The sequence below is a fragment of the Neolamprologus brichardi genome, chromosome 7 (assembly GCF_056152115.1).
Source record: "Neolamprologus brichardi isolate AB-2024 chromosome 7, ASM5615211v1, whole genome shotgun sequence".
Taxonomy (NCBI): Eukaryota; Metazoa; Chordata; class Actinopteri; order Cichliformes; family Cichlidae; genus Neolamprologus; species Neolamprologus brichardi.
Genome location: NC_142110.1, coordinates 14,698,892 through 14,802,775, shown reverse-complemented (window position 1 = coordinate 14,802,775; position 103,884 = coordinate 14,698,892). Strand labels below are relative to the sequence as shown.

The following is a 103,884-nucleotide window of genomic DNA, read 5'->3' as shown; positions in this document are numbered from 1 at the left end:
TAGTTGTTAGTGTGACACCGCGGTATTTTTCTCTTGATTCTCTTGATTGTCGGTCCAGTGCCCTCCCCCCTCCCGTTCTTTCTATCTGTTGCCCTCCTCTGCCATCCAATCTGTCCAGCATCTGTCGCCAGGGTGCGGGGCTAACACAGAGGAGCTTTTAAAACACCAAATGTATGACCCGGAGTGTATACAATCAAAGAAAGCACAAAGGATCATTAGGCACAAGAGACCCGCTTTGGATACTCGAAATCTTGGAAATCCATGTGCTGCTTTTGCAGACGTGATTTATTTAGTCTTGATTTATTTCTGTGCAGAAGTCTTGAATGAAATGAACATGTCAGCTTATGTATGTCTGTAAAACTGGATCCATAGGGCTGAGACAACAGGTCATTATAAGAGACCCAACGTGATGGTGTTCACTATGTCAGCCGTCACCAGTTATCCACAAATGTATATCCCGTACATATTCTAAACGAATCTAATATAAGAATGTAACGTAGATGAGATGTATTATGAATATAGTGAAGAGTTTATTACGTTTTAATCTAAAGATTTGTGCTTTACACATTCACCGAGAAACTTCACGAACCAGCTCACTGATATGCAATAAGTAAAGCCACACACACACACACAGACACTCAGTAGGAAAAAAGTAAACACTGAACACCATCCGTCAGTCACAGGAAACACGGTGTATGAATAATGCAGCTGGGGGGACCTTGGAGGCCTTTTGGGGGGTCTGAGCTCATTTCACGGCCTCTGTTCTCTTCCTCCAAGAGGAATTGTGCATTATAGCACTTTAGAAATCGAGGACCCCCCACCCCCGCTGTCCACCTACAAAGTCTCTCAATGACATAGAGAGTGTTTATGAATATGTGGTGAATGACACGGTTGTTTTAGACATGGTTTACAATGCAATGGAAAATAAATAAATTGTGTTCCCTGTCACAATTCGCTGTTAAATAAACTCACTGTCCTGAAATCTCCTGTTGTGGTTGTCTGTGTGCTGAGTGTCACACTTTTTCCAACTCTCATTATTGTGGTCCGGCGGTCGTCCGAGAGAACAAAGAAGAACTGACACAGCGTTTTTTTTCACGTGTAATACTGCTATGAAGACTAAACAGTAGGGCTATGTTTTGAAGACTACAAGGATGACATTGTGGCTCTTCGGGGCACGGGAGCAGCTGTGACTGCTGTTATGGTTTTTGCCCGATGAGGCCACCAGGTGTCAGTGTGGGGTCGCAGTAGAGCTGTGGTCCTCTAGTGGGAGTGGGAAGAGAGCAGAACAGCGCCTTATACTACAGGTGTATGCTAAGCTGGGGTGGTGTGGTAGAAAATCACGCGCTCCGATCTCACTCACTGTTTCAGCTTTCTTTTGTTAGTCTCTTACAGCTGTGGCAGAGCTTATAGGCAGCTGAGCCTCTTTTAACTGAGCTCTTTGTGGTTGCACTCGCTGAATAAGGTCTGTCTATGTGTTTAGAACTTGCATGATAGGAATAAGTGCATTTTCTTGTGCAATTTAGCCTAATGTTTGGGGTTTAGGATTCCTGCTTGTCTCAGCAGAACATATTCATTATTAATCCTTTGCTGTTTGCAATGAATTTAACATTTTGTTCATGGCATTAGTTCTCTGGGTGCTATTTTGCAGCAGCCTGCAGCATTATTACATCATAGCACTTTCATACAGCCCTGCATGCACACCACACACACCCCACTCTCTCTTTTTCTGTATGTCTTTGTCTTTGATCTTATTTAGGCAGAGTTAGATTTCACATTGAATGCTGTTCCTCTCTGAGAGACTCCTTTCCTATCCACTCCAGTGTTTACACGCACAGCAGATTAGCTGAAGGCTCATTTTACCACAATGACAACACTTTGAAATACAGAAATAAGCACCAGCTACTGTTCTTTTCCTCACTCGAGTCCTTTTCATGTGTCATGACTAAATCTTTCCACCGTGAACTATTATTAGCCTTTCCTGCTTTCTAACAAGAGGATGGGAGAAGGTGGAGGAAGAGGTGGTCTAAGTTGGGCTTGATGGGAAAGGATGATGAAGGAAAGAGGAAATCAGAGGTGGAGACAGCAAAGGACCATCTACAGAAGGAGCAGAGAGCCGGAGGAAGGGAGGGGATGACGGTGATGTGTATATAGGTCACTAAATCAATGGGAATCAGGTTTTTGAAGGGGAGAGAAGGGGGTATTTATAGATACCAGTGGAGACAGATGCATCAGTGACAGGCACAATGCTGCTGGGAGCACAGGGGCGGGGGGTGGTGGCTGCGGCGTGGGGCAGGGGGTGCGAATAGACTGTGGTCAAATTAGCCTGTGGAGAATTCTCCTAACAAATGGCAAAAAGATTCTCAGGTCGTGAACAAATAGCACGAAGCGCAGTGGAAAACAAAATATAATCAAATGGAAATCACTGCAGGATGCTCTGAGCAAATGACCTTCGCAGCTCTATTGACAAAACGCAGGCAAACAGTTAGTTGAGGTATTGCAAATGCACACAGCATTTGCATCTACAGTACAGCTCTTCTCATATCCTATTGAATTTCTAATCTGTGATATCAGAGGGCCACGTGACGGAATAGAATATTAGCTTTCTATTTTGCAGACTTGTGTGGGTAACATTCACATTTATTACTCAGGCGATCTGAGAGTCTCTGATAGGCTGTGAAGTACAATAACATACCGCAGGAGCTGCTGGGAATTGGTGACCAGTGTCCATTTTAATGATAATTTGTTTTCAGATTTAATGCCATGGATTAATTGAACTACTTCTATTTTTTTTTTTACAACATCTACTGAGTGGCAAATGTTTTGATGTGGGCTCTATGGTTTAGTTTTAATAACTGTCATGACTTATCCCATTTATTTTATAATGCTCCAGCTTCATGCGACAGGAAGTTCCAGCACAAATTGGAAATTTGCTCAAAGAAAGGGAAAAAAAAAAATTGAAAATGTTTTAATTTGCTTTCTAACTGGCTTTTTCTAGAACTAAGTCAAGGTCATGGACAAACTGTTCCTTCACCACTTCCTGGGCTGCCAATGGGTGATGTAAGGCAGGCTGAATACCGAGTGGTAAAATAATCGACATCTCATTTCTGCTTCTAATATAGGGATAGCAGTCACATCACCTTGCGTCAAAAAGTGACAGGGGAAGCACCCAATGACTCCAAGAAAGCCCTCAGTCTGGCCCGGGCCCAATGATGCGGTCAGCAAACTCATGCAGGATACCCTCTTGCATGAAATACTATACAAAGCGGGGATATGGATATGAGGCAGGTGGGGTGAAGTGACAGGGCCAGATGGGTTTCCAACTTTTCTCGCATCATATCAGTGTTAGGTGGTAGTGAAGCACTGGGTTTTACAAATTGATCCATTAAAATGTGTCATTCAGACAGTGTGCCGAGTACATGAGCGCTGCCATTGGTTTTCTTTATTAATTAAAGACAATTAATTAAAGATTAGTGATTCCACTCCACTATTATCATATCATTTTTAAGAAATGCACTTTTAATATTCAACATTTGTTTGGATATTTAAATAGTTATTTAGTAATGATTAGCATCACTGTTGATTAAATATTTACTTATAACTTTTCTTTTTTCAAGTTACATGTACTCATGTAAACAAATTACATGGAAAATTAACATGTGATCAGATTACTTAAAGTCAGCATTTTGGGCATGAACTTTTTCCTGAGTGGATCCAATCAGTTAACGTTGGCATCAACGAACAAAAGCTTGAACTCTACTGGAGAAGGAGGCAGTTTTGCTTGATAAATGGCTTAAATCAGGATTTAGTTGTCAGCTAATCATTTCACCTGCATTTTACATGCACAACCTATGGCCATTCTAATAAAAGAATCACTGGGCATTTACATTTTTAACGCATTAATCTTCTGATTAGGATAATATATACATCTTGGAACCACTGTGGAAACCCATTAAAAAAGAAGTCTCCATCGGTGGGCTGTGACTGCACTCCCCTTTACGCGCACAGGCACATTTTTAAATATGATAAACACATGCAAAGCAAGCGAAATTATATAAAAAAAAATCACACGTGGCAGACTTCTTCACACTGCTGCAAAAGTCACTTTCCCCATTTTGTCCTCTGAGCCACAGCGCACGGTGGTTATTAGAGAGAGAGAGAGAGAGAGAGAGAGAAGGAGGCAGGGAGAGGATGAGCGGGAGGGAGGGAGATAGTGAGAGTCTCAAACTGGTTAGCCTACCTATCCACTAGGAGGAGAGAGGAGAAGCTGTTGAGGAGAGCAACAAAAACAATAAACAGCTACTACTACGAAATCACATCCGCGGAGCTCACGGTACGCGCCGGAGGAGTACGCAAACAAATACCTGCGATCGCGTTTGCCTCGGAGTGAAGTAACAGCCATGTATCTGAACAGGGAAGAGGACAATAGCAAAGGTAAGATCCCGTCAAGAATTGTGCACCTCTGTGCGGAGGGAGAGAGCGTCCTGTGACAGTTTCAAGGTGTTTCATTTCTGACCCGCTGCTTCCTTTTGAGGTGACTGGCACGAAAAGGTGGTGGTGTTAGGGAATGAGAGAAGGGGGTGTACCCTCCCGCCACCCCCCAACCTCCTCGTTAACGTAATTCTTCTCAACAAGCCCCATCTCATCCTTTGGCATGGACCGGGGATGCTGGTGAGAAGTGTGGGCTGTCATTATGTAATATCTGTGCAGTTAATTGCCTCCTAGGAGAATCTTTAGCCCATTCCTGCATTTCTACCAGTGCACCATTTGAACCATCAATTGTGAACCTGTTGTAAGCACATCTACTTTGTCATATGCATGGATTTGCCAGCGTGCATTGCGTTGTGTTGTTGGTGCTTTCGGGACATTTGCAACAGCTACTTAATAAGGGCAGCATAACACAAGGTCAAAGCCCTTAGCTACAGTGAAACCTGTGTGCATGTATATGTGTATTTATGGTGTGCCTGACATCCTGCAAGAAAAAAAAATTACTAATGGGCTGCAGCTTATTGCTTAACGGGGAGAGACAACCGTGCAGCCGCTAGAGGGTTAAAGAGGGTACAAAGGAGGAATATTTGAGTAATCTCTCCCACGTGTTTTTGAGGCGTGATTTCTTCTCTCGTCGGGTGCCCAGAAGCACACTCGACTCGCGTCCCCTGCCGTCACCAGCAAGCATAAATATAACTCTCCCGGGCTGAGAGGTAATGCTAATTACCACCTAAATCTTCAGGTTATACGGAAATAACACCTGCTGCTTTTTTTTTTTTTTTTTTTTTTTTTTTTTTTACCGAGGACAGGGGGAGGGGAAGTGACGGGACGTGCTGAGAGGGGTGGTGGTGTAAAAAGAGCAAAAAAAAAAAAAAAAAAAAAGAGAGAGAGAGAGAGAGAAGAAGAAGAAAAAAGAAGCAGAGTGGGAGGGCCCGTTTTTTTGTTCATTTCCCTGTGATGCGAGATAATGTGATCCCCAGCACACATGCAAGGACCACAACACGACGTACTGTACGGGGATGTGTGGCAGCAGCGTCGGCAGCACCACTGGGGACGGAGAGAGATGCTGGCTTTAGAAACAATGATGCAAGTGAGATCAGCGAATAAATGCGGTGTCAGAAACAGCAGAAATATGGGCTTGATTACACAGGACCCCCCCCCCCCCCCCCTCCCCCCCCAACACACACACACACACACACACACACACCGCCCACGCCTCAGAAAAAACCTTCAACACTAGACACTTTGGGGGAATCTGAGAAGACTGAAGCACCTTTAAAGTGATGTGTCTCCAGAAAAAAGAGAACTGATGATAAGTCACAGTAAAGCAATGTACCCCCCCCCCCCCCCCCCACCTCAAAAAAGTCAAGGGGTCCCAATAGGGTACAAAAACATGTCGTTTTTTTGGGGGGGTCATCTCACCTTTTTCAAATTCACACTGATGCAACAAAATTCACTGTTTTAATTATTCTTGCTGACATTAGCGTGGAGGGTTCCCAGTTGAGTGTGAAGCTGCTTAAGCATGCAAAACTGGACTGGACATGACTTTAGTGGCCAAACCTATTGACACCCACTGGTGAGTTTGGACCCTTTTTGGGGGGTGCCTAAGCACATCTAAATTTCATCATAGCACAGCACAGGTTACAGCTAAAAGCAACTCTATTACTAATGTCCAGATATATAAAGTGGCACTACAACTTTTTAAAAATTGCTTAAAGTACAATGGACTAGCTTTGTGTGGTTAAGATACTGACAAAAGCTATTATCTGCTTTGCTACAAATTGTTCTTTAACTCTGGAAAACTATGGTCAACATAATTGAGCCTTTGCCTCAGGTTTTATAACTGAAGTGCCCACCCCAAAACCAGTATAAGAACTGTGATTATTCATTCTGAGTCATTCTTAGACAGTACAATAAGTAGTGTCTTATTAGACTGCAGTTGAATTTAGGTTTGCAAAGGTAAAAAGGAGGAAAAGAAGGAAAAGGTTTGATCCTAGAATTGCCCCTGCTGACAGCTAAAGGTGGTGAGTTTACATCTGAATTTCCACTTTGTTTATTTTGGGGTTGTTGTTGTTGGTGTTGTTTTTTTTTTAACTGGGGCTATAGTGTGGCTTTAGTGTTTGGATGCCAGATTGGATCCCTGCGGTACAAAATGAAATGTCTCAAGAACTACTGGTACAGATATTCATGTTCCCAAATCTGTTGATTTCCTGATTTTTTATTTCCAGAACATAAATATCTTGGCACCGTGAGTTCTAATACTTTGGTTTATTGTCAAAATCCATCATTTTAATAACACAATCAGTCTCCGCTGTGGTAATGTTTGGTGCAGAGCAAATGCTCGCCTGCTCACACACTAAACATTAAGATGGTGAACATTATCAGCTCAACATCAGCATGCTAGCACTGTCATTGTGAGCACATTAGAATTTGAGCTTAAAGCACCACCATGCCTCTGCCTACGCATTTCTGCAAAGGGAAATCCGAACATCAAAAAAATCTGTAGTTTGGGGGCCACACGTGTCAGAGACAGGTTCAAGGCGAGCTTTGCAAAGTGAACGCTGCTGTAACCCGGCGTTAGACAAAAGAATCTTTTCAGGAATTAATGGACTGCAACTGAGGAAGTAAAGTTATGAGTACGGGCTCCCGACGTGACGGAGCTACTCTTCTGAGTGAAGAACTTGTGATTGACGCTTTTAATTGATTGAAACGAGTCGGTGTTTCCCCTCGCTGCACTGATGTGGCCTTTAAATTCACACCGCGTCTCAAGGTGGAGTGGCAGGGAGAGGGAGAAAGGTCTGCCGGGGACATATTGATTATGGCCTCGGAGGATTAAAGTGTGGGGGGTGAAAACAAACAGGTTGATCATATGTGAACCTGACAATCACACAAACTGTGGGCTACCGTCAAATAAACACCCGAAATAGGACTGAAAGTGGGCTGTGATCACTATAAGTTGAGAACAAAAGTCAATCACTGAAGAAAGCAAAGACTGAAGATTGATAATGTGGCACCCTGTTATTGTCTCTTCAGTCAGGCAGCTAAACGGTTCCTCATTTATGCCCATTGGAAAACATTCAGCAACTATTAAGAGTGTTTACTGATCAGAAAAATGCTGCAGTGTGAGCTCCAGGAGTGTTTGATAGTAGGCAGCATGCTGATGTTCCAACTCATTTGTACTTAATTCTCATTACTACTCGATATTCAGCACTCACTCATGCCAAACCACACCCGTTTTGAACTAGGCCTTCATTTTAGTCAGCTAGTATAGTCAGCTAGTATAAACACCTGCCAGATCATGTGGCTGTTTCGGCACAGTCTCCACCACTCTACTTTGCCACATTGGCACATAAAAATACACAGAGACTCGTGTTTCATGGTTTCGGCAATATGACAAATGTACTTTTGAAGACAGGATGATCAGTACTGAAAATACAGAGATGGAAGTATTTGCTATTTAAACACAGAATAATTGGAAAACAGCGGGTGGTACCGTGGTGGTTAGCACGCCTCACAGTAAAATGATCCCGAGTTTAAATCCATCACCTGGCCGGGGCCTTTGTGCGTGGAGTTTGCACGCTCTCACTGTGTCTGTGTGGGTTCCCTCTGAGTACTTCAGCTTTGTGGGAAGAAGGTTAATTGGTGATTAGGTTAGGTTAACTGGTGACTCTAAATTGGCCATTGGTGTAAATGTGAGCATGAATAGTAGCCTGTTAGCCCAGCGACAGACTGGCAACCTGTCCACGGTGTACCCTGCATCTTTTCCAGTGACAGCTGGGATAGGCCTGAATTGGATAAGCAGATGGATGGAAAGCCAATTGGAAAGTCATGCACAGTGGCACTAATAGTCCTTAAATAACAGTAATCAGTTTTTGGATTTTTGAGCTGCTGGGTGCTCTGAGAGTTCAGGTTTTCACGAGTTACTGATTCATAGTTTATTCTCTAAAAATTAAAGTTTCAGATTCCTTTTACGATACCCAGCAGTCACAAGCTCAAAGATGTTCAGCCTGCTTTGAGAGAAAAACAGATAATCTTCATATCTGAGAAGTTGAAAACAGCTTCACAGCTGCTTTTTGTTTAAAAAGATGGCTATAGCGCTTTCTTTTAACTTTCATCCTTATATCTAAAATACAATCTTTAGGTTCCTTTTGAACAATGATTGTTTTAAACCAAAGCCTGCTGTATCCTAATTAAAGATAATTGTTGTAACTGATTTTCTATACTTAGGTAATTAGTCACTGGAATTATCTAGTGACACTGGCATTGTTCATCAATGGATTGGGTCTGTATGGGGCCTCACTGTGTGTAGTGTGTGGCTTTTTTTTTTCTCTTTAAAGATCACCAGCGAGTGTGAAAAATCTGTGAGGCATGCAGCATCATCACCCCATGCATAACCAGAAGACTGCCTCTACTTGTGAAATGTCTGTGCTACAATTCGACTCCCTCTTCAGCGGGAGGAACAGCAGTAGTCAGAGACCGGAGGTTTTGTTTCCAGTTGAAAAAGTGCATTTTTCAGCTTGTTGAAAAGCAGGAGAAGAGCTTTCCAGCTTCATCTATCGATAATAGATTTGTTGGACCGATACTGAGACATCTATTGATAGATTGCACTGAGGATACGCTCCGAGAGAGAGAACCTGTGGTTGACTGACTTCTTGTATTATGCGCTCACCCTGCGTCGCTGACAGTAAGAGGTGAATCCCTAATATGTCTTCTTGGGGCAGGGTCCCAATTTGTCGGATGCGTGATTAAAACAATCCAGTTGACGGCAAACACAATTTTAGAACTATAACGTATAAAGCTGTACACTGACATTTTATTCTCTCTGCTTTCTGTGATGCATACCTTCTGGAAACAGAGTTTGTCCATCTGGGACAAATTGCCCTAAATATATTTGATGTGTGGTCCCAGACTCTGTCTGGCACCTCATACTACTTGAATATGATGTATAGTAATAACGTCAGGTTCACTATTGATTTAGGTTGATGCTGGCCTTGGTTTTGGGCTGGTGTCCAAACATTCGGGCAGGGCTACCAATCTAAATGACTTAAACTTGGCATGCAGGAGCTGCACTAAGATAGCTCTTCAAGTAGAGTATATATATTTTTTGGCTTCTTCATAGAATATGCAGCCTGTAATAAAAGTTATGCAGCAAGCAAATGGCATCATTTTAGAGGAGTAATATCATGACTGTGAATTATCTCATCAATTACTAGATTGGACGAGCTCCAGAAAATAAATGTTATAATTTTGATGATCCCATTATTTTTGAATGAAGCACCATTGTCAAGTTGCAATTTAATATGTCTATAGTACACTGGCTTATGACTCTTCACAAACAGATTCTGCTTATGAAAATGTAGCATATGTAGGTGAGAGACGTTTTTGGTGCAGGAAGTCTCCTGGTTTCTGTTTGCAGTCCACTTGTAGTCTGGAAACAAAACGCTATTGACCAATCACGTTTGAGCATGGTTTAAGGAACTCGGAAAGAAAGCGACTGGACTTCTTTAAGTTTCGTGAAGACGTCTCACCTCTCATCAAAGAAGCTTCTTCAGTTCTAAAACCAAATGGTGGAGAGTTTAAATACCTGGGACAGGGAACTGAAGAAGCCTGAGATGTCTTCACAAAAGTTAAACAAGTCCAATCACTTTCTTTCACGTTTCACATTTTTGAGAATTTTTGGGGGGCCACATTTTGGCACAATAATGATGATGATGATCGGTTTATACCATATTTTTCTTTAGTACTAATAATATTCCCATGTGCTTCAGCTTTTTTTAGCGAGTTTTTGCAGATGTTAGCATTCGAATGAACCTGACTCAAATGGCGAACGTGTTAAAATCAAACAGCCACCACATTTAGATAAAAGGATTGCTGTGCCTTAGCATGACCTCAGAGAGATTCTATATGATTAGAGATAAAATTATTAGCAATTGCTAGTATAGATTTAATTTTTTTGCAGTTCCTTTTTTATTTCTGGTTTGCCACCACCTTTCAGACCACAGGCAACATGCTGAAATATGCTCTTATATATGAACCAAAGTTGTGGTTAGAGTGATTTACTGTAATCACTTACCGCTGAATGAAAAGGCCCTCATTGTGCCCCGGGTGTCTCACCTTTCTTAGCGTGCATCAAAGGATTTTAAGTGCGAGGGAAATGAAAAGGAAAAAACGGAGGAGGTTTGTGGGGTGTCTTTAACACGGTGTGAAGTGTAGGTGTCAGCGGAAGACTGCGAGTTCCTAACTTCTTTGTTATTATTGCCCTGTAGAAATTGATGATGTCCCTCGACTTCATGGCTGTTTTACTAATGTTGGACGGGAAATTATTTTTGGGGGATTGCTGTGGCAGTCTTGTAATGACCATGCCTGTAAGAGCAAGATGAATTGAAAAAAAAAAAAAAAAAAGAAAGAACTGGATCCTGGGAGAAAAAGATGTCTGGCTTAGCAGGTGCATTCAACAAGTCTGCATTTGTGTGATCAAACTTTGGAGAAAGGTTGCTGAAGATATTTATTCACGAAGCCGTCTGTTTTCCCTTCTAATATTGTTTAAAACATAAAGCAGCTGGGAGCTATTCTGAAGTCCTGTCAGCATGCTGTATTAATTTCAGATGTAGATTAGATGAAAATGTCATATATTATAGCAAATCTGGAGTTAAACACATGAGTTTCAGTCTGCATGCATCAGATTGCTGAGCACAATCGTGGCAGAGACCTTTTAGATATGTGTAAGGTACATAAATTGGCACGGGAACAGTGTTATTGTACAGAGTGCTTAATCAGCCTGTTTGACATTTAATGGATTGCTCTGTCAGCTGAGTTCACGTTTATTTCAGCTTTGAATGGATAGTCAAAGAGTTAACTGCTCCAATTTATGATACAGATGGGTGTTATGAGCTGAGCCATTGGGGGAAAAAAACAAAAACTCAAGGATGACTGGAGTACGAAGAACAGGCTCGGTTTCAGGCAATTAGATGCTTTTGTAGGAACACCTGCAACGAAACATGGATTTGGACCTGCTGCTTCACTGTTCCACTGAGAGGCCTCGTCATCCTCCCTGGTGGAACAGGAAGCCGTATCAGCTGATTAGAGCAAAGTCTAATCACACTTTGAATCAAGCAATTTGCGCTACTGAGAAATAAAAAACGTGTTTGTGGAGAATAGATTTCTTTTTTGCTCCATTGATTAACCTGCACCCTTTCTGGGAGCATCACTCATACATAACACGGGATCAGCCTTATGTAATGTAAAGACGTATTACATTTAATTATTTATTGTCTCGTTTACCCCCCTCGCTTCTCCCACTATCCTAAGCACCCTCCCGATTGAGCATTTAACAAGGACTTCCTCTTTACAGACATGTTTCATATTATTGCCACTACTACTATTGGCTGCTCTCTTAAACACAAGGGGTTGCCACAGCGGGTAGCTCCACATGTTTTGACACCGGATGCCCTTCCTGACACAACCGCAAAAGGATCTGTGTCTCCTCTGGGGATCTTTCACTTCTTAGGTCAATGCATCAACTGCCTTCTTATATAGAAAAATTAGATTTGTTATCAAAGCATTGATAAATAAAACTGCATTAAGTGTGTTTTAAACCATTTTTTAAATATTTATATGGCTGCAATAGATGCTAAATAGGGGTAACTGCAATGTAATTGACCAGCTATTACAAATTATCCATGCAGGAAGTCCAGTTTTTCTGTTAATATAACAAATCAGTCAGGCCCTATATAGCAGACTTGTTGATAGAGCTTCTTAGTGCTGGAGTTATTTTTATGGTGGACTCTCCCAGCTGACTAGATTGCGGAGGAGGGGGAGGTCTTTCACTTCTCCATTCTCTGCCATCTTCTGTCCCTTTCTCCTCTGTGCCTTCGCGAGGAGGAGAAAAAAAAGAAAAGAAGAAAAAAAGGGGGGGGGGGGGGGGGCGTACCGGTTAGCATCAGCCGGCCGGCAGGAGAGTGATAGAAGGCAAGAGCTAGGGAGGCAGACGATGGAGTGGAGACGAGCGTTGAAAGATGGAGGGAACAAGAGAGACAGAGGGAGAGGGAGAGGCAAAGAACAAGCCCTGGAGTGCTAGCCAGTCAAGGTCACACAGAGGAGAGGAGGCCTTGTGTGTATATGTCTATGTACGTGTGTGCAAAAAGGAAGAAGAGCGGGGATGGGAGGCATGCATAGTAAAGAATGAAGGGTAGTTGACAGCTTTAGTCTGGGATAGGGGAAGGGGAGAAAAGGAAGCAGAGGAGAAAAAAAAGGCAAACTTGAAAAGAGCAATGTGACTTCATAACTGACTGGAGCGGTTTAATGTCTAACTTTTAACATGGCTGACTCAAATTTAGAGGCAGTGGTGGGACATTTGTCATGTTTGCGGTTACTGCGTGTGTGTAGCGAACGTTTCTGTGTATGCTGTTGCGTAACCACCCAGTGCCGCCGTGCCGGTTCGTGTTCTCTTCGCAATCTCTTTTGCTTATTCTCCTTATCCCCCCTCCCCAACCACGGCCACCACAATGACCTCCACAGTCTCATTGCAGTTCCAACTGTCAGTAGGTGCCATGATGCATTTGGTTAAGTGCATCCTGCCACCTTTTTCCCTGTCCTAAAAGCAAAGAGGCAAGGCTGAGCGACTGTTAATCCCATCCAGGGAAGTTGCTCCACTTTTGATTAGCGATGGAGAAAAGGAGAGTATTGCATAATAGATAGCCTGGCGCTTGTCATCTTAGGATCAAGTGTTTTGAAAGTGGGATTGTGGTTTGCTGAGAATATCCTTTATTTGGTTATCCGAGCAGGATGCAAAGAGTCGTTTGGAAATGTGATCACTGCTGTCTCTTCAAACTTATTAGCTCTGTTTGCATCTCACACCCAGGAGAGATTACGTGTGCGAGCAGTTGCCATAGTGTTTCAGAGCACCATGGCGCTGATATGAAAGATCTGAGGTGGCTCGGGCGCTCTATGAGATTATCTCTCCAGAGGAACAGTGTCTGGAGTGTTGCTAATATATGATGGCTATGTTTACAGCAGGTCAAGAGTTTGCCTAAGCCCCTTGAGGTCACTCCAAGCTCTTACTCTTATTGTTTTATATGGCCTCATCGGTAATGTAGTCGTGCTCTGTAGTATTTTACTTTTTTAGAAAACATGCCCTTTTCCCTCGCTGCCAGTCTTAAATCACCACCACTAATCCTCGCATTAAACCTCCAGTGGTCGCACAATCGCATTCACTTTAAGGCTCAGAGTGAATTCTTTGCGAATTATCCTGTTGACAGACATCATTACCATTCCAGAGCATAATTAGTCTTTCCACACCACGATTTTACACAGATGAAGAGTAATAGCTTCTGTTATAATGGGTTCAAAGCATTTTTTCCAGCTACCAACTGTAATTTTGCTCATCTTAAACAGACCCTGCAGAACTGATCTGCAGTGTGAGCTAGCATAAATGACCCTGAACCTTTGTATTTTTTTTAATATATTGGGTAGCTGATGACTATAGACAGGAAACTAAGGGAGAGAGACAGGGGGTATGACACGCAACAAAAGCCCCCAGCTGGATCCACTCATCCACAAAGGTGTCCTCTAAAAGAAAACTGCCCAAAGTCATAAAAGCAATAGTTTGACATTTTGGGAAAAACGATTACTGTACTCCCTTTGTAACTGAGAGTTAAATGGGACGGTTGACTACAGGGTTTCTGTCAGTGTGCTGCAAATACATTGTGCTTGAGCATCCCTCCGGCTGGGCCTAAGCATCGAGGAATTTTTTTAAGATGTTTTTTTTACACATTGGTTACAATAGAAAAAAGAGCATGCTTTAATATCTGTCTATTTAAATGATACCAGTTCTATGTGAGCACAGTTAACTGCAATTCTGTGCTCTCACACCAGAATACATTACTTTCTATTCATGCTGGAACTGAGAAATAAAACACTCAGAATGATTTGCACAAAAAAAGTAGCACATATTCATTTATGCTTTTCAGACTGCTCTGCTTTTTTCCTCATAGTATTTTTCTGTGGTGTGTGGATAAGGGTAATGTTAATGTAGGTGTGACAAAGTGCCAGCTCATTGTAGATTATTATGCAGTATTATTAACCATTAGGGGACAACCGTGCTTATATATGGTGAGTACTACTACACGCCCATGCTGTAGTGTTTTGTCTGTATGTGCTCTTAGCAAACTGATATACAACCACACTGAGCAGAGTAAAAGTAGTGGTGGTAGAGGTTGTTTTTATAAATAAACCTCAGACAAATACGAGACTCATAGCATGCTTATATATGGTAAAATGTATTTACGTCTATCATCAAGGTTTTCACACCTGACACCTGTCCATTAAAAAAAAAGTACTACTACTACTACGGTGTATCTGATATCCCCGTGTTGGTGTCCTGCATCATCATAATAATGTTGATCCAGGACCAACATTACAACTGACCGATGAAGTTGCTGTGATGTCATATCTTTGGAATATGGAGGAAAAAGTAACAAAATTGTTTACATAAATCTCTTGTGTGGAAGTGTCTTTACTCATTTATATGATCAGGTTACTCATGTTGTTTTGCACGTGATAGTTTTTAATAGCATTAGCTAACTTCTTGGCTAATGCAAAATGAATGCCCAGACAAGGTCTGTTTAGTCAAATGAGACTGAAGTCACAGTGTTATTATAATGTAGGAACACCTACATGAGTTTATCAGGTCATGCCTACTGTACACCCCATTAAATGTAGAATGAGAAACTGGTGTGCAAGATTTTGTTCAATCGGACATGCACTCATAAAGTAAAAGAGGATTTTATAACTTAAAATCCAATATAGCTGCATATTTACATGCATCATGGTTTTCCCTATGCATGTCATCATGATGCACTCGACTAAAATGCATAAGATCACAGGCAGGAAAAAAGTTGGTTTTATATGCTGGACTAATTGACATGGGTTGAAATCCCATTGCCTTAAGTGCAGTTATACAGTTAATTATGCTACATGAACCTTGTAGGTGTCTAAACGATTGGTAGGTGGTTGCTGGGTAGCATCATGTAGCATCATGTGAATCTCTTCCAGTGTAGAGTTAGTTTAATAGTACTTGTGTGCCAAGTTTGGTTCCTGATCTCCTGGTCGTGCTGGAGAACTCTGAACAGACACATGAAGAGACAGAAATTGTGCATCTTTTAATAGGATATACCTTAATTCACCCTGCTAGCCTAGGCTGATCAAAAGGCTGAAAACACTGAGAAAAAAAGCTAACCTGCCAAAGTACAAACATCCCTCTATTACTTATCAGTTTAAAAATTTATATTACTATTTATTTAGTATGAAGGATCTTTTTCTTTTACCATGGTGAGATTTTGTAACCTTTAAATAAATTAGAGTTCCAGAGTGTATGCAAACCTAAGCAAACAGGCTACTAGCTGTAGCTTCATACTTACTGTAGAGATAGCGGGGTGGTGTTTTTCTCTTAAAATGTCAGATGCGTCGTCAAAGGGAGACAGGGCAGCCATACACGTCACTGGAGCAAAATACAGCTCCTACACCAAAGTCACCGCAAGTTGCCATCGAGCTAACTTAATGCAAGAGATGACACTGTGTGCTAACAGGAAGAGAGGGCGAACCACGAATTGTGTGCGTATTTTGTTAAAGAACGGGCGTTTAAATTGCAGTTGCATCATGCTGTTTGCTTCAGTACAGCATGTTCCACAACTTGGTGCGTGTGCTGGAGCCACAATTTTTATGTGTGTATGTGTGTGTGTATAGCCTCACTGTCTCTTGGTATTTAGCAAAAAGTGTGTAATTTTGTGTGAGCCACCCTGTATCTGGCAAGGTAGTCAGACTGACAGATTGGGCTGTATGACTGCCATCTCCTCAGCTTGGCTGGCCGAGTATTTCTCCCTCGTTCCTCGTTCCTCGTTCCTTGTTCCTCCGTCTCATCTCTCGTTCCTTCAGTGGTGACCAGCCGGGCAAGGGATATTTTCCTTCATTCACCTTATCTAGCTGTATAGGTAAGCATGCTCCATGGATTAAGTCCCTTCACTGTTCCATAACTGTAGCTTTAGTAAATGCTGGCTCAGACGTCCTGGTCTGTCTCCCTCTGTGTACAAACCAGGGAGGTAGCTTTTGACTATGTGAGGTTAAAAATGCACAGGATGGCAGTGAGCACTCTCAGTGTGTACTCTCTTCCATTAGCAGGTTGCGGCCACATCAGGATTCGTTGGAAAGCACACATAAACTGTAAATTATGAAGTTGGGAGAGCTTTTGTTCTGCAGGACTGGGCCAGGTCATGAATTGGATTCAGCAGACTCATTGTCCCTGTGTGGGTTGTTTTCACACTTCTGCTTTTACTGCAACTCATAGACAGACTCGGAGCAACAGCTATCAGTATGTTTTTGCTTTGCTCTCTTCTCTATCCTTGTAAGTTCACTCATTTTCTATTAAAAACAAATATATATATATAGGTATTATTTTGCAAAAAGACAATTTCAGCAAACGTGTTTACACTATTATTATATTTCACATCTGCTTTAGATTTATCTCGCCATTCTGAGTGTCTTGTAGGGAAAGGGACGCGCACTGGTGAGAGGAGGAGGAAGAGGAGCAGGCAGAACAGAGAGTAATGAGCCTGGGCAGGAGGGACAGATGATGTGGGAAAACCTGACATAGACAAAAGAAACACACAGTCCCACATCTCTAAACCCAAATATGGATTCACATGGCTGATTAGGGAAATGGGAAAAATGTGTGTGTGTGTTTCTGTGTATACGTGTAGGCGTGTGAGGGCAGATTCTATATAAACAAGGGGCTTGGGTTCAAGTTATTTGTACCTGCTATAAGCACAAAAAGATGAAATTACTGATGCCACCATCTCCTCCTCGCCTACTCTGTCTCTAAAAATGATCTGGATTACTATTTTCATCACCCGCTCCTTTGCCAAGTTAACTTTTTTTTCTTTTTGAGGTCACAAGCTTATCGTCCTGTTTGCTTTAGTGACGCCATGAACTGGTACAGCTGGAAGAGCACAATGAATTGGATGCAAGCAATTGTGCATGCACGGGAGTGAGCTGAGAGAGCTCAGCCTCGGACTCGACAGAGCTGAGACACACCAGATTGGGCCGAGTCGTCCAAGCAGTACATTTCTGATTGGTCCGGGCTACAAAGATGAAATGTGCCTTTTGTGCCTCTGGTAAACACGTGTCTCTTTCTCTTTGTTTCTTTTTCTTGCTCTTCGCTCTCACGCTAAAGAACAGCAGCACTTCTCTACATCCACAGATCATATTTCACGTCCACAACAGTCATTGATTAATGCCAACCGCCCTGAGACCCTTCTTATGCTGATTATGGCTCTCAGACTTGGGAGGGGCTGCTGATACACTTAATGAGTCATAAAAGGCGAATAATTATACACTCCAACAGTCTTGACATTGGGTGATATTTCAATATTTGGTCACTTACTCTCAGAGTCTATTTGCCCACAGAGTTGGCACGCGCTCAGATGCCCTCAGACACACATTTGCACAAGTAAACAGCGAAATCTTGACTTTCCAGTCCCGTGGTGTGTTCCATGCGCTCAGGATATTTGGGCACAAGCAGGATCCCGCTGCACAGCCCGGAAAAACAAACAGGCGGGTCAAACAGAGAGCTCACTGTGATTCAGCTCAGCTCACTCACAACCAAAATAAGCATGTTGATTGCATAATCAAAACAAGATGCCTGAATGCCTAAAACCACTAAATGATAATTGTCATAGTATCATCCAGTATGCTGACTCTTACAGCGCGTCCTCCCTGTGGTGATAGTCCTTCCTGGGTGGTAATGTTTGTCAGCTGCTACTGTACACAAGAGTGATTGTGCTAAAATATGTTATCTTATATGTAATTTTCCTCTTGATAAGGACGGTGAATTGCTTGCTCATCAGTGACAGTCAGCACACTCTTAATGAGATGATTGAGATCTTCACTTGGTAAATAAGCTATCAGTGGGATAATGCATAGGACGTCACAGTATCTGCCTCTCGCACCATCTTTCCCTGGGGTATATCTGTTCCTCCCTTGTCTCTGAGTTCACTGCCCTCTACAAAACACTGCTTAATTAGAGAGCAACAGAAGGAGGAGGTAAGGACAAAGTGGGAGAAATGAGTAAAAGCAGAAATGGGAAGGCGTGTAACTAGAGGAGGTAAAATGCGCGCATGGGAACAGCTGTAAGAAACAGACGCCAGACGTCAAGAGCGTTCGTAATTAGGATCCTTTTTTTGGTTTTTGGCGGAGCGTTGCTTAAAAAATGACACTTAATATTTGGTGATCACCGCAAATTGAGATCCTCCACTGAGCAGGCTCTGACTCTGAGGAAAACACACAATGACTGCACATCAGATGTCGCCGAGGATTGACAGGCGTGTGGCTCCCAGCTTCCTCTGACAACTTTCCTCCTCCTTAAAGCGCCTGACAAACCTCATCATGCACGCAGCGTCCACTAATATGAAACACACCAAGGAAGCTCGAAACATGAATTACACCAGGTCATAGGGCAGAACGTATAGATCTATAGGTCTCTCATGTCGGGGAATACGTGATGTATCTTTGCTGTATATTGTCTTGTGCCTTGAACTATGTTACATGTTGATTATTATGTGTAAAAATATAGGGCCCTGGTTCAGTAGCAGTAGCATATTATCATTCTGTGCAGAGATATTTTTTGACACCTCTGTTTCAATCCAGATCTCAGAGCCCCCCCCCCCAGGCCCCTCTCCTTAACTCTTCTGAAATATTAATATAATGTAATAGCCTGTTGGTATTAAATATTTAACTCTGTGTTATATCTGCATCTCATATACTGCTGGTCAGTGTTACTACTGCCTTTGAAATGTTGAAAACTTGCAGGACGGACAGAGATTTAGGCGGGAGAGGAGGGGATGTTACAGTGTCTAGTGTGAGCAGAGAATTGCTTCGGGAAGTTCAGTGAAAATGCATCCCGTGTCCTTTAGACTGCTCCATTTTCCTCTTCTTCTGCTTCTAAATGCGGCATGCCGTGCTCTGTTTCCCACTGTTTATTACCCACTGTTTGCAGCAGCACTTTGTGTAATGCGCTCCAGACAGATTTGACAACCTGGATGTGGACCATAAAATGCCTCCTGCTGGCGCGCTATCTACCAAGAGATCACAAACCCAGGTATTTGGAGTCTGTAAGGTTTAGGTAGAGCAGTGAGGAAAAGAGGAATTAATGGAAAGCAGGATGGGGAAGAAGAGGTTGGAATTAAGGTCGAAGATTCTTCCCTGACCTTAAAATCTTATGCAAAGTTGGATTCTCCACTGTAAATGGAGTTTAATTTTAAATATATAGCTCAATAAATGGTGCTTAATTCTGACTGTCTGATAATATCATCTCATTTCAGTTTGATGACGTATGTGGTAATATTCCAGCAATGACACACGCCCTGTTTTTAAAGTGGAACCTCAATCATGTGGCAATGTAGTTTCAGAGTAACCTGTCTGAATATGTATGAATGGTTTCTACTCGGGTCATATAGTGCTGACCTGAAGCTATTACTGTGTGCAGTGATGGAGAAGGAACATGCAGTGCATGCATCCATTTACCTGTAGTGTGTCCGTGGTCTAAGGTATTCTTTTGGAGGATGAAGCTGGAGCATGCATGCAGCTTTGCAGTCTGATTTAGAAACAGAGGTCTGCATGTGTGACTAATACAAGTATCCTAATCGGTTTCTCTGCTTTTCCTCTAGTTTTACTACCCTTGTTTTCCACTGAGTTGCCATTTCTGACACTAGTTTGCTAACCTAAAGTTACTAAGTCTATTAGCCGCAGCCAACCAGCCAACTAGATGACGTCACGTTCTGTACTGGCACAAGATGGCGCTAAACATGTTCTAAAAACTTGAACTTTATGCACTTATTTCTTAAATTCAGCTTCACAGACAGAGTTAAATCTATCTCAGTGTTTGAGAGCAGGAATCCACAGTGTAAATTATCCTTTATACATGTATTTCATGTCCACTTTACCTGATGTCGTGGTAACATTTGTCGGTTCAACATTAATTTTCAGCTATTTTTCCACCAACTGACAAAATGACTGCCAACGGTTAGTCAAAATGTTTGTTAAATGAATTATTAAGTTATACTGAAGGTTGTACTTTGTGAAAAAAAATAAAGAAATAAGAGAGAAATATAAGGACCTCCCTTTTTCATGAGTCTCTTACTCTGCTGATGGACTCCGCCATCTTGGACTTACAGCTGGTGACAGTACACGCTGTTAGCTCTGCACCCCTGGCGAGCTCAGCAAAGCAGCACGAGTTTGTTGACTGCAGGCTCTGGTTTGAGTAGCCCTGCAGCTAGCATTGGATCTGCTCAGAAGAAGGACAAACTGAATAATGTCAAGGCCTGTAGGAAGTACTGGGACAAGCTGGAAAAACCTGAATGTTCAAAATGAGAGCAAGGAGACTGTCCACTAGTAAAAATGAATCACAGATGGCGATTTTGTATTGGATAGATTAAAACGTTTTTTGTATTTAGATCTATCTATCTATCTATCTATCTATCTATCTTCAAATTCAGCTCTAAAGGGAGTGTACAGCTGTAAAATAGCCTCTGTGTTTGTGCTTGTTATGACTGAGCCAATGCTACTGCTACTACTAAAGCTCTGTTTACATTTTGATCCAAAATGAAGCCTCCTAATACAGGTGTTCCTGCACCCAAACAGCTTTCAGGATCTCCTGCGATCAAATAGCTCAAACAACCTTCAGCAGTGTTCAGTGATGCATGTGACTGCATATTCAGTGTACTGTGAAAGCAAGCGCCTCTCTGACTGCATGTGAAGGCTGTGGGGTCATCCACAACTTTGTACGACATGCATACAGTACCACAAGTTGTTTGTTTGTGGCAAGCGGGGCGGGCTGTGTTTTGAAGACCATTCACGAGGGAACCAAACAGCATTTCCTGTCTCTACAGTAGATCTGTGGCTGAGGAAAACAAATGTGTTTTTTTTATCCTTTCAACATTATAAACATACATTAAATGTGTGCCAGGAAGCAATGTGGTCAGGCCAAGTGTAATTTGCAGTTTATTCTAGGCACATTCTGGATGCGTGTTTGTTTCCATGAATGGCTGTTCTCTGCAAGAATCATGGGCCACCAGCCACAGCTATAAGGCCGAGAAGAATTTTGAATCTTTATCGGCTGGCAAACCTGATGTGGGCAGGGAAGAAGAACAGGAGGAAGAATGACGATAACTATTGTAAACTGTAACCCATTTGGCAATCAGCACACGGGTAATGAAGTGCTGAGAGATTCAAGAAGGTTTTAGGGATGACATTAGGAATAGGAGGAATAAGTAAGCCCTGTATGGCCCTTTTTGGCTTTGCAGTGAGAAGCAGGCTAATAAAAAGCCCTGAGCATCTGTAGGCCTGCATGCCTATGCTCCCTCACTGTCTTCCTCCAGCCATCAGGGCAGCACAGCCACAGCCATACGCACAGTCTCCTCTCCCCCCTCCCCTTCCCCAGCCTCCAGCCTGCCAGGCCCCAACTAGCACAGCCTGGAGGTAGGGCATGCTGGCAGTTGTCTACGTTTCAGATTTTTTTTTTTTACTTGCTCTGGTCTAATCCTATTTTGGGTGCTGCTTTTTGAGCAGAGGTTTGCACAATCTCTCCAGCCCAGATGCACGGAGGAGTGACACCTTGGAACTCCTCCTCCCTTCCCAAACCTTTACATATTGTTACATAATCTGCTTTATGACCACTCCATCGTTCAACCACACATCACCGTGAAAAGCACCGTGGAAGGGGCACTTGCTGTAAGTTGTTGCAGACTGGGGGGGATACAGTGGTCCTTAAGGGAAGCCCAGATCTTTGCTTTGTCTGTTGTGTTCCCTCGTGTTTGCCTTCGTTATTCTTCCTCATCTTAGATCCTATTTCAATGATGGTGAGCCCACACAGGAGTCCTCCAGAACAGCCTGGTGAATCACCCTGCATCCACAGGCACAGCTCAGCCACGTTCTGGCAATCACACAAATAAGCATGGACACATACCCACACACACACATCATACTCTTTGCTGAGCCTCACATTTCTTCCGTGCATCGTTTAGTGTTTTGAGAAGGTTTTGTGCTCGCCACTTTAAACACTTCCATTAGATAACTAGTTCCCTTTCATCAACTTATGAATAGTCACTGATTTTCAAAATACCCACAAAGCTTTCAAGTGCTTCATTCAATATTTATTCTACTTTTTCCATCATACCTTCACGCTTTGACTTCAGGCAGGCCTTTGAGTCCCACTGCTGGTTTCTTCAAAGTGCATTTGCACACTTTGCAGGTTTAGGTAAATTAAAACAAGCTCTTGTGCGATTGCTCTGTTTGTGTGGTTCATTTGGATAAGTTTACATGCTGCCATAAAAACCTTGATGACCACCAAACATAAATCACTGATGAAAAATAAAAGCATAGCAGAAATATCAGTTTAATTTACCCAACTGAGTTATTCAATTTCCTTCTTACTTTTGACCTTGGCTGTAGGTACTTCAGGTGTTAAACACACAGATCCCTTGTGTCTGCACTGCCTATATCTGTAAAGATTTTCTATATTGTCTTCATTTTCCTCTTGATGAAGATTGTCATCTAGCATGACATCCTCATGGTGGATTTCACAAAATATGCAAATATGATCTAAATCTGCAGATGTTATGTTTCTGTGGTGGGTTATGGGCTATGAATCATCAGCGTTGCGTTTAGGGGTTAACTAAAACTCTGGCATCATGAACTTTTCTATTCCAGCCAATGTTGATGTGGCCAAATTTAATCTCACTGCTACCTGCACTATCACAGAGTAAAATCTCTGTAATGACTAAAAGGCTAAACGAGTTGTAGGGCCTTGTTGTGCTGGAGGAGTCAAATATTTTTATGTATTTTTCATGTAGTGATTTCACGGTGACAGCTACACACTCATGGGTGATCACAGAGGCAGCTATGATGCCAAAAAAAGATGACCAGCATATTGAAATTCCACCTTTCTAGCCAAACTCTTAACTCAGCAACTCTCTGCCCCACCAGCCGTGATCTCGGAAACAAAAACCAGACACATTAAGCAGAGTATCTTTTTAAACATACATGCTAAGCATTTACTTTCAATTTTATTGTGTGAGGAGTGGTCAGAGAAGACTGCAGATGTGTGTTGAGCTTCTCTTGTCATTTTGAAATTCTTATTAAACATTATTTAAATATCCAAAAGCAAACATGTGACCGGTAAAACAAAAAATGAGGCAAATGTTGCAAAGGCACAGTTAGACTCAGCTCTAATTTCAAATGCCACCAGCAGATAGAAATATCCACCTTCTGTTTTCTCTCTTTTGATGATAATGATGGATTGCTGTAGCTGCTTCCCACAGCATGAAGATGTTTTTTGCATGCAGACAATGTAACAAAACAAAATACCTCAGTAAGGTAAAAATCGACAAGAAAGTAGCACATTTAAAGAGAAAACAGAATATAGAATCCAAATATAGTTAAAAAAAAAAAAAAAAAAAAGGTTAATATAAAATGTACAAATCTAACGAATAAGAGAGGTATTGTGAAAATTTTAATGGGGCAATTTAAATGTGTTTATGAATATCATAATGATAATATTAATTTAAAGATCTAAAGATTAAATATTTAAAGATGCAATAATCTAAAGTTACCTCAACTGACAAACTAACCAGTAATAATGTCTTGATTTGACTACTTTACTACGTATTGTAATTATCCATATTAATGATTGGTGGCACATACAGCTGGTAAAATGTAAAAGTACTGAACATCAATGTTCCCTCTAAGCTGCGTGCCTGCACAATTGCACACTGCTGGCACGATCTCTGCACACAGAAAATCTGCGTTGCGCACACAAAAGAAAATCTAACCTGAATTGAAATTAAAATTAAAACTTTAACAATTCTGTTTTGCAGTGTTAGTCAGTAAGTGACTGGCTGCTCCTGTATGGGATTACATTGATGCCACCTTATCCCATAGTCCAGCCAATAATGCGATTCACATTCGTATATACGCAGCTAATCAACGTGGTTGACAGGCTATGACAGTGTCCTTATGTGTCGACACCGGTGTTTTAGCTAGCAAAGCGGCGTGGCTGATGTGGAGTGAAGCCACGTTAATGACAGCGTGCACAACCATTGGAGATGCGAGCAGGAAAGATGGAACAATTGACGGAAAAAGTGTGGACTATACCACAGGCCACGTAAAACCGGAGTTATGATAAAATATATGCAATGTTTGGTTTTCTTCCTGAATACTATCGTTGTTTATATTTACAGCAGGAAGAAACGGTAAAAATGACGTTTTATAAGGAAAACGCTCAAAAGCACTCTCCGCCTGTGAGCAAAGACAAAACCAAATAAACCCCCACTCCTTCCTATTGGTCAAAAAATGTACCATGTCGACCAATCAAAAAATGATATGGCAACATGGCATTTAGTGGATTAGGAAGAGGGAAGTTTTAGGAGTGGCGGTGGTGTTTTGAGATGTGAGAGATTTGTGACGTTTAGCGCAAATCTTGTGTAGTTAGTGTGTAGTGTAGTCAATAGTGTTGTTGTGTGTGTCACAACAATGAGGCGACTGCTGAATGTTACAGGTGTTACAGGAGTGATACATCTGCTGTTGTCAGACCTGCAGGTAACAGGCTGTTGTTCTCTTTTATCTCATAGTGGACAGAAATTATTTTTTGGAGCGGCACAAATAATTTGTGTGGCATCAGATTTGATGCAGAACAGCTGATTGTTCTGTAAGTAGTTTGAAATGTTTATTTTAAAAAAACGCCTTGGCTGCATTTTTAGGTAAACAGCTGCAAAAAACTTTGTTGTTTGCATAACTCAGATACTTTTTTGAAGAAGTAACTATATAACTAATTGCCCAACATTGGTCATTATATACTGTATTTTGCAGACAGAGAGTTACAGGACTCTCTCCCAGACCACAGACTCATACTCATAATACAAGTCAGAGCTTTACGGAAAAAAAAAAAAGGAAAGTTGTGTTTTCAAAATTGGAGTTCAAGTTATTTTTTTTTACTTCCAATAGTGTTAACATGCTACACAGGTTATAACAAGATTTTTTTTTAATTTTCATTGTAAGTGGGCTAAAGCAGTCAATTAAAAGTAGTCTAACATAAATTCTGTAATTTGATTATTTTAATAAACCATGTAACTTGGATGAATTCGATGCTGCCGTGACCACAGTGCACACGTCTGCTGTTGCTCACAGTGGTCCAAGGGACCGCTCAGGGAGTTTGTGTGTTCGCTCAGAGGGGACATTGCTGAACATGTCACCAACTTTCTAAGTAAATACATTTCTTAAGGTGCTGTTTACATGAAATTCTCACCAAATCTCAGTAACAACCCATCCAATGCAAAGAATCAAACCAAAGATGTCCATGAATTAAGTTATGTGCAATAATGAGAAATGACACAGAAAAAGTATTGAACACATGAAGAAAGGCAAAAAGGCACCGAAAGTCATGACACCAGCTGAAATCTATCAGTGATTAGAAAGCAATCCTGCCACTTAGTGCAAAGTAATATCAGCTGGTTCAGTCCCACTCAATCGCCATGACCTGTCTGCACGCTCACCACCAAAGACTCCATCGCTGAAGGAAAAGCATTTTGAATCAAGTTCAATTATATGAAGCGAGCCCGCTTCATATAATTGAAGGAAGCCGGAGAAACTCACAGTTGGTTTCATAGAAAGCAAACAAAACTGCTAGAATGACCCAGCCAATCATCTGACCTGAATCCGGTAGAAAATCTATAGAAGGAACTAAAGCTCAGAGCAATGCATCCGACTAGTTTCTCCTTACAGGAGGCGTCTTGAAGCTGTCATCTCCAACAAAAGCTTTTCTACAAAGTGTCAAATAAACTCCAGCAAGTGTGTTCAATACTTTTCCCCTGTGCCATTTCTCATTATTAAACATTCTATGTGTAATAATCTATGGTTAGATTTCTTTGCATGCATGGATGTGATGGGTTGTTTCCGACATCTGGTGAGAATTTCACGTCGATAGAAAAATATCTGCTTAGAAAATCGGTGACGTGTTCAGTACTGATTTTACCCGCTGTAAATATAAGTACATGGGGAAAATACGCTTGGTATGAACTGAATGCATACCAGTCAAACTAATTTCATTTGACCAGATTCTATTAAATTTGCATTGTTTTCATTTGCATTGTAACAAAATTATATGGAAAGTTTACATATAATTAAATTACTTAAAATTCAGTTTGGGGAGGAATATTTTTTTGAGTGCACTTTCATTTTATCAGACAAAAAGTAGTGCTGGCGTGTTCCTACACTCCTCCTCGGGGGGGGGGGGGGGGGGGGGGGGCAAAAACTGCCTGACTTAAAACCATGACACGAGCACTGTTAAACCTGTCCTCTGACTGAACCCGCTCCTATCCCAAGGAGCACAGCAGAGTGAGATCTTTTTTTAGAAACAGTAATGATCTAGAAAAATCTGTTCAAAGCAAACAGATCTGATGTAATGGCAACCACTGTTTTGGGGGCTTTTGGGAATCTGCCCCCGCCCCCTCGATTGGCTTAAAGGTCACGTTGCATACAGATCACACAACTGTCCCGTTTGTCCTTTTAGTGATCTAACAGACCTCATGGAGGCTGAGAGTCTGCCTTGATAGCATCGCTTGTGTTTTTTTGTTTCTTTTTAAACGTTTCTTTTTTCTTCTGACCCATTATGCATGACGAGAACTGTAGCTCCTTGAAGCAACTTAATTAATCATCCTTAGATCAGGTTAGTTCAGAGCTTTAGCTTTTCATTCCAATTACAATAAATAACCGTCACAGTGCCGGTTAGATTGTTTGTGACAACTCAGTTTACATGTGGTCAGCTCAGCATTGTGCGCCCTCAAGAGGGTTTCAAGTAAATTGAGACAGTGATGGAAAGCATCGCACTGCCGCTTTCCACATTTAATTATATATTTCGAGCAGAAATACCGTGTTGCTCATTATTACCCTGCCAGAAGAGACGTCTACTGTGATTTCCAGTAATAACTTAAATCTCTTCTCTTTCTCTCTCTCTTAATTCCTCTCCAGCCTGAACTCACACTCCCTCTATTATTTTCTTCCTCAGTTATGCCAGCAATAGTTAGCCAAATGGCATCCTTGTCATGATGTTAGGGTGATAATGTCAAGTAGATATGAGAGCTCTGGGTGTGTATCGCTCTGCTTAATGACAGCCAAGCCTGCCATTAGTTCACCGCTGCCTCTGCCAGCCAGATGGAAAACTTTGCAGTATTGGCTGACATGACAAATAGTGACACGCACGGTACTGCGAGTAATACGGCCACTCCCAAGCTGTAACACAGAGGTGGTATTGACTGCAGGAGCAGGCCCTCCTTGTGAGTGTAAAGCATTGTCACAGCAGCTTGTATTAATATGCTAGTGAGGAAGAATTAAGACAAGCTGTTACAACGTGGAGCTGGGCTTGAAGTGTCCTCAGGTGTTGTATAATTGACTTAATGTGGAAGGAAAAATCACAGAGCACTCCCTGCAGAAGCGAAGGCCACAAGGACCGGTAAGCTGTGGAAAACTATATTTCCCATGAGCTCGACTGTAGCCTGCCGCATCGAGCAGCTGCGTGGCATCGTCAATAAGTCTCAGTCTGCTGGGTACTACCCAGCTGTAAATTGTTGACAGTTTTACAAGCAAACACATCAATGAGCAGTCAAGCAACAGACAGCAGCGCTGAAGGCCCTTCCTCGATGACCCCGTGCTTATGAAAATGAAATTATGTTTATATAGAGCTGTCTGTCTCCAAAAAAGTGAAACTTCACTCATTTAAATAATTAATTATCAAATGTGTTCTTCTTCTTCTTTTTTTTGGTAGAAAGCCGCTTTGAGTCAGAGGAAGAAGATACATTAAAGAGTCGCCGTTAAGAGAGGATACATTTCATTACTTTAATTTGTCCTTCCTTTGACATTGCCTGATGCTAATTAGGGTTATTTTCTGTGGTGTCACTCCAGCTGGAATCTAAATGCAGAGGGGTATTTAAATCTTCTCCTGACACGAAGCCAATGCAGTGCTGTCCCTCGGGCCTCCGCACATTTCGCAACAGTGTAGAGAACAGGATCAGTCGGGCCGTAGTGGAGCTTAACCATTAATGCACAGCCCTCTGACGAGAAAGGTCACCTGGGAATTCTCCGTTCCATCAGATGAGAGCAGAAGTCGCTGAACAAATATAATGCACCCTATAGTGGTGTTGGCCTGTTCTCCCTTTGTGCTCCTATGACAGTGTAAATTACAGCTTGGCTGCCTGTTGCACAAACAAAGACACCGGACCCATTTATTTTTCCTCTAAACGAACCTTTCACTCCGTCTCACTTAGCTGTCGCACACTTGCACATCCTCCTGTTGTCAGCGCTCCTGACACCAGCCGCCGAGAACATTGCGGTCACAGGAGAGGCAGGGTGATCACTCATCGCACCAGCTGAGGTTATCAGCGTGAGGTTTTGACTCAGTGGAAAGGGAACGCCACTTGCAGAAAGACCTACATTCAAGGTGGACGTACAGAAAGACACACACGCAAGGCTGGCATCGGGTCACCTAAGGTCTGCGTTTTAGTGGCTTTTTTATGGAGTCTAAAGGGAGATGACTTTGGCTGGGTTGTGGCCGAGTCAATACTTTAACCTCTAGCTAGAAGCTAAGGTTCTGGTATTTTACTGCCAAGTCTGTCCAGACATGTAATAAAGTGCGTTTTACAAGCAGCCTTTAATTGAATGAAGAAGGCAAAGGTAGCGCCCTCCAGGTAGCCATGAATCAAAATTAATTCATTTATGACAAATGGAGTCTGTCTGGCATTTTCATATGAACTTTGCTCTGTAGATGTGTGACCGTCTGGGACGAGAATAGTCGTGTGAATGCCTTAAGCCGAGCTCATTGTGTAGTTTGATGAGATTTTATATAAACCATAACGGATACGCGGAGACTAGGCCGCTTCACTGTCATTTAGCTGTCATTTAGCTGTCATTCAATTAAAGTTGCACTTGTCCTGCCAATACTTTAATTACACCCTCAATAATTGTTTTCCCACTTTTGAAAGACAGAGAATATTTAGGCTAATATTTTTTCATGTAAGTGTAGCACAGGAAGTTAGACATCGATTAAAAAATAGCGCATACACACACACACACACACACACATGCACGCACGCACGCACGCATACAAACACATGCCACGAATGCATGCAACTTGGTATCCTTAGGCAAATACAATTGACTTTGACTTGGATTAGATTTTATAATACCACCCACATAATACATCTGGAGCATCCGAAACCTCTTTGTCTTGGTTGATGTCACCAGCAGTGAGCTGATGATGTGGGCAGATGGGGACTGTAGGCCTGCATGCATATGCACAAGCTTCACAAATTGCTTCTCAATAGCATTACAGTTGAATCTCTCTTCCCTCACTCCCACTCTGCTTTTTCCTGCACTGTTCTCTCTCCACTTTTCTTGGTTTCTTCACATCCCTAAAGTGCATGCGTTCCCACTCATGTCATTGTGCTTAAGCTGTGTCAAGTGGAAGAATATGCGTGCGTTTTGGTGCGTGCAGCTTTGAGCACATGTGCACATTTTTAGGAGGGCTTCGGCTAAAAAACAACTTTCAACACAGATGGTGAAAAGCGATGCAGCTATAAATTAGAAGTTACAGGAGAGGCACACAGAGAAGAAGGTGGTAAAAAGTGAACATCGAGTAGGCGTAGGAAGTCAGAGGAGCCAGGAAAAATGTTTGGCGCTAAAGACTATAACCATTTTGAGCTTTGATGACGATGACTATTGGAAAAAAATAAGAGAAAATGTGAGGGAAAAATTATATAGGCTGTACCGGTGGCAGCGACTGTGTACAACCATGCAGTAACCAGGCACAGCAGCTCCGTCACGCTTTGCATTTCTCCACGTTATGTAAACATATCTGTAGTAATGCACACAGCATTTAAAGACTTTGAAGGATGGTGGCTCTTTTAAGCCTCACCACAGCCAAAGAAGGCCCTGATAAAAGTATAAGGAATGGATTAACCAGTGTTTACTGCTGTGATGTAAACATAACATTAACCAACTGCAAGAGCTAAATATTCAGTGGGATCACAGGGTGAATACATTAAGGGGAACTGGACATGAGATTACAAGATTCATTTAAATGAAAAGCTTCTCAGTGGTGCATATGAGAAAGTAAACACAAGGAAAAGTAGAATTTTCTATTTTAGTGACCTTTGTGGATCATTAACTAATAAGGATTTTGAATCTTTACCTTGAACCTCTATAACCAGATAGTCACCAGCTACTCTATTAAGTATACCTGTTTAATGGCTTATTAATGTAAATTAATGTCATTTTAGACATGTAAACATCAAGATAACCCGCTGAAGATCAAACTGAGCATCAGAAGGGGCAAGAAAGGGGATTCAAGTGACTTTGAGTGTGGCATGGTTTTTGATGGCAAATGGACTGGTCTCATTATTTCAGGAACTTCTGATCTTCTGGGATTTTTCCCCCACAACCATTTCTAGGTTTTACAGAGAATGGTCCTAAGAAGAGAAACTATCGAGTGAGCAGCAGTTCAGAAAGGCCAAACTGCTTCAAGCTGGTAGGAAGGCAACAGTAAGCCAAGTAACAACCAGTGTATACACAACACATTGAACCTTGAAGCAGATGGACTATGGCAGGAGAAAACCAAACTGGGTGCTTCTCCTATCAGCTAAAACCTAGCTGATAGCTATCGGCTCCCCAGGCCAGGGAGACAATAGTCAGTGGATTCCCAGATATAATTCTTTTATGATAAATGAACTTATGACATACATAATACCATAGACTAATGTGGTAATCTTAGACATACAGCTCTAACTATGAGAACCAGCCACATGCCGTTCAAACCTTTTGTTTTGGCGGGCCAAAAAAAGAAAAGGATAGTTTACTTAAAGGGAGGGTGGCCTTAAACTGAGAGGAGCTAAAGGAACAGGATAGGCTGAGCAGGAGGGCTCATATAGGATAAATAAAACCTGGCAATCGTGTAAAACTCCAACAATGAGATTCTTCTACAGCTGGAAATGGACATAATAGGTCTCCTTTAACAAGTTCGCAGCCTGAGTAATAAGGAAAATGTGGGAAAAAATGGAGACACCAGGGGAAAAGTGTATCAAACAATTCAATAAACTGTTTATTGTGAGCCCTGACCCTCCTTAGAACAAATAGCATAGGGTATATAGAGGCAATTTAATGCCCTTCAACCTAGAATAATGGTAGTCATGGTTGACTTAGTTTAAAGCTCAGACACTCATTACAGGGATGGACACTAGTCCACCTCCAGAGTATCAACAGCCACCACGAGGACTTTCAAGGGCATCAGTGGGACTGGTGAATAATAGGTTGCTTGTAACGGTGTGAAGGAGCCATAACATCCTCAAGCTTAGGAGCCAAGAGAAGCTCATTTGGTTTGATCAGGCGTCTGTCTGTACGTAACAGTCACCCAGGAGGGGAAAAGTGCGAAGAGTATTTAAAAGAGAGGAGAGAGGTCAAGTCTGAGGAAGGCGTGATGGTTAATCTGACCCGAGGAGCATCAGGTAAAGAGGTAAATTAATGAGAAAATGAAATAATTAAAGAAATGATTAAATGATAAATTGCAGTCCAAGCAGGCAGATGAGTTAACCTCCTTTTATGTAGTGTTTTTGTTTTTTCAGGCATCCTTCAACAAACAACTGTAATCCATTATTAATGTGTGTTTGATGCGAGGCAGACGCACGCTTACAAACACAAGTCTGCCTTCTCAAAGAGAGCGTCTTTGGGTCTTTGAGACTTACATATGAAAACCATTCATTTCAATCTGACCAGTTAATTCAGTCTTTCTGAGGCTGAGCTGGGGGAGAAAATTATAGCAGACACACTGATAGATTACGTGATAGATCAGACCGTGCAGACAGGATAAAGTCCTTATCAAAGACACAGAAGAAATGGATGGAAGCTGAATGTCAACTTTATCACTCGTCCAATCAAAATTAGCAGTAGATAATATTCATTAACCCCTCGGTGAGATCACAACAACAAGGAGAAAGAAGAAATGTTATAAATCAGTGTGTGGAGTTAAAATACAAATATATAATTTATTGATATCACACTGTTTCCTACAGGGTGGTGTGGGCTTTAACAAAATGATAATCCAAAGAACAATGTGCACCCAAAGGTGTAACGAATTATACATACAGAAAGATTCAGCTGTTATTCTGACAGTTTATTACAGGCATATTTACCACACAGAAGTTAAGCTGTCAGTCTATTCTGTGAGCATCTGTCCATGAGCAGGCTGCTGCTTATTTATCACAGACACTTGTGAGTATTTACTAGTAGCATACAGTAGATAAGAAAACCATTTGTATTATTGAGTTATTGTATTATTTTGCCAAAGGATAAATACATACATACAGATTCATTCTGTTGTATTTAACACTACCTCATAAGGTTTAGGGATTCTAGTGGAGCTATAGAGCTATTTGTCTTGGGCATCCTCATGGGGACACACATGTAAGTGCTGTTTTGACATAATGCACATTACTACGCAGGTGTCACACTGTTGGATTAATCTATAGATGTTGGTAATGTGTCAAAAAAATGCAGCGATGCACCGGTCGACAACGACAAGGCTGAAAAATGTAGCCAGCACACAAAGGCCATGTAATGAAATGTGCTATATAAATAAAACTGCCATTGCCAAGGTCCAAAAGCTGTAGTTCTTTTAATGGGCATTTGAGGCTGGTTTAAAAAATATTAACTCTTTACCCCTTGCAAGTCTAGTCTAGGAGCAAGCTTTGAAGTTCTTTTATATAAGGAGTGGCTTCTGCCACATTTCAGGCCTGCTTATAGAACAAAATGACCGGGTGTGCATCAGAAGTTAATGAGGGTGGTCTCTGCCTATCCAGCTACCCTTGGAAAAACCCAGTTGTTCTAATGGTTGTCAAACTGTGTCTTTTTTTGATATATACTATAGTGTCAAAACGCGTTACTATGGATACAGGGAAGGTTGTCAGATATCGAGTTTATAGGGAAAAGAGTTAAAAAGTATGTTTATAAGCTTTGTACACATGTTTTTAACTTCTGTGGATAGTTTTTTTTTCTAAATGCAACTCAAACAGGGGTGATTTTCTTTTATGAGTCATATATCTAGATACAGGCATTGGAGCAGGGCTGCTTTGATTGACAGGTGTGCTGATTGGAAGCTTTAGCCGATCAGTGTCTGCTAGGCCTCACTTCTACTACAGAATCAGTGAATCAGTGAACAGGCCAAATCCATTTGGCCTGTTTGTGCTGTTTGTGCTTCTTAAAGCATTAACGCTGTCAGCCAATAAGACTACTGTTTGTCATAAAAGTGGATGTTAACAACGTCTGAGCGAAAGATCATATGTAAGGACACACTTTCGGGGTAGAAACACAATCTCTGCTTCGAATCACAATTCATGCCCCCAGGTTTATTTTAACTCCTGTGACTAGTAGTATATATGATTAGCAACCCTCTGGCAACTACCAGTTGCTATGGAAAAATATACAGTTCTCCAACTGGTTGTTGGCTGGTTGCTGAAGGTTGCTGGGAGAAAGTAAGAGAAACAATTCAATTTCAAAGTAAAAGTTTTGCCTTTTTAAATGTGTCACAAACAACTGTTGCCTTTTGCTTATTTCCCTTTGTTATTTATTTTTTGTTTACTTGATGCTAAGATCTACATGATTCCTCATAAAAGCAGATCATATACTAAAATTAAGATTATCCATGATATGAGATGTCCAGATCCTTGCCTCAGGGATACACATATTATGTGTATTGGTAACAGTTGATGTAAATATAAGTTTGTTGACAAGTAAACTCCACAGTCTAACTTTAAATGATATTTTATATAACAGCTATACAGCAGACTGAGAACTTTATTTCATTCCCTTATAAATATTTAAACATTCTATCATAGCTCCAGCTCATTTTACACCCCTACTGCCCAGATTTTGTTGGATTTTATGGTTGATTCATCCGTTCACTGTCAGAGGTGCTAATAGGGTGATGGTGGCATTATAGGTGACACCAGGCATGTGCCACGTGATGCTTTGTTGGTCAAACTCCAGCTCAGATTGTCACTGTGCTTACCCTTCATCTGAGACAGACGTAGGCGGCTGTCCTCTTGCTGTGAAACAGGCTCTGTCATGGCACAACAGTGTTGCAGCTGAGCCACTGAGAGCATATATGGACAGAAAACCGGCACAAGTCCCTGTAGCCTACAGCGGATGCAAGAGACACTCTAACCACAGGTGCTCGCCACCTGTCACAACTTCACTGGTTACTTTACACATCCCAGTGATTGCAGCCCATGGGGCTCCAGGTTTCACTGTGAATTGGGATTTACATTATACTGTCTGGTATGGTTTTGCACAGTTATCATCAATGCATGCCAACATAAAGGGATGGAAAGCATTGACACCTGAGAAGCAAGAGTCCGGGGTCCAGGTACCAAAACCCTGAAAACACTTCTTTTAAACCATGTGCTGTTGATATAAAATGACACGACTTTGGGGCGGAAAATTAATTCAGAAAGGATTTATCCGAAAAGGGAACGATTAGGAGATATTTGACATTTCCCGAAGAGCTGCTTTGTTTTCTGAATCAAATACCAATATGCACCCACCAACCGGCTCACATTGTTGTCTGCAAGAAGGATAGAACTGTCAATAATCTGTCGTCCGTCCTATTTGAAGTGGCGTTCTTTCGTGAGCAAATACCTATTGAGCCTCGCCAGACTGCCCGGCTTTACAATAATGTGATGAAACATGCCAAAACAGCAGGTCATTCTTTGAGCACTCTGCAGCATTTCCAGCATCCAGCTCTGTGCTCACTGTGTTAAATGTCACCTCATCAACTGCATTATTTACCTGGAGCTGCAATCATTTTTCATTATATCCACGTCTCGTCTGCTGAATGTTTTTTAGACTCTTCCCACTCAAATTATTTTGTGCAACTGAGCAACAGGCGAAATATTTATTTTGTGTGCCTTCGTATGCATGCGCTGTTTACTGACATCCAGCCTTTTGTCTTGAGACGCCAACTGCAAACAATGGAAATTATCTGAGCTCCGAATTGAGCCAGAAGGTAGATAGAAGCAAATTGAAATGCTCAGTATTACAATATACCTGGAGGTAAATACCATTTCTGCTGTTACGCACTGATTCTGCCTCAGAGGGGACAGACTGTGAAGACATCTGAGTGACATCTAAGGATTACCCTGCAGCTCAGTGGATATAAAGAGGGCAGAGCCCAGGCTCAAGTACAAGAAGCAGGGACTTTGAAGTGGCAATTAGGCTATGAGCTTTGCACCTAAAGCTTCTAAGGCACTGGCCTCTCCACCTCAGTCAGTACATAAAGATGAGGTGTGGCAGCTTTGCTGACTGGATGCTGCTCCAGTTCCGCCTGTCCAATGAGCAATTTCTTCTCTCCCCCCCCGAGGATTGGTCCCTTTCTGCCTGGCTTACCTCACTTCATGTGCACCAGATCTCCTACGTGCATTTTATCCCTCAATGCTGCTAGCCATACACTCGATGCAAAAGAGTCTGCGCTTTGATATTTCCTGCAAGTTCTCGTTAACCGTCCACATTTAACCTCCTACACAAAGCGCTTTGTTGTCCTGAAAGGGGTTTTTATTGCAGGCTCATTTACAACATCACCGTCACCACTCACACCAGTATGTAGTGCCATTTATTTTCTCTTTTATGTACATATAAAAAGCGATCGCCACTGAAATCTCAAGCAAACAAGCGACTTTCAAGTTCAAGAGTGCTCTGACTTCTAAAAGCTTCTGATCAAAGGGTTCAATGGCTCGTTTAGCTCACTTGTCAGTTTTTACTGAGTGGTGCCATTTTCCACCAGCCTTCATTTAAAAAGGGTTCTTTCTTTCGTTACTTGGTTACATATGGTAAAGATTGCATTTTATGTTTGCTGCCCTCGTTTAACTTCAAGTGGAAACCTTATTTCAGCTCCGGCATACAAGTTTTATCTTCCACCTCGCTAATGCATCGCCTGCTCGAGGATTTCAGGCTAAAAGTTTTGTAGTGTTCACGGGGAAAGATAAATTGAATTTCCTGAGTGCTGTGATAGCTGCGTGTTGTTCGGGCTTCTCTTACTCTAATGATGCTTCTTTTTCCTCCGCAGCCGTGGCTCTGAAGATTTGCATATCTTCATATTTACTGCAGAAGCAGTGCATTTCCTTCTCGTCATCCCTCAGCCTGCATGCTATAGCTGTCTATAGTGTTTCCCAAAAAAGGAGCACATATCCCATGAAGTGGAAAGCAGAAGTCAGCTGTCCATTACTGAGAGCAGTAGCATGGCCACTTTGGACTGCGTTTTAGTTGGAAGCTTTTTACTCCCTTAGCTCTCATGACTGACACAGCTCATAAAACACACACCCCCACACCCTCCGACCTTCAGAGAGAATACAGGACCCTACATCAGCTGCTGGCTTTCACAGATCCACCTGAGTCTCCAACCTCTTCCACAGTTCAAAACAGCCATCAGAGAGCCACTTAGCTCTGCAGCTACCACAAGCCGTAGCTGGACACCAGTTCAGCTCTCCTTATTTAAGATCTATCGCTCCCTTCGCTGATGTCATAGCATCTAATGGACTCTCCTTTATTGACTTCTCTGTGAATATACAGTAGCAGAGTACATAGAATCTATTTTCAAACCGCTATGAATAGAGATAATCATCATTCAGGATATGGGTGCGTTTCACTGACCCTCTCATGCTCAGAGGGGCATGTTTGCTCTTCTTTACCATTAGTAGCCTGTCTGTTGATAAAGACAGATGGATGGATAAAGACTATTATGCTGATTATATCTACTGTATCTGTACAATCAGTGCATGTTCAGTCGAGCTGGATCGTGCCTTTTTTCCCAGTCTGGGTCAGTCTCTGTAATCAGGAGATAAACTCAGGTAGTGTCTAATGTTTGAGATGTTTAGGATTCTTATCTTGCAGGCGATACAGGTGTAAAAGCAGGTTTCCATCAACCACACAGAGCAAAGTTCAGTTCCCGCTGGCGCTGGTTAAGGCACGTATTCTTTCTGTCGCTATAGTCTGAAAATCCACAGAAACATCTGCAAGCAGCTCACGACACAGAGCTGCTGAAGGAGTTGCGTGGTTGAGGCTTTTTGTGCGTTTATTGTTTTCTCAGTTTACAGCTGATCTAAGAGTGGTAAGAACTTGACAAGAAATGCAAAAAACATTATTATTGCTACATAATGAAATTAAATGTGGCGCTGTATGAAATAGGTTCATTGTGTTAAAAGTCAAGGATGCCGACATTTTGTTTAGAAAGCACTGAATGTAAGCCAAATCTTGTTTCTAGGAAAGCTCCACAGAGTACACAAATCATTAGCTGGTCACAATGGTGCAGAGACATATTTAAAAGTGGATCGACAGACAAACCGGTAAACAAGCATTTAAACTGTGATAAATGATGTAATTTATTGGCTCCTGTTGAGAGTCTAAGGTGGCTAACACAAACCAGCTATTGGCAGGTAGAAAGAAGGACCTGGCAACACTATTTCTCATTTTAGGTTGTTTGCTTAGCTGAAATGAGGACAGTCAGCAGGAACATTGATAAAGGAAAAATAAAAGGACGAGATTACTTGTTATTTATTTATTTTATTTATAAGGGATGCACAGTCTGTGTTGCCTATATTTCCCCATCCAGGGTTCAAAGGTTTTTTTTCTAATGCACAAACTAAATGATTCTTTTGCACCACAAAATAAAATGTTACAAGACAAAATAACCATCCTTTGTCCCACAAAGACTCCGTGTGTGGCAATGCTTGTGTGGTTGAGTTTGCTCTCTCTTTTCCGAAGTGGCCTCGGGTGTCTCAGTGACTTGAAAACAGTGGTTCAGGTTGAGGGAAAGCGCGAATAAAATGGAGATCCCATTCAGACTTTCCCTATGAAATATTACCTGCCACTATTACTCCTTTCTAGTCACATCAGTTCCCCGAGGAGATGGCAAGGTGGACAATAAGGCAAAAGATGTGACAGAGAAGGGAGATGAAATGTAAGGATGCAGTAATGTAAATTATGGGCTGATGCCAAGGTTTAAAATACTTTTTGGCTCTTTATTTTGGCTCTTTTATGTCAGGAACACAAAGAAATCTTTGTTATAAAGAAGTAATTCGACTGTTTTGAAGTCTTTTAACTCTTCTGTCAAAGGAGTTGATGTGTGGAGTGCTGAAGGATGAACCCAAATGCAGGACGTGGGATGTAAATAACAATAAAAAACCTTTTATTGAAGCCAAAGGTGCACAAGTTCACAGAGGAAGGCATAACAGACACTTTAACAGCAGACAAAGAGAAGACGGGACTATTGCCACATTCCAGATACCTCAGAACTCACTCCTGAGTCGGTGCGTTCCAGAAAAAGCGTGTCGTCTCCCAGGATTGAAGCAGTGATTTTTTTTGCTTGTTAGGCAAATGTGTAAAGCACTACAATACAAAAAACTACCTGCTATACCACCATGCAGAAAGGCAAGTTTAAACTGCCTTTGAAAAGCCATTGCCAAGTCCAAAGGTCTCAGTGAGAGAGCTTTCCAGTGTTGCAAAATCTCTGTCTAGTTTTCAGCCTGATCATGTGACCTCAGAGACCTCCTGGCGATGCATGGATGTAAAGTTCTTGTGCTTGTCCATGCAAAACTCTAAAAGAAAAAAAAAAGTCTGGAGTTGATGGAGAGTCTCTGCAGCTGAATTAGCAGCGCTGTGTCATGCGAGTACCTAGAAGGCAACCCGCAGATGCTCCAAGGAAGTTTTGTTAAGATGAGTAAACAACGAATTACAATAATCCAGACGTGACGAGATAGAGGGATGAATAACAATCTCCAACTCAGAGCGTGACACAAACAGGGACCAGATATCACAGTGCAACGATAAAACTAATCAAGCAAGAAGCAATGCTGAAAATTGCTAGAATAGTAATGAAATCAGAGTATAGTGAAATCAGAGGATAACTTTAATCCAAAACGTCAAACTCTAATACAATGCCTAAGATTTTAATCGCCTAAATCAACGAAAAGCTACCATGACATCTTCATCCCACTGTCTTTGATCGTTAGGCCGGCACAAAAATTAATGCAACACCACTGCCATTACTTAATGCCATCTCATTTGCCTGTAGGCCTACGGCCAGTACCGGCCCCACGTCTGGCCGGTATATTGGTGTATCCCTAATGGAAAGGGCAGTTATGACAAGCAAAGGAAGGAAAGAAGACAGCAGCTGGGAGGAAGGCAAACCCAGTAACTGAAAGCCAAAGCCTGCCTGTTTGTCATTGTTTATCACTTGTGGGTGTGAAAATGTATCCTGACATCCATTTATCGCTGTATGTTTTAGAATCGGTTAGAAAGAAATCCTGAATTTGAATACATAGCCATCTTTCCTGCTGCGCAGATAAGAAAAGCTCAGTGAGGCTGTCTGTCCTCGTGCTGCAAAGTGAAGCCCATCCAGTTGTTTTAAATGTGGGAGAATGTGGAATTGAAAACTCAAGAGTGCTGATGTGTGAATCTATTCTGTCTCAGTCACACACTGAGACACATGTGAGGAGCAATAGATGATGTTTTTTTATGACTCTCTTCCAGAGCCACCTCTCTCGCTGGGCATCTACCGATACCCATAAATCATGAGCTCTCTTGTATTGTCAGCCTCTCCTCTCCTCCTCCTCTCTCCCCCTCCTCCCTCCACTTTCAGACTGTCACTTAACAAGCTGTGACACAGTGACAGTGATGTGTGTGCATCTGAGTGATGCCTGGCTCCACTCCTTATTGGAAAGGTATTGAAACGCTCCGGCATGAAAGGGCTGGTGATGAGATTGTATTTCTTAGGTTTTTATGAGAATGTAAAAAAAAAAAAAGGAGCTCTGCTCGGCTATTCAATTAAACGTGGTGAGAGAAATCCCTGCTTTCTTTTGGGTTGCACCCTTTGACAACATGATGTACAATGTCCTCCATGTTTCTATTTTACACATGTTGAAGAAAATATCTCTGTGTGTGCCAAAAACCATCACTCACGTTTTTAAAAAAAATCTCTTTCCACCCCCCTGTATGTGTGTGTGTTTGTGCACAGGCTCAGTGTCCCTCAGTGTGTTCCTGGTCTCCCTTGCAGTGACAGTGTGTGCTGTTTGGCTGGTGGCTCTTTGTGGCGTCTGTGGTTGGTGTCAGCGCAAGCTGGTGAGTTTACACACACACACACACACACACACACACACACACACACACACACACACGAGCTTCACTAACAGATACACTGTAGCTTCCAGTCACATTTGTTGCCACCCCATTATCCTTCAGTAATCAGAGAGCCTTAAATAAACAGTGTGGGTTTGCTACAAAAAAAGACATTTCAGAGCATCATCAAAAAAGTATTTTAGTATAGTTTAGTATAAGCTATTGAGAAAGTCTGTGCAAATATTTTGTGCAGTTGAGAAATTTTGAACGCAACAAATTAATTGTGGACTGACAATTCAAATACAGCATTGCAAGTAGTAGTCTTGTTATTAACAGCATCAGCAGCTAGTGCTACTTGACTGTTATTGTTGACTTTACTTCTAGCAAGTTGAATTTTCCTGTTAATCACTTATTATTATCTTTAATTGTCTAATTACAATATTCCTGTGAGGTTAGCAAGATAGCGAATCAAGCATAAGTTCCCTGATTCAGAAGTGACAGGAAACACAAATCCAACTTTTCCAGTACACGCACTAGTATTCAGCCCTTGCTGGTCATAAGCCTGGATAAATGGGAGGATTGCATCTGGCATTGAAATCTGTGCCAAGGTATATATGTGGATCGATTTACTGTGGGAAATAACAGAGGAGATGAAAGTTGTAAATGCAAATTTTACATTACTAACTGGAACTGGAACTTTTTTTTAAATTCAACAAACATTTCTAACTTTTTTTGATGGTAGAAATATATGCTGCTGAAGCTATAATTTTACTGTTCACCTCACAGGAATATAGTAATTAGCTTAACAACAAATTTGAGTTGCCAAAACTCTTGGAAACAAGTTTTGAAACTCATTTTGCCTCATTATTTAGAGTTTTCTTACCACTTCCCCCCCAAAACGGGATTATTAATGATTTTACAGTGTTTTGTATTAACTGCTAATCATTAATTAGTGTGTAAGTAGTTGAATCGCTGTATCTGGATTAGAATTAATTTTATCTAACTTTTTAAACAGCTATTCATAGATTCTTCTAGAAGTTTATCAGAAGAGGATGACATATATTTGCAGTGAATGGACTTTGAACTGACTCTTTGTTGTCCTGTGAATAATACAGCTTTTTTAAAACTCAAACAATTATGCAATAGAAAGTACTCTGTAAAAGGATTAGAAAGAAACTATGTATCCAATGGGACCAACTTAACAACTTAAAGACATTTGCAAAATGACAAGGCCCTTTCTCAGTCTAAGGAGTCCCAAAAAGTTAAGCCAAAAGTTTAATCCCAAACGATGTTTGCACTGTTTTTCGTAAAATGTTATTATGCAGTATAAGTAGTTTTCAATATAAATTTCAATTAGCATAGACACATAAAACACACACTTTTTTCACTGTAAAAAGCAGCATTATAGTGATTTCCAAATGGGTTATAAGATACATAGAAACATTATCATGTGTTTGCCACAAAAATACATTTAACTGAACAATTGAGTGGAACTAAACAGCTTTGAGAAGAATGGGTATAAGCTAACAAAAAGGATACCAATAAAGAAAACATAAAGGAACAGATAAAGGATTTAGGAATGACCATAGCTAGCTTAAACTGTGGCTATTAGTTAAGGCATTAGCTAACAGTACAGCTAAAACAAGGAAACTGTGAGCTAAAACTAATGGACAAACCATTCAGATAGTTTGCTAAATATTATGATCACTTGTTAATGGAGTATTAGTTGTATTTATAGTTAAATGGCTAAGACAGTTCGCTTACAATCCGATCAATATTTTCGCTAAAAGCAAACAGCTGAAAGTAATCCACATCCACTTCAACATGAATTCTAATGAGGTGCTGTTGATGAAAGGGTTGTTGAGTCCATCTGACAGCCTGTATGAGTACATTAGATGAAATAGGCTGATAAACACTGTAGTAGGGTACTAATTAACCTCCTAAATATGACCATCTAAGCATTTCTAAAGAGTGCTGATACAGCATCAGCACCAGTCCACTCGATGGGAAGAACCAGATCAAAAAGACTGACCTCTGACAGGGGGCATGTCATCGTGATTATGTGGTATGAAATGTGATTGATTAAAGGGAGGCAACCACTCTTTAGACAGACCGAGCGGTATGGGCTGGTGGCACTTTGGCTGACTGATTCTTTTTTTTAATTTTTTTATATTCACATGCCTCTAAAGTTAATTGGTTTCAGGTTCATCCTGTGCTTGTACAACCGAGGAACACGGGTCACCTATTTCACATTTATTGTTGGCTCCAACTCCTACTTATTTGAGCTCACCATCACGCCGCTGTTAAACTTACTGGTCCACAGATGGCAGAATTTGGCACTGCAACAGGCTCCACACACCACATGCCTCACTACATAATATCATTTGTATCGCCAGCAAGGTGACTGTATCTAGATTACTTCTTGATGCCATTACAACATATAGGGAGGAAATGATCTGTGCTGAAATGCAACAGAGGTACAACACAGGCTTTCTATTGTTTGCTTCAGTGGAACATCACATTATATTTGATATTCCACTTTAAAGTAAATGGAGCAGTGAATGACTCCCAGTTTTCTGCTGTGGATGGAGGTAGTTCTGCTGCCACTACCTTGGAAAGTCCCTTAGGTCCTCTCCAGAGCACTGCTGTAAATGGATCTTATTTCCATCCTGTGATAGTGCTGTGCAGCAGCCACAGAGGAGCAGGGGGCTGGGATAGGGGGCCGATCTTTCGGCCTTCTGACCCTATGTGGGCAACTGTCCTCACACCACAGTTATTATAGTTGTTTTTTTATAGTTCTTATTTGTATTGGTTTCAGGAGCTTATTTCTAGCACTATGTTGGATATGTTATCATCTATAAAACAGAAAGCTTTTTTCTTCTTCTTGCAAATGTCATGCTTTCTAACAATGGCAAGAATAAAGAAGAAGGCAGCCAATATTACTGATTTATTTTAATTGGACCTGGTTTTGATTTAATTTTAAAAAATGGGGTAATTTTACATTACAATCAGGCTTTTAAGCTAATATTTGATATATATGAAAAGAAGGCTAAGAGGCATACACTCACCTGCCCTTTTTTAGGTTTACCTGTTCACATGCTTGTTAATGCCAGTGGCATAGCAGCAACTCATTTATACATTTAGACAACGTCAAGATGGGCTGGTCTGAGTATTTCAGAAAATCTTTCAGGATTTTCCCACACCAACATCTCTACAGAGAAAATGTTCAGTGAGCGGCAGATCTCTGGGTAAAAATAGCTTGTCAATGACAGAGGTCAGAGGAAAATGGCCAGACTGCTCCAAGCTGAAAGGAAGCTAACAGGAACTTAAGTCGTCACTTGTTACAAATGTTTGCAGAAGAGCATCTCTGAAATCATAGCACGTCAAATCATGAAGCAGACTGGCTACAGCCACAGCAGACCACACTGGACACCAATGACTACAATTCACACAGGTGCAAAAAACAAAATAAAATATTGAATATTGAAAAGAAAAATGGCCTGATATGATGAGTCTTAATTTGTCCTTTAACATTCAGATGGTAGGGTCAGAATTAGGCGAAAACAGTATGAAAGCATGGATCCATCCTGCCTTATAGAAACTGTGCAGGCTGGTCATTGTCTAATGGTGTGCAATATATTTTCATGGCTCACTCTGGGTCCCTGAGTGGAAACTACCCGAGTACTGTTGCTGACCACGCCAATCCCTTTAAGACCAGTGTACCCATCTTCTTAAAATAACACACCATGTCACAAAGCTCAGATAATCTCAAGCTAGTTTCTTGAACATAGCAGTACTCTAATGGCCTCCAGTCACCAGATCTCAATCCAGTAAAGCACCTTTGAGGACTGGTTCCAGCCCCTTGTTTAATCTATGCAATGAAGAATTAAGATAGTTCTGAAGGAAAACAAATCTGTACCTAATCGTGTCTGGTAAACCTACATCTTCAACAAAATTCAAGATCTCAGTCATTACGTTAAACCCTCCATTATGTTTTATCATAGTGTCAATAAATATGGAGCCAAATCCAGGATTCAGGGACAAGAAACAACTGAACAGTATATTTGGACAGGAAAGTTGCCTCCTTACAGGAGCTTGGCGGGGAGAGCATGGGGTGGAAAATGGGCAGGCAGATTAGAAACTGGAAAGCATTTTTCCCTTAGCAGGTGGCAACCAGCTTGAGAGCGCAGGTGAGCCGAGTTTGAAGGAGTGGTCCAGAAACTTTCCACAGGGCAAGGAAATTTAGAGACGTGTTTCCAGCTGTCTTCGCACCAGGCAACTCACCAGAGAAACAGTACAGAAAGCAAGGTTAGGAATTTCACAGAGAAAGGAACCGTGAGAAACCACTACAAACCCTGATTACCACCAATGAAGAGGCAACAATTCTGCTTGAGCCGGTCTTTAATACTGCATCCTTGATGAGCTGATGAGAAACAGGTGCACAAGCTCCAGAAAACTAGAAAAACCAGCCTACTGCTCCACCTGAGAGGTGCCAGGAAACCAGGTCTGACATGAGGGTATTTGGCAAGAGGAAAATAGGTATTATAATACTGTGCCATTAATTTGTGAAGGCTAAAGAAAACTTCCCAGGCTCATATATGCAACAAGACTTTGTCTAAACTGACAAACCTAAAAAACTGTGCCTCAGACACAGGATGACCATCTCATTGAAGACACCAATTTGCGTACTTATGTTTTTTCTTATCTGTGCATCTTACACTGTTTACATCAGAGCGTGTGCTTTTGTGCGCGTGTGTGCTGTGGCGGGGGGTTATACAGAGTGGCATTAAGATGTTAATTAAGGCCTTTGTAGTCTTTGGACCACTTATTTTGAGAAAAATGTCAGCCGCCCACCGGTGTGAAACCACATTAAACGCAGACGGTTGATGTACAAAATAATTAAGTGTGACTGAGATGAATGGCGGTCATTTGCATTGATGAGAAACTTGTTATTGGTATAACAGCGCACTTTGACGAAGCACAAAAACTGCTAATCTTGTTCAAAATCATTTTCCCACGTTATCTTATCGTCTTCAAAATGCCTATTTTGTATATGGGGCTGACAACAATGAAGGCTTGGCAGCTATATAATCTGTTCTTCTAACATAAATTGCGCTACAAAAGGTTTCCGCATCCTCTCTTAGCTGGAGCTCTTTATCTCTGTTATTTTCCATGGCAGCGCCGTATTGCCTGAAAGCATGAGTAGAGTGCACATACAGTATAATTTGCTTTATCACAGTAACTTCCAACTAAGCCCTGTTATTTTAAATACCTGCAATATATAGTATGATACAAAATCACACAGGCTTTTGGTTTTTTTTATTCACATGATACTGTCATTAGAAAAAAGCTCTCAGCATTCGATCATTTGATGCTCATTTTATCTAAAGCCACCACGGGCCAGTCCATGTCTAAAACTCTAATTTTTGATATTTCTGAGTGTACTCTTTGACAGTGTCAGCTTTCATAAAAACAAATGTTTGCCTGAAGCTTCACGTGTCAGTTGCGAGTGGGCCCATGCCACTTTCGCTTATGATTCATAGGTTAATAGACAAGACATTTTGGGCGAGTGTTGCTTTCGGTGTTTTAGAGCTGGCAACCAGTGCAGTGGGTTTTTATTTAAAAAGTCCTCATGTGCAGTCATCCTGAAGCCTCCTTCTTGCTTAGCTCTCTGTTATTTAAGCCCCCTGGAAGTATTACAAATTGAATGCTTCTCCTTAGGCTGCCTGTTTGCTCATGGCTGTTTATAAACTCGCTGGCATCAATATATATTTTTTTAATATTTGCTTTTTTTAGTCAAGTAATTATTCTGCGCTCTTCCATCCTGACAACTAAAGGAAGTACAGACGATAATGCAGTGATGAGCTCGTGCGTTGAGAAGCTGAGGACTGTCAGCGGGGTCTTGTGTTGTAGGTGTTGGGAGAGATTTTGAGATATCAGAGGTGATGCAGCTAACATCTGTTTGGGCAGCAGTGGCTGTTTGGCATTCAGAAACTCTCCGCCTGCTCCTGTGAGCCCTGTGCCGTTTGATCCACGACATAGTTGTGAGTGAGGTTGAGATTGGACCTGACCACAGTCGCAGCCTGATTCAGTCCCTGTTGGGCTTGTATCAACAACGTTCGGCACTTTGCTTGCATTAAGTGGGTGTCAGGAGTTCACAGTCGTTAATGGGATGATAGTAATTACGTTCATCGGAGGAGGGGGGAGATGTGAAAATTGATAATTGCAGAATTTCAAAAGGAGAATTGTCACAATCATCGGGAAAATTACAGTAACTGCACAGTATGTAAACGTTTGGATTCTTGACCTGTCACGTTCAATGATGGAAAGCGCTGTCGGTTCTTTCTGTGTCTTAGCCTTCCACCATTACATACTTCTTCATGTCAGAAAATACTACAGGTACACATACGTATATAAAAATGTTTTGACAGATGCTAAAAACTCAGTGATCACTTGATGATTTAGCAGCAGACGACCATTTTAATAGTGCACTCCTCTCTAATTATGGTGTGATGTGGGTAATATTGAGCGAGCATGTAGACTCTTGCTGCCTGCTAATTCACAGCAAACAAACACAGCTGGGTGTTGGAAGGCAGTGCACTGCCAGCAGAGACAGAGAGAGTGGTAGTTTCACTCAGTCTCCTCTCATGTGTTCCTTCAAGAAAACCCTCAGCTTTACCCCGGGCAGTCCAGCATCAAGCCTTTGTTCACTCGTCTGCACTCACTTATCTGATGGAGCAAATACAGAAAACAAAGAGAATAAGTAGTAGTTAATAATTCAGAATAGCCTGTACAGTCTTAATTCGCTCTGTTTTAGACAAAAATAAGACAAAAGAAGACGTAGCTTACTGAACAACAAGAAACAGCAAGTCTTACAAATTAGATGAGAAAACTCAGTTTTGGGTAAGGTGGCTAATTAAAAGGAGTAGAGTAGAGTAGAATAAACATTGAGTCAATTATATCAGTTATATCGATGACGAAAGTAAATACATGTGTCTATGTTTGTGTGTGTGGGCTGAATTAGTTTGTTGGTCATGTAGCTCAGACACTGTCTCTCAGCTGGCAAATTACACTATGTTGCCAAAAGTATTTACTCAGCCAATCAAATTATTGAATTCAGGTGTGCCAATCCCTTCCATGGATACAGGTCTATGAAATCAAGCACCTAGGCGTTAGACTGCTTCTACAAACTTTTGTGAAAGAATAGGTCACTCTAAAATCACAGAGTGGGGTCAGCAGATGCAGAGGTGCATAGAGGTCGCCAACTTTCTGCAGAGTCAATTGCTACAGACCTCCAAAGTTCACGTGGCTATTAGATTAGCTGAAGGACAGTGTATAGACTGTGTATTCTTCATGGAATGGGTTTCCATGGCCAAGCAGCTGCATCTAAGTCTTACATCACTAAGCGAAATGCACAGCGTCGGATGCAGTGGTGTAAAGGATGTTACCACTGGACTCACTGGCGAGCAGTGGAGATGTGTTTTCTGGAGTGACGAATCACACTTCTCCGTCTGGCAGTCAGATGGAGTAATCTGATTTTGGTGGTTTCCAGGGCAACGGTACTTGTCTGACTGCATTGTGCCAAAGTTTGGTGGAGTGGGGATTATAGTGTTGTGGTTGTTTTTCAGGAGTTGGGCTCAGCCCCTTAGTTCCAGTGAAAGGAACTCTTAATGCTTCAGCATACCAAGACATTTCACGCTCCCAACTTTGTGGGAACAGTTTGGAGATGGTCTCTTCCTGTTTCAACATAAGTGCGCACCCATGCACAAAGCAAAATCAAGCCTTTTTTGCAAGTCTGGAGTGGAAGAACTTGACTGGCCTGCACAGAGTCCTGACCTCAACCTGCCAGAACACCTTTGGGATGAATTACAGCAGACTGCAAGCCAGGGTTATGCAATATCAGCGTCTGATCTCACAAATTAGCTTCTGGAAGATTGGTGAAAATTCACATAAACACTCTCCTAAACCTTGTGGAAAGCCTTCACAGAAGAGTTGAATTGGTTAAAGCTGCAAACCCATATTTATTTAACCATTATTTATACAGGTATTCTCATTTAGACTCAATATCTCATTTACAAATGACCTGTTTCAGATGGCATAGTAAAATTACAACAGTAAAAAAAGCAACAATAAAATAGCTCAAATTGTCTGATGTTTACATGGTCATATATCACTATATTGAACCCTGAATATTGTATCATATAAAAACTTCTTCTTCTCCAAAAAAGGGCATCCAGCGAGTTTTCAAGACATGATGAAGCATGAAAGACTACATGTCTAGAATGAATGGTTAGCCAATAGTTGACATATTTGCTGGTTTTCCTTAATAAATTTCCCCAAATTTAATAAGTGACAGCTCAAAAACTAAAAAGATTGAAAGCCTTAGGGCTATAGATAAGAGTTACTTGGAACATTTTTGAAATTTTAATAAGCTTGCTTATCCTTGCTCCCCCACCCAGAGAGAAAACCACAGCAAATACTTACAATCGACGAATGAATAACAGCATCAGAAAAAGGAGCCAATGGCAGTGATTCTATTAAACCTGTTGTAAAGCTTTTAAATTCCAATTTTGCAATATTTAATGCAACAGAAATGAATCATCCACATGAAGGTTATAACAAGGGCAGCTCTTCATTAGGAATGAAAAACAAACTGAGGCATCCAGTATTGAGATGCAGTATTTTGCTAATGTCACCTGACTCAATTTGTTTTTTCCACTCACTCAAATTTAAACACATTATTTTGGCCTGATTTAAAGAACTTGCTGTCTTCTTATCCTGAGAGTGGCTTGCTTTAGTCCTTGATAAAAAAGACCTCCAAACATGACTTCAACAAAATTATGTTTTATTTGCAGAATTGAGGGGACAAACTGCCAGGCGCTTGCATAATCTGCAGCAACATAAAGTGGCACAATAAAACTTAAAAGCACAATGCATCCAAAAAACTCAGGATTTAGGGCCCGCTGTCACTCTTGAACTCTTTTGCAGGCATTTAAATGATATATATTGCAAAATTATGTTTCCATCAGTAAAGTTTATGAACACATTACTAAAACTAATTGAGACAGCTGAGAGAAGCCAGAGCTGATAAAGAACAAGACATTGTCTATTTATTCAACCAAAAGTATTATTTTACTTTCAATGCTGATTATGTAATATTTGAAAATGTTTGCTAATTGCCTAATTACTCTTTTTTTTTGGAGAGCCTTGGGTTCTTAGTTCCACTACGTCCTGCTCTACAGCCCTTCTATATTCCAATAATTTAATTTGTAACCTGCTCTGCTGCAGTTTGATTGTTAAAACGTATTAGTGGATTGTTTCTTTTTTTCTCTAAGTGGAGCCTCAGTGCAATTTGGGTATCTCTTATAATTGCTTCATCATAAGAGTTGGAACTATTATGAAGTAATGGCACAGAGCCAGATGCCACCCAATACTATGATTGTTGTAAACTCCCTGCCATTAAAGAAGAAGACAAAAAACACTTTTTTTTTCAGCCGCCATTTGAAATATTGACTTCATTTTCTTCATTATTTCTCGTCTCATGTCTGTGCCGTTGTATTCATCACTATTTTTGTAGCCTCCACACCTCCCATGAAGGCAGAAGCTGAGTGTTTGCCATCCATTCTTGTGAATGAGCCGAAGGAAGAGTGAAGAGGAGACTGATTTGAAGCTGTGCGTGTGTGTGTGTGCACGTGCACGGAAAGACAGATGTGTGTTTGTCACTCAGTGCCCACTGCAGAGTGTTCGACTCTTTCCTTGTTTTCACATCCAACCCGCTCGGGACTATCTGTCACTCATTGCTTCACTCAGTTCACTATTTGCACCTGTCCCCCCTCCTCCCATCTCTTTGTCTCTCACGCTGTTCTGCACCGCCTTTGTTTTCTCTCCTTTCTGGTAGCATCTTCTGTTTCTTTTCTTTTTTTTCAAATTTGATTTCTATTTTCAGCCCTCAGTCCTCTTTCTGTACTGGACTCTCACTCATCATCTGTGTCTTCCCACCTTCCTGAAAATTTCACGATAGCGTTGAATGATGCATGAGTTTTCTTTGATAGTTTGTCCTCGCTTCACAGAAATACAGACAGTTCTGCCTTCCCAGAAATGATCGTTCAAGAATACTGTGTTTGCCTATGTGCAAGTATTTGTATAGGGAATGGTGTAAGAAATCATAATCGCTGGTTTTAGGTCTCTAGCCAGCATGTCATATCAAAAATGTGCTTTAAAAGTTCATGAATAGGCTGAGGACATGTGCTCAGTGCAGCTCTGTGTCTATAATAACAGCTACATACACCTCTTGTATGCAGCTGTTCAGCGAGTCATCCTGTCAGATCAGTCTTTATTTATTTGGGGACCTTTCCAATTTAGGTTAGCGCTGATTATACAATAGACGAGTGGCTTTGTTTCACTGTGTGCAATGGATATTATCAGTAGAGCTGTGTGGGCTTTATCATTTTTTCTCAGCAGTGTTATTGTCAACACTGGCTTTGTAACTAGTTCAACAGGATCCAAAGCCACAGTGTCAGTTTGCCTGCTGGGATTCAGTATATAGATTCTGACACATTTGCATTTCCATATAGACTCGCTTTGTCTGAGCGTCGATCATGTAGAAGTGAGTCAGTCCAGAGGCAGTCAGAATATGTGGTTGATTTTTCCTTTGTGGTTTCTCTACATGTTATTAAGATCAAAATTATGCTTAGTTTTGTTATTAAAGCAAATGTGATTTCAAAATGACTTGGAAAAATACACTCACCAACCACTTTTAGATCTAGATTTGATCTACCATGGTAGTACTGGGAACAGGACCCCCTTTTGCTTTCAGAACTGCCTTATTTCTTCTTGGCATAGAGTTAACAGGTGCTGGAAAAATTCCTATGTTGACACGATAACATCACATAGATTTGGGGAATGCATACCCATGATGATAATCTTCCTTTACTGATTGGATTGTGATCTGGTGACTATGGACTGATTTAAGTACAGTGTACACACTGTCATGTTCAAGAAACCAGTTTGAGAAGATCTGAGCTCTTTGGCATATTGTGCTGTCTTCAGGAGATGGGCCCACTGTGGTCATAAAGGGATGGACACGGTTAGTAGCAATACTCAGGTAGGCTATGGCATTCAAAAGATGCTCAGTTTGTACTAATGGATCCAAAGTTCTGCCAAGAAAATATCTTCCAAACCAACAGACCACCACTAGCATGAAATGTTGTTACGAGGCTGGACTGATCCGTGCTTTCATGCTGTTTACAGCACATTCTAACCCTGCTATCTGAACTGTTGCAGCACAAATGGAAACTCGCAAGACCAGACAACAATTTTCCGATCTTCTAGTGTTTTTGTAGTCGTTGGTGCCCAGTGTGGTCTGCTGCTGCTGTAGCCAACCTGCTTCAAGGTTCAATGTGCTATTATTTCAGAGATGCTCTTCTGCAAACCTTTGTAACAAGTGATTATTTGAGCTATGGTTGCCTTCCTATCAGCTCGAAGCAGTTTGGCCATTCTCCTCTGACCTCTGATGTCAACAAGACATTTTTGTTAGGATGCCTGTGTCGTTGACCCAGGGTTTTAAAGTTTATTATATTATTTATCATTTCTATTCTTTGGTTTCTTTGTTAGAGTTCTGTCTTATGGTTTATGTGTAATCCTTAGTTGCTGTCTCCCCTGTCTGCTATATCCCCGTGTCCAGTCAGTGTCTGTGTCTGCCCTGGTCCCACGTCTCTGTTCCCTCTGTTGTAGTGCCTGCCTGTGAGTCTGTGTCTGTAAGTTCGCGTGTCTGTGTTATGTTTCCTGTTTTACTTTGAAAGTCTGTCTCATGTAAATGCGTCGGGTTTTGCTTCCTTTGTCTTAGGCCTGATTTGCCCCAGCTGTGTTTCCCTCCTGTTACCCATTCCCTGATTGCTCCCTGTGTGTATTTAAGCCCTGTGTTTTTCTGTGTCCGTGTCGCGATCTACTGTTTACGATGCTGTGTGTTCTGTCTGCTTGCCTGAGTTTATTTGGCGTCTCAGTTTTGTTACCTTTTTGAGTTCAGCATTAAAGCTGTTTTGAATTCACCTTTTGCCTCTGAGCGTCTGCACTCCAGTCCACCATTCCTGCCTGCACACAGCCCTCACATAACAATTTTCACCCAGAGATCTGCTGCTCACTGGCTATTTTCTCTTTTTTGGGAGATTATCTGTAAACCCTGGAGATGGCTGTCTGGGAAAATCCCAGTAGATAAATGCTCAGACCAGCCCGTCTGAAACCAAGAACTATGTCACATTCTCAGTCACTTCAATCACCTTTCTTCCTCATTCTAATGCTTAGTGTGATCTTCAGCAGGACGTCGACTTTACTTGCCTAAATGCACCGTGTTGCTGCTTTGTAATTAGCTGGGCTAATCTGGCTACCAGATTCTGGCTTTTCATGGCTACTAGAGCGAAATGTAACAAGGAGATAGGAGAATCCTATCCTCAATGTGTATCAGAGCATCACTTTCAGAGTTGCATTCACTGTATTTTGTGGGATAGGGACATTTCAGACTGATCCCCCCCCCCCCCCCCCCCCCCCCCCCCCCTTATTCCACTTCCAGCAAAGTGTCAATAGAGCTTACCTTCAGTATGACATATGTGAAACACCTTTAACTGAAATGAGCTTTTCCAGAAGAATGCCCACAGCCGACCTTACTTTTTGGTTACTGCCGGTCATGTGCTAGCTATTTGAAATAAGGCTTTTGCAGGACTTTCAAGAGGCTTCTCTGCAACACCCAGCAGATTACCTTCAACGGGCAATTGCCATGTAAATTTTTAGGGTGGTGCGAATGATAGTCATAGTCAGGAATGGTTCTTCACTGCAGATTTGATTTGACTTTGATTAGTGTAATCAGTAGACCAAGAAGTAAAGGACCAATGGCACGGTGTTCCTGAGATAACAGGAGACGCATTCGCACTTGAAATTAGTACAGCAAAACCACAGCTTCAAAGGACAAATCTAAGCTAACCTTTTGTTTCTCTGCTTTCTGTCATCCCCTCCCTCCGCTTGGCTCAAGGGGGAGACGCATAAGCCAGGAGTGGAAACAACAGACACTCCAGTCTCATAGTCATAGTCAGAAATGGCTCTTCACTGCAGATATGATTTGACTTTGATTAGTGTAATCAGGAGACCGTGAGGTAAAGGACTGATGACACAGTGTTCCTGAGATAACAGGAGAGGCATTTACATTTCATTTTAGGACAGAAAAAAACACGGCTTCAAAAGGAGAAATCTAACCTAACCTTTGATTTTTATTATTTTTCTGTCATCCCCCTGCTCTTGGCTCAAGGGGAAGAGGAATAAGCCAGGAGTGGAAACAGCAGACACTCCAGACTCGGCACGTGGGCGAGGGGAGAAGAAAGCCATCAAGTAAGTGCCTGGTAACTGGTATGGGTAGAAAAATCTGGTGATAATGAAGTCCATTTGGTTCAGCTTCAAGTCCCTCGATGTACACTACACAAAAAAAGAAAGAGAGCCCACGTTGTTCTATCCTGAAGAGGGCAATCTCTACAAGAGCATGTTCAGGAGGCATTAAATGAAAGGTTAGTGATTTAATCAGTAAAGATTAAATCTGCATTATCTTACCTGTGAAGCTTTTGGCTGGACGAGTCTGCTCCTGCACTTATCTTATTGGATGTAAGACAGGTCTCCTTTAAGTGCCGCACATCTGCATCACTTAAGACGGTTCAGGGTCAAGTAAAACAAGCGGGGACTCGAGCATTCACAGTGAAATGCTCAGGAGGATGTGTTTTTCTAACATTTCTTGCAGGGCTCAAACTAGTATTAAGGTATTTTCTGTTCTTGATAAAACAAGGCCATAGGTCAGTACCAGAAAATGTCAGATTCATAATTCAGAGTATTCCACTTTATTCCACAAAATGCCTCTGTTAACCTGCTCATCACTTCTTTTCTCCTGTAGCCTGATTTCGCTCCAGCTTATTTTTCCGTGTGTGCGCCGTGTTTTTACTTTCCGTTTGAACGGTTTTGAGCACTAAAGACGAGCTTCTGTGAATGTATTCTGACTTGGGTTGTTTTAAACTCTTAATTTCTTGCATTTTCTCTCTCACTGGCTCCAGCAGCATCGCTGTGCTCTGTTGATCATTTCAGCTTTGAACTCCTTCTCTTTGTGTATCGCCTTTCTCTCCCGCTCTGTCCCCGCGCTGCAGCTCTGACCACTGCTGTGTGATTTGTATGACATCAGTGATTCTGCTCACCTTTTTCTCCCCTTCTATGACTGTCTGCAGTTTACCTCTCTGCCTTCTGTCTCATGTGTTCACGCTTTCTCACTGCTCACGCGAAGGACGGGGGCCAGACTTCTTAATGTTTACTCAAATGTCTCTCATCAGTGGTACCATGCTTAATGAACAGAATGTAATCACATGCTGTATGTATTCATCAGAGTATAATTCTTCTCTTGCTCTATCTCCTTTTTTTTTTTCTGTCTCTGTGTCTTTGCTACAGTATATTGCTATGAAAAGCTTTCAGTGAATGCCTTTTTCCTCCAGGCTGCTGTTTCTTTTCTTTTTTAATTATTATTTATTTATTTACTTTTCAGTCACACCACTATGGTGGCTTGTTTACTTCAGATAGAAAGATAGAAATGAATCTGGACTTGTTTTGTTTCAAACTCCCATTTGACGCAGCTCTAAGAACAACCCTCTTCTTCAAACCGACCTTGCATCGTCTCCAAAACGAGGAGCGGCTGTTGGGAATGGTTGGTTGGTGCCGAGGCTGTCCATAGTTGTGTTGCTCTGACCTGTCTCTCTCTCTGGCCACAGTGATCTAGACAGAGACTTTTGGAATAACAATGACAGCAGCACAGTGCAGCAGAGGTGGAGCTCCTATCCGCCCAAGGAGTTCGTACTAAACATTTCTCCCTATGCCCCATATGGAGATCCGCGCCTCACGCTCAAGTGAGTCTTGGTCCAAAGCTGGTAAGAGACTTTCCCCTGAGCAGGGCTGTAATGAGGCAGGGGCAGTGCCACTCCAGTTTCCTTTCCTTTCCTTTCCTTTCCTTTCCTTTCCTTTCCTTTCCCTTCCACCGTCCCTGTTTCCTAGTTGTCTAGTCGCCACTGCTAGTCAATCATCAAATTGAACTGCTCGATGTGGCTGTTATCACGCATGACAGCTTATTAAATTCACCTACTTTTGTAATCTCCATATGTCTCTGTTCCTTAGGCCCACATTTTCTTATGAATAACTGGGGCTGTTTAGCCAAAGGCATTTTTTAAAAAAAGCCATAATCCACAAATGTCACAGTGTTGCATAAAATACAGGCTGCACATTTTAAGACCTGTTTTTTTTTTTTTTGCTGTTGTTCTTGTTTAATCTAATTTCCACCACCAATAGTAATCCATCCAATGCTAGCACACCCGAGGGCACAAAGGGTTAGTAATGATTACTCATAATCTGCCTGGGAAATGTGAGTGAGGGAAATGCCATACATGCACATTTCAGCATCCCGCAATGGCTGTTCGACTCCGACTGCAGCACAGCGGCGTAAACCCTGCAGGCTAATTTCTGCTGCTTCTCCTCACATCTTGTCACCTTTAAATGAACACAGAGGCGCATGTTCAGATGCCCCCCTACTCCCTACAGCCCTGCCGCTAAACACTAACTCCTGACCTCTAACCTCTCTCCCATGGAGTGTAACCATGGAGACGGACAACCCTCGTAGTTCCCCTTAGCAAAAAAAAGAAAAGAAAAGAGATGTGTATACTTTAATCACCTTCTCTGTAATCTCTACTTTTCCTTGTGTTCACTAAAAATTGCTGGTTGCTGTTGTTGTTGCCGTGGCGGTGGAGGGTTGACCGTTAAACCAGGTTGCAGTTTTGTGCCAGTGTTCGCCTGCCGTTTACATTCATCTGTGGCTTCTTTCTGAATCCCATCAGTATAAAATCTAACATGTGCTGCTACTAACACTGAAATACTTGAACTGCATCTGTTGTTTATCTTTTTGGAAGTCATGGTAACACTGCTTTTCCTTACTGCAATGAAAGCTCTTTTTTATTTATTTATTTTTCCATCCACTAGGCACTTGATTCCAATAAAGCATTGGCAAGGCCATGCCCCTCTGGGCACTCAGAGAGTTCACAGTTTAGACACCCTGCTACCAGGCATATGTCTGCTAAAGTGTTTAATAACTGGTCATCTTTACCAGACCTAGCCATTGAGGAGTGTGTGTTAAAAAAATGCCTGGAGAAAGGAGGCAGCAATGTGTTTATGAACACAGTGGCTATATGCATTTGCGTCTGAAAAATGCCTTAAGATGATGGCTGCTGATCTCAAATTGCCACACGAATGACCCTCATCTTTGTTTCTTTAGAAGTTCACCTTCAGTTCATTTCAATTTTACTTACAGTGTATAGCGCAAATTCAATTCAACCCAAAATATCTTTTAAAGGTTTTTCTTGATTGCCCTTATAGACGTCTTTTCAGCTGGACTTGCTTTCACGGAACATAAACAGATGAACTTTTGACTTCAGTAATGGTTAAATAGGCTGTTTTCAATAACGCGTGAGCCAGTTTAAAATCAAAAACAAACACTCAATTAGAAGCTGAATAAATGATGAACTTATTTCTCCCAAGGAGAGATGGGTTGACCTTGTGACATCAACCAATAAAATGCCTCTAAAGCCAACACACAGCTGGGAAATCATTTCCTGTTTGAAACTCTCTTGAGATCAGCAGCTTTCAGTCTGTGTAATGACGCTGAGCTTCATTTATCAAACAGGTTTCCTATCCAGCAGGATCGCTCTCAGTGTTTAAGGATTTATTGGATTTGAAGTTCAATTCTATCATTTAAAAAAAATAAAACTATACATTTTATGTCAGGAGCAGTCAGCAGCCACCATAATATCTTAGAAAAGTGGCTGTAGTCTGTTAATATCTTTCAAATTTATGAAGTCAAGCTTAGGGAGTGACTTTAATTAGACTCAATATTTTATCTATCTGGTGGCTTTAAAAAAGGGCCAAATAATATGCGGCTTTATTTCTTTTCTAAATCTCTTAAGCTTTCACTGTAGTTCAGTCAGAAACAGGATTGATGTCTAAAAGCTTTATACATCTGTGAATACTCTGATTCATAGCCCCACTTATTGATGTTTTCCTCCTGTTAATGAAAAGTAAAGGCGTCCCCCTTGTGCTCAGTTCGATAAATGAGGCTCATGTCTCCTGTGTTGACCGTTGCTCCAGCAGTGTCATCTATGTTGTTGTTGTGATTGATGACTTATCCACCAGCGCTGTCAGGTCAATTGGTCAGAGTTTCATGTGAGAGGTGACCTTTAAACGGGCACGGTGCGAGTTTCGCACCTCCTGTACCCACGTGGACTCACTGTGTTTTCATTACCTCATATATTTTGTCTTTAAGAGCAGGAGGACCTTGCATATTAATGAAATGTAGTCATGTCACCAGAGGGCACTAATGTTCTTTATTTTTGATCGTCAATGCTTTCACTGTAGGCATGACATGCCTTAATATGAACACACTGATTAATCACTATCTGTAGCCATTGTCATCTGATTGCCCTCCCGGTAATTTCGACTGTGGAGTTTCAAGAATTTCACTAATTTCTGAGTAATGTTACATACTCTAAATGAAATATGAGACATTGAGATCAGGACCAGATGCACTTAACAGCTTCGGATGAAACACACAAACAGAACTCATCCTCTAAGCTGTTGCAGTGAATATAATGCCATAAAAAGTAGCACATCTCAACTCAATGACTAGTGTCTGCACACTGTTGCTGCCAGTTAGAGTTTTGGTCCTCCAGGCCCAAAGCTGGGACTTTTTGCTGGTTTTCCATCCTCCACAGGCTCCCAGTAAATTCCTCTCCTCCTCCCCCTCCTCCTCCTCCTCCTCCTTCATTCTGTTCTCCTTGCCCCATTCCCTGCTTTTCTCCTCAATAGGTTCCAAACCTTTTTTATCCACCTGCCTCTCACTTGGCCTGGAAAATAGGCCTGCCCCTTCACACAGTCTACTGATCTGTCTCACCACCTCAGCCCTGTGGTTGCTCAATCTTTCCCTGTGTGTGTGTGTGTGTGTGTGTGTGTGTGTGTGTGTGTGTATGTGTGTTTGTGTGTCTGTGTCTCTCTCTCACACTCTTTGGTCTTTTTCTCCTCTGCCTGTCGTTATTCTCCTCCCTCTATACCCTCTGTCTGCCATGGGATCCCTTTGCACCCTGTCTCTTTCTCTTAGTGGGGCAGTGTCAGGGGGTCAGAAGGGGGCGGCAACTGGCCATGGGGATACTGGGGGGGGTCCTTATCGCAGTGACAGCGTGAAGAGCATGGTGACAGAGGGAGTGAAGGCCGGGAGGTGGCAGACCGTCCAGGGCCACATGCAGTCTGGAGGACTGAGACCCAGCAAGTGAGTTCGGAACCCGAGCCGAAAAAGCAAACATTTCAGTCGCCGTGCAGCAGAATAAACACCTTTCCCCGGCACGACATTTATTCTTACAAGTTCGCGCCTTGAATGAATCCATTCAAAATAGAAACAGGGAGAGCGAGGTCAAGTTCAGCAGGGGAGGAAGGTGCAGCTTCGATGACAGCGTGATGTAAGCGTGTGGGCACAGCGCAAGGTGTGAGTGCTAGGGAATGTAAACCTCATCATGAGAAGATAACAATAGTTCCTCGAGCTGTATCACACTGACTCAGGCCTCCAGCTGACACATGCAGAACGGCTGCACTGTACAGCTTTGTGCACAGAAATAGTCTCATTTTCGCACACTAACTGAAATAATGCACCACACGCTGGCAGCCCCCCCACCCTCACCTCCCTTTAATTAAAATTTAGGCTGAAAGACGAACTGTGTGTTGGTCACTGACTGTCTGTACCCACCAACCATGACGCATGACATCACTGGGGGTCTATATTCAGTGTGCTGCAAAAGACGCAGCTAACTTTTGGTACTTTGTGATTTTTGCACCTCCGTTTGGCACTCCATGTGTGGGACTTCTTCCTCCACAACACATTTACGCTCATCACTTCCTCACTCCTCGTTCCCTCCTTCTCTCCTCTTCTCATCTTTCATTTTGCCCCTGTCTATAATTGGATTCTATTTTCAGGCCGCTGTAAGTGTCTATGTCTCTTGTGTTTGTGTCTCGCACCCCATTTTCTCCTCCATCGTCACCCTCTTCTCTTTTCATTGCCATCTCCCTCTCCATTTTCCCTCTTACCATCTAAAGCCACTCTACGTGTTCTCTCTTTTATTTTTTCCCTTGTTCCGCCCTCAAAACATTGAACTCTTGCAACACCTTTCACTGACCTTTTTATCCTTTTATTCGTGACTGTTAAATGTGATGTGTGTCGTGCTAAAAGCTTTATGCAAAACTGTGTTAGGTGAAGTAATGCAATGCGGAGTAAACTGCCCCTAACTGATGTAAATAGCTCTCTCATGACCTAATTCTGGTAGTCTGGGTTACACAGCGATCTGAGAAAGAGGAGGATATATTTAGGGAGTAGAAGAAACTAGAAAAAAAAGATGATGACATGTTTGTGACAATAGAGCCGACAAAATATACAGTAGCAACGAAGTATGTATAACCTACTCATGCAAATACAATCATATATGATGCCTGTCACATCTTTATGTTGTTTGTGACATTTTAGGAAAGGCAGCGAGCCAATTAAACTGCATTTATTAAGGGGAGGAGTGAAAAATGAGAGGCTGGCAGAGGGAGGGAGTCGTGCTGTAGAACTTGGTTGGCTGTTCGGATGTCTCTAGAGGTGCGCCGCATATTTAAAAGACGAAAAAGACTTAGAGAGAAAGGAGGAGAGTCTGTCAGGGATGGGAAAAAGTTGACTGACGAGTAGAGGAAATGGTGATCTCTCATCAGACCAAAAAACCCTCGCCGACGAGGCCAGGAAGCTGCAAAGCCACGACCCACCCGTCTCGACGCGGTCACGTGGCACAGAGCCGGTCCACGCCCGTGCGGACAGTGCACATCCGACCGCTGGCACCACGAAACACACCCTCATGCAAACAGCACGCTCAAACCTCGCGGACGTACAGGGTGCACACACGTCTGACTCAGACGCACAAGACTACCTCACAGTCTACACACTGCTGCCCGGCGCAGCCCCATGAGCAGTACACAGCACACAGCGATCACTCAGGCTGCACCTTCTACTGCTATTTCTGCTACTGCTGTTACTGCTGCTGCCTCACGTTGCTCTCTTTCTCTCTCCTCCTCCTCCTGTCTCCACCTCCCAACACTCCTCCCTCTTCCTCTTTGTCCTCTAATACCACTCTTCCGCCTTCCTCGTCCTCCATCCGTCCATCATCAACTTCCTGTTTGGATGAACTTTCCTGTATTTACCCTGATGTCAACCTGACTTCTCCTGCTGTGCCTCCCTACTGCCCTGTGCCACCTTGTCTCATCCCTGATGATTCTTTGACTTTCTTCTTCATCTCATCACCTGACATCACCACTTCTGATCAACTCACCTCCTGCCACGGCTCCTCTTCTAAATCTTCTCATTCTTCTTCTACCTCTGACTCCTCTTCCCCTCGTCATCATCCTATTCTGTGCCGGCCGTGGCCTTCTTCACGCTCTCTTTCCTCCCTGCTCCTCTGCCCTCCCAGCTTTGGGGATCCAGTCTTATCCTATGCTTCCACTTTGGAGCACTTACCCTCCGGGCCGGCCCGGCCTCGGACGCTGCTGCGCCAGCAAAGCCTTCAGCAGCCTCTCATCCACCCGTCAGGCCCTGGTCTCTGCCATCCCCCCACCACATCCCAGAGCTTGGGACAATTACACACTGCACCTGGACAGCCTGGGGGAGGCGGGGGTGCTGGGAGAGGAGAGGGAGGTGGCAGCAGTGGTGAGGGTGGGGATGCAGGTACACGAGGTGGTCCCCGGGGTGCACGGGGCGGTGCAGCAGCGGCAGGTGCGTCTCGCTATAGGGGAGGTGGAGCAGGAGGGCGCTCGCGTGCCAACCCGGGCAGCTGGGATTACATGATGGACCAGATCCGGAATCGTGGGCTGGATGTCAAGTCCTTCCTGTGAGTCTCTATAACTCTTCATTCATGCTTTAAACTAGCGTCACTCTGCTCAGGCCTCTGTCTAAGTGTATTACAGTATACGCTAGGTCTTTCAGAGTTATTGTGTGCATTTGTGTTCTTTTACTGCTTAAGACTTAGTGCCATTGAATAAAATTGCTTCTAATACATCAGTAAATAAGTAATAATTTAATCTGCTTTTACCTTTATGAAATATTGTTCTCTGCCTTTTCCCTTCAGGTTTTTTCTTTCAGTCTGCATCTGATATCCAGGGAAGGATATTACTTCTGTCTGTCAAAATTTGTACAGTGCGCGTCTATATAAGCGTATGTATAAGTGGGTGTGAAACTGTGAGTTTCAGAGTCGAGTTTAATCCTTGCTTTCACTGCAACTTGTGGTAAATCTGACTGCTGACAAGGAGATAGTCTCTCTTTCTATATGTACATTTGAAAAGGCAATTCAGACAATGTTAGAGCTGATCATGCTAATGAAGCTTAATGCAGATGAGGAGACAAGAAATTGACTTAGATGAAAACTCTCTTGATCATGCTAATAAGGGGTACAGTTATGAATGTAAATAGCACCTTTTCTCTTTTTTTGCTGTTATGTATACTATGTGGCTCTGCAGGACATGGATCAGTGTATGTCTTTACCAAGTCATCCACCCACTTATACTAAAAATACATAGTACATATTATTTATTGGGTACATATAGTAACTCGATATGGCTCCTGAAAATCCTAGACTAATGAGTCTTCTGATCATGTAGGCACAATATTTCACCCCTCGGTTGTAACAAATTAAAAGCTTTTTATTGTGCAGTTTGTTAGAAAACTATTATTCTAAATTTAGACTGAATGCCATGTGCAAGAAAAAATAGCAAGGAGGTATGACATATTGGAGGCCATTTCACTCCCATTCTGTCGCAAAATTGTTAAATGTTTACGCTGCATGCTCTGCTAAACAGTAACATCTGTTTGGATGGCATTCAGCCTGTCTGCTGCAATTGTGGTTACAGGACAGCGCTGCTGGTGCTGGTTCAGAACATTCAGAATTTGGTCTCATTAAAAAAGTCACAATATTTTTTACATTCACTCCTTCTCACCCAATTAGATCATGCTATTTCTGAGCCACCCTTTGGATAGCTGTTAAATATCTGGTTTTGGAGACACACCAGTGGGCCTAATCCATGTTTCATGAGTGTTTGCAGCTAAAATGGTACCTTCTTTTTCTTTCATCATCTCTGTATAACTGCTGGTTGTGCTGCCAGCCTGCTCACGTGTGCAGGACCGTGTGTACGTCACACAGCCCACATGTCACTGCAACACTTTAAGAACAGGGGTTAAGGAGCTGTGTGTAGATTTGTGTTAACCCTGAAGCATTGATCCTATGTCACCAGGCCCATTTCCTCTACAACATATTGGTACTTGATGGGGGGGAGGGGGATGAAGGGATGAGCAAGGACACTGCCAAAGTAACATGTGTTTAATGTCGATTGAATCAGTTTTACACTAGCCTTTCATCTTCTGTTTCTTTCTTCTTTAAAAAAAAAACATGTTATAAAGCCTCTCTGGTGTTTCAGTATAACACTAGCTAACGGAGCACCAGCAACGTAGCACATGCAGGCACCAAGGTCACTGAGAATATTGCTCGTAATAGTCAGCTATAGGACTCATCGTTGCTAATGTGACATTGAGGTCATTGTCGTTGTATCTACTTTGCTGCAACAGGAACACCTCCTATGGTTGATGACAGAGCGGTCTGGTAATAGACGTGACCCATTGTTCAAACCGGTTAATTTCAATCTTGGCCAGAATCCTTGTCCTGATGAATCATTGCTGAATGAATGCGTTGATGTCATCGACACAGATAGTTGACTTTTGGAGCCGTTTGACCACATGGCTTTTTTGTTGCTTTAAATCGATCGTTTATCCCAGTGTCTATAATGTCTTTTCTAAACGGTCTCTCTCCTTCCCAGTGCTCAATGGCTCAAGCAAAGTGCTTTAACAATATTGCCTATACAGTACTTAAAAGTGATGAGAGTAGAGAGATCCAATAGACATCATACCTACAGTATCTACAGTATTACTGCATAGACCATGTTATATTATTCAGTGGTTCTCAATGAGGAGTACAGGTTAATTCTGCTGATAGTTTGAAATATTATGACAGGGACTCTTAGCTTTATATGCCTGGACTGCAATATTTATATCAGAACCACTATAGACAAAAGAAGACTGTACACTCGCTAGCCACTTTACTAGGGACACCTTGGATTGGGTTGGTCATTATTGAAATAACATTTTTTTTAATGTGATTATAAAATAACTTTTAAAATACTGAACATTTTTATTGGAAAAATGCATCCAGAGCCACCTTATTAGGTATACATTGGTAGTACTGGGTTGGACCTTGTTTTGACTTCAGAGCTGTCTTAATTCAACTTGGAATAGTTTCAACAAGATGCTAGAAACATTCCTCAGAGATTTTGGTCAATGCAGATTTGTCGGCTGCTCATCCATGATGTGAATCTGTAGTTTCACTGCATGCCAAACGTACACTAGATCAGAGATCTGGTTACTGTGGAGTACAGTGAACTCATTGTCATGTTAAAAAAAACCAGTTTGAGATGTTCTGAGCTTTGCGACAACTTGCTGGAAGCAGCCTCAGAATAATGGGATGGACATGATCAGCAACAATACTCAGGCAGCCTAGGGTGGTTAAACAATACTCTATACTAAGGGGCCCAAAGTGTGCCAAGAAAATATGCCCCACACTTTTACACCACCAGCAGCCTGAGTTAGTGATACAAGGCAGAATGGATCCATGCTTAATGTTGTTTAAATTCTGATCCTACCAACTGAATATTGTAGCCTGAGTTTCCTGTTTTTAGCTGACAGGAGTGGCGCCTGGTGAGGTCTTCTGCTGCTGTGAGGTCATCTGCTTTATGGGCCCTCTGCACGCCTTAGATAAAACAATTGGTTATTTGAGTTGTGCTTGATTTCCAATCAGCTCAAAGCAGCCTGGCCATTCTCCTTTACGCATGACATCAACAAGGCATTTTAAGACACTAACTGGATTTTTCTGTTTTTCAGATCATTCTCTATAAACATTAGAGATGGTTGTGTAGGAAAACCCAGTAGATTGGCAGTTTCCAGCCCATCTGGCTCCAACAACTATGAAATATTAAAAGTCACCTTCTTCCCCAGTCTGATGCTTGGTTTGAGCTTTCAGTAGGAGGTCTCTATGATATCTAAACGCCTGATGGGGTTGCTGCCACGTGATTGGCTGATTAGACATTTGTGTTTATGAGAAGTTTAACAGATGTACCTAATGAGGTGGTCAGTGAGTGTTTATTTGGGAGGATAAATTCCACCTAGGATGCCCCCGCCCTTCCACTTGTACGAGACTAGCAGCAAGACCCCCATACAGAACTGAGCAAGCATGACATTAAGTCAGGCAAAGTATAAAAAGGAGGATTTAGGAGGAGGTGGGCTTGGACTTCTGCTTTACCTTGACCACTTCTGGTGGGCAAGGTAAAGCAACTTAAATAATGTTCTCTAAGTTAGATCTGCTAGTATGACAGATATAGCAAAGGCACTGGCTGATGTGGGCACACTTTGAGCTACCACGGTGTAACGTGAATTACAAAAACAATCAGAGGCGAGTATCACCAGATAACAAGGTACCTCAGTGGATCTGAATAGAATAATCTAGAATAACTGATTTAAGTATATTCAATATATTCATATTGAGTGAGCTGTAACACCAGAATGCAAAATGTTTAAGCTGAGTGTATATAAAACTAGCAAGAAAAAAGGCAGAGAGGTTAAAGCAGCCAAAATAATAGTTATTATAGAAATAGAAAAAAAAAATAGCAGTAAAAGGAACTGATACATTTAGCCAGCAGTAAAGAATATATGAATTGAAATCACTGCAATAAAAAGGAATATGAATACACGTGTGACAGATGGTGTCAGGAACTCATGTTAATCTGAAAAGGGTTACTAGACATAAAAGTTTTGAAACTACTGGTGTATAAAAGGGAGATTATTAAACAGACTTTACGGTCCTGCAGAAAAAGCCTTCGACGGTATGCGAGAAAGATGAAATTGTGAAGTTTAGGGTGATATCTCTCTGCGGCTTGGCAGCCCCATATTTTTCTTTGCTGAGATATTGTAACACAGCGAGAGGCTTAAGCTATAGAACCGTGGGTGTGGATGACAGGAAGGAGGCAGTGATGAGGAGTCAGAGAATTAAGTGCAGAGGATAGGGGTGAGGGGGGATATGGTGGGTGAGGGGGGTGGGGTAAAAAAAAAAAGGGCAAAAAAGGGTGGGGGGGATTTGGTGAGAATCTGTAGCACAGTAGAGATGATGAAATGAGAAGAGTGCAGCAGTGAGAGAGCCGTGACCCAGAAAACGACACACACCGTGCACCTCAAGATACTGTATCGCTCAAATAGAAACAATTAGTCCAGATCTTCTTAATGAGGCTTAATTAAATCTTAACTCTGGAGAAAGACGCCTCGCATGTTCAGTGGGAAAGGTGAATGTGGAGGAAAAGCAGGAGGCAGGTTAAATCACTAGATAAATGACAGTGTGTGTGTTGGGGTAGTGTTTTTTACCTGTGTGACGTGTGTGTGCGCGTGCACCTGTAGACACCTTATACATGCGTGGAAGCTGACGTGCAAACTCCTGAATATCACACCCATTAACAATCATTACCCAGAGTTTCCTGATGCATTTGCCTGTACCTGCTCCCTTTGAAATCATTAGATTTTTATCAGTTTGGCCTTTCACTTTAAGGTGTCCTCTTAATATCCTTCCCTGGACTGTGCGCTTACTTTGTGGGGTTTTATGTGGAGTTTCAGAGTTCCTCTTTTATGACCATTTTCTCCGTCACCGCTTCTGCTGTTTGCTCTCGTATGATCTGTTGTTGTTTTCTCTGCCTCTGAATTTTCAGCCCTCGCTGTCACCTAAAATGACCTCTCCTTTTTCCTCTCTCTCCCTGCACCTCGCCTTTCTCTATGCTCGAACCTTTTGCATCTGTTCTCTTTTTCCTTGCCTCTCTGTCTCTCTACCTCTGTTTCTATCTATTTTATTTTATTTTATTTTTTTATGGGGAGCCAGTGAAGGAAAGCTGGTGGTCCTGGCTTTGACCATTGGTGTGGCAGAGCAAGATGACTTTGCCAATATCCCTGACCTGCAGGAAACAGCGCAGGCAGCACCACCACCACCAGCCAATCAGGAACCGCCCCCTGAGAAGAGGTACCAGACAATGTACTAGAGCGCTTGTTCTGTGTGTGTGTGTGTTTGTGTGTGTGTTTGTGTGTGAGAGAGAAAATTGGCTGCAAATGAAAGGATGTGAAGGATATGCTATTGAAGAAAAATGAGAGGTGATTTCAGAATCTAGGTAGAGGAGGGTAGTTTTGTTTGTCAGTGTTTTTGGTGAGTCACTGCGTTTAAGTCTATTGTGTCATAGACCTGCGCCTGAAATAGCACCAGAGCTCAACATACTGCTACAGAAATAAAAATGAGCGCTAATTATGAAACCAAATGTAGAAAATTTCGCCGTAATGCTTTGATGAGTGAGGAGATAAAACAATTTGGGTGTTAGCTGGAAAGCAGTAATGAGCTCATAAATCACAGCAGTGAGATGCTCACTGGTACTCTACTCTTTTTCTTTTTTATTCTTTGGCTTTTAGCGGTAAAATTTCAGCCAGTCAAATCAAACAGTGCTTTCTCATGCCAGTGTACTTTTTTTTCCTTTTTCCCCTGACCATGATAATTATCTGCCTTATTGCAATGACATTTTTCAGCACCATTTTCATCTCTGTTTGCTTGTCTTCTCACTCCTGCCTTTCAGAGACCTCCCATTGGTAATTGTCTTATTTCCTTTGTATTTTTATGCCTTCACTATCCAAGTCATTTCTGCCCCGTGTTCTTTCTTCCCTCCTGCTCATTAGCTGCCTTCAATCACCCTCTGCCGCTCTGAGAGTTTCGTCTCTGCAGCTCCACCGAGGGCCCAGAGAGCCTCCTCATTATTCCACAACATGTTAGTCACTTACATAAACATGCTGCTAAAAATAACCGCTTTCTTTGCCAGCCAACTTAGACACTAGAAGCCAAAATATTTCCACTCATCTATAAGGATCCACCAGCCTTGCTCACCGTCCCCCAGTCTCTTGAAATAATTGGGTTTGCATTCTGTTTAGGAATTGGACCTACTTTTGTGAAACAATTTAAGGCTAACAAATGAGTACAGTGTGAAACAAGCAGAGCGTTTTCAGTCGTTGGACGGCCGTTTTCGATTGTTCACAACAGTGTCACAGAGAAATCCTTGATTTGGTCCAGCTTTAGGCAGACGCGACACACTCGATTTCCTCTGCAGTCCAATTAGGCAGTTTTAACCTCACTTTGATTCTGTGACAAATGGGCGACAGTGTGCAGATGCATAATATGACACACACCTTTAAAAAAAAACAGCAGAGGACGGCGGACAAATTCTGATGTACTCGTCACACCAATTATTCTTCATTCACAAGTGTTTCATCAATTTGACACGTGATTTAAAACTAGAGCTCCATTACAACACAGATGGTAACTGTTTTCTTATCTGGGCTGCACAGCCGCAGTGCAGACATGCACATGTGCACCATGCAACTGCTGACATTTGAAGGACCTCTTGTGTCTTCAGGGTAGGGCTGCCACAAACAATTATTTTGATAGTCGACTAGTCACCGATTATTTTTGCGATTAGTCGACTAATCAGATCCATTGGATCCATTGGACATACAGCTTATTGCAGCATGCATCTGCTCTTATATAACTATCATTAGCTTACAGCTTTAAGTGTTTAAGGTATGTGCTAACTAAAAATAAAGACAAGGTGATAGTTTATTACATTTTAATGAAATTTGCAGATTGTTTTGGTTAAGTTTAATAAACTCCTTGCTATCTAAAATATAACGGGACACCGGAGTATATTCTTGAGCATCTCACACTTCTGATAATCAGTTGTCTGCTTGAGGTTTATTCAGCTGTGTAAAAACTATAACTTTAATCTCAGCCTAACCGATTTACTCAGGAACAAATAAAATACTACAAAAAGCCAAACAATAACATTTTTAAGTTATCTAAGTGACTTATATATCATGTTTAACCTGAGTAGCGAAAGACGGCGGTGGGTTTGAAAACGATTTGCCGGGAGTCCGGTGTTCTCACGGGCTCTAGTGAGCCTTGCCCCCAGCTATGTATCGAGCTAGTGAGTAACAGACATCTCCGAAAACGTCGGAGCGCTTTTGAAAATATGTGGTGTCTTGATAAACTGAGCAGATATTTCAGGTTTACACAGATGCATTCTAGCCTGAAAATATGTTAAACGTTTATTTTGTGACCCAGAAAGAATAATAAGAGTAATGTTAAAACTAACTAGCTGCCGCCATTGTTGGAAACTGAGCTGGGCCGCGCTATGAATTCTGGGACAGAGCTACTTCTTCCTCTTCGGCGTATAACGGCAGCTGGCATCCTTGTACATGCAGTGCTGCCATCTTCTGTTTCAGTCTGTTATTACACTCTTAAATTCTACTACTTATTCCTGCGTCTTTTGTGATCTTACAAAGCTTCAAACGACGCGTCGACTATTAAATCAGTCGTCGACGATTCTGATAGTCGACGTAATCGTGACTAGTCGACTAATCGTGGCAGCCCTACTTCAGGGTCGTAGAAATAGGCCTCCCTTAACTAATAAGTTCCTTTATTTATCATAAGTTTGCTTTTAGAGCTACACTAGCCACCAGCTGCTTTGTCTACTGGTTTTGTTTTTTGGCCCTGAGCTTTCTGTGACCACAGAGTTACAAACAACCATCAAAGTATCCTTTGAGAAGAAATGTTGCTTCTTTTTTAGTAATATCAAAAGTCTCCGCATTGTTCACAATTATAGCCTGAAACGCAGCGAGCCGCAGAGAATGACTTCCTCTGTAATTTGTTGTGTGCATTGCGTCTTGCCTTTTCAGCTTTTTGTGTTCACACCTCTTTAAATGAGTTGTGAAATCCACTAAGAGACCAAACAGTGCGTTTGTCGCTCGGGCCAGCGTGTGGTCAACAGGATCCGCCTTTATTAGCAGACTGCATTGTGCTGTTTCCTGGATTTAATTTCTTTCACTCAAATAAGAATGACTGGCAACTTACAGCCCGTGACCACTGGAGAACTGGAAGCAAATAAACAATTTGACTGTAATTGAAGCTTTAAAAGTGTTGACCTTTTAGTGAGCCTTCTGCTGATATATAATCTAATTCCACTTGAGACTCTCATGGTTTTGTTTATTTCGTGTAAAATTGCAAATTGCAAATTTTAATGAGTGATTTAGCCACACTCTAATTGGCTGCTAAATTTAGAAGCTTGAAAACCCCCCAACATACCTCAACAGTCTATTAGAAGTGCAAGTTGTAAGCTTGCTGGGAGTGTATAGTTCCTGGTGGTGTTAGTGCTGACTTCACAGTAAACGTGATTGAATCAATCACACTCCTGGCATATTGCTCACTCTGAAAGGGGTTCTCAAGCCAAAGACAAAGGCACGCTTTCATTTGTCTCTCTTACCCGTCACACCCGGTGTTTCATCACAGTCTGTGCATTTAAACATGTGCTCGTGTCCATCACTCATCTTCACCTGCATTACTCATGCTACCCCGCATGAATTTATTTACCTAAGATCTGAAAAACATGTCACTGGCAAATGGCTTCAGCCAAACATCGAGCCTCTGAAGTTAATGTGAATATTTTATATATCTGTCAAATGGTAACGGAGTCACTGTTAGCATCAAAGGGAATTCTTTCCCAACGAACAGAGAAGAGCTGCCGTCTGCACAACTGATATTTCATGCCCTACATTAATGAACCAGTCAGTTTTTCAGAGCAACTACTGTAAATAAATGTACCCGAGTAGAGAGCTACTTTCGACTGCTCCCTTGTTCTCAAGGGGTCACCACAGCGGGTAGCGCCGCATGTCTGATTTGGCAGATTTTACGCCGGATGCCCTTCCTGACACAACCCCACAGGGATTTGTGTCTCCTCCTGGGATCGAACCAGCTAGAGCTTTAATTTTGTAGACTCTTGTTTGTTTGAGTAATCTTATTTTACGCTGCTTTTAACATACAGTAGATACACGGCCCTATAAAAGGTTTTCTTTTTTTTAAGGCCTGCTTGGCCACAGACGCATGTGAGTTGTTACTACTTCCATCAAAATTGCAATATATCTATAAAGTTTTTCTATAAAACTATAAAGTTTTATTTGAATAACTGTTTGAAATTAAAATGGGGAAAATGAATAAATATTTTTAGATATAAAATTTAGCTCAATTTATTTAATTGTAATACTGATTTAGTTGTTTTGCTTGTTCTAATGCTGTTTAACTGGGACCTCATTACGTTTTGTTCCCTTTTCGGCTGCCTCGTGTATTGGAATGACAATAAAAGATTCTATGCAGTCTTCTGGAAAACTAAGTACACCCAACGATTCAGTAACTTGTAGCGCCAACTTAAAAAGCAATATTGAAGCAATGGTTTTCTGTATGACTATTAGTCTTTAATGGTATTGTGGAAGAACTTTGGCCCACTCTGTACAACGTTACATCCCTTCATTGAGGTTTTTGGGCATTCACGTATGCACAGTTCTCTTAAAGTCCCATCTGAGCCTCTCAGTCAGGTTGAGGTCTTTCATTGAACCTTGATTCTTTTCTTTTTCTGATCATTCTGTTGTAGATTAACTGCTATGCTTGGGATCATTGTTTAGCTAAGTTTTAGCTGTCAGACAGATGGCCTCACGTGCTCACGTGTGACTCTAGAATACTTTGGTGCTCAAGGTGGACTCAATGACTGAAAGGTGCCCGGGCCCTCTGGTTGCAAAAAAAAAAAAATCCCAAATTATTACCCCTCCACCACTTTGCTTCACATCTGATATTAGGTGCTTGATTTCCACCGTTATGGCTAAGAATACAACTAAGAGAATTTCTTCTGGCAACCCTTTCAAACAAGCCACACTTGTTTTGTCTTGTCATGAAATTGAACATTTAACATGCTAGCTGATTCCTCTACAGTCTGAGATGTAGATCTTAGGTCTCTTGTTTTTCCTCTGAGAACTGCACAGTCTGACCTTGGGTTGAATTTTATCTGGGGCGTTCACTCCTTGGAAGACTGTGTGTTAACACACACCTGAATGCTCCAGACCAGGCAACAGTTAAAACTTCTGCTTTCATAGTACTCCTCACAGTTGCTGATGATCAATTAATCAAGTGCTTTAATTAGCAGCACCTGTCTGCTATTTACAGAACCCTATTCATTCCTGTGGAAGCAGGAATGGTGTACGTAGTTTTTCACAGGATTACAGAGATTCATTTGAAATGTAACTTTTTTGTAAAATAATGGATGGCCAGTATTTGGAAGGTATATGTACAAGTAATCACTTTGAGCCAAAAGCTCAAGCTTCAGATTCTAAATTTGGTACTCTTAGTTTTGTATTATCTCAGTAAGAGTAGATATCCCTAATACACTCATATGAGGCATAAGGAAGCCCCACGTCCCACTGTTCAAATCTTCTGTTTGCAAGGGACATCCAATTAGAAGAAAATTGACTTGAATGGGATGTGAAAGGCAGTCAAATGTGCATTTTTCTCACTGTGAATAGGCTATGAATCATGTGAATCAATCAATAAACTGTAGAATAAAGCTATCCCACTGCCGTAAATGAATAAAAATAGGGGGTTGGAAATGGGTATAATTGATGTATTTAATCACAAGCCTTTAATTTTACTATTTTTCTTTTAAGTGACCCAGTCTTTAAAACTAAGGTTTAGAAACCTTACACAAAATATTTCAAATTAGCCAGCTACAACCGAATGAAAATGTTTGTGCTTCACTATCAAATAATAATGTGAAAGGTTAAATTGCTCGCATACTATATTTAATTAATTAAAAGATCCAAGTGCTTTGTTCACCACTTTAAACAGCAGTGCTCCTGGTCCTGCAATGCAGTTAGCCAAGCAATCTTATTAATGGTAAAATGTATCTAAAGTACTTAAGACACAAACATTACTGAGGCTTTTCTTTAAGCCATCAGCAGTATGTTAACGGTCCATTGCTGCTTGAAGACAATCCAAACATCCCACTGGCCATGAGAAGGTGTTGAAGTGTGTGAGATTCTTAATGCTTCCTCACTGACCTTGTGTGTGCGATGGCTTGATGAAAGTGCTCTCCATGGCCATTTGTTTATGAAATGTGGCAGGAGCAGACTGAACTGCACCACAGCTGGTGTTAGTCATGTGGACTTTCAAACCAAGGTTGCAGAACAAGGCGGGGAAAGAGGAAGTAAAGGTTACACGATAGACTAGCAGAGAGAGCAACTACAGGTTTTAAGATTGAGTGTTGCTTTAATTTTGGGGCGAGAGGAGGTCGCACATGCTGAGATGTTTGCGGTCCAGCCATCCATAGGTTGGACTTCTAAGAAGGCTTAATTAGGATGTTAGAGTGGCTTGTTTATGCCTCATTGGTCTGCACTCACAATTCATTTGCGACTCAGTGAACATATACTGTAGGTTCTCCTCCAGTGTTGCTATAAAGAGAAGGCACAATCCCAGAGAGCTTCGAATCTAGATCTCTCTCTGAGCAGCAACTGCACAGCCCAATGAGGATGGAGGCTCAGGATAAAGGGGGCGGGCTTTACGCGTGTGCCACATTAACATTCAATCCACTTGCCTGTGGTCCTTCAATTATTCATCCATGCATGTTATATCATTTTGTGTAAGCCAGTGGAGTTGTCTTTTTTTTCCCTGAAAACATCTCTCTGATATTAATAGATATAGATGTGTATTTCTCTGCCTTAAAGACACGATGCACTCAGTGAGATTCTGAGTCTCTGTTAATTGCCAACTGGGCTATATATATATATGTACATATAACTTCATAATTTATGAGCTTATTACGTTGCTTAAATTGACATAAAAGACAAACGCAGTGGATGGCGGTTAAGACCATTTACCCAAATCAATATAAGTGTGCGTTTGTTTGACGCTCTGAGTGTGTGTTTGTCCTCTAACCACATTAGCCAGAGTGGGAAGAGTTAAATCTTTATGTGGTGGGGGATTGTGTGTGTTTAGGCTAATGTAACGACAGGGCATCCCGAGGTCACGGTTTATCATTTTAATGGTCGTTATTTCAGGCCTTGTTTTCTTAGGAAAAAAAAAGATATTACTATAATTCAAGATGATATAATGTGTACGTGTGTTTGTACATAAACATGTAAATTGATTATGCTGCGCTCTGCTAGTCTGACACAGTGCTCCTCCTGTGACAAGGGCTTTGCAGACCCGACTAATCAGCACAGTCTTCGGGGGCTCTGGCTAAGACTGTCCCCGAAGCTTTGGCTCCCTGCGGCCACTGTGCTCATTCATGCATTACAGGGGGAATGTAGAGATGCATTCAGTTACATGCTGGGGGGGGGGAGTCAATCGCGCTAAGGCAACCCCCCCCCCCCCCCAACCCCCCCCCCCCCCCCAAAAAAAAAAAAAAAAAAAAACCACACACACACACACACACACACACACACACAAAAAAACTCAGTCACAAAGAGATGAGGAGGAGTGCTTTCATCCATCCATCCATCCATAGGTCAAAGGAGGATGAGAGAAAATTTAAAGTGAAAATCCATCTTCCTTCAATGAGAGTAGCAGGAGGGAGTACTTATTGTACTGAAGGCAGGGCTGAAAGCAGCACTCTCGCCAGCAGGTACAGGCTGCTACACATGCTCATCTCATTCATCCAGATAGATGGATGGCGTTTGGGGAGACGAGCTATTAGGAGCATTAACCTGGGACTCTTGTGTTCTGCCTCAGAACAGGTGGCACATATGCGGCAGCCTCCACCTCAGAAGCCAATCTCCGAAGCTAATCGAAATTTTAAACATTTGGTAGATTCATGTTTGAAGTTATAATGGACCGTTAAAGCGGTTTTATTATTTTGTGTTGCTGATATTCCCTGGATTGATAGATTAGTTGTTTTAATTAAGCTCTAAGGCATGAATACTAAAATTGCTGAGAGTTTTGGGATGCCATAAAGGGAACCGTGGACTGTTATAGGTTAGGTAGAGACTAGGCTCATCTTTCGATTTGAAAGTAATCATGTTTGCCAGTTTTTTAGTACCTTCAGCACTTTATTGAACATTAAAAAGAGAGAAACTGAAGCTCGGGGAAGTAGCATGTTAAAAAGTCAAAATAAAATACATATAAAACAGTACTTACTTAATAAAAATAAACATTTGGCAGTGACTGAGTGCCTTTGGGGTTTTTTTTCTATTTCCATTTGGAATTCAGTGAAAGAAGCAGAAGGCAGTATTTAGTATTTAGCACCTCACTTGTTGCTCATTCCTGAAATGGGATTTCAGTAAATGATGCTATTTTAGGCTAATTTCTAGTTTCAACATGCAGGAAGTAATTAGTCGTCAGTGAAAGCATCCATATTTATGAGACTTTTTGGTTGTAGCTTGAGGGAAGAAGCAGTGCCCATATGGAATAGAAACAACAGAACAAACTTACACTAAATGTTTTAGTTTCACGTGTTTTTTATGTCTTATGAGAAATAAATGTCTCATACGATGATTTACTGATGAAAGAGTTCCAGTTTATGGAAGACCAAAGCTGCTTAAAAGAAAAATTAATTTATAAAATGCAGAATAAATTAAATATTATTTTTTTTAATTTCCTTCTGTATATTTATTCATCTATTAATAGTTATTTCTCTTTCATTTTACTTATTCATTTAATTTAATTTATTATTTTTAATCCATTACTTTATTCATTATTAATTCAGACTTTTTTATTTCAGTATTTTCATTTCTTGATTTCTTTATCTATGCCATGCTTCAGCATGCAAATATGGAGGCTTAAAAGTGTGCCAAATCTGTCCCTAGTGGTTGACCAGCACCAACAGAAATGTTAATAAAATATTTTATGAAAATGAAAATAAATATATGTTTATGAATTCTAATTATATGTTATATATTTTAGTGCATTTACTAGAATTTTTTTTTAAATATCAAACTATTTTATTTTTTATTTTGGCAGTTCTGATCCTCCACACCCTTTTGCATTTTTTTATGCAACACAGTTATAAACAAACAGTATGCTGTGCAGGAAAAATGAGAAAGCAGCCACTTTCATGAGTAAATGATAGTATGCGGCATATAGTTTTTACAACATTTTCTTTTTCACATAGGGGACGAGTGGCTGAGTCTAGTGTGAATGTACCTGTGTTTCATGTGGATAATGAGCTATGTAAGCAATGCACTGTTGTGGTTTTGACTGTGACTGAGCCTGGAAAGTATGCCCTACCTGTAAAGAATGACAGATGGCGGCTATGAAATTGAGCATAGACATTGAAATACATCACTTCATGGTTTCAGACGAGCGTGTTTGCTTGAGTGTGACATGTTTGCAGAGGGGTGGGGAGTCTGAATGTTTAAAAAAAAGAAAAAAAGAAGAGGGGCTGGGCTGGGCTCTCTTTTTCGCGTCTCTCTCCAGCCTAGAAGTGGAGTGTCTTTCCCCCCCTTCCCCCTCTCTACGAGCTGCTGGCCCTCGGTCAGGTAACAAAACAGGATAGTATCACAGGACGGTGAACCCAAAGTGGCCCCGCCTGCCTCCATACGTCTGTATGTGAATGTGTGTGTCTGCGAGGCTCTCACCTGTACCTGTCATATATCCTATACCTTAACTTCTTTGTTCTCAGTGTGTTTGCCTGTTTGTTGCACTCCTCTAAACACACCCTTCCCTTGTGGCCACTCCTAACATCCTCTTGTCACACACATCCCAAACCCTCATATGTATGGTCTGTGTTTCTGGAGTCGTTGCTATGCCAACAGCCCACTTTCTGTGTCTTAGCTGTGGGAGAATCTGATCTGAGTCTACTCTGCCCCCCACTGGATACTGTAGACAACTGCAGGCTTAAATCATGTTAACCACATCAACCCCCATGGGGTCAGAGGGAAAAAGCATTGGCACCAAAATGTATCAGTTGTAGTAATGCCATCTGCCACATTTAATATTGCCTTGCTAGAAATTGAATAAACTGAAACCAATCACTTTCAATACACAATGAGATGTACAATCTGGAAGCGCTAACTGATCCGCAGGCCCAGACGTTTCTTTAAAGCAGCCTGGTTGCAGGGAGCAGAGGACCACCTCAGGTGCTGTAGAGCAAGCCTTATAGAGCGGCCATTCCCCTGACAGCAGTAGCTCTTACCTGAGAATGCACTGAATCCCTGAATGAAGCATGAAGGAGAATGAATAATTGAAGACATTCACTCCCCCATGGATAGTTGGGAGGTGGAGGAGGAGGGAGGTGCCTTGCTTTACTTCAAGCCCTAAGAGTCTCCCTTTGCTTTAGACTTCTTGAGTAGATGCTCATGTTTTAGGTGTAGTGTTTTCCGCAGCTTTTTGCTTCTCTCAAACTCATTGCCTGCAGTTTAGAGCCAGTGCAGAATAATAACAATAAAAGCAATAATAATCAGGCAATATGGAAATGCAAATACCTCCCTTGGCGACTAATACAACTAACAGCAATTCATAAGCATCCTCTTCCCCTCCTGAAATGGTTAACATCCCTCCTTCCCCCCCGTCTCACTCCGGTTCCTTTGCTGGTTGAAGTGATTGTTTGCTTGTCTTGTTTGCTCGCCTTTTCTGTCTGTCTATTTGTCAGTATATTTTCCACTAGTTTTGTCCGTGTGTTCTGCAAAAATGTACACATTATTGCATTCAACATCAATTGTCATCCAAATTCGAAGCTTAGTGGGTCCAGAAAAACAAACAAACCAAAAAACATCCCTCGAAACAAACTTGGTGAAAAGCGCGACAGAGAATGCTGGCCGGACAGACAGACTTTCTATGGGCTCCTTGTCTACTGCCTGTTCAAGGCATTGCCTTCACTCGCCGAGTGACAACTACTTGCATATAACATATATGCACATGTAGCCAATGCCAGTTTGTGCTTTGGCCCCTGTGTCCCTGGTCCACACTTTTAGAGTGTTGCTAAATGGTTGAAAATTCAGGTTCGTCTTAAAATCAACTTTTATCATTTGTAGTTCTCAACTTAATTTCTACCAACACCCTCTTTTGTAACACTCTAAATGTGCTTTTCCTACTACTTGTTCCTTTTTGTGTTTTTGGTGGTATTATCATTTCGTGTGGTATATCGACTCCTTATTTCCCCTTTCTCTATATTTTTTGGTTCTTCTATCAATTATTTTGAGCTCTCCATGCAGAGAATAGTGCTTCTTGCTCTCTTTTTCCTGAAGATCAATTGTATTTATTGTCTTTTTCTTTTACTCTCTGTGTTCTCTCTCCTCTTTTTTAGCATGTATGCCCCTTTGTCTCCTGTTAAAGATATTACGTGTGCATAGCCTTCTTTTTTTGTCTCTTATTCTTTGATACTTATCAGACTGACCAAACTAAGCCTCTCTTGTGTTTCCAGGCTTTCCTTCCTTCATTCCCTATCTTTTCTTGCAGCTCTCTATTTCTCTTTAATGTGCTGGTGTTTGTTATTTTTTTCTCTTACTGTTCATACTATTAATACTTGCTATCTCTTCTAATACAGATAAATAATTTTCAGCTTGCTTTTTCTATTTCTCACGTTCCCTTTTGAACCTTCTGTCTTATCTGCAGTCCTTATGATTTCCATCCAGTGTTAGTGTGTGTGTCCTCTCTGTGTCTGCTCATTGCTTTTCTCTTTCTCAGTGTTTCTGTTCTTGTTCTCCTTCTCTATTCACTGTTTGTTTGTTGGTGTTTCAGTGTTCAGCCTCTCCATGTGCCTTGACTAGTCATTTATCCAGTGCTGTTTGTCCAATGCGTCATGTTATGCAGGACTTTTGCATCTGACTCTCTTTTCTTGTGATATCTGTTCACACTTCCTTTAATCTTAAAATATTTATTCTCTTTAATTTTTTTGTCTTCTTGTGCTAATTTCCTTTTTTTTGGTCCACTTTGTGATTCTTGTTTTCTCGATGTATGAACATAGTGATTTTTCTCCCAGAATGTTTATCCCACATGTTTTTTTTTAAACAATACTCATGAGAAGGAACTAAACTTCACATCTATTAACATCTGGATCTAAGAACCAGCTGTTCCATGGCAGATTTCTGCACTCACCTTTGTTTTTATAAAACTTGTGATGTTGGTGCAACTGAGGGAAATTTAAACACGCAAAATACTTTACAAAGCCGTCTAATGTCTGTCCTGTTAAACATCTGGTCGTCTTCATGTTGCTATATATGTCTGTCTACTGTTTTTAAAGTAACGTCATGTGGCTATATATGTCATTATACATGTGTGTCCTGTTAAAGTTGTCATTTGTTAGTTGTCAAAAGACTGAGCATAATTTCTACCAGGATGATTAACTGGGTTGTGTCAATAAATTTAGTGATTCTGTTTTATGTTTTGTCTGAAAATGTCTTTGTTTTTGGGTTTTTTTTGGTGGAGGTAACTTTCTTGTAAAGATGTGGATGTTTGCCAGGGTGGAGCTCTCTATATATAGTCGTCTCAGACTCCAGTTTTCCTCAAACACCACTTGCCGCATCAACTGTCCTCAGTTCTAGTGCCTGCCATTAATCTGTGGAATCTTTGGCACATTTTACTTGGCTTTGCTCATGAAAGCTACAGAAAAAGCAGCTTGAAGTGACATCTATCCAAAGTTAACTTGGACCACCATTGGTTGTTCCAGATAGGCAGGTTTCAAGCGTTAAACAGGTGGAGGTTGGACTCCCTGGATGCTCAGACATTCTCTCTTTCTGTAGATGAATTAGCTTCACATGTCCTCGCTGTCTTTTCTTGCTTTCAACCTGAGCTTTTCTTTGCAGAGGCAACAAGCCAGCCAACAGCCCCAAGGGCCAACCTCCTGATGCTGATGGCCACTCCTCTGTAACTGACCTGGCCAACTCTCTCACTGGAGACATGGTGATGGTAAGACAATGTCCCACTTCAAATCCATCCTGCTGTCTATGATATGATTGGTCTAACCTGACTTTTACTGTTTAGGCTGCTAATTTTCAGTGAAAGGAAGTAGATTATTTTTTCCACCATAGGACAAGTTAGCTGGTTTCTACTAAAGATGTAAATAACTCCCATAAAAGCTGAAACAGCTGGCAATATTATTATTAATAATAATTATTGTACAAGCTCAATTTATATGGGACTGAGTGCCTGAAAATCATACTGTAGCAAAACTATTTTGGGCAGTGAAAAAAAGTAGCCCATTTAACATTGTCAGAAAAACAATACTGGTGTAAAAGTAAGCTATATCAGCGTCCATACACTAATAAGTAGGTTTTTCGCTGTTAGTTTGGGGCTTTTAAGTAAAGACCTAGATTGGATGCAATTTTAAAGGTGGATCCTTTGGTTTTTGCTTTGTTTTAAGGATTGGTAGTAGACAGTTTTCAGTTCATGTTACAGGCTTTCTATAAAAGTTATAATCTGCAAGCACCATTTGAGAAAGGGATGCATTATCCCCTGTTCTAGTTTCATAATTTTATTCTGTAAAATATATTTGATCAGTTCACTGTCCAATCCATTCAATCCATATTTATCTTATATTAGACTTAGCACAGATCCTCATATCATCTAATGCCTAAAAGAAGCGGTTTCAGCTCATCCCCCTTTAAGGCCAACCTCCCTTTAAGCTTTTTCTGATTGGCTGTCTGATGCAAACCGAAGATATGAACAGCAGATGGGTGAGGCTGCTGCGCTCGCAGTCAGAATTGTGTTGCTGAGATGGTTATATTATATTCTTACTGATAGAGGTCTGGGCCTCTTTGCTTAGGCTGCTGCCCCCGCGACCCGGCCCCGGATAAAGCGGATGAAGATGGATGGATGGATGGATGATATTGTGCAAAGTAAGGAGTAAAAACATGCTCTGAAACCAAATCCATCCATCTTCATCCACTTATCCAAAGTAAAGAGAGCAGTTATGTTACAAGTTTGGTTCAGCCACATTATGAGCAACCTGATCTTGGCATCCCAATTCTTGTTTTGTATTGAAGAGCCTCATTAGAGCTGTCACCTGCAAGAGTTTTGATGATGAATCAGAAAGCTGATATGAGTTCTACCTTATCGGTCCAAGTGAGTGTCTGACATCGTTAATAAAGATGTCCTTGAAGATTAAAGGAATCTTCATGGTGTCTGTTGTTTTGAAATGAAAAATCAAAATTCTTTAATATTTGGGTGTCCAAGTACTTTTGGCCACATACCCACAAGGTAATTCTCAGTCACCAGGTAGGGCACGTGTTGCAGTGTTATGGTAAATCCATACACAGGTTAATCTAAAGCTGGCAGTAAGGGAGCTGTAATAGAACAACATGCAGGCAGTTCCTACAGTGACAATCAAACGAAACAGGCATGCAAGGTGACTCACGCTGTTTGATAAATTAGACTTGGAGTATTTCACACTTTCTCTGCTTGATAGTCCATAATGCCATATTGACATATTGCTGAGTGAGTCTTTGTCACTTTGAAATTGTAGCCCTGGCCTCGGGGAGCAAAATCAACAGCTGCAAATAATGCTCAGTGAGACTTTGCCTGCATAACACAGCTTTACTTTTTGTTAGAGGTAACGGCTGCACATAGTGGTTTTAATAAACTGGTGGTTGTTTATCGCCACTCAGAGTTCTCAGAATTCTTTGTTCCAATTTATGTTATTGTTAGAAAGCGAGTGGGAACGGGAGAGGAAAAAATAAAGGACAGAGGCAGAAGGTGGAGCTGCAGGGAGAAAAGAAATGATTGTAAAGACAGCTGCAAGTGCAGAATGCCAACCTTGAGCTTTGCTTTCCTGCCTGTTCTCTCCAAGCCTCTCACACAATGCTCCCTCTCTCCTCCTCTTTCTGTTTGTCTCCCGCTCTCTGCTCCCCTCTCTCCGGCCGTGGCTTCCATCAGATAGTGGCCTTTTAGTGCACAGCAATGATAAAGCAGTCAGAGTGGCTGTGAGAGAGAATGGGTGGTCTAAAGCTCCCCTATCTCCAATCTGAGCACCTCCTGCCTCTTAAGAACATTAGTAAGGAAATTAAGCTCTCTCAGTCTTCTTAATGTCAGAACAATCCCTGCCTTTGAGCAGCTGCTTTAGCACACCGTGATAGAAACGCAGCCCTAAAATCTCCTCCCCTCACAGCTTCTCTCTGTCAAGGTCTGTGTGTGTGACACCAGATCTGTGCCCTTGGATTGAGAGTTTCATGTGAGTGGCTGCTGCTGCTGCATATCTGAGCATTATAATTATTTGTCTGCTTTTGTTGCCCTGCAGCTGTCCCCAGGTTCGGAGGATGATGAAGGGCCCATCAGTGAAAAGCTGGGTCGGATCCAGTTCAGCATAGGCTACAGTTTCCAGAACACGACCCTCACTGTCAAAGTTCTCAGGGGCCAGGACCTCCCGGCCAAGGACTTCTCTGGCACCTCCGACCCCTTTGTTAAAATCTACCTACTGCCTGACAAAAAGCACAAGCTGGAGACCAAGGTCAAGAGGAAGAACCTCAACCCCCACTGGAACGAAACCTTCCTGTTTGAGGGTCTGTGTTTACATACTGGATTGTTCTCACTAAATATTTTCCATCACGTTTTCTCGTGTTATCCAAAATTTTTCCAAATATGCTGCCATCTGTGGTTTGATTGGGACATCATTGCTTTCAGTTTGATAGCCTGAAAGAACAGAAAAAACTATAAATCTGTCATGTGAAATAACCAAAAGTATTAACACTTTTAATTGCGTATTTATGTAAAATCATGTTGCTCATTTGTAAGAAGCTGAGTCAGATAACAAACAAAAGCTAATCAAATATAACCGTCATGGTCCTGCGTCTGTGACCCAGTGTTTATGTGTTTTTGGTTTAATTAATATTCTTTGATTTAGTTTTATTTATGGTTCAGTTTTCATTGCTCTTCCTAGTCTAGTCATTTATATTTCTAGTTCTTAGGTTCTTGTTCATTTAATCTGTCCCCTTGAGAATAACACCCTCAAAAAATGGATAAAACAAAGCAGAGCAAACAAGTTGGAACATGAAGTACGAGTCTGTATACACACTGGGAAGTGACTCCTCAATAGGACACGATTGGGGACTGACCACAGCTGGAAAAGATGGTAAAGTATAACTAGCTTTCAAATTAAAACAGGAAATATTCAAAAGATGCAAAAAGCTAAATGAGATGTAAAAAGGGGGACAAAGGCAGTAAAACATAGAAAGATTTGCAAAGCAAGACGGCGAAACATTGATGTTGCTATAAACTCTGGGAGGAAAAGATAAAATCCAAGCAGAAATTAAACCTAATCAACGCAACAAACCAGTGCTCAAAAACATCACAACAACCTGGGACCATGACATTTGAGGGGGATGAATTCTATAATTAGGGCTTTGGATAGCTGTAAACCAATTTAAATCAATAACTGAACATTTAGGGAGATTTGGTCATTTGCTTTCTTGCTGAGAATAATGCTAGAAGATTGAGACCACTTAATACTTACGCAGCCAGGAGCTGCTTCGCTTTGCATAAAGACCGAAAACAGGCACGAAGAGATAAATTCAAAAGCTCCATTTTAAAATGTAAAACTATTGCTTCAAGAATATGTGTCTTTTTTAAATAGTCACGGCAAAGGATTCAGATAGCGCAGTGCGATTACCAAGCTGTGACAAAGAGCTGTCTCTCAACACAAAAAGAGCATTGTGGGAGATGTGTGAAAACACAAAATGTGTGAAACTGCAACAACATTTTTTGCATTGATAAAAGCTCCAGCTTAAGAAACTGCGGAAATCATTCTGATTCGAATAATAACAAATGCTCTTGAACACTGCAGAGGTTTCGTAGCAGTCGCGCAGATGGCAGTGAAGTGTCTCATTCCTGTATGATTTGAATTGCTTGTGAAATGGTAAAACAGCCAAAAATAATGTTCAGAACATTTTCCAAAATCAGAACAATGGCCTGTGCTCTTGGAAAAATGAATGAGTTGGGTGGTTTTTTTTTTACTGGAGCCTAATATTACTTCTCAGCCAAAACCATCCCTCTTTGCACTGCTGCAGATTACACTGGCCTTCTTCCCTCTCTGTGGTTTAGCCCTCACCCTTCAGTGTTTTCTGTTTCTGTCTCTGTTTTAGGCTTCCCTTATGAGAAGGTGAGAGAGCGCACTCTCTACCTTCAGGTGTTGGACTATGACCGTTTCAGCAGGAATGACCCCATTGGAGAGGTGTCAGTCCCCCTTAATAAGGTGGAACTGGGCCAGTTAAAGACTTTCTGGAAGGAGCTGAAGCCCTGCAGTGATGGCAGTGTAAGAAAGGGAGGGGTGACCGCGGGGTCGAGCCGCGACGTGCGGTTTTATTAAAGCACGTGTGACAAATTTGTTGACAGTTTTCAGCATGTGAGCTGGATTGACATATTTTTATTTTTGGGGGGTGAGCCACGTGCTCGCCAATGCCTGCCTGGGTGCTGGATGGTCTGTGTTTGGCACAAGGAGGTTAGAGCAGAAAGGGCAGTGATATAAGATTACACAACAAGCTAGTGAGTAGCCTGGAGTTTGATATTCCCTGATGAAATCTGATATTGGGCTGGGTGATTCATACTCCGCTGTGTTTGTTTGCGTGTGTGTGTGTGTGTGTGTGTGTGTGTGTGCGTTCCTCAGGGGAGACGAGGAGACCTGCTGGTGTCTCTCTGCTATAATCCCACCGCCAACACCATCACTGTGAACATCATCAAAGCACGCAATCTCAAAGCCATGGATATCGGGGGCACCTCAGGTATACACTCCCCTTTGTTTGTTTAGGCTCTCTTTCTCGAAGCATTTCTCAGCAGCTGGAAGTCCTTCCTGACTTTGGAAGCTCTGTGCTTCACACAAGGCTCTGTCTCTGTGTTCAAACACTCACTGACTCGTCTGCTAACAGGACGGTTGCTGGCCACCGTCGATAGCTACAGCAGCAAGGTGACATTACTTGAAGCGTCTCTCCATTGACCTCCCTCTTTCCTGTCCTCTCTTTCTGTATATCTATGAGGATCTTCAACCTCCTAGCCAAATCTGTGTCAGCTCAGTCTGGTTGCTGCTAGTTTTTAAAGTGTCCTGTCTCGCTGTGAAATGCTCTCTGTGGCATATTTCTTGTACAATTACAGCTTCCCGCAGTAGTAGGACTGGTGGCTGGTAGTACGACAGAATCTCACAATGCTCCAGAACTAGTAGTACAGATCCCAGGCCCTATTTCCATAAATACTTCCTCATTTGTATGTTTCCTCGCTCGGGGGATAAGTTGACCTTGAGCTCAAACGAGGTATCTGCTTCCCTGCTGCCTTTTCTGACTTTTAACAATTAGGAGGGTAATTGCAAACCTGACCCTAAAAAAAAAAAAAGAATAAGAAAAAAAAAAATCACCATCCATGTGCATCTTCATCGTCTCGCTCATGTAAACCACCGCACTCTGCTTCCACGCTGCAGATCCCTATGTGAAGGTGTGGCTGATGCACAAGGACAAGCGTGTAGAGAAGAAGAAGACGGTGGTGATGAAGCGCTGTCTCAACCCCATCTTCAATGAGTCCTTCCCCTTTGACGTGCCCGCCCATGTGCTGAGGGAGACTACCATCATCATCACCGTCATGGATAAGGACAGACTCAGCCGCAACGATGTTATTGGCAAGGTAAGGTTTCACAGGTGCCGTCTGTTCAGGGCGTGCAAGCCTCCTTGTTGCAAAGTCTGAAACTGCAACTGATTAAAAGTACTTTCCAGGAAATAGCAGTCGCTACCGAGGTAGGTCAGCTTGTCATTGCAGTTTACCCTGTGACCACGGCAATGACAGAGAGCACACCAAGGAAGATAATACAGTAATTAATTAATGAATTATACACTCATACATTATTCACCAGCAGCGAGCAAAACAATCAATAAGGAGAAATCATCCAGGAGCATAATGAGCTTCGGGCTTTGATTATCTGGTGAGGATCGAGTCACCCTGCTGGCCATTTTCCTCTTAACGGAAGAGCTGTTTTTTTTAGCTAATAATTCACTCTCTGGGTAAACAGATGAGAAGACTGTTACCACTCTCATGTCTCTCCTTTGAAAATATAGCCACCAGATGGTTTAGTTTAGTTTAGCACACAGACTGAAAACTATGTGCCATTTTGATGTGGATTTATGTGCCAGACTAATTTCATAGCGGAGCTGAGAAAGTAGCAAAAAAAAAGGAAAATTTGCTAATTTAGGCAACAGCAAAATGCATTTTACCTTCATCAGTTATGCAGCCTGTGTGAAAGCTGAGACACTGTTCTTTCTTCATTTCATTAGTTTCCAACTCATTGCAGCTTTCCAGGCTCTCCTCGCATGTGGTGCATGTCAGACGTTGCATGCACAGAACGGCTCTCTTTACAAAGGTGTTGTCATGACTGAGTGAAGCCATGAGAAACTTGAACCCAAAATGCATGTGAGAATGACAAAAAGCCATTACTTTAAGATTTATTCCCTCATCAAGCCTCTGCCTCTTTTCTTCCCCTCTCTCAGATCTACCTATCGTGGAAGAGTGGACCAGCGGAAGTGAAGCACTGGAAAGACATGCTCGCTCGGCCGCGCACTAATGTCGCCCAGTGGCACGCTCTCAAGGCCTGATCGCACTGCCCAGCTTCCTTCATGGCCCCTTCCCGTCTCCTACCCCTCCCTCCTCCTCCTCCTTCTCTCTCTCTCCTCTCTATCTCTCCCCTCCTCCCACTCCTGTCCTTATGCACAAGACTGACTTGCTGCCAGGCTGCGAAACACGGGTACAATTAGCCATCTGCTCTCTTAAACCTTTAAAGTCCTTTTCTCTTTTCTTTCAAGGATCTCAAATTTTTTCTCCCCGACCCGTCTCTTGTGTTCCCTCCTCTCATACAGCCCCATCTCAGTTTCCGTGTCTCACCCTTTTGCCAATGGTTCCCCTGTTTCTGACTGTCTGTATGTCCGTCTGTCCGTCCTTATGCACTTTGCCTGTGGAGGTCTGATAATCAATTCCTTTGCCGATCCCTTAGTTTTGAACTGCACTGCAGCCCCTGACCCATACAAGGTGCCAGTCCCGTGGGATCACAGAGAATCGTCAGTAATGATCTAATCTCATATAATCCTGTTGTATGAATATTCCAGGTATACAATACTATACAGTATGTACTGTATGTACATATACATATGAATATATTAGGTGTATAGATTGGCAGAACTCCCCTATACACACGACTAGTATACAGTATATTACTCATAGGTCGCCTGCTGTTTCCCATCCCTTCCGTTTCTTCATTTGCCGCCTCGTCCTTGTCATCTGTCTCAAGAGTACTATATTCCCCCTCCTTTTCAGTCCTTCCTCCTTTTTACTCAAAAGTGGTTTAATGTTCAGCTGAAGTTGTTGAAAGCAATCAATATATGGTGTGTAATGAAACCAGCTGAGCTCAAGATGGAATTGTTGATACCGCTGTCTCTTCTCTCCTCTTTTTTCTTCCCTATGTCCCTTTTTTCTCTCTTCTTTTCCTCCTTTATTGTTCCCAATTTCTCTTCCCCTGGCACAATATTAGCGAATTCCTCCCCCACCCCCCCTTTCTGGACGTCCCTCCCCCTCTTCCTCCCCCGTCGTCTGTGTGCTGTGGGTGCTGTGCTGTAGCTCCGACAAAAATAGAGATTAAAAATTAAAAAAATAAACTGAACTTTCCGAAGCTGGGAAAGCAGGGACACGATGAACTTGTGAAACGGAGCGCTCCTGATGTTTTCCAGACAAAAAAGCCCCGACACGGAGAGAGAGAAAAAAGAAGATGAAAACACAAACAAGCAAACAGATCCTTCCTCCCCCTCGAGATACTATGATGTCATTTTTCACAGCATCACCAACTGAGGAAACGAGTTTAAAATCTTCTTCCAACGTTAAGATGAGAGCAGAGGCAAGAGGCCACGTTTTGTGCAGTTTACGCACGTGCACGTGGGTTTGCGTGTGCACACTTCCGTCTGTTTAATGATGCTCTGAATTCTTCGTGCTGCCCCGTGCTCATGTTTTGCGCTGACGGGGGTGACGATCTCCGTCCGTTTTGACTGTGCGCTGTGCTGCGGTGATGTGTGCCTGTTGGTGTGCGTTTGTTTTCACAGGAGCCGTTCTGTAGAAATCTTCTCTTTTCTCTTTCTCATGTTGCGCTCTTCTTGCTCTTCTTACTGCCATTGTTTCCCCATCTTCTACTGCCCTGCCTTCTGAACGAGGGCACGGGGAAGTTCTATCTGCACTTTTTGGAAATGTAATAACAATAATAATGATGATGATGATTATAGTGATGGTGAAAAATTAAGGGAGGAGTGTCTGAAAGGGCGAGCAGAAGTTGGGGAGAGGTGACGTCTTCTCTGTGATTTCAGGGCTTGGAGATGTAGGTCATAGAGGATGCAGGGCTCTCATCCTCCTCTTTTTATTCTTTTTTTCTCAATGTACGTGCATACACACGTGCATGTGTGTGTGTCAGCTACCACACTCCTGGTGGCAGACTGCTGGTGTCTGAAATGTCAGGCCGGGATGGGGATAGCACTGCTGTGCCGGCCAGCACAGCAGTGCTATTTCACAAAGCGTCGATCCACAACAAGAGCGTGATCAGAGCTCTAACCAACAGTCTGTCCTGTATTCCTCGCTTCAAAATGCTGAACAATCTAAAACAGTAATTTCGATGTGCATTTTTCCAGTTTCCACACTGGAAGAAAAATAATAAAACAATAAAACATTCTTTGGGTTTTTGTTGCACTTCAAAGGAAAAATGAGCAAGCGTGTATCGCAGACAATAGGTGTGATATTAGACAATGGCCTGATCTGCCACCGTGAGATACCGTAGAAGCAGATTAGACATTATCTCTTCACTGAGTGCTAGAGAGGACCATAGAGTGTACCGTTGCCCTCTTTGCCCGGCACATTCAACACAGCTCGATATTTCTGTAACGTAAATAAAACTGTCATAAATCAGACGCAACTGGAAAAGCTGTCAACTATTAAGAGCTACTTAAAAAGAAATCTGCTTTCTTAGTGTGCTCTTTACTACAGCCTGCCTGTGTGGGGTTTTTTTTTTTTGCATTCATGAAGTCTTGACAAGCGAATCATGTCACCTGTTCCTTTCTTTTCTTCCAACGGCTTAATTTTCTAAATGAAAATCCTCATTTCAGGAAACTCGCAAGTTAAACAGACTTTGCAAGTAAATATAATCAGCTTGTTTCTTCGCTGATACGTAACCATTTTCGTAATGCAGCGTGAGTAGTTTTGAACTAACTCGGCCTCATCAAAAAAAGCTGTGGGCCCTGCAGTGGATTTTATTTCCTCGCATCATGCAACAATTTGACAGTATCTTGCATTTCGGTGTTTATTTTCAGTTATGCCAACCAGTTCAACACTTGACAGACAGTATGAATTTGCAGTTGTGTAAGCGTGCGTTACTCCTTGTCCAGTAGCTCTCTAAGCTGGTCTTGGGCAGCGCACGGTGTGCTCAGTGTGTTCTGGGTAGTGTGGTTTGTGTGAGCCTGGCTGCCGCGATGCGCTGATCCAGTCCAGCAACCTTCAGAACAATTGGCCAGCCGTGGAACAGGGCCCACTGTTTTGACAGCCACTGCCTGCAGTGTCACAGCACATTACACTCCCATTAGGTGGTCAGAAAGGAGAAATATCTGCCTCCTTGGACCTGGGGGACTCACGATTTGCAGAGGTATCACTTGCTAAGAATAAAAGAAAACGTGGCAGACTCTCATTAGTTACCATGTTTGTGATGGACAGGGATAGAGCTCGTTGGCGAAAAAATGGAAATCAGTGGGTGATCGCTGCTAAAGCTGTGAAAAGCACACGTGCAGGCGATGAGTCAACACAGTACCTCTGCTATTTCCTTTTGCCAAGATTCCTCGTTGCTCGAAAAGTGATAAATTGCTATGCTACAGGGGCTTACAAAGCTTAGTCATCAGTGACCCTGTAAACTTGGGGATACGGCTTTATTTATAGAAACATGAGGCACCGTGTAATGCCTCTGATCCTGACAGGTAGGACTGGAAGCTGAAAGGATACAGGGTCAAGCTTTTAAAACTTACAGCTTTTGAATACAGATTATTTCTTACATGGAAATTCAGTGTGTGACATTTTCTCTTTTCCTCAATTGGTGGGCCAGCAGATAATTAGCCAGAGACACTTTAATACTTTCTTTGAGCACGTGTTAGCGAGCAAACCGGAGACGTGAAAAGCTCAACATGCAGTTTAGTCATTTTGGCTTTACTTTCTCGTTTGTTTGTACTCCCACAGACCACACTGGTACATCAGCGAAAATTAAAAGAATCGCAAAACAACAATTTTCCCCTTTTAAATCTCTGCTTTTGCTTTTAAGTGGTAACAAAGTGAGCTTTCATCATATTGCAAAGCTGTTAAAAGAAAGAAATGTTTCAGTACAAAATCTTTCATTTTGATGTGTTAGATGAGTTATGCATAAACAGTTATACTTTTTTTTTAAAGCAATCCCCAAATGAGAAACTCACAATGTGTTATGTCTCACAGTGAGTTAATTTGAGTAAGGTTTTAAGTTAGTAAGAGAAAAAACATTAAAAACAGCTTCAAGAGCCTGTCATCAGTTCAAAATCATGTTTACAAGCCATTCTCATAAAGTTGGAACAAGTCACAACGTACCGAGCTGATAAAACACCGTTAAGCGTATTTGTTTAGCTGCTGAAGAGGGTCTCAGCTCCCCAGCAGAGCATTCTGTTTAAACCAAGAGCTTGATACTTGCAAATGTTAAATATGCAAAGAATTAGACATCAATTATCTTCATTTGTTTCGGTTAAAACAGAGTACATATGCTGGTAGTCAGGGAAAAAAAGTCCATAAAGTTAACCATTACTTCTACATGTGACAAGGAAAACAAAATCCAGGTGTGACTGTAATATTGGGTGTGCACAGCAGTATCCCAACTATCCAGGAAGTTGCTCACTCCATTAAAATAACCAGGAGTCCTGAATATTATGTTGTCTTTGGCAGCAGTCAAACAGCAGCACTATTAAAATGGATGCTGCGCTCAGAGCCAAACAGTATAAAGGAGAAAGCAATTTCCAAATCCTAGTTTTATTATATTGCCACCTGTCTCACATCTCTAAACTTATTGCCTTTTGTTGGCACCAACACCGTCGGCAATGACCTTCAACAATCCTAAGCACATGAATGCAGCATGGCAGCGGTGCAGATGCTCCCAGTCGAGATTCTTTTCCTTCTTTTTTTTTTTGGACCAACTTCTCTCTCTGTTCTCGCTCTCCTTGTGTTCAGGCTCGGCTCCGTCTTTCATCATCTCTTCATTCCCTGGCGGAGCTGGCGGGTAGGTGCAGGTGTAGATAATTAGTGTTTGATTACAAAGCTTCAATTCAAGATGACTGACACAACCATCACTGACTCCAAGTTTCCCCGAGAATAAAGGCTCTTCGAGGTGATTTTTGTAGTTTGTAAATTTTTCTTTCCCTCTGATGTTTTTCTTTCTCTCCGTTTCAGTTAAAGTCTCATTAACTGTTGGAAGGATGTTGTGGGATTTTTGTGCAGGCGTTCATGTGGCCCTCAGGATAAACTGGAACCTTTTTAGGTTCTTCTCTTTTTTCTCTGGTATTATGATTCAGTCAAAACCTTTTTAGTGCTTTGGTTATTGCCCAAATACCTACAAAACCGAACACAAGTTGTGATCATGCTTATTTAATATTAATTGGTAAATTCTGGCATGATAACTAAACTGCCATTACTCATTACTAAACTCCCATTTAACAGATATTCAGTGGCTCACTTAAGAGTAAGCAGTAAATTTAAATTTTGCCATGCCTGTATCACATCATTATGCTAGCATGCTGATGCCAGCCTTTATTGTCAAGGTAGAGTACATGGGAAAAGTCTTGAGCCGCCCCTCATTTCTTTATATTTTGCTTACTGTCAGCTTGCAGGTTTTCGTAAAGTGGTCTCGAGTAATAGTTCTCCAGGCTTTCTGAAGGTCTTACTATGATTTTCTCTTGACATTGACTACATTTTCAACCATTTTCAGTCCAGTTTGTAACCCTTTTGAAAGGAATGTTTTTTTGTTTGTTTATTTGTTAATTTGTTCATCACTGACCTATGAGTCATTCAAACATAACAAGGCACCTAACTCAAAGGATGAATCAGTGTTGTGTCTACACAGACAACTTAGCAAAGAATCAATTTTTAATTGCATCTTTAGGCAGTTTGTTACTTGCAAAAACACATCAAGTTACAATTTCTTTAGTTGAATTTAAAAGTGGGAAACAGGACACAGTTTGACAGGAATAAAATAGCATTCTTGTATCAACAAGGTAATTCCCAAAGAGCTATAAGACATAAACGTAGTATCTCAGAATGGTGTGCTGTGTGTTCTTACAAAGTGTCAAGGTGCCACAAGAAGAACTGACAGGCCTAAAAAACTATCTGCAGCAGGGTCTGTATCTCCATCTACTGCTCACTGAAGCTTCATCAAAAATAGTCTGACGAGGAAACCAATCTGAAGGAAGGAAAACTGAAAAAACGGCTAAAGAATGACAAATAACAAAAGAACTGGACTGAAAATCAGGCAAAAGGTCTTATGGATTGCTGAATTCAAATTTGAAAGGTTATCATCAGAAGTAGTCAGGAGAGAGGTACAAGAGTGAGTCTCTACAAATATTCTGTAAAACACAGTGGAGGCTCTGTCATGGTTTGGGGCTGCATTCCAGCCAGTGGTGTTGGGGATCTTTTCAAAACTGATGGAATTATGAACGCAGAAAAATACTATAAGATTTTGATCCACCATCTGGAAAAAGATCTGATTGGCAACGGCTTCGTTTTTCACCATGACAATGATCCCAAACACACTGTCAATGCAATAATAGCAAAGCCGGATACAAAAACACACAATGGGTCATTATTGGTTATGGAGCTCAACGTTTTTGAAGCAGGGTGGGATTGTCTTGACAGAGATTCAAACAAAAGCTAGCCAACATCCAAAGAAGAGCTTTGAATGTCCTTCAAGAAGACTGGAGAACTATTCCTGATGAGTACTTAAAGAAATTATAGGAAAGCTTGCTTAGTAGGGTCCAGACTGTGTTGAAGAATAAAGGTGGTCATAACTGTAATACCTGTTTTTGCCTTATATACTATATTTCTGTATGTTTGCATGTTTCAGTAGATTAAATCTCTAGATAGATTTTTCGAACACAATATAAATAAATGACTGGTGGCTTAAGACTTTGCACCATATCTTTTAGGTTTTAGAGAACAGACCGGGATCCTCATTAGGGATCCTCATAGTGCTGACTACTGCAGATTCTAAATTTGGCTGTAGAGTCAGGATTATACTCGCTCGCAAACATAGACATGAACAGCTGATGACATCATGGATGACTGGTTTCCATCTCTTTGTGGTTCCCTTTTAGTTTGGTGCCTGTGCCCATCCTACACTTTATATATCTATCTACTGTGTCCTCACCTAATAATTGTTGACTCCACATTTTGCTACAGAAACATTAGCATTTTGGGCCATGTTGGTTTTTGTAGACAGAAGTGATCGTACGTGGAAGACAGCATGAAATGCAAAGATCTGAGCTAAGGCTATCAAGCCTGGTTAGCAGGATGCATACACTCACTGACCAAAACTGAAACCGAAACACCTTGAACAACAAGCCATATTATTTCTCTGATAATTCCACAGAAATGCTCCTGAGGTGGAGTTCAGTGACTCAAATTAGCAGAGTTGAGATGAACTCCCAGCTGCAGGGACACCAGTTAACCACAACAGCCATGCCCATCATCTTAAGCCTTAATAAACTCCAAATGGGTGAGTTTTTAAAAAAGACCCCCAGTGCAGTAGTTAAAAGGGGAAAGTTAGCTTTAGCAACCAAAAGCATTTTTGTACCAATCATAGACTCATTCAGGTCCAGAGGTTGTTGAACGGCTCAGTCACATCCATTCGCTCACAACAAACTTTGGCAGGCCTGTGGATGTCCACATTTAGCCTCACGTCCCCCATTTAATGACTCTCTCGGACCCTCTCGCACTTGCTGATGCGGAAACTAGAACACTGCCACGAGTCCTGTTATCAGCTTGGCGTTGTGAAGCATATGAGTCATTCCTGGACTCCTATCTTTGAGATGTTTATTCTTGGTTGTGCATCCCCAAATTTATCATTGTCAGCCAGCAGCCTTCCCTCCTCTGTTTACTTTCTAAATAACTTAAAGCTTTATTGGCTGAAAGGGTCACATCTGTTTGCCAAAGGATTAGTAAGATATTCTTCTGAGCCTGATGATATTGTTTGTCCTTGTCATACTCTCCTGCACCATTTCTTATTCTTAAGCAGTTTTCCTTGATGGTTATGGCTTTCTTCAGATGAGCATCAATGAGTCACTCTATTGGAAAGGTGCCTGCTTTGCAGTAGTTTTTACGATATTAGATTAAGGGTACAGTTATTTTACGTTTTAGAGGACTTTAAATGTGTATGCACGGATTAAAATCAGGCAGTCGTCGTCATAATCTCATTCTAGAGGATCTGCAGCTGACGTTTTATTTTTCTGACTCATGTTCTGACAGCTGAGTAAGCCCCGAACCCCTCCGGGTCACCTTTGTCATTTGTCCAGTCATTTTCTGTGTGCGTCGCCCTGTACAGACAGACCTCGCCTCCCCTAACTCGCCCTTTCGATTGTTTTAAGCATCTGGTGAGAACCAATGTGACTTCTCCTAATCAGGGTTTAAGTAAGCATTATTTGAATAGTAACAAATGGATATGAAAAACAATAATGAGTAATAATATCTTTTATTTCTTTCTGTTCACATTTGACTGTTGGTCAGTGTGTATGTGTGTGCTTGGTGTTCTTGTGTTGGGGTTTATTTCTTTCCGAATCCGTGAGAAGAAAAAGCTTTCTGTTTTTGAAAAACTTCATGTAAATATTGTTGGTGAAAAATTAACATTTGTTGTACGCTGAGTTTTCATTTGTCACTCGAAATGATGACAAAAACAACGATATTCATGAATAACAGTGGTGATGTTGACGATACTGAAGCTGATTATACCTGCCCTTCTTGAAAAAGGGCTTTTGATGTCTGCTGTATTTTTGTTGGAGGTGTCGTGTGGTCAGGGCAAGAGAAACAAAGGGAAGGAGTGATACCCAACACATCCCGGATCCGCCGTAGCAACACTGCCACATACCCTTTACCCTCCCCCACACCTCCAGGAAATTGTGCGATATGTGGCGCTAATCGTAGCCTGTGTTTCTCATGCCATAAAGCTTTGTTGCGTTTGTGTTGCAAATACCAAAACCAGCAGCGCCCTGCTTTTTAAGCGAGCTGCACGCCTCCCCGTGGAGCCACTCTGTCCTGGTTTGCTTGGCATCGCATCTCACCCTGTCTGCTCACAGGCTTGGGGATTTACTGTAATGCCATTGTGTTAGGCAGGATTGGCCCTGTTCTGACACCGATGATGCCTTCTTCATTGAATTTGCAGTCATTATTTTCTCTGTTGGAGGCCATGCATGGGGATGGGCATGTATGAGGACAGAGTAGAAGGACATAAACCATCCATCTGACCCCATAAAGACAATTTTCATGCTTGTGAGTCAGCCTCTTATTCGGGGGTTAGACTCATGGTTAAGCACAAGTGACTGACATGAACTTGCCACATTATAGGCCCATCTTGTGCTTTTCCTTTTCTTTCTTTCTTTCTTTCTTTCTTTCTTTCAAAGAATTCACAGTCTTGAGGAAGAAATAAGAAATAAGCTATACAAGCTACAAAGGTTTGCCATATGGCAATAATTATTTTTAATCATTAAAAAAAAAAACAATTTAAAAAATAGGACAGACTTTTTTCCAAATGTCCAAAATGTGCCCTGTGCCTTCTTGACAGACATATTCAGCCCACTGCTTTATCAAATAAATACATAAATAACTGCACAGGGCTGTAGTCCAGTTATTTTCACTGCAGGTGTCAGCACACCCACTTCCCTATTTTTCATATGTCATTGCCTTATGTATCTGGCTGGGCCTGTCTACAGTGCTGAGATGGAGCTTATCAGTTTCACTTTTAGGACCGTCTCTGCCAACAGACATGATATGGTACAGCAGATACTCCCAGCAGCCTTCTGCAGGAAGGACAGTGGATACAGTCTTGCCTTCATTTGTAACACCATCCTGTAGAGGGAGTCCCACAGGGTCAGAAAGTCCACAGACACACTAAAAATAAAATTCCCCTAAACCCAGATCCGTCAGAGCGCGCGTCTCTTACTTTCCTCGCTGGTTGTAAATAGACTTGATGCAGTTAGAGCAGCCTCTAACTCCTGCCATAATGTGGACATTTTTAATCAGGTAGGTAATAAGCAATACACTTAACCGATCTAATGCCATACTCCGAAATGTTACTGACAAAGTGTGATGGTGACTTCTTTGCGTTGAGGGATGTCGAGGGTAACACTCCTGTTTCTTCACCTCCTTTTCTCGACTCGCCGTGGCCCAACTCTTCAACAAAGAGTGCTCTAACTTAAAACACACAGTTGTGATGTGTACAATCTAATTTAATGTATTTATTTATGTATTTTTGCCAACTTTGTAAAGTGTATAAATATCTATAAATATATGAAAAATGACAGTACTGTATAGATTTTAGCTGCCTGGTAAGGTTAATAGTATATACTTGGTAGACTAAAAGAAAAAGCGTAGAGCTGTTCAAAAGCCAGTTATTGAGAAAAATGCTTTCCGTAAAACCCAGTGCCACTGGCTCTTTTTATATTCTAAGTTTCGTTTCTGGTTTATTTTTTTATTCTAGCCAGTCGGATCCAAAGTGTGTGTTCTTCTTTCCGTTTGTTTGTTAATCGGTTATTTTGTTGTTTCATTTCTTTTCTTGACAAAGACACAGCGAGGTTCTGGCAGCCAGGAGAGTGCGGTGGAACGCAGACTGGGACCCTGTGCAGTAGTGTGTATGTGTGTGCGTGTATGTTAGGTGTGTGTCCGTCCATGGTAGTGCTAGTGCTCTCTGTGCAGTGCCTCCCTCCTCCCTCCTCTCTCTGATGTAGTTTGTCATGTGATGCAGTGTGCATTAAGGTGCAGGATGACTGTGTTTTCTGAAGCTGGCAGCTGCCCTGTCTCTTCCACCCCCATCCCCTCCACCAATGTGTGTCTCCTCCTCATGTCCACTCTTGTTGTTTTTTTTCCACCGCGCTTCGTTTCAGTCGTCCGCCAAGTATAGATTTCCATTCTCGCTGCTCAATTGTTCATTTGCTCTCCCATTCAGCTGGTAATGTGCACACCACCGGAGTCTAATTTCACAGTAATCCGTGCTTCCCGATCTATCTGTGATCCTTTGACCATTAGCATCTCTCATTCATCACCCTCCACATTTCTGAAGACCACCTTGTTTTTCTACAGAGCTCTGTGGACCAGAGAATGATTTAGCACAAAAAAGAGGGCACGCTTATAACTCACCCCAAATCTCTTACCCCCAATCATACTTCTTTTTCTTTACCCTCCTGATGCAAAGTGTGAGGAGATGGGTAGCTGTCAGCTCAGCATGCAGAATCACAAAGCAGCCATATTCAAAGTCAAGCACAGACTTAAATCTATGTTTTGGTGGCTTTACTGCTGCCCGTTTGTAGCAAGAGCAGGAGAATAGCCTTAAAGATTGGACCAACTGCACGAAAAAGTAGAGGGATATGTGCATTCGTAGTGGACTATTATTACCTCCCCTTTCCCACACCAGATTTATTACTCAGTATTCCAATGTGTTGCTTGGTTGCTCTGTACATATCTGTGTAGTACTTCTGTTGATGTCCCTGTGTTAGTATAGTAATGGGTTCTTACTGGGCGGCCTCCGCAGACGTCCTCTCTCTCCTGCCCTTGTCTCATTTTCTCAGAAACTTCAAAACATTCCATCTGAATCTGTAGTGAACAGCAATTTAAAGCTGATTAGATTCCACATATACTTGGAGTAAAACAGCTGGAGGACTGAACCACAGACGTTTCCACGGCGAGCCATGATAATAACCAAGACGCCTTGCTTCACGTCCCTCTGAGAACTACACACCCACAGCTTGCAGCACACTCAGCGTAAACGACCTTCACACGCCCCTTTGCTCCTTCTAATCCACCTCCACGCTGACCTCACCCAGTTTTTAGAGGTCAATGGGTCGTCTGTGTTTGCGAGGAGCCTCTGACCTCCTGAGGGTGGAGTAGAGGAGAAGGTGGGAGAGCCCTGGGAGGCAGCAGAAAGGCGTGTGCACGTGGTCACATCCTGGGTCAGGAGGGAAGGAAGCCAGGGCGTCTCGAGGTCAAGCCCAGTAGCACTTTGGTTTTGCGTTCCATGTTTTTTTAGCCTCTCCTGTTTTTTGGCCGAGCGGACTGTGATCTTACTGGTTGATTTTCTCGTTCTCCTCCACCCATCAGTGTTATAAAGTGTGTTGGGTGGATGGAGCCTTGGAGCTGAGCTCTGATTTTGTTCCATATTAAAGAATCATTTTTACTACACCTGTGTCCAGAGATTCATTGTCGTCTTTATTGCCTTTCATTTTACAAGGTACTTCCAGGAGTTGAGATGCTGCTGTAGCTGATCACTTAACCTGCAAGAACTTTTGATTTTCTGTTCATTCAGAATGGAGCCCCTTTAGTGCAGAGTGAAATCTCAGCAACTCTTAAATAGATTGATTGACTTAAATAGATATTCATGGTTCACAGAGGACGAGTCCTACAGAGCTGCATGAACTCGTTCACCTATTTGTCTTAAAGTGAAATGGAATACTTGAAATTTGTTACGAAATTGAGTAATAACTTCAACAAGAGCTCTGGAACTTTATTTTTTGCATCATTATTTTATACAACATTTAATTTGTTGAAAATACAAGTGTTGTGCAAAAGTCTTGATCCACCCATAATTCCTTTATATTTAGTTCAGAAACTGGGAAATGGGTGGAACCATATTACACGGTACATGGAAATACAGCATAAAGGTAAAAACTGAGTTAGTACAATTCTAATAAGCTTGGAAGTCAATATTTGGTCTTCAGGAATAGTTCTCCAGGCTTCTTGAAGGACATTCAAAGCTCTTCTTTCGATGTTGGCTGCCTTCATTCCATTCTCTGTCAACATGATCCCACACTGCTACTTTAATGTTCAATAATGTTGAGGTTTGGTTTAGGGGAGGCCAATCCATGACTAAGAGTGCTCAACTGTGCATTTTTCTATCCAGGTATGTTTTTACTGCACTGGTAGTGTGCTTGGAATCATTGTTATGTTGTCAATTAGATGCTTTCCAAATAATATCACAACACTTTTGGATGAAATGCAGACCCAAACCATCACACAGCCTCCATTGTGTTTCACAGATGTCTGGAGACACTCACTGCTGTACCTCTCTCCTGACCTCCTGCTGTATATATTATTGACCATTTGCACGAAAAACCTCAAGCTTGTTTTTATGTTTTTGTATTTTAATTTTCATTGCCTTTTCTCTCTATTTCCCTTCCTTAAGAATGTCTTCTTTCTTCTTGGCAGCACGGTGGCACGGTGGTTAGCACTGTTGCTGCACAGCAAGAAGGTCCTGAGTTCAATTCCACCATCAGGCCGGGGTCTTTCTGTGTAGAGTTTGCATGTTCTCCCCGTGTTTGCGTGGGTTCCCTCCGGGTACTCCGGCTTCCTCCCACCGTCCAAAGACATGCAACTTGTGGGGATAGGTTAATTGGATAATCTAAATTGTCACTAGGTGTGAATGTGTGAATGAATGTGAGTGCGAATGGTTGTCTGTCCCTGTGTGTTAGCCCTGCGACAGACTGGCGACCTGTCCAGGGTGTACCCTGCCTCTCGCCCTATGACAGCTGGGATAGGCTCCAGCGCCCCCTGCGACCCTGAAAAGGATAAGCGGAAGCAGATGGATGGATGGAAGAATGTCTTCTTGTCAGCCGGCCTTACAATGAAACTATTTCTAAAATAATCAGCAAAGAGTAGATGGATCAATTGAAACCTGTGTCAGGTCTTTACTGGATCTTCTGTTTTTAAGGACATGACTTTCAGATACTGTCCATCTGCTGTGGATGTTTTTTCGAACCGAAATATAAAGGAAGTGTCTCAAAACTCATACAGTACAGTATGTACTGTGCCTTTCCCATCTGCTTAAGCTCTACCTTAATGCTGATTAATATGTGTTAGCATGCTAATGTGGAAAACTGAAAGTGGAAATGATAAACATTCATTCCTTAATTTTCCTCTGCTCATCCAATTTAGGGTTGCAGTGGGGCATTTTAGAACTCCACACAGGCAGGTCCCAGATAACCGACTCAAACCCACACCCTTCTTGTTGTGAGGCAACAGTGCTAACCACTGCATTCCTGTGGTGCCATGTAGACATTCCCGTTACAAATAAATGAATCAAAAAACAAAAATCCTCCTGTTGCTTTTTGGACCTACAAATTTAATCACAATGACAAAACCTAAACCAATTTTTTTCACTTGTTTGTCTACTTTTGCGTTTGATTTTGAATTAACTGACATTACTGAACTATGACACTCAGAGTGTGTTTTGAGTCTTTAGTCTTAATTAAATTTGATGTCATTTTTTACATGCTGTCACTTACATTTACAGTCACCACAGGGAGCAGACTTTTGTACACACTTTGATTAGTAGCGTCCTTGTAGCAGACTAGCCTGATAAATATCTGCTGCTGATAGCTTGCTTGCTAACACTAGCATCACTACTAGCACTGAGGTTCACAGCTGACGCCTGATTGGTCCGACCACTTTTTCTTTTTTAACCAACGTGGTGACCAGTTGACCATTGAGAGCACGCCATAAAGATACTGATAAAGTATGCATACTTTTAAGTGTAAACATCTATCCATCTATTCTCTTCCTCTTATCCTTTCAGGGTCATGGGTCTGTTGGAGCCTATCCCAGCTAGCATAGAGAGAGAGGCTGGGTATACACCCTAGACAGGTCATCAGTGTAAACATACTTTTGCAACTTTTGACTTGTTTACGCAAACAGGTTTTCATCTTTGATTATGTAAATTTCATACCATATAGGATATGACATTTCTGAAAATGTTTCCGAATTATATTTTAAGTGCTTCAAAAAACCTCATGGCAGAATTTTTTTCTTGTCACAGTAAGATAGGCATAGACTCAGTTCCATCGTGTGTACTGGTAAACCACAACTGCATCCAGAGAAGAAAAACTTAACCAAGTTACCCTTTTCATTAATTTTCTAGAAAAAAGGTCTACAGGGTGGGCCATTTATATGGATACACCGTAATAACATGGGAATGGTTGGTGATATTAAAGTCCTGTTTGTGGCACATTAGTATATGTGAGGGGGCAAACTCCTCAAGATGGGTGGTGACCATGGTGGCCATTTAGAAGTCGGCCATCTTGGATACAACTTTTGTTTTTTCAATAGGAAGAAGGCCATGTGACACATCAAACTTATTGGTAATGTCACAAGAAAAACAATGGTGTCCTTGGTTTCAACGTAACTTTATTCTTTCATGAGTTATTTACAAGTTTCTGACCACTTATAAAATGTGTTCAATGTGCTGCCCATTGTGTTGGATTGTCAATGCAACCCTCTTCTCCCACTTTTCACACACTAATAGCAACACCGCAGGAGAAATGCCAGCACAGGCATCCAGTATCCGTAGTTTCAGGTGCTGCACATCTCGTATCTTCACACCATAGACAATTGCCTTCAGATGACCCCAAAGATAAAAGTCTAAGGGGGTCAGATCGGGAGACCTTGGGGGCCATTCAACTGGCCCACGACCACCAATCCACTTCCAGGAAACTGTTCATCTAGGAATGCTTGGACCTGGCACCCATAATGTGGTGGTACACCATCTTGCTGGAAAAACTCAGGGAACGTGCCAGCTTCATTGCATAAAGAGGGAAACACATCATCATGTAGCAATTTCAAATATCCAGTGGCCTTGAGGTTTCCATTGATGAAGAAGGGACCCACTATCGTTGTACCCCATATACCCCACCAAATCACACTTTTGTTGTTCCAACAGTCTTGGAGGAATCCATCCAATGTGGGTTAGTGTCAGACCAATAGCGGTGGTTTTGTTTGTCAACTTCACCATTCACATAAAAGTTTGCCTCATCACTGAACAAAATCTTCTGCGTGAACTGAGGGTCCTGTTCCAATTTTTGTTTTGCCCATTCTGCAAATTCTGTGCGCCGATCTGGGTCATCCTCGTTGAGATGCTGCAGTAGCTGGAGTTTGTAAGGGTGCCATTTGTGAGTAACTAATATTCGCCAAAGGGATGTTTGACTAATGCCAGTGACATGCGGCGAGTGCTACGCTGTGGGCTCTTGCTGAATGAAGCTAGGACAGCCACTGATGTTTCTTCATTAGTGACAGTTTTCTTGCTTCCACATTTGGGCAAATCCAACACTGAACCAGTTTCACGAAACTTAGCAAGCAGTTTGCTAACTGTAGCATGGGAGATGGATGGTCTCGTAGGGTGTCTTGCATTGAAATCTGCTGCAATGACCCGGTTACTGCGTTCACCAGATATCAACACGATTTTGATCTGCTCCGTGTTAACCTCTTTGACATGTCAATGGCTGTGAACAAAGAGAAACTTGTAAATAACTCATGAAAGAATAAAGTTACGTTGAAACCAAGCACACCATTGTTTTTCTTGTGACATTACCAATAAGTTTGATTTGTCACATGGCCCTCTTCCTACTGAATAAACAAAAGTTGTATCCAAGATGGCCGACTTCTAAATGGCCACCATGGTCACCACCCATCTTGAGGAGTTTGCCCCCTCACATATACTAATGTGCCACAAACAGGACTTTAATATCACCAACCATTCCCATGTTATTACGGTGTATCCATATAAATGGCCCACCCTGTATTTAGCTGTAAAGGCATTACTGAAGTGAGGTGCTGATGTTAAGCAATAAGAACTGCTTCACAGCCCAAGCTACAGCTCTTATAAAAAATGCTGAAAATGATTGAGAGCTGTGTGCAGGCTCGTCAGGCTCGTCAGGCTCTTCCACGCTGAAGTAATAAACTGTTTCCTTTATGAAATGTCAAAACAAGTCCGAGAATGCTGGAAACAAATTTTAGTCTAATATGTCATTTTAGGTATTGACATTAACAAGTAAGGCCAAGAAAAAGGGGGAAAAAAGCCACTCAACAAAAGGGGAAATTTGTGTCTACACCTACACCTAATGCCATATGGTGTGTATTTGTGTGCTGAATTTAAATCGGGAGAACGTGCAGTCAGTGTAATTAAACTGTATTATAAATAATTAGAAGCTAAAATGACACTATTTCTATTTAACACGTAGCTGAATGCCATTTGCTCAGAGAGGAGGCAATTTACAAGGATTGTTTTTGCCTTTGAGAGCAATTAAAAATGTACAGTGGAACGCTTGTGCAATGAGTATTAAGCATGAAGGTAAACGAACCACACAGGAACATGCTGCAATCTGAAGAAGTTTTTTTTAATCCCTTTTCAGTGATGAAGGAAAGATTTTTCATCAGTTAGGTGCTTCATTGTTCATACAGCTCATTTCATTCTGATATCCGGTTCAACAGCTCCGTGTTTCATATCCAGTCTATCACACAAGATTCAAAGCATTCAAAGGAATTTCCCGCAGCATAAACATGATACCAAAAATATGTTTTCCCTCCAGTAAATCTGTTTCTCCTCAAGTTGTCTTGTGCATGTCAGGAAATCTTGTTTTGACTTTAAATGTCTTATTTTATGCCTGAGTCCTCCTCATCTCATCTCATCACGGTCTGTCTCTTTGCATGCACCAAAGCTGGCTGAAACTCAAAATGGAAAAAGATGACAATGCAATTTGCTCCAAACGCTGTGTGCCAGATTTGCCTATTAAGTGCAGAAGTTGAAAAGGAAGCAGGAATGAGATAAGACTCAGAACAGTGAGGTAGTGAAGCAGAGAGAGCACCTCTGAGACCCGCCACACAAAGAAGGGTCTTAGCGCCTGAGCTAGCTCTTTATGTCTCTAAACATTAATTCCATGCTATTCTATGGCAGACATAGAAACAGGTTATTGAACTGACAGAGAAACCGCCGAGATTCTCCTCCTGGAGCAGCGGAGTATCAGGAGCAGAACTGGCCAGAAAACAGACG

The 103,884-nt window shown here is 41.7% G+C and overlaps 2 protein-coding genes across 4 annotated transcripts; both read left to right on the top strand.

The window, feature by feature from the left end:
- Positions 1 to 4,215: 4,215 nt before the first annotated feature.
- LOC148101986 (synaptotagmin-7-like) lies at positions 4,216 to 58,967 on the top strand. The gene is made up of 5 exons (XM_087843164.1): positions 4,216 to 4,431; positions 40,634 to 40,737; positions 54,029 to 54,108; positions 55,518 to 55,673; positions 58,940 to 58,967. Exons 1-4 carry the CDS (start codon positions 4,398 to 4,400, stop codon positions 55,654 to 55,656), a joined length of 357 nt encoding a protein of 118 aa, XP_087699290.1. The 5' UTR covers positions 4,216 to 4,397; the 3' UTR covers positions 55,657 to 55,673; positions 58,940 to 58,967.
- syt7a (synaptotagmin VIIa) lies at positions 58,464 to 98,247 on the top strand. Of its 3 annotated transcripts, none has more exons than XM_035907065.2 (9): positions 58,464 to 59,107; positions 61,326 to 61,742; positions 66,870 to 67,007; positions 79,634 to 79,736; positions 82,063 to 82,324; positions 83,903 to 84,072; positions 84,424 to 84,538; positions 85,225 to 85,424; positions 86,282 to 98,247. In XM_035907065.2, exons 1-9 carry the CDS (start codon positions 58,464 to 58,466, stop codon positions 86,384 to 86,386), a joined length of 2,154 nt encoding a protein of 717 aa, XP_035762958.2. In that variant the 3' UTR covers positions 86,387 to 98,247. The 3 variants fall into 3 exon arrangements, 2 of the variants coding, with proteins under 2 accessions (XP_035762958.2, XP_006789284.1); XR_004843573.2 differs by having other exon boundaries at positions 59,036 to 61,742; positions 86,282 to 86,535; positions 87,316 to 98,247; XM_006789221.3 differs by having other exon boundaries at positions 59,036 to 61,742.
- Positions 98,248 to 103,884: the final 5,637 nt, after the last annotated feature.

What these genes read in the sequence shown, in the direction of transcription:
- LOC148101986 (XM_087843164.1), top strand. Translation starts at nt 4,398, where the DNA reads ATGTATCTGAACAGGGAAGAGGACAATAGCAAAG. An exon ending in GGAAGAGGACAATAGCAAAG is followed by an intron (nt 4,432 to 40,633) that starts GTAAGATCCCGT and finishes GTTTGTGCACAG; the next exon opens with GCTCAGTGTCCCTCAGTGTG. An exon ending in GGGGAGAAGAAAGCCATCAA is followed by an intron (nt 54,109 to 55,517) that starts GTAAGTGCCTGG and finishes CTCTGGCCACAG; the next exon opens with TGATCTAGACAGAGACTTTT.
- syt7a (XM_006789221.3), top strand. Translation starts at nt 60,559, where the DNA reads ATGGTGATCTCTCATCAGACCAAAAAACCCTCGCCGACGAGGCCAGGA. An exon ending in TCACTGGAGACATGGTGATG is followed by an intron (nt 79,737 to 82,062) that starts GTAAGACAATGT and finishes GTTGCCCTGCAG; the next exon opens with CTGTCCCCAGGTTCGGAGGA. An exon ending in GCAACGATGTTATTGGCAAG is followed by an intron (nt 85,425 to 86,281) that starts GTAAGGTTTCAC and finishes CCCCTCTCTCAG; the next exon opens with ATCTACCTATCGTGGAAGAG.